The sequence below is a fragment of the Zootoca vivipara genome, chromosome 2, assembly GCF_965207765.1.
Source record: "Zootoca vivipara chromosome 2, rZooViv2.hap1.1, whole genome shotgun sequence".
In the NCBI taxonomy this organism is placed as follows: Eukaryota; Metazoa; Chordata; class Lepidosauria; order Squamata; family Lacertidae; genus Zootoca; species Zootoca vivipara.
In genome coordinates, this window is record NC_142584.1 from 60,096,024 (window position 1) to 60,202,288 (window position 106,265).

The 106,265-nt window shown below is 44.3% G+C and overlaps 1 protein-coding gene across 2 annotated transcripts; it reads left to right on the plus strand.

The window, feature by feature from the left end:
- The first annotated feature begins 21,236 nt into the window (after positions 1-21,236).
- Positions 21,237-103,698, plus strand: NDST1 (N-deacetylase and N-sulfotransferase 1). Of its 2 annotated transcripts, none has more exons than XM_035105669.3 (15): positions 21,237-21,920; positions 73,362-74,230; positions 79,649-80,131; positions 81,712-81,799; positions 82,132-82,286; positions 84,592-84,777; positions 85,040-85,168; positions 87,606-87,788; positions 88,421-88,517; positions 89,681-89,804; positions 91,827-92,001; positions 93,108-93,278; positions 95,563-95,672; positions 97,360-97,462; positions 98,900-103,698. In XM_035105669.3, the coding sequence occupies exons 2-15, from the start codon at positions 73,724-73,726 to the stop codon at positions 99,017-99,019; spliced, it is 2,631 nt and encodes an 876-aa protein (XP_034961560.1). In that variant the 5' UTR covers positions 21,237-21,920; positions 73,362-73,723; the 3' UTR covers positions 99,020-103,698. The 2 variants fall into 2 exon arrangements, with proteins under 2 accessions (XP_034961560.1, XP_034961561.1); XM_035105670.3 differs by lacking the exon at positions 21,237-21,920 and adding an exon at positions 69,810-70,074 and having other exon boundaries at positions 98,900-100,783.
- The last annotated feature ends 2,567 nt before the right edge of the window (positions 103,699-106,265 follow it).

Consider the following 106,265-nt stretch of genomic DNA (forward strand, 5'->3'; position numbering starts at 1 on the left):
ATGTTTTGGAACTACAACTCCCACGATCCCTGACCACTGGCCCTGTTAGCTAGGGATCATGGGAGCTGTAGTTCCAAAACAGCTGGAGAGCCAAGGTTGCCTATACCTGATCTAACCTAAAGCATGTGGGCTGTATCCAACTCAGCGCTTCTCAGACCTATTAAAATTAATGCATGTGACTTGATTTAGGTTTTTTTAATTTCAAGAGGTCTACCCTGTGTGGAAATGTGTTGGATGCAACCCTGTGATTTTCATAATACCACTGGTTTGACAATTGTGCAGATGCTGAAAGACAGACAAAAAAACAAAAAGAAAAAAATATTTAATATGTATTTGTATTTGTTGCAGAAGCAAAACATGGTTAAAAATAGTATTGCCCAAAACTGCACTAGTTTTGATTGGTTGCATTTTGCTGTTTCCACATGTGTGGTTTTCATTTTTGATGCATTTTGTCAGCTATCCTGTGTACATTGCTTCCATTGCATACAATACAGCTAACTTGCAAGTGTTATTTGGATCAGTCATGGTTTGTCAGCTGTGTATAGGATTCATAGGATAGAGTTAGCTGTGTCAATGAAGCAGTGTTTGCTTCTGTGCAATATACATGATGTAAATGCTAATTTGTAGTTGCTGATGAAACGTAATTAATAACTAAGCAGAATTTTAAGCATGATTATGGCTAACCCCACCTCCTCTGCTTGCACCCCTGCTCATAGCATTACTGGTTATGAGCTCACATGGCTTGTTTCCATCATTGTCAGGTGGAAAGTGCCGTCTGTGCCAAAATGAAACACAAGGCTGTGATTATTAAAATATGAGTTGTGTATGTGCTTTGATCTGTAGGAGGGGATTTCCTCTGAGACCCCCAGCAATTTTCCAAGTGGTCTGCTGGTGGTGGGGTAGGGAATTGAGGACTGCTGGTCTGGGCATATGTGAAATTACACAGGTCCTGTCTGCAGGCTCATAACAAAAGGGAACAAAATTAGAGAAAGAAAATGTTTCACGTGCTGGGGGAGGCTAAAAGAAATCTTCAAAAGTTGCAGTTAAAAAAACACAACCCACGGTTATATAACAATTAGCCTAAAATTGGAAAAAGAAGAGAATCAAGTGGAACATCATCAAGAGAGAAACACATGATAAAGTAAGTATATTTTAAATAATTTATTAAACAGAGACAAGGAGGGAGCCAACCTCTTCATCTCTTCCTAAAGCTCCCACTTGGGACATGCACCAGGCTTGCAAAAGTGGTGTTTATGTGTGTGTGTGTACATAAAAGCAGATCATTTTTTTGTTCTGTGTGTGTGCACACTTGCACATATACACTTTCTTTTGATCTTAGAAGCTGGCTTCAATTACATTGAATTATAATTCTGTCCCCATTGTACAGGCTGCAACATGGATGGGGAACGTGTTCTCTCTCTCCCTATGCTGTTGGACTATAAGCATGGCTGCATGCAAGTGGTCAGGGATGTTGGGAGTTGTGCAACAAAATCTGGATGGCCACAGGCTCTTTACCCTTGTGCTTCGTACAACACACATTTAGTTATGTTGCCTTTGCCCCACCCCCAGCCTGCCGCCACTCATGTGAATAAAACATCCCCAGCGAGCAGCCTAAATATACCCGGCTGAAAGTATAGGCCTGGAATCATGATTCCGCTGAAGTCAATGAAAGATTTATTAAGCACTTCAGTAGCACCGTGATGGCAAGCAAGGCAATCCATCCATCACTACCGCCCCTCAAAATCATATCCGTCATAGATGAGGCAGCTCATGGAATCTGAAGGTGTTTTGAAATCCCTCAAGTGGAAGAAGCAGAACAAGCAGGACTCCTGGCCAAGAAGTAAATGTGCTGCAGCAGAAATCTGCAACGAGTTCCAATCTCTTTATTACCCTTTTCCTGTAAAGGAACTCGGGCAACATTTTACATATCATTCATCTTTCAAGGAGGCTTGCCGGATGATTATTGCAACAGGATGGGCTCTGCCACCTCTCATTCATCTGGAACGAATCTCCATCCGTTTGCATCGATTGAGAGAGAGAAAGAGAGAGATTTGCCATATATTTCAAAGGGACCTTTCAAATATCACTCCGGAGCCTGACGCTTCCTTCACATTAAGGTTTGTCACAGCTTGATGGTCCTGGAAGGATTTACACAGGGGAGTGGGAGGCCACGTTGCTGTAAGAAATCATTGATTGGTAATCATGAATGGGCAATCGTCCATTCCCTACTTCTCTGATGATGATGATGATGATGATGTAGCTATACTTTCAGCAGCCTGACTGTCATTTCATTTGGGGATCGGGGGCTGAGAAGAAACACAGTCAGGGAATTAAAACAAACAAAAAGCACTGCTGGGAATAAAAGCACATAGCATAAATGCAGGGCTGAATCTTCTTGTAACGTAAGAGTAGCCACCCATACATTCATTCCTAGCGGAATTGGATTCATTATTTAAATAGTTTAATATAAGTAATTTCTTCTTTGTGTAAGCTTAATTCCAGATCCTGTTCTACTGTTGCAAAGGATTGCTGCAGATACCTTTCACGTTTTGGGATTGTGGTGGGAGTTTCAGGGCTGGTTCTGATATTGGGAGTGCTGTAGCTGGCCTCCTTGCAGCCTGTCCTATTCATGTTTACCTAACAGTAGGCATGGCTCATGTCACCACCACTACCCAAAAAGTAATTTTGCTCTGGCTCCTGAAGACTACTGATTTGGGTGGCAGCAGCAAAAACGGAAAGTAAATAAAAGTACTGTACACAAAGCTCTGGCATGGGTGGAGCCCTGTGACCTGTTGGGGCTGTCATCAGATCAATCGTCGTATGAGTGGAGAGGGGGTGAGAATCCTCCTCCTTAGCTGATCTGCATGGATTAGTTTAGGAAATGGGTCCTGTGAATGTTCTCTGGCATGCAATCCCCAGAGGGTTGACTACGGATCAGGCCCCAAAAGGTCAGCCACTCTTGCTTTATGATAATTGTACAGTGGTACCTTGGGTTATGGGGACGCGGGTGGCGCTGTGGGTTAAACCACTGAGCCTAGGACTTGCCGATCAGAAGGTCGGCGGTTCGAATCCCCGTGACGGGTTGAGCTCCCATTGCTCGGTCCCAACTCCTGCCAACCTAGCAGTTCAAAAGTCCGTCAAAATGCAAGTAGATAAATAGGTACCGCTACAGTGGGAAGGTAAACGGCATTTCTGTGTGCTGCTCTGGTTTGCCAGAAGCAGCTTTGTCATGCTGGCCACATGACCTGGAAGCTGTATGCCAGCTCCCTCGGCCAATAATGTGAGATGAGCGCCGCAACCCCAGAGTCGGTTACAACTGGACCTAATGGTCAGGGGTCCCTTTACCTTTACCTTTACCTTGGGTTATAAACGCTTCAGGTTACAGACTCCACTAACCCGAAAGTAGTACCTCAGGTTAAAAACTTTGCTTCAGGATGAGAACAGAAATTGCGTGGCAGCAGGAGGCCCCATTAGCTAAAGTGGTACCTTAGGTTAAGAACCGTTTCAGGTTAAGAACGGACCTCCAGAACAAATTAAGTTCTTAACCCGAGGTACCACTGTAGTTGTGTTCACTCAGACTTGCTCCCAGGTAGTTTTGTACACTTAGTCGCCTGCTCAAAGAACCTAGGGGGGTACATAAAAAGCAGAGGAAGCTGTGTTGGTTAGTAGGCGTGGGGAACCAAAATTCATAGTTTAACCTTATGAAGATCAGAGTGCTCAGCACGCTAAAGGTCTTACCTCCAGGATCACAGGCAGCATGCCTATGACTACCAGTTGCAGGGGAACAACAGCGGCAGGAGAAGGCTATTTTGCCCATGCCTGGTATGTGGGATTTGCATCAGCATGTGGCTTCCTACCGTGAGAAACAGGATGCTCAGCTAGAAAGGCCCTTGGCTTGATCCAGGTTCTTGATCAGGTGACGTTTTGCGATATTTGTGGAATCCTCTGTGTGGCATCCTGAGATGGATTTAAAATCTGTTTCAAAGAAGCGGGATAGTTTTAGTTGTGCTTCAAAATAAGTGGAACAGCACTGGATCAACCACTTGGAGCATTGGGCCAACCAACAAGGGAGCCACGGGACAAAACTGACATGCTGGAGGTGGAATTGGGGGGCCTGGCCTGGCTGGCATGGGAGGGCTTCACTGCATGCCTCAAAGCTGGCAGCTTTGTAGTGGTTGATGTCAGCTGGGTGCTGAAAGAGTTGCACATTTAAATAACGTGCTAACAAAACAAAAACAAAAAACCCAACAACCAACACCTTTGTCTTTTCACACTTAAAAGTCGTCTAAGCAATAGTATTTGCTTCTAACCTTTCCCAGTGGTGCATGTCTCTTTGTGATAAAAGACACTTCTATTAAAGACAGAATAGGAATGTAATGCAATTAAAATCAAATGAAGTCCCTGTGAGACGACTTCATAACACAGCAATGGCCTTCTTGTGAAAATTTATCTACAGTGGAGTATAAAGGGGTCTTAAAGAATAATGAAACTGTATGTGGGGATTTTAATGTACGTAATAATTCCCTGAAACATTTTCTCTTAAAAGATCTAATTGGTGGCGATTTTAATCCACATCACTCTCTGTAGGGACATAAGGCTATTGCTGTGAATGGCATAGACTTTGCGGAGAGAATGACAGAACTGGGACTGCCATTTTATTTCTTCCTTAAGCAGGTCACCGCAGGGAAATTTCCTTGCATCTTACTCAACAGAGTAAGATTTGTTAAATGTGCACCTCAGAGCTTAAGGACTATTTCCTGGCCTGAGATGTCCTTGGTTAAAGAAAGAGTGGACGTAGTCAGATTCAGTGTTTGAGAAAGTTCTGGATTTTGAATTGATCCAATGGTTTTGGGGGTGGACAGGAAGGCAATACTTGAAGGCCCTAACAAAGGCTGACTTTGCTGGGATCTGAGGGAGCTCAGAACTTTATGGAGCTACTTGATAATTTAAGAGTTTGGGAGAAAAAAGATCATATGTGTTTTGTCCTTATTATAAGGAACTCCAGTTCCCCCTGCCTAAGGCATCAATGAAGATGGATGTAACCATATTCGCTTTTGTCAGGTTATGAGTTTAAATAAAAACCTGAAACTAAAAGGTGGATGGTGCTGTTTTCTATTCTCCCGCTAGAGGGTGCTTGAGATATTGTTGGATGACCACACAAACAAACATCTCAAAGTTCCTATGAAGCGAACAACAGAAAGGGAGCAATTGCAATGAGAAGCTACAGATCTGGAATTTGTTAGCAAATGTGACCTTATATATCTCATGGATTCAGTAAGGGATGTGGGTAGTTCTCTCAGCTACGGTATATACAGTAATTGTGTTCCATTTAGTATTCTTGTAATGGGTTTGTTTTGAACTGTACCGTAGTTCATGTTTCACATCCCAGCTATTAGAATATAGCCATTTGTGTGAGCTACCGGTAGGTTTATTCTTAAGTGTATCTCTTACCTTGCTGGTAAATGTCCATTGAGATGAATTAAAGAAAAAAGCTCTGTCATAGAAGCTCATCGGATATTTTATAGTCTCAGTGGAAGTTTAATACTTTTAAACTGGAAATGGTGGGAATTTAATATGGGGCTTTTTTTTTTACACCCAAAGTGTGCTCTGTTGCTGAGCTATGAACAGTCTACCCAAGGATTATTTTAAAATCCCTGGAATAAAATGAAAGCAAATGGTTCCCCTACTTACTGCCAAACAGTATTGTTCAGTCCAGGTGACAGCCACTCACATTGCCAGCACAGGACTCAGATACAAAAATGAAAGTGTGTAGGGCAAAGAGAAGGATGTGCCTCGTACAGTACAGTGAGCTCCACATCCCATGGTTAAAAAACCTTTATAGAGACTGGTCTGGTAAGGTCAAAACAAAATTTAAAAAATCCTTCCAGTAGCACCTGTCAAGTTTTCCCTTTTCTCGCGAGGAAGCCTAATCAGCATAAGGGAATTTCCCTTAAAAAAAGGGAGAACTTGACAGCTATGCCTTAGAGACCAACTAAGTTTGTCATAGGTATGAGCTTTCGTGTGCATGCACACTTCTTCAGATATACACTGGTAAGGTGTTAGACTGGAGCTTGACCTAGGACACTGGATTCAAGCCCCAGATCAACTTTGCAATCTAATGAGAAGGCCTTAGGCAAGCTTCTCCCATTCAATTTCATTTCTTCACTAGCAACATGAGAATAACAGCAGAACATCTGATGGCTGTGATAAGGACAATAAAGGTCCCATAATGACCCAACCCCTAAATGTCAACTATAGGGAGTCCGTTAAGAAGTGATTTTAATTTTTCTATTTAAATCCTCGTTATTTTCACACTGCCTTTTGTACTTTGTTATGCTTTGTGTTGATCTGTATTACTGTATGTGTTGATGCTGGTCTGCGACCGTATTAATAAATTCATTCATTCATTCAATAAAGGAAGAAAGGACCATTAATGCAATGAATTAACCAAAAGGTGCTATGAAAGTGAGAGATTAAAAATAAATATTGACACATTTTAGGGCTGACACAATATACTAGCCAACTTGTCCCCATCTTGCTATTGCTGTAGGCTTTTGCTCATGGAGTGGGGAGAGGCAATTGTGCCCATAACTTCAGACAGAAAAATATATGTGGCTAGTCCTGCTAATCAGCAAGCTGGACTTTGGTATGGCGGACCCCATTCCGTGTGGAGCTCTCTCTAGATTTCTATCTGTGCCTCTACATTTCAAAGGAACCTAAATCATTATATTAGCCGGGCATTTATTAAGAGGACCCACTGTTGGTTTTCCTGTTCCTTTCCTGTCCTCTATCATTTCCTTGTGGTACTAGTAGTGGGAAGGTACTGTATATAATTACAGGCACCAACTCAATTACAGCTATGAGCCCTTGGCTACACACACACACCCCCCATACTTTTTAAAGCACATTCTCCTCCACAAATAATCATGGGAACTATAATTTGTTAAAGGTCCTGGGAATTATTGCTCTGTGAGGTTAAACTACAGTCCCCAGGATTCTTTGGGTGGGTGTGTAAAATGTGCTTTCATTGTCTGGTTTGTAGACGGTCCTTCAGTGTGCAAACATGCTACAGCTATAAAAATCTGGGTGGTTATGATCCTGTTCTGCAGGGAATCTTATTATTAATGTATTGCATGCGTATCTCAAGGAGCTTGAGGTGGCAAACATGGTTCTCCTATTCCTCATTTAATCCCCACAATAAACCCTGTGAGGTAAGTTAGGCCGGGAGGCAGTGACTGGTCCTAGCCCAAAACTCTGACCAACCGCTACACTACACTGGCTCTCATTCCAATGCTGGAATGTAAAGAGAATACTAGCACTGCTTTTTCTTAAAGAATAAATAGGCCCCTCACCATTATGGACGCCAGGAGAAAAGTTGCCTGAAAATGCCTAGTCAAGGCTCAGAAAATAACACAGCTTTGCTATTTGCCCACACTTCTCTTATCTGCTGTCTCTGAAATGAATTTTGCAAGGGAGAACTGTATTCACTTTCTGTTTCTGCTCCTCTGTAGCAAGGCTTTTCTCTGATGTCTTGATTCCTCAGCCCCCAGCCCTTCCCTTTTAAAGACCGTAGGAAGCTGTTTTATACCAAGTCAGACCATAAGCCCATTATGTTTTTATTTTTCATTTAGTATTCATTACGCCGCTTGATTGTGGGGGGACGACCTCAAAACACTTTACAAAACAGATAGGACAGTTAGATGATTATCACAAGAAAAGTTTTCAACAATATTTTAAAGCATACAGAAAGTGAAAGCAGTAGACTAAAACCAATTAAAACTCAGCACCAGCTTTCTAAGCGTCTAGGAAGGCTTGTCTAAGCAGGAATGTTTTTAGCAGGCACCTCAAAGTGAAGGTGTCTTTCTGATCTCCATAGTTCAGTATTGTCTACAGTACACTGACTGGCAGCAGCTCTCCAGGGTTTAAGGCCCATTAGCTAGAATCTAATGGGCACATAACTACATTTTCTTAGTAAATTTGTAAAAAAGAAGAACCACCTTATTCTAGGACAGGCGTAGGCAAACTCGGCCCTCCAGATGTTTTGAAACTACAGTTCCCATCATCCCTGACCACTGGTCCTGTTAGCTAGGGATGATGGGAGTTGTAGTCCCAAAAACATCTGGAGGGCCAAGTTTGCCCATGCCTGTTCTAGGGCAAGTTTCCATCTCTGTTTCCAGGGCCTGCAGCACCTTACACCTGGTCGCTGCATAAGGCTCAACATTTACCTAGGTCAAATAGGCCCAGCCAACAGCCCTATCATCACCGTATCCACATCACTGTTGATAAGGGAGGTTTGTAACCTCCCAATAAGACCATACAAAAAATCCTCAAGACCTGAATGTGCCAGACTTTGTTATCCCTTATCTTGCCCCAGAAGGGATTCACAAACTGTTTGGTGTGAGCCTACTCATTTCAACCCCTTAACACCCCTGTGAGCGATGGATAACACACGCCCCCCAAACCCGGTGCATTTCCTTCCCACATGAACTTGATTAATTCCAAGCTCATTTGCAATCTTCCAGCTGGCGATAAGTGCCACCAGGGGGTTGGTGGGAGTTCGGATGCCGCTTCATGTGTGTGAGAATCCCCACGGCTGGGCCTGGATCCTCGATGTGGGTGGCCCATCTCAGCCAGCCTGCGCAGGAAAGGTGAACGGGAGTGGGATAGGATTTCATCCCAGAAGTGCTAGAGAAAAAAAGGAACCATATGTGCACGGAAGGCTGGGCCGGACAGACTGTAAACGGAATTAGCATCCGAGAGGATATGGCCAATCTAAAGTGTTTTTGGAAACAGATACGAGAGGCGAGGAAACGGCACATAGCCCAGGCTGCCAGATGAGCATCTAGAAAGCACAACCCTGTGGGGGGGTGGGGAAAGCCTCTCCCATGTAAGGCACTATTGGGAGGCCCCTGCCTCCTGTTTTTCCTCCTCCTCTTTCTCCCCACCAAAGGGAAAGGATTCATGGTGAGCTAAGGAAGAGAAGGAGCACTGCCGCCGCCCCCCCCTCCCTCTATGTTTTGGCTTCCATGGATGAGTTCACAGAACCCAAGGGGCCTGTATAGTATAATGGTTAGTGTCTTGAATTGGAGAGACCCAGGTTCAAATCTGCACCTGGACATGATGCAGTTTACTGAGCCATACAGGGTCAGTAATTCTCCCTCAGCTTCAGCTACCTCAGAGGGATTGTTGTGAGGATATAATGGGTGGAAGACTATGTATACTGCTTTGAACTCCTTGGAGGGAAAATGTGAGATAACTGCAAACAAACAACGGGGTGTTGACGAAGGGAAGACTAGAGGCTCATGTTTATCTTCCAGTCATTGCCCTTTCTGGAGTTGCTTTCCTAAGTATTGAACCACCGCTTAAACACCTCGTGTGGCCATCACTCTGCTTTCTATTTGTCCTCATGTGATAGGAGTAGAGAGGAGTTTGTAGCAGCAGTATATCCTCTGTCACTACCAGACCACCGATTCCCTCTTAAGTGAGAGGTGGCTTCCAATATTTCTGGAGCAAAGATCTGCCCACCTTGAGGCGCCCCATGGGCCCAAAGAGCAATGTTGCCCCCATGGCAGAAGATGCTAGCTATGAATAGATCAATATCAGGACGCCTTAGGCTTTGTTATTTGTTTGAAGAATATTTGAGGAGAGACCTTGAAGTTGCCCATCAGCACCTGGACAGCAGGCTAACAGGTCACCTGGGCACACTCTTCCCCACTGTGCTGAGATGGACTGTGTTTCTATTGCAATTATAGTAATTATTTCTATATTCCATCACCTTGCCGACAAAGGTCCGTATAGTTAAAGCTATGGTTTTCCCAGTAGTGATGTACGGAAGTGAGAGCTGGACCATAAAGAAGGCTGATCGCCGAAGAATTGATGCTTTTGAATTATGGTGCTGGAGGAGACTCTTGAGAGTCCCATGGACTGCAAGAAGATCAAACCTATCCATTCTGAAGGAAATCAGCCCTGAGCGCTCACTGGAAGGACAGATCCTGAAGCTGAGGCTCCAATACTTTGGCCACCTCATGAGAAGAGAAGACTCCCTGGAAAAGACTCTGATGTTGGGAAAGATTGAGGGCACTAGGAGAAGGGGACGACAGAGGACGAGATGGTTGGACAGTGTTCTTGAAGCTACCAACATGAATCTGACCAAACTGCGGGAGGCAGTGCAAGACAGGAGTGCCTGGCGTGCTATGGTCCATGGGGTCACGAAGAGTCGGACACAACTAAACGACTAAACAACAACAACAACATTTCTATATTTGCCTCTCTATGTATAAATGAGCTTAGGCAATTTTTATACAAATCTGTGCCCTCCTTTTGTCCTCTGCTTGGGTATGTGATGCATTTTCTTTTTTTGGGAGGGGGATCCGTTATGTGGGCACCCAAGGATGGCTAGAGTGTGCTGCTATTGGGCCAGGCCTAGCTGGCCAGGTAAACTGCAGGGCAGGCCCAGCTATAAACAGGCAGAGAATGGTGAGACAGTCAAAGGCTCCTCCTCCTCTTCCTCTTCCTCTTCATAGCTACCACCACAGCAGTTTCAGAAGCTTCAACCAGTGAATGGCGGCCCCCTCTGGAAGCCTAGTCAAGCCACCCCAGTGCTGAGACTGCTGATCAGTCTGAAGCTCCCAGTGCGACAGAAAGGAATCCAGAATTATCTTTTAGATACTGTTTTCTCCTTGTATCTTGACAGGAAGAATAATGTCTCTCCGCTTCTTCTCCCAGATCAGAAAAAAAGCGAGGCTATGTGTGCACCAGCAGTACCAACAAGTGCGATGTTATCAACAGCAGAGAGGGGCATTCTCAGACCACTTCCAGAGAACTTGTCAAGGCAATTAACAATTGGCAGAAACATTAATGCTTGGCATTAAAGGCCCTGGCGCTAGTTAGGAAAGATAATTTATTTTCTCAGGATCTCACGCCAGGAAGTAAGCCATAAACCCCAAAGCCACATCTACTTTTCAACTAGTGACAGTGGAGAATATTTCAACTTTATCTCCTTAGCTATCTCCCTTCAACTGTTCTGTGGCTTTAGCCTCCCATTACTGCTCATCTGGATTGCGTATAGGATTGCTGCTGCATTTGCTGGTAATTGCAACTACCTCTGTGCATTGGATAATTCTAGAATATTCGGCCAAAATACTTCTGCTCTCTTTAGTCCTTCTTTGCAGTGATGTAGCCATAAATCTGCTTTAAGTTGTTAGCATGCCTTTAAAAAAAATCAAGCAATTATTTGGTTCACTGTTGATCCATTCTACTTGTGTGGTCTACCAGTTCCCACCAAGATAAGTTCATGAAGTCGCATAATTTATTTTGAGATTGATCTGTTTATCTCTTCTCCTAGCTTGGCAGATGCTGGCCAAGCCGGCAAGCCCTTAAGTGAAAGATGCAAATCGACAAATGGGCTTCATCAGAACCCCTTTAACAGTCATGTTGTTACTGTACTGTGTGGGCGGATGGGTGTTTGAAAATGCCAGGCCAAATACTTAGCAAATTCCTTTCCCCACAAGAATAATTAATCAGTGGGAACATTTTTGCCACTGGACATTGTGAACTTTAGCTCCGAGACTAGTTATTAGTCATATTTTCTCCCCCTTTATTGGCACGATAATTTCTGTGCAAGTCCCCCTCTGAAAAACTCTCACAAGGGTTCAAGTATTCTAAAATACTTGGAACCAATGTAGCTGACCTTGCAAACGACCTTTGTTCTTGACAAAATTGCCTTTTTTTTTTTGTAGACAATGTAGGTATCCGGGGGTGTAATGGATGCAGGAACGCAAATATATTTCAGAACAATAGGGACTCTCAGAAAACATGCAAGGATACTATAACTGCCTTAAGTTCCTAATAATAGGAATTTCTGCCTGGTGAGTATAAATTTGTAACCAATTTTGTGTTTTCGCTTTCCTCTGGTATCTCTCCCTCTCTCTTTTGTTGGGGGTTGGATGTTTTGATTTAAACGGTTCCTTTTCCCATTTGTTAATGGGGAATTATTCCAGAGAACGGTGCCAGAGGCCACATTCCAGAGATCAGACAGTCTACTGCTTCATCCCTATCAGATGTGGTACACCAAATATCACAGTAACGCTTTTTCTCTCCAGCGCTGGATATTCCCACTTGAGTGTGTAGTGAGACAACCACAAAATGTTAGCTAATGAAACACAGACTTAGGGGGGCAGAGGGTGGAGCTGGGACAACGCTGGAAAGGGAGAACGTGTATCCTGACTGATATTTCTCAAATGGGATGACAAGGGCTTCCCGCAGTCCCTGGAGCCCTTTTGTGTGTTTCTTGTGCTGAGTGCCATGGGAATGTGAAAGCGCTGGGAATTCTTCTGCCCCCAGAGACTCTGGTGGCCTTGCAGTGGCACACAAACAGATGATGAAGGGCTGGCCTTTTCATCTCGAAGATCATGAAGCTCTGAAGGCACAATGTGAACAATAAACATCCTTCTTTAAGTCCTCCGAATCTGAATGGAAAAGTAGAACCAACACCTTTCTTGTGTGGCCCTTGTCTTGTATTTCATAGCATGGAAAATAAACAGGTGCAGCTTTTACAAACACATGTGGAAAACTCTGCCGGTGGAATTTCTGAGTCTCAGGCTGCTGTGTAGAGGTAGAAGAGGATCAACAGGTTAAAGATAGCAAGCCACCCTATTGAAATGCAGAGCCGTCAAATTAAAATCCTTGGTCATCTCTGGGTGGCTGAACGGACTGAGCAGGTATTTTGATTGTCTTGACAATGAAGTATTGAGAGCTCCAGGAAGGGAACAGAAAGATAGTTCACTTGCTTCCTCAGTGCAGCTGTCCTGTGCCCCTCTCTGCCCAGTGCTACTTAGTATGGAGTGAGCTAACCTTTTTTTCTTATTTCCCCCCTGTCCACAACACAAGTGTTGCTACACAGGGGGCAAGAGAAATGCAGCTTGCTCAGTGAAGCCACCATTCAGCTCTGCAATGAACGCAGCTCACCATACATGGTGCCCCAGCAAGTCAGGCAGGGAACGGAAAGCAGGGTGCCCAGGATCCTCACAAACCTGGAGTCAGCGCTCAGGGGTACTAACAGGATTTTCTGGGCCCAGTACACTGTGTGAAGATTGCAGAAGAGGACACTTGCAAAAGAGGACACATATTTACATAAAAATTGCAAATGCCTTTTTGTCATGTGCATATTTGTGTTCTCCTTCACAGGTGTAGAAGAGGAAGGAAAAAGTAAACCCCTTGCTATGAAGTAATAAAATGTCTGACAGACAGAATGTGAACAGATGAAGCTTTTATAATACAGTGATACCTCAGGTTAAGAACTTAATTCATTCTGAAGGTCCGTTCTTAACCTGAGAGCCAGTGTGGTGTAGTGGTTAAGAATGGTAGACTCGTAATCTGGGGAACCGGGTTCGCGTCTTCGCTCCTCCACATGCAGCTGCTGGGTGACCTTGGGCTAGTCACACTTCTCTGAAGTCTCTCAGCCCCACTCACCTCACAGGGTGTCTGTTGTGGGGGAGGAGGGGAAAGGAGATTGTTAGCCGTTTTGAGACTCCTTCAGGCAGTGATAAAGCGGGATATCAAATCCAAATCCAAACTCTTCTTCTGAACTGTTCTTAACCTGAGGTACCACTTTAGCTAATGGGGCCTCCTGCTGCTGCTGTGCCGCTGCCACACGATTTCTCTACTCACTCTGAAGCAAAGTTCTTAACCCGAGGTACTTTTTCTGGGTTAGCAGAGTCTGTAACCTGAAGTGTCTGTAACCTGAGGTACCACTGTAATTATATTTCTAAACTATGAAAGGTTTAACCAGTTGGATTTCTGCCTGCCACACAGTTGTTAAAGGTACAATGTCTAGACTGCAGTCCTGTACCCACATACTTGGGAGCAAACACCATTAAACACAAAGAGACTTACTTCTGGGTAGACATGCATAGCATAGCATTGTACTGTATGTTAAACATACAGTACAGTGAATTCTTAATCAGTGCATGGGCTTTAAATCGTGCACAACAGGCAATATGCCTAAGCCTCTGGTGGAAAGTTTTCACATTTTGCCTTTGCCTTTTGAGGGGTATGCTTTTCCACATGTACGTAGAGTAACATTTGCAGAAAATCGCTTAGACGTAGAGGAAATATGTGATCTCAGATGAACCTGATGGTTAGGGGAAAGGGATGGGAAACTGTAGAGACTCAAGGGACAGAAACAGGAAAGAAAAGTGCATTAAAAGGGGAGAGGAAAATCTGGCCAATGATCAGGGGTAATGGGAGTTGTAGTTCAGCAACATCTGGAGGACCAAAGGTTTTCCCACACCTGCTTTACAGAATTTGCTGCTCCAGACACTCTTGCTGCGTGGCTCAGACTGGCTGTGCCTTGGCATATTTGTGCCATAAATATACATTTTTCCTTGGAATGAATCCAGAGGGGATTTTTTTTGACGTAAGGTGTGCTCATAAAGTTTTGATAGTCATTCTCTCCCTCCCTCCCTAAGGAATTCTACCTCTGCTTAGGGATCTCATATATCCTCAGCGCAATCACCCGATCAGAGTTCCTAGGATTCTTTGGGGAAGTCATGACAATGAAATGGATATAAGGCTGGTAAAAGTTTGAAGATGTACCTTCTGCATTGGACTCCTGCTCCCATCTGCCCCAGCGAGCATGGTCAGGGGACAGGTTTGATGGGAGTTGTAGTCTAGTAACATCTGGAGGGCTGGCCACAGGGTCCCCATCCCAGATCAGCTTCCTGTCCTGTGATGCATGATACTAGTTTGTTTTTCTGTTACTTTTGTTCCCATTTGGTTTTTATGGTGTGTTTTTATTTTGCTTTTCCCTGTTGGATATACATTTATATCCAATGTAAATTTTCTTTTGCTATTTACCTTCATAGGCCCTTATTTGTCAACTTTTCAATTTACCTGCTTTTAAATTGATTAGCATAATAATAATAATTCTTTCGGGGTGCAATTTGATGAATGTTTATTCTTCAGTGAGTCCCAATATGGTAGCAGGGCTTACTTCCAAGTAAGTGTGCACAGGATTGCAGCTGAAGTTTATTTAAGCAACGTGTTCACAAAATAGTACACACAGGTTGAGAGATGTGAAAGCTGTTGATTTAAAATGATATATTAAATAACTCTTTTTATTGAGGATGACTGGAATATCCTGTTTTTATCATTCTCCTGAAAGAACTGTAAAACCTGCTTGCTCACAACATGTTCATGCCGGACTCTTAAGAGTAATACATATTGTACTTTGTTTTCACACCCTTGGATTGCTGTTGCTCTTGTTCTTTGCTGCTGGGCGCTGTTTTGGTACAGTTCCACAATATCAAACGATTCGCTGATGGAAAACAAAATGGAAAACTACAGGAGACATTTCACCACAAACATGGGCAAGGGGAGACGCACTGGAAAGTTTGGCATATTGGCAACACTGTGTGGCATCATATAACCTCAATGCAAACCAATCGGAAAGGTCAATGAACAGCGACATTGTAGAAGCACCATGAGAATTGTATACCTGTGTATGGAAATGCAGATGAATGTGCAATTAACTGGTCATCTGGAAGAGCCTTTAATCTCCATAGGCTACCTGCAAGTCTGAGCATATGCCCAGGGCAATCCGATCAGAAGAAAATGTTTATGTTTGTTCATACGAACCAACTAAAAAAGTAAAACTTTCAGTTACAGTACTGGGTGGTGTTTTGTTTTGTTTTGAAACCAATCTGTTTGAACATGAGCTGGAAATAGAGGTTGTTCCATTGTGTGTGTGTGGGGGGGGGGGAAAGCAATGTATTCTTTGCCACTGATTGCATCGGAGGTGTCATCTTCCCTTGGTGTTAAGAATTTATGCATCCACATGACTGCTACTGTGTGCTGACAAGGATTTCAGGTACCATTGCTATTGTTCTGAGTTTGCCTGTACATGACTTAACAATCCTCGGACGCCTCTAGGCAGGAATAAAGGGGCAGAGGGAAAATGATGAACTAGGACAAATCTGGGCCTCTCTCTTTCTCTCCCCACCTCCAAACTCTCCTCCAGGCCAAGGGAATGGAATTCTTTGCAGGCTAGAGCAGGGATTGTAGCTAGGCAAAGTCCAACATGCCGCTGGCCGTTGGAGCTGATCTGCCCCTCATCTCTCAACTGGAGCGTGAAAAGTGGAAATTATTTGATGAGCCAGCAGCTTCTTCTCAATCCCTGGTTAGGTGGTGGGGGAAACCTCAGAGTTAATTGGCTTCAAAAATCTGACATGCATGAGGACACAAGAAACACACCAATTGCCAAAGAAAGGGAGCAGCCTTAGAAGAAGATATCAGTTAGACATACCAATTACCGGTGCTCCAAAAGCAGGCAGCCTCATCCGGCCCTTCAGGGTATCCCACCAAGTTTTGCTGCTGGAATGGTGCAGGGGGAGAAAGGACTGTATGGAAATATATATCACCGGACAGAGCATCAAACACATTCTTCTCCCAGCTAATCACAGTGCCAGCGAATCCTTTCGCTGAGAGATTATCACATAACTTATGATAAGCCATCCAAGACCAATGTCACCCACATTGAGTCAAAACAAAACAAAACCTCGGTTTCATAAGTGTGTGTGTGGGGGGGGGGGCGTTGTGAGGGATTGCTTGCATAGAAGAAAGCTCTCCTGAAAAGGTCAGGGTGTATTTCCAGAGATATTAGGTTTTTCCCTTCCATACCCAGGTAATCAGCACGACCCAGCTTCTCTTAGTACTGCCCACAGACAGCCACTGAGCACATCTCTGAACACAAGGGACACAAGAAAGAAGCACGAAGAAAACACATCCTGTCAGTCTAGTCTGAATTTTAACCTCTGGGCTGTTGGCCAGAACTGAAAAGCACAAAGCCTGGCAAAGATCCATCGTGGCTGTTTTTGCTATTAATTAGTATGTGGGTGCTTTCATATAGCAACCCTTTATTTTAAAAGTACACGTGATTAAGGTATCAAGTGGTGGGGTGGCTGCATTTGTAGTGCGGTACAAGTGTGTGCTATGGAAATGTTGTGCTGCAAATGCAAATACATGAACTCTGTGCTGTTCCATCCAGTTCAACACCATTAATTAAAAAGGACTTTGTATGTACAGTACTCAGGAGCTCTTTGTCCTTAGCGCTCTCTTTTTTTAAAAAAACTTCTTTCCCCTGGGGGGCAGAAAGGAACACTGACTCTCAGTGAATACTGCTGCATTCCTTCTCTCCCCACCTCATAGTCTATGCCACTCAGTAGGGTTGCATGTGGACAGTATCCTGCTGTGCAGAACTGGGAGCACGCTTGGCAATTGTCCTGATTTTCCCAGGAAGTCCAGAACATCACCATGCTGCTGTGAATTTTTTTTAAAAAATCTCTTCCTAAGAGGGGAATGTCTCGAATTGTAATGGTACCATATACAACAAGGAGATACACTCTGTGCTTCTATCTCCCATCAGAATTTCCCCTTTTCCCTTAAGCTTTTTGCTTCACCTTCATCGCCAAGTGAAAATAGGGCTGCAATCCTATGCAGATTTACCTGGAACTAAACCCTTCCAAACACAGTGCTGACTTCCACATAAACCTGCATATGACTGATATGTTCACATTTGCCAAGGGTGAGCCATGTTAGCTTGGTGCAGCAAAAACAACAGTGTCTTGTGGCATCACAAAGACTAACAAATGTGTTGTGGCATAAGAGTTCCTGGGCTGCAGTTTACTATCAGAAGCAGAAAACTGTCATCTTGAGCTGACGTATATCTATCTGTACATGGAAAGGAACTGTATAAATGGTAAGGTAAGAAGGGATGCGGGTGGCGTTGTGGGTTAAACCACAGAGCCTAGGGCTTGCAGATCAGAAGGTAGGGCGGTTCGAATCCCTGTGACGGGGTGAGCTCCTGCTGCTCAGTCCCAGCTCCTGCCAACCTAGCAGTTTGAAAGCACGTCAAAGTGCAAGTAGATAAATAGGTACCACTACAGCGGGAAGGTAAAAGGCGTTTCCGTGCGCTGCTTTGGTTTGCCAGAAGCGGCTTTGTGATGCTGGCACATGACCTGGAAGCTGTATGCCGGCTCCCTCGGCCAATATTGCGAGATGAGCGTCTAATGGTCAGGGGTCCCTTTACCTTTACCTTTTTAAGAAGGAAATAAAATGCAGATAGTGATAATTACATTGTTAATGGTGGCCATTCACACACAGAAAAGCTGTTGGTAACACTGGCAACCTGATACTGGTAAGCCAGTTGACACATGCAGTGTGACAAAAATCCCTTAATCTTATTCAGACCACAAGCCATTGTATTTAACTTCTTGATGAAGTAATTTAGTGGCTTCACATTACAGTCTCTCTCTAAAAAGTAATATGCAATTGCATGTTACTTGTAAGATGACTTGATTGGATTTATATCCTGAAAGGTAGGATAAAATAACTGTAATGAATAAATGTATGCATTTACGAAGTGTACATATTTTTTGATATGGCCATTTCTGATGTCAGATTTGTGTCCATTATTTTGTGTAGATCTGTTTGCCCTATGCAGGATGCAGAGGGGCCATTGTTGGCAGATAATGCCATAAATCACATTGGAAGAACAGGGATATGAACGGCTGAAGTTGTGGATGACTGAAGTTGTGTGATTATGTCGCCAGACACTTGCAGAGTGAATTAGTGGAATGACTAGTTTCGATCACACTACATGTGTTAATTGGCTAACCAATGCCACAATGTCTATGTTATATATATACAGTTCTGGATTTTGTGTGTGTTTGTGTATGTGTGAATGACCTTAGTAATGTAATTTTAAGTGTCTATACTTTTCTGCATTTCATTTCCTTTTGACGTCGATGTTTACATCTCCTCAATATAACACTTAATGTAGCTGATGAAGTGAACTGTAGTCCATTAAAACCTATGCCAGAGTACATTTGTTAGTATTCAGATTGCCACAAGACTCTCCATTATAATTAGATTTGTGTCTTTTTGGGTATTCTTCTCTCTCTTGGTCTTGCTGTATAGAAATTTAGATTGTAACCTATTTGAGGCAGGGACCTCTCTGTTCTGCTACTTTCTAAAGTGCCAAATACTGTACTGTACAGTGTAATGCTCTGAGGAGGCCAGGAACCATTTCATCAAGTTGGTAACAAAGGAGCTATCAACAAACAAATGTTTTTTCAACTGATGTCTGACATCACCACTCACTGTCTGGTTCACATGTGCATTTTTACATTGTGAAGCTGATTTACTGGCAGATTTTGAAATGACAAATCTCTCATCCCATCTTGGAAACTTTTGAAATGCAGATTCGTTTGGGAGGTGGTGACTCACAGTTTTGAACTATTCACAGAAGAAATCACCATGCCAGAAAGTAATCTTTGGGAGGCGTCCTTATTAAACACTTAAACCCCCCCCCTAATATTGTGACAAATGGCGGCTCTGAAACTCAGTTAACTGACATCCAATTTGATCTCCCACTCTCTAGCCAGGCTCACACAACAAAGAGTCCTAAACTGCCTGGATTAAAATATAGACAGCAGAATAAATTACAAATGGAATTCTTCCACCATGCCACCACTCAATATTTTCCACCTTTTGCTGTCGTCAGTGCCCAATTCTTGGTGGAAAGGTGTACCTTTATCACCAAGTGATATTAGTGAATGTCATAGTTTAATTATGTGATGTGTGAACAACTGCTTATTTCTCCAGTGGAGATGGATCCATTTAGGGCAGGCATGGCCAAACTTGGCCCTCCTGCTGTTTTGGGACTACAACTCCCATCATCCCTAGCTAACAGGACCAGTGGTCAGGGATAATGTGAATTGTAGTTCCAAAACAGCTGGAGGGCCAAGTTTGGCCATGCCTGATTTAGGCAAACAGGGCACTGTCCAGTCTGTGATGGGGAACTACAGTTCCCAGGATTCTTTGGGTGTGTGCTTTAAATGTATGGTGTATGGTGTCTATGAAGCCTAAGCACCTATTGTCCTGTAAGCTATATGGATTCCCTATAAACCACCGTGATCCCCTCTGTCTTGAGAAGAGCAGAGTAAAAGTGTGACAGATAATCTGAATCACTGTGCTTAGATCAAACTTCAGGGTTACATCTCTATGTACATTTACCTTGAAATTACCATTATCTGGCGTATTTCACAATAAGACATGTTCAAAGTAAGGACAGTATTCCCAGCTGCAAACCTTTTTAAAGAAAATTTACTGCAAACCATTTTAGGAGCTAGCTATGTGCAAGCTCGATGGCCTTTGAAACAGGATTGCCAACTGACTCTTGGCTGGTCCTTGCAGCTTTTTGATGTCCACATCACCAGTGAGGCATGGGAGATTGTTTCCTTCCTGTTTTGCTTCCCCCAGCTCTCATTTAGTTACTTATTAATCTGCGGCTTTTCTGAATGATACCTGGCCGAAAGGAAGTTACAGCAGCTGCTCAGTCACAACCAGCAGGTGCAACAAAGGAGAAGTGTGTGTGTGAGAGAGAAAGTGAGGCTGAAATGAACCTAGATCTGTGACATATTCCTCTCTCTGTATATACATGTGCGTGACACACAGAGAAAAAGTGTTTGTGTTGTCTTCCACACACAGAGTTCTTTGACCACACAGTGCATATATATGATTTTCAGAAAGTCATGCAGCTCAGTTGGGGTCATGTTACTGAATTGAGTTCTCTGCTCTGGTTGGGTTTAGAGTTTTCTGCGATGGAGACATCAGTTGTCTTTGGCCTCAGTGTTGCCCATATGTGAAATGGGTTACTGCAGGTGCACAAATGACACTCCCCTACCACCCCAACATCTTACTGTTCCACCAAACAAAGCAAAATAAAATAAAATAAGGTGGGCTGCCATACTGAGGGCCTCAAAGCCTGTAAACTGCTTAGGAACGCTGCTTCTCTCTTTTGGACTAGGCAAAGACCTGCTCATCTACACAAAGGCGGGTGCCTCTTTGCTGTACCTCCCTCCACCCCAGGCTGGACGAGCACTTTCCCGGCTACGAATCAGCAAAACCTATCCCGCTCCACCTGTGAGTTGCGGAGCCCAATGCAATTCCCTAGGCGCCTCATGTAAACACCCATTGAGGTCTACAGAAGAAAGGGGTGCCAGCGCGAATCCTAGTGGAAAGTAATCGATCCCAGTGCATCTCGGGCTAAAGCGGGGGGGGGGGGAACCCGGTTCACGCGCATGATTAAGGCTGAGATGCTAATCATGCTCAGAGAGATGCTGTTGCACACGGCCACGGTCATGTGCTGTCTCAAAAGTAAACCCGACTTCGCCGATACAGTACAAGTTAAGCATTCGCGGCGAAAGGCAGCCTTGATTTCAGGAGCGCGCCGCCGCTGCATTCCAACCCAGACCCGCCGCGATCCTATCCGGTTCTACTCTAGAGCAGAGCCGGCGGGCGATTGTAAGGAAAGCCAGGATTCCCAAGTCGCAGCCCCGACGACGCCTCGGCAAACAAACCAGAGGCACGGCACACACGCCGCCGCCGCCGGAGGAACTTTCTTGGTGGGTGGAGATTCGGAGGAAGGGGGCGGGCCAAATCTGATGGGAGAGCTGGCAGGAGGTCGCTCGGTCCTTCTGCTAGCTGGAAGCGGGGCCGGGCTGGGAAGGGTTAACCGCGGCAGCCTCAGCAGCAGCAGCAGCAGAGCAGCAGCAGCAGCTCCTCTTCTTCGGTGCTCCCCGCAGAGCCTGCTGTGGCCTTTGAGGAGGAGACGCTGCTAATGCATCGCGCACCACCAGCCCCCTCTCTCTCGCCGCCGCCGCCGCCGCCGCCACTGTGGGCTGCTGCAGACGCTGCGAAGGAGGACGGCAGCCTTTGCTGAGAGCTGCCTAGCAAGCGGCGCCCGGGAAGCCGTGGAGGGAGCGAGGGAGCTTGCCTTCCCAACCCCCGCCTCCTCCTCCTCCTCCTGGCTCCTCAGGTGCTGCCGCGATTGGGCTCGCCCGGGGGCTTGCGGACAACAGGTACGACGCGGCGAGGAGGGAGGAAGGGGCGAGCGGGCGGGCGGGCGGCCGCCGCTCTCTCGCAGGCTAATGAATGGGCTGCGGGGGCGCCGGGAGCGCGTGCAAGGCCCGGCTGGAGCTCGGGCGCCAGGCGAGGGTCCGAGGCGGGCTGCTCCTCCTCTGCCTTCTGTGCTGGAGGAAGGCGAGCCTCCTTCGCTGTGGGGAAGGGCCGAGGGAGGCGGCGGCGGGGGGTGCAGTGGACAAAGGAGGGAGCGGGGTTAGTTGGCGGGGAAGGAGGGAGAAAGGCCTGGAAAAGCGAAAGCAGCCTCTCCGCCTCCCCCCCCACCGTGGTTTGGGATGATTCTCTCTTTTCTCCATCCGCCCCTCCCCCCCAAAAAGCTGCAGTTCTAGGCTGGGGAGGGGAAGCGTGTTGTTCCCATGTGTGAAAGAACGGGAGGGGCGCCTTGGAAGTTGCATCTGTCTACTGTTGCTGGAGATTTCTTTTTCTCTAGTTTCTCCCTCCCCCACTATATATATATATATATATATATATATATATTCCTGAGAACTGACAAAACTTTTGTCCTCTGCAGTATGTTGTGGAGACCCATGTGGTGGTGAAGGGGGGTGAGGAGCAGGCGGGACTGGTCCTGGAAAACAGTGCAGCCTCTGGTGGCCCTTGGTGGGTGGAGAACTTGCTTTTCTTTTCCCTTACGATTTGTTTTTTAAAAAATAAAATAGAAATATGTATCTGTGTTGTTTTGGACCTGGGTTTCCCTCTCTGTTTCAGAAGCTGCTGCTGCTTTTATCCCCAGTGAAATTCCCTCTCCCTCCAGGAAATTCCATATATAAATTTTGTTTGTGCCTTCCTAATCTATCTCCTCTGATTGCTCTGGAGACAGTTCCTGATAAAGAGAGCCCTTAGCTTGCCAAGGCACATCTTAAAATACGAAAACGCAGCATACATAAATATCAATTTGAAATAATACTTGGCGCTTGGATTGCTTTTCATCTTCAAAGTGCTTTCACACTCATTAACTGATCCTCTCAGCATCCCTTGGATGGCAGCTTAACCTGGAATGATTTATACAGAATATCAAAGGGGTATGTCTTCCTAATGCTGTCTTGCGTTCATGAGTGTTGCTTTGTTCTTCACTGGTAAGCTCATGCCTTAAGCTGCACTTTCTTTATGCCAAGATATTCTGCACCTCTGTACTGAAGATTAGGGGAGAGAGGGCAAAGTAGACATCCATACAGGTGATGGAAGGTGGCCAGGAATTTTCTATTGAACCTCATGCCTCTTAGATCAAGGATGGCTTTTATATGGAGTGTCAAAAGGAAGAACACTTATTATGAGGGGACAGGGAGGCTAAACGGATTAATAACCAATACTGTACAGTAAATCAGCCCTGCTTTTTTAAAAAACTACTGTTTGTGACAAAAATTGGAGCTTATATGTTGCTGTCATTGATCATTAGTAACACATTAAGTCGTTGAGGTTTTGAACAGGATGCTAGTTGTACCTGAGTTCACTGTGACATGTCAGGTATTGGCAAGCAGTGGAGAACATGTTTTTCCAAGTATGTGAGCTGATATACTAATGCTAGAGTGGTGGCAGTACCAATGTGTGTCCAGCCTTGCTAAGACAGCCAAGCATTTTTGTGACTGATGTGCAAAATGTTAGCCTGATTGAGTACCAGATACTACCATGAGCTGCTTGGATGAAAAGTAGGATATAAATGTTACAAATCAATAAAAGTGGATATGTTGGTCCAAAATGTCCAACCTGGTAAGGTTATAGTTGTAGCAGCCCCCTTGATTCAAAGTGAAAGTGGTCACATGGGGCTGGGGGCATGGGTAACACTGGTGAGCACAATTTAAGGAACTATATATAATGGGAATTTCAGGTCAAGAAATACTGTTGCTCCTGTGCATTTTTTAAAAAACTTCTGAGATACAGTCCCTAAGATACTGAAAAAAATGAGTAGATGGCCAGAATTAAAATACCTAACACTGCCAAAAATCTATTGGGATGGACACTATGCACTATTACTATGAAGAATCTAAGAACTAGACTTGTAGAGGGCTGTTTCTTTTTTCTTTTAAACAAAATACCTAGTGTGGCTCATAAGATTTTCATTAAGTTGTACCAGTTCTGTATGACATTTAGAATGTGTTTCCGTTGATTACCATCTGCATTCTGCTAATTTTTGAAACAACTTGCTTTGGTTGATTGGAGGTGGTCAGAAGTTAGCAGCAGCTGTTCTGTGTTCCAGTCCTCTTTTCAAATAGCATAAGCACAACTAGGAGTTTCTTCAAAAGAGGGCATCTGTTGCCTTCTCTCTGTGCTGGCATTTGAGCCTGGGAGCAAGAGCTGTGCCAAGTAACCTCCTGCTGCTGCTCTTGAATTACTCTGGGTATCCCAGAGATTCTTGGCTGGAGATGGAGGTTGATGGCAACTACGAGTTCATTTCTGCTAGAAAGAGATGTTGTTTGTAGAATGTAGGGAACAAGGATGGCAGGAAAGCTGTATTGTGTGACCTGTAGTCTGCTGGTGGTGGTCTTGCTTGTACCAGGAGACACAAAGCCTCAAAATGGATTGAAGCCCTGTAGTCTCACTCTTCCCCTCGCCGCCTTCCTGCCTGCACAGTTTAGCAGGTTGAAAAGATTTCTCCTTCCTTAGAGATATCTGCTGGCTTCATAAAGCCCTAATCCCCTTGTGCCTTTCAACTCTTCCTCCTTCAAAAGGTGCTCTCTGAGGATTTATAGGAAGGAAAGTGCTAGCATTAATATAATACATGCAGGCATAAATATGAAACGTATTTAACATTGGAGATTGCTGCATCAGTAAAGCTAGGTCCCTACCCTCCATGGCTGATCAGAGCTTTCGGATAACTGCCATAAAACAAATAGGCTACCTTTCAAGAAACTGGAGGGATGCTGCTCCAGGCAGCAGTACCTGAATGAAAAGAGCTATGGATAAGATGCTCCTTCAAATGTCATTACCTAGGAGAGAGAAACAGCATTAATTAAAAATAAAAGATTAGAGAAAAGCATCAAATTGAATGAGTGAGTAGGCTTAACATTCCGCACCTTCTGAAGCTGCAAGTCTTTGTGTTGCTGTGGCTTGAGCCTTAAACAAAGCGCTTTATAATCCTAGCTGGAAGGCCTGTCCTAGCTTCTGAATTACAACATTAGCTGTGGTCTTTAGCCAACAACAAATGTATGTGTTTGGTAATGCACATATAAACACACACACACACACACACACACATACACACAAAAACCATAGATTATATATATGTAATATTATTCTTTCAGAAAGGAGAATTCTATGGTTATTTTTCCTGTCTTAGTAACTAGTGATAGGATAAGTATTGCTTCATTGGGTGGGTATTGAGGTAGACTAAAAGCCATCCTTGCCCAATTCTCCAAATATATTTCAGGGGCCATGGTGTAGTCAGACTTTCTTGCTTGTGTGTGAATAATATGTTTAAAATGTCTAAAATCAGAAAGCATAGCATCATAGTTCATCTAAAGGAAAAAGAATGCATACATTTGCATGTGTTTACAATGAGTTCTGATTTGGAATGTAGAGGGTGTAGGTTGGAAAGGAGAAGTTTGGATGGGAGATTCATGAGCATTGCCTCTGGAGACTGGAAGACCCATAAAGATCCCTTTTGGGCTGTGATTGATTCACTGCCACTGCCTGCACATTTTCAAGCTTTACTTCACAGCCTTGAGGAGTAGGAAAATGTTACTGTTTTTAAAATGAAAGCTAAGCTTTGCAGGGTCCAGTAATCGGTTTAGAATCATTATTCTTTAGAAAGACAAATGATACGCTTTATTATATTTTCATTGCTAGGTAGTTGCTTTGCGTTTTCCCTTAAGCCTGCTGGTCTGCTTTTCTCCAACAGTCTTCTTTAGGAATATGTAAAGTGAGTAGCAGTGTGGTCCAGTGGTCTTGAAGATCTTAAGGTCTTTACTCCTTCCATGGTCTGTAAAATTGGGGGTGGGGTGGGGTGGGGAATAGTCCCACAGCTGTTGTGAATATCTCCTAGGCAATAATTTGCATTAGGAAATTAAAAGCACTTTAAAAACAAGTTTTGTAATGGGGGAACCTTTGTTTTCATTAATGCCATTGCTTTCAAACTACAGCTATATGGAGGAGCGCATTTAGGATTACAACCGTAAAGAGAAACTTTGAAGTGTGACCCAGCTGAAACCTAAAGTACCCATTGTGTCAAACAGCAATGCACAATAATCATTTGGCTTATCCTATGATACTTTGAATGCAGCAGTGCTAGAATCAGTGCTGCCAGGCAGGGTATTAAGGCTTCTTGCCATTGGAATCTGATTTCCACTGGGAGCCGAATGCTGGGCGGGTGCTGTGATGCATGCAATGGGGTTGGGTGGGGAAGGGATGCCTCAGGCAATAATATGATACAGCGATTTGGTCATGGGTTCCTTTGGTTGGATCATAGAGGGTAAGTTTGTGCAGAGGCTATTAAACATCAGACACATACTCTCTTGGGCAGAGATGGGGGGATGGGTGAAAAATGCCCGCTTTTGCCTATTTTGTCAAGGCTGCCTATAGATCAGCTGGAAAATGAATGCAAAAAGGGGTCTGCATCATACAGTCAGTTGAAACTGGTGAGAATGAGAGAGCAGATGTGAAGGGAGAAGTGGTAGGAGAGAGTTGCTTTGTGCTTTTAAGGGCAGCAACGGGAAGGGCTTGTAACACACTGTGCCAGTCCAGTCCAGTTCTTTTTCTCAGTTACTTTATTGTACTTTATTCTATTTGTGCACTATCCTTCGGCTCACAATAAAAATGCAAACAATGGTAAATACATACAATACAGCTAAACAAATAGCAGCAACAAAGCAGTTGGAATGGATTAAGGCACAGAGGAGGACAAAAAACGCAATTGCATCACATCAAACAGAACGGGCACCTGGTGAACCTCCTCAGGAAAGGAATTCTATAACCACTACCAAAAATGGCCCTCTGGTCAGTTGCTACCCACCTAAACTCAATTACTGAGGGCATCTGAAGGGAGGGCCTTTTATGATGGCTTGGCACACAGGCAGGTTGATGTGGAAGCAAGCATTCCTCCGGATATCCCAGTCTCAAAATTATGTAGGGCTTCAAAAGCATGTGCAGAAATGGACCAGAATCCACTGCAATTCTTTTAAGCACCAGTGTGTTAAGGTTTCCATGTCTGGTCCCAGATAGCAGTCTAGTGCCCTTATTTTGAACTTCAGTTTTCAGTAGTCTTCAGAGATAGCTCCATGTAAAGCACATTACAGTAGCTGGTCACAGATGTTACCTAAGCATGATTTATAATCGCCAGGCTGTCTCTGTCGAAGAGCGGCTGCAGCTGGTGGTCCAGCCTCTGGTATGTACCACACAGATTTTTTATTATGATTATTTATTAAATTTCCATACCATCCTCCACCCTAGGATTTCAGAGCAGTTTATAATATAAAAACACAAAAACACATCGTATAGTAACAAACAAAAACCACACCTCCCAACAGTTTAAAAGGCCACAGATTGTTTAATTTGAACGTCCAGCGACAGAGCTGGCTCTAGGAGCACCTCCAGGTTGCAAAACACGATCCTTTAGGAAAGAAATGCAACTCAATCTAAAATAGCCTGAGCACCAGTTCTCTGAGAAGACAGTCCATTTACCCACAACACCTTTGTCTTGTCAAGATTGAGTTTCAGTTTATTGATTTCATCCAGCCTGTCACTAATTCCAGACACCAGTTCAGTACTTTGACAGTCTCTCACCTGACTTGGATGTAAAGAAGTAGAACGGTTATTTATACACTTTGAGCAGTTTTATAGCTGAAATAGTTGCATTTCTGTGGAGCATTGCATAGTTTATCCAGGTGTGGGGATAGTAACGAGGTAAGAAGGCAGGCAGCCAAGTGCTCAAGGACATTGTGGTAGGAAAGGCGGGTGATAAAAGACGTGAGGGAGAATTAACCATGTATTAAAGACACCTATGGCTCAGAGCCTTCGCTAGAGACTGCTTGCAACTTTTTCTTTTTAACTTTCTTTCAAAACCATGTAAGTAGAAATATTCTTTATTTATTTTTTGCTCCCTCCCCCACCAAACAAAACCAAACACAACATTGGAGATTCTCAGGAATCTAGGTTATGTGGCAGAAATATTATGGGTTATAGATTGAATTATAAATGGGAGTGCTTCAGCATGCCTCTCCTTTTCCTGGGATTCCACACACTCCTTCCTTCCCCTTATTTAGGTCAGTGATAACTATGGCTTACAATGATGTCTGAACTGGTATATAGTTACTATAAGCTATAGTAAGCTCTCAGTCCATAGCTGCCAAGTTATCCCTTTTTTACAGGGATTTTCCCTTATGCTGAATAGGCTTCCTCGCGAGAAAAGCGAAAACTTGGCAGCTATGTCTCAGTCAAGTTTTAAGAGCAAACTATGGTTTGGGTTACAATGGCTACACTGGTGCAGCTATGGACACATGAATGATACAGTGGAAAAATAAAACAACATTGAATAATGTGTCAAGGATCCATGGATCATAGTGTTTTCCATGGCTCAGATTCAGGTTTTACAAGAAACCAGAGTTTGTTATGAGAATGTGCTACTACAGTGACCCATGTATGGTTCCACCTCCTCATGCAAAGGGACAAATATTTGCACCCTCTGCTTGGATTTGGAACAGACTTCAGGAATAAATTTGAAACAAATTTCATACAAATATAAGAAACTGGTTTGTACAAACCATAGCTTATAGTCAGGCTATAAAACCAAGGACCCTAAACTATAGTTTCAACAAACCACACTTGGCCTATACCTATATTTGGATGAAATGAGAAACAGCAGTTCTAAACCTTTACCAGAGCTTTAAATAACCTCTCCTCAAAGGAGGTGGGGGGGGGATGTGAATTTGAGACTTGTGCATGTTTGTTTTTGTGACGGCAAACCATGATTGGACATTGTATCTGAATTCTGTGTTTCTGTAACGAATTTGGATCAGCACTGTAGATGTTACCTTCTATGCCAGAAATACTTGGCAGTAATTATTTTCTTCTTGCCTCTCAAAATTTACACAGTACTGGTAAATTTTCATGTACCATAAAAAGTAAACATTTGAGTGTCCAAAACACGCCTAGTGGCATGACTATCTGAGATGTAATGGCTTCAAACAATTTTTTCCATGATCTGCACTTGCTTTACAGAGGCTGTGTAATAAACAAGGAAATCAGCAATACCATACTTGTGTATTCAGCAGCTTGGAAAACAAGCCATTGTTTTCCAGATGACTCAGTTCTTTTTTCTTTTTTCTTTCCAAAAAAGAGGGAGTATTCAGCAGCTACAATAAGCTTGTGGCTTCTGAATGAACATTGCAAAGGCTGTACAAGAGGGGAATTAAACTGAAGGAAGTTCGTGTCCTTTTATTCTACAGAAGAAACTAATTCAGTGTACTGAATAACTGCATAATTGTTAGAACTACCCTAGAAACATGGGGAGGCTGGCATTCTTTGGCATTTTGGTCACCACCTTATATTCTTTGCCAAATACTAGAATGCATTTGCAGCATTGTTATTAATGTAATGAGTGTTTTAATGAAGTTAGTCCAATAAAATATTTGCTTTCTGTATTTTCTCTGGGAGAATTTAATTGCAGTACAGTATTCAAAACCTGGCCTTTTAATGGCATATTTTAAATATTTTCCTTTCTTTCAGAACAACTTATAAATAAAAACAAAAGTGATTGCAATCTGGGATGCTTGTTGGAACTCCACCTGCTATCAGAGTTGGTCAGACACATAGTTCACCTAGTTCTGTACTTTTTTCTTTCATTGGTCAAGATTATATAATTTAGAAGAATGGAGACACAAAGAGGCGTGCAGATTCACTCCTGGTTCCAGGCAAGCAAAGATTGGAATATTTAAAGCGCTGCTGAACTGAAAACCAGTTGAACTGGTGCTTTTGGATATAAGCCAATCCAGCACTATTGACTTCAGAAGCAAGGATAGCTTAAATCCATGCAAGCCTTTTCATCATTTGAATTGCAAAAAGAACAGTGATGAATTCCCAGATCTATTGCCCTGGTAATTCTACAACATGCTAATTTATTTAAGAATATAAACAGCTCCTCCTTTTGTTTCTTGTTTGGTAAGAAGTTTTTACCCCAGTCTATTTGTTTACTTCCAATCTCTAGTGCAGTGGTTATAAATGCTATCAAGCCCAGGATCCATATTTAATCCTATATTGCAGTTTAGGGCTGTTTTTAACCTTTTTTTTTTTTTACTGTATATGGCCCCCCTTTCTCTTGATCTCTTAAATTTCATCAAAACAAGAAAGATAATGGTGCTGACTGTGCTTATATGCAATCCAGTTGAAGTTCATAATTCACCATTTGAAGACGAATGCTTAAGCATGGGAATGGGCTGATCAGTTTTGTGTGGCATACATCTGTATGTGTGTGTATACACTGGAATCTCTGACATGCTTTGAGAATTTTAAACGAGTTTGTTATTAGGGTCACTTTAGTTAAGGCATAACTATTCTGTGACAAGTGATCCTGAGAATACACTCTTATGAGCTTTATAATTATCTGACTATATCAGACCAAGGTCCTAGTCCAGTATTCTGTTTTGCCCACAGCCAGATGCTTCAAGAAGCCCACGAGCAGGACATGATGTTAACAGCTGCTCCTAGGTTCTCCCCAGTAATTGGTGACTGGAGATATGCTGCCTCTAAACCAGGGTTTCCCAAACTTAGGTCTCCAGCTGTTTTTGGACTACAGTTCCCATCATCCCTGACCACTAGTCCTGCTAGCTAGGGATGCTGGGAGTTGTAGTCCACAACTGCTGGAGACCCAGGTTTGAGAAGCCCTGCTCTAAAGAGTGAGGGTACATTCTGGTCTCTTCTGCCTACTGGCCATTGATAAAATGTTAGACCCAGGGGTGTTAGAGCCCAACAACCTCTGGAAGGGCACCACATTGACAGCCCCTGATGTAAATGTGTTTTGTCTTTCATCCAGTATCTCTGTACCGACATACTAGGGAGCTGTCCATGTAACCAGTTCAGCTGTGTTGATGCCACTGTCTGGTGTTTTCAACTTTCTACTCCCAGAGACCATTTGAAAGGCCTGAAAATGGCTGAGGCCCACCAGTTGCAAGCAGTGGCGCTGCAGTGGCAGCAGGCGGAGATAGGCACACGTCTTCTCCTTTGACAGCTTCCCTCCCTTGTCCTGTTACTCTCTCGTTTTATTGTCATTTACAATATGAATGTTTTGTCTCCCGTTCTCATTTCCATCAACATCCTCCGCTCAGGTCCTTTTCCCCTCAGAGGAGGGAGGAGGCTTCTTGACTTGGCAGCAGATTGCGTAGGAAAGAAGGAGGGCTGGTGTTGGTGTGTGTGTGTGTGAATGAGAAGGCACAGCAGTGCATCTCCTTAGTCCATCTGTTTACCTCCCTTTTCCCTGTTCATTCTCTTCTTTCCTTTCACTTGACCAGTCACTCCATCAGTCTCAGTTGTTTCTTCCCTTATATTTTCTCCCCTCACAACTGTGTGTGGTACAGTCTTCCTCTTGCCTCGCTCTCTAACCAGCTTCCAGGTATGCTTATGCACTGCACTTGTGGGGAGATGCAGCTGCTGGTCCAACCAAAAAGGTTATAAAGGAGGTGCAGGAGGGCTGTAACAAGGAGGCTCACCTGAGAGTGAGCTGAGGCCTACTGATAGTGCCTGGCCCACAGTTTGAGAAACATTGCATTTTACCTCCAGCCTAGTTGGCTGACTGCATTATTTTTCCAGCAGAAGCTATATTAAATCATAACAGGAATTGATTAAGTGAATGTATTGGGTACCTGGTTGGCATGCCTGTAACCTACAAGCTCTACAATTCCTAGATTTTACATTTGCCTTGCTCTTCTCTGCTTATCTCAGTATTTCCACCACTCCCGATTGGTTCTTGCCAGGTGCCAGTCAATTGCCTACTGTCTTATTCCACATCCTTGCAGCAAATTGCTGGGCTTCCTTCCATATCTCTGAGCAGCTATTTGTGCTGGCACGGCCCTCCAAATCCAGCTAGATTGTCCTTTTGAACATCTCTGATGTTCTGTTCCTGGCTCAGCTCAGTTTCCTGCCTACAACCTTGTTTATTTGTCCTTCAACTTCTCGTGCTGATTTCTTGGCTCAAACTGCTATCCAAAATTGGACACAATTGTGATTTGGATAACTAGCAGTTGCAAAGCTGTATCCTATAGCTCAGTGTTGAAATTCGTGTTCTGATAGCTCATGCAAGTTCAGTTCTTAATGTGTTTCTTGCAATAGCAACCATCAATATTCCCCCCCCCCAAAATTGAAGCATTTATGTGTTGTTTACGAGTAATGTGCACCAGGTATGAATGTACGTCAGCACAGAGCAAGGTTTCCCCAGACCTACTGATCCACTTACTTGGTGTCTTTTCCTCCCCGCTCCCAAATATGTGGCTGGCACTGAAATAGTATCTATCTTGGATAGACATCAAAAAGCTAACAGCTTCCTTCAAACTGTAAACTTTCCAGTTGGGTGCAGTTATGGGGGCAACATGAGTAGGCTGTAAGCTTTATATAGCATTCACTGTACAGTATGTATGAGCCAAGACCAGGCTGATGAGGTACTTCTTGACACCCCAGATTTCAGCTTGGTACCACTGCTCACAGTCTTACCATGCCATAATGTCAGAAAATGTACCAATGCGGAATCTCTTTTTGAAATCTGTTGCCAAACACAAGCATTTCCTTTAGCCTGCTTGCAAGGACAGACATACCCCAAATGTGAAGGTTAGACGACATCACACCGCTGGTTAAAAATCACCAGGACTGGTTTGCTCAGGGGTTTTGTGAAAGTGGAGAATGTTAAGCATGCGCCGTCTTTTAAAATATGGCTGAAACTAGGATTATCCTTAAGATTAGTTTTTTCTAACTCTGTTGGTTTTAGTATGTTGCTGGAATGGGTTCAGATAGAGATAGAGGAAAACCAAATGAGTGCCATTTAAATATATGTAGGATATTTTCAAAAATCAACAAAATGGCAAGATAATGTTCTACAGATATTATTAGGCATGATTGAAAACATACATTCTTGTGTACAAAGAAGTTCGCTTTTCTAACCAATATAACCAACATTCCATTACAAAGAAACAGTGGAGAAATTCAGTTTTGAGAAAAAATGCCTTATGCTTGGAAGAAAGGAAAACATCTGATTTGTCTTTCTGTCGTCACTGCGCAAAATGTGGTGTGTGCACATTAGTCTGGTTTTGAAGCTCCCTTCTCATGGCAATTTTGGCATTGTTTGCACATTTGTCTGCTTAAGAACCTGTTATAAAAAGCAATGAAAAAATTCAAGACAGGTTAGAAGAACTAGTAGGTGTTTCTCAAAAGGAATGATATTAATTAACCTGTATAGATTATGTATTAACAGAATGGTTGCATTTCCAGATAGTTTAAATAAGTTTTTGAGCACTGTCCTAATCAGGACAATAGTTAAGAGACTTTTTAAAATGATTTATTTATTTATTTCATATATACTATTTAAAGCCAAAATAGTTCCATTCTCTGCTTATATTATTATTTTGTAAACTGCTTAGAGACTAACATGCAACCAGACCGTGTAATACAATGAAATCCTGGAAAGGCAACAACATAGCACACTTTATAAAAACATTGTACGAGTCAGGGAAAGTTTCTTGAAACAGATGAGTCTTTGATTGTTTGAAGTTCATCGAGGTTGTTGCCTCCTGTTCTGAAAGAGGAGAGGGTGTTTCAGAGGGCTGGTGCCTAACCCTTGCAAAAAATAGTGACTACTGTATGCTCCTGTTTCTTAGCAATAACATATTGATAACTTGTAGTTGAGGCTTGCCATCAGGATTTAGGACTAGACTGGACTTCTACAACATGCTTGAACTTTTGGGAAATGTGGCTTCATACAGACTTAAACACCACAGATAGGTTTCTGTGGGTGAAAACATACTGAACATCCCATTAGATTAGTTTATACTTTGGGGGCCCTGTCCTAGAATTAGATAGAATATGTGTACGTAATGTGGCTGACAGTTCCCCTCATGCTAACTGGAGTCTGGAAGCAGTTAGGGTAATGGATAGATGGAGAAGTACCGTATATTCCGGCGTATAAGACGACTGGGCGTATAAGACGACCCCCAACTTTTCCAGTTAAAATATAGAGTTTGGGATATACTCGCCGTATAAGGAATACGACCTGTCGTATAAGACGACCCCTGACTTTTGAGAGGATTTTCCAGGGTTAAAAAGTAGTCTTATACACAGGAATATACAGTACTCTGATTATCAAGGCACTAAAAATTTTCACTGTGTTCTATGATATAGATAGAATTTGCTTTGCACTAGTCCCTTAGGATCGCTAACATTGCCTTCTGGGTCAGTGCCTGCTGTGTCTATTGTTCATGCTCTTTTTGTGGCATAAATCTATTTTTGTTGCCAGCAAGGCTTCTATTGGGGTAGTAAAAAAAAAGTTTTCTTTTTTCTGCAAGGATAGCTAAGTTCCTTTTTAAAAAGAAAAAGAAAAAAGAGAGAGAGATAAACCAACATTTTCCTGCCCACACTTTTGTTGTGGTGGTTACAATAGAACAGCCAGGCAACAAAGCATTCAGTGCAAGCTTGCCTTTTCCAGAACACACAGAGGCGGAGGGAAAGGTAAGACCCCGCTTCCGATGTTGACAGAGCCCCATAGTCCGTATGTTTTCATGCACACATGGATCTCCATTTGATCTGCCGGTTGCTGAGTGAGAAGTGAGCTCTTCTGTTTCTTCTAGTCTGTCTTGAAAGTGCGGTAGGAGTTCTTGGGGTGTTTTACTTTTGATTGTAAATTCTATACGTAGCAATGTTCCTGGAATGCTAAGATAATGTCTTGCAAGGCTGTGTTCCACTTACTCTGTCAGCTTCTTGCATTGTTCAAGGAATATAACTGACTGACTGTACGTTGACTTAAACATACCTCCTAACCTGACTCACTCTTCTCAAATAGCACAAGCTCACCTGTGGGCATCCTTATGATCTGTCTAGATTAGAAGATGTACATGTGTTTCTTCATAGCAAGAATGGGGGGGGGGTACACCTGGCTTTCCAGATGCTGCTTCACTGCAGCTCCCATAATTTCTGACCATTGGCTGTAGTGGCTAGGGCAGATGAGCGTTGGGAACCCCAACAACATCTGGATAGCTGCCCTATCCATACTCCATACAATTAAAATTGACCTGATCAGCAGCTACCTGCCTGCTTAGCTGTGGGACAGGGAGGTTTTTGTGGACTGGAGGAGATTGCCAAGAATGGGAAGGGAAGGTCAGCTCCACTGAGAAAGCAGAACTTACTCCCAAGTAAATGCACTTTTGTGGCTCATAGGTTAGTAACTATTATGCATTCTCTTACAATGCTGGCATAAACTGTACAAAGGTGGGCTACCACACTGCTAATGTTGCTAATACCATGTTTTCCCTTTTTTTAAGACACCGTCTTACAACCTTTTTTTCCTCAAAAAAACAAACAAACAAGTGGCTTACTTTTGGTGGGATGTCTTATTTTTTTATTACCGGTACGGTTTTTACGGCTTAGGGCGCTGCTGGGCTCTTTTGAGTGCTTGGCGCTGCAGCAGCCACTGGTCCGGGTGGCGGGGCGGCAGGCGTCCTTGGTCGGGCCAGGCGGAGGCCGCTGGCTCAGGCGCTCCGCCCGCTGCTGCAGGGCGCTCCAAGCTCCTTGGCCGGGCCAGGCAAGGAAGAAGCAGTGAGCCCAGCGGTGGCGGCAAGCACGGAAGCGGCAGGGATGGCAGTGGACGAGAAGGTGGAGCGCGGGGATGCAGCCAGCAAGGCGGGAGCGCGATCAGCTGTTAAGCGGTGCTCTTGGAGCGCCGCTTCACAGCTGATCGCGCTCCTGCAGTGCCAGCCGCATGGAGTGACTCTGTGAGTGGAGGTGCCTGTGGGGGTTGGTTTCCGCGGTGCGGAAGTATGGCTTATTTTCGGGGTATGTCTTATATTTCTCAAATGCTTAAAAACCCTGCCATGGCTTACTTTATGACTACGTATTAAAAAAGGGGAAACAGGGTATAAAAGTAGTAATTTTGCAGTTCTCTTATTTCAAATGTAGCTAGCTTGCAGTGGTGAGGAGCAGAAGCCTACATTCTTTCACCAAAACATTGTACATAGATCATACCCGAGGAGTTATTGTTTTCCCTTTTGGCAGAAATAGGTTTACTGTAAGTTGAACTGTAAGCTAGTTTTAATCGATACCGTGAAGTGCTCCTATATTGACACTTAGCTCAAACCTGCCATCTTTTTTGCGCTTTAAATCTTAATGTTAGCAAGACTATCCCAACACGGCACCCCCCATGAATAGATAATGGCACTTTCCCATCTCTGTTTGTGAAATAAAGATTGCTGTTTAAGAGGTTCTTACTCTGAGACAAGAGGGCCGTAAGATCCAAGGCCCCCCGTTCTCTTTGCATATCTGCAAACTCAAGATGGAGAGCAGGCTGTGAGGGAAATGTGTCTTGCCTGTCAAGATCTCTTCATGTGAACTCTGGTCCCAAAGGAGTTAAGTGGCTGTTCTTCAGAGGGTAATGAGGCTGGTGCCAATGAGAGGCAGTCATGTGAAGGAAGGGGGGAGGGCTGGAAAGCTCTGGAGGCAACAAGGCTTCCCCCATCCCACTCCAGACCCTCTTTTCCAGCCTTCTCCTGGCTGTTTCATAATACGTTTTCTGAATGGTGTGAAGCCAATCAAGCTAGTTCATAGTTGCTAGAAAGTGTCTGCAAGTTGCCCGCAACACAAATGAGGGGACGACTTGTGAGACAAGGACACAGGAGTTCTTCTGTATCGTATTGTTCTGCTGTAAAAAGCCACAGACGGTCATGGCGGGGTCTGCAGGGGATGAATCAATAGCAGTGATGCATCTAGCGCATGACTGCTGGCTGACTGGATTCGGAGGGGGTTACTTGCTGTCGGCGGCAGAGCGCAGTTGAGACTTCCCTTTCCCTTTGGGGGAAGGCAGGTGAGCCAAGAAAGGCACTAGAGATTTCATGCACCCTAATAATGTGATTCATTCCCCTACCACCAAAGGTGTGTGGGGAATGATCATTTCTTTCCACTGTGCTCTGTGGCAGCTACAGCTGCTTGGATCTTTGCAGACCAGCTTGCCCGGTGTTTTGGGTGCCCTGCTTTTAACAACCCAGTGCTGTTACCTCTGGCCTTTATTGTGTACAGTATATTCACATGCCCTATACCCATCAAACCAGATCAAATCTTGTAGTGAATGTTCTAATTGAACCCTCCTCACGGTTTTCTTTATCCAGCCTCTCTCTCAGACCTTTCCAAGGTTTATTGCTGACTTACTTTTCTAATTAAATGGCTTGATTTCTTTTTTCTTTTTTCTGTACTGCAGTCTAAGAATAAGTAGGATATAATGCAACCTGATGGAAAATATTCATGCAGATGTTTCTTTTCTCATATAAGAGGGTGGTGGAATAATCTTGACATCCTGTGTGGAGTTCCCTCCGTGTTGGTAATTGTTCTTTAAAACCTCAGGTCTTGGGGCAGAGCAGTAACACAATATAAACCTCAGCCTTTTCATCCTCTTTTCTCTGCTGCCAAATAAATGTAAGACTCTGAATTTTAAAATCATGTGAACTCTGCACTGATTTATAATTTTGAAGCAGTGAATTTTAATTTGTGCCTGGTTTGCTTCTGTTGGTGGCAGTTATTTCCTTTTTAAAGGTATTTATATATTTGATGACCAATATGCTCCCTTATGGGACCCAGGTGGCGCTGTGGTTAAACCACTGAGCCTAGGGCTTGCTGATCAGAAGGTCGGCGGTTCAAATCCCTGTGACGGGGTGAGCTCCTGTTGCTTGGTCCCAGCTCCTGCCAACCTAGCAGTTCGAAAGCACGTCAAAATGCAAGTAGATAAATAGGAACCGCTACAGCGGGAAGGTAAACGACGTTTCCATGTGCTGCTCTGGTTTGCCAGAAGCGGCTTTGTCATGCTGGCCACATGACCTGGAAGCTATACGCTGGCTCCCTCGGCCAATAATGCGAGATGAGCGCGCAACCCCAGAGTCGGTCACTATTGGACCTAATGGTCAGGGGTCCCTTTACCTTTACCTTTATGCTCCCTTATCTTGTTTTTTCCATTAGTAAGCAAAAAAGGGCCACAGCCAGACAGACACTGCCTTTTTTGTCAAAAATTATTTTAATTCTCTGGCGGGGGGGCGGGGCACCATGTCTGTTGGTGTGAAGCATATTGCAGTTCCGTAGTATCTGCTTTTCTTAAAAGAACAACAACAAATAAAGGAATTTCATTTGTGTCAGAATATAAATGTGGTTGCATATATTTTGTGTGTGGGGGTAAACTGTGATATCTCTCTCCCCCCCCCCAATATATTATGCCCTCTGCATTAGCATAGCCTTATATGGAGTTGTACCCGTTCAATTATTCTAGTTCCCTCCCTTCTGATAAAGCCTGTTTGGAAAAGCCATGAAAGAGGAAGATTAAGCTAATAAGGAATATTGAGATTTCTACTGCCTGACTTTTTTAAATATACAGAAAGGAGGTGGAGCGATTTTATATTTTAAGCTCCATATGGAGGGTATAAATTTATCTTAAAACAGTTTTCTAATTATTACTTTGTTTTAATTTCTTTGGGGTTTGTAATTAGCAGAGGGAGCCAACCAAAGTGGTATTTGTTGTTTTTAATGGTTAGTGGTTTTTTCCAGTTAAATCTGGGGAAATATTCCACAGAATGTAAACTGGCATATAAATTGATGAACATTCAGGTGCTACATTTACATGGTGTAGCACTGAACCCTCCACTCCATCTTCCCCAGAATAAATGCAGCCTGCGGCTAATTAACATTAAAGCCAGCACCAACGTACAGACAAAAAGGGCAAACAGTTCAGTTTTCTAAAGCATATTGCATAATGTTACACAATACATATTCTGTTATGTAATAGGAAAAAAAATAAGGGGGGACCAGCAGTTCAAGAAGGATATTGACAAGTTGGAATGTGTCCAGAGGAGGGCAACCAAAATGGTTGAAATAGATTGCCCCTTGCTGCAGCCTGATATGTATGGGGGATTTTTGACTGACGATCTAAACAAGCCTCATGTCAACCTCTGATCTGTAATAAAAGCAACAAACTATTGTGCGGGGCTGCTGTAAGATACTTAGCGCACACACATCAACCTGTAATAGGGTCGCAACAGCGAACTACAGTGAAGGTTTGCTGTATACTACTTTCTCAGCCCAGGCTGTGTTTGCATAAAAGCAATAGATAACACTGCAGGGTTGTTGCAAGCTACTCAGTCTCTCCCTCTCTCCCTCTCTCCCTCTCTCCCCCTCTCTCTCCCTCTCTCTCTCTCTCTCTCTCTCTCTCTCTCTCTCTCTCTCTCTCTCCCCCCCCCCCCAGCAATAACAACTGTTGCAGAGGTATAAATCACTTTCCTAGCCACGGCCACTGCAATATGAGGGAAATGAACTGTATTTGGTTCAGAATTTGTTTTAGCAGAGGCATTAAAAAAAGGAGAAAAGTTTCACACTAAATAAGAATGTTGTTAGAACTTCCCCATTTTTATTACCACTTGGAAGGGAGAATGGGCCACACAAATTGGTGGACCCGGGTGGCGCTGTGGGTTAAACCACAGAGCCTAGGGCTTGCTGATCAGAAGGTCGGCGGTTCGAATCCCTGCAACGGGGTGAGCTCCCGTTGCTCGGTCCCAGCTCCTGCCCACCTAGCAGTTCGAAAGCACATCAAAGTGCAAGTAGATAAACAGGGACCGCTCCGGCGGGAAGGTAAACGGCGTTTCCGTGCGCTGCTCTGGTTCGCCAGAAGCAGCTTTGTCATGCTGGCCACATGACCCTGAAGCTGTCTGCGGACAAACACTGGCTCCCTCAGCCTATAGAGCGAGATGAGCACCGCAACCCCAGAGTCGGACACGACTGGACCTGATGGTCAGGGGCCCCTTTACCCTTTACTTTACTTACTATATTAAAATCTTGGATGGCTCAATTTTTTTCTTTGGTCAGCTGTCACTTTTGTCTCCGGGAACGCTTAAAGACAGTGAGCTGTCCAGACAGTGTATCTCTGCGTGTCTTCCTCCATTGTCTATTGATAGCCTCTCTTTGAGGGGGGAGAAAGGGAGCAGAAGAAAAATGCTTGAAGAGGAAAAGAATTAACTCCTCTTCCATGCTTCTCCTCATTGCACTCCTTGCCTTCTCTTACAGCTACCCTCCTCTGACCACCCGCCAGTTGATCAGTGGTGTTGAAGCCTTCCCTGCTGTCCCAGAGGCACCCGCCTCTTAGCAGTCATTTCAGCTGATTCCCTTCCTTTCTCTGGTTTTCCTTTCCAGGATACTCAATTTTCTGTGGCTGCTGAACATGCTCAGTCCTAACTGGACTGTTCTTTCTTTCTTTCTTTCTTTCTTTCTTTCTTTCTTTCTTTCTTTCTTTCTTTCTTTCTTTCTTTCTTTCTTTCATGTTTGCAAACCTTAGGGTTCCCCCATACTTGTTGAGACCTTCCTCTTGTGCTTAAGTGGTGCTATTCTGCTCAGTAAGGGCCACTGACAGTCACTCTTGCACTTTCCAAATGAGGAAATGATAACGCTGCTAAGAGTTGTTGTCTTTAAGATGCCTCAAATGATCCTTGAAACAATTTGTTAGCCTTCTCTATATGCTTTGGTAATCGTTGCGTATCTGCTGCTTTTCTATTTGTCCAATAATGAAAAATCTCGGTTCTTGTTGCAATCAGTGTATTAGTTCTCCTTTGTGTGAAAGGACAGAATCTGTTTTCCAATAAGTAATAATAAAACTATAGTTTGTTTTAGGGCTAATCATGTAAGGTTTGCTGCCCAATTGAATAAATCTCAGTATTATTTTAAGTCATTAGTTCTATTAGGGCATCGCCCCAAATACAAGGGCTGTGCCCACTGGCCCTGCTCCAGATCTAGCAGCACTGCCACCCCCTTGTAGTAATGATAGTTTTGAAACTACTGAAATAAGTATGGGTTCTTGCCATCAATGTTTTCTGATGCTGTGATAAGCTATGTTGGAAAATGGGGAAATGTATTTCTCCATATCCTATGCCAAATTTCCCCACTTACTCAACATGGTTTAAATAGGATTTCTTGTCAAATATGAAGGATGCAAGATTTATTTTCCCAGATGCAGCACACCAGGCACATACCCAGAGAGTTGTGGGTGGGTGCAAGCACTTCTGTGTATGCAGTAGGTTGTCTCTGATTCTCCCACCCCCCTTTCCACTTACAGCTTTTTGCGTTGTGTTTAAAGGCTGCTCTGGAGAATCCCCAGAGTTTTGGAAATGGCTTCTCTGGCAGCAGAGGGGCCTTTAGTTGGAAAAGAATCTCTGAAGCCTCATTGCATATGCAAAAGCCTTCTTCATGGTCCATTGGACGCCAGCCATTGTGTGTATTTTACCCTGCTCTAAACTTTAAAAGGGAGAATGACAGCCTGATTGTGTGACTATTTACTTGGAAGCGAGTCCCATAGAGTTCAAAGGGGCATACTCAAGTATGCATGCATAGGACTTTAGCCTGAAGATGTGTACATTTTGCTTGCCAAATCCGTTCTCTGCTTGCGGTAGTCCAAAGCAGCAATCTTTACCCATTTAGAAGCTTTACAGATGAAGCGTTCTTCTTTTATATTCTCTGTATCGGTCTTTATCTTCTGAGCATCACTCTGAGACATAGCTGTCAAGTTCTCCCTTTTTTTACGGGAAATTCCCTTATGCTGAATAGGCTTCCTCGCGAGAAAAGGGAAAACTTGACAGCTATGCTGTGAGATGGAAGGGAATGTCCTTCATGGAAGGACCATGAAGAAGGGAAATGTAATATGTGTTCATAGGGAACCTGTGACTTGTCTTCAGATAGGGATCACTTAGTTGCCCCCCCCAAAGGAACTACAGAGGGGAAGAGCGCCTCTCAGGCTTCAGGCTTGGGGGCCTGTGAAAGAGCAGTGCCAGTTGACCGATATCTTCCCGCTTCAGGCTTGGGGGCCTGTGAAAGAGCAGTGCCAGTTGACCGATCTCTTCCCTCTGCTCACATCCAGTTACTGGTTTGTGTCAAGCTGGTGATGGAGCATGCAGCCAAAGGCAAAGGTTGGCTCAAACCTGCCAGGGAAAGAACCTGCCATGGGGAAACAGTGAATCGTGCTCAGAAAAGACCCTGCACAAGGGACAATAACTGCCATGCATAACAGACTTGGAAGTAAATGGTCAGAGCGCAGGTGACAAGTGGGACCTGCAACAGAATGCTGCAGTTATTATTATTTCTGAATAGGAGTGGTCCAGTTCAGGATGCCAGCCCATACCTTCCTTTGACACACTATGAGCCAGGATGGTTTCTATGGTTAACGCTTGGAGAGATGGCAGTGGAGAAACAGAGAGAAACTGTGCTACTGCTAATGGTGAGCCCCCACCCCTGAGAATCTGTTGGAGAAATGACCCCCCAATTTCTCTGCCTGTAATGAAGGTGGAGGACTTTGTGATGTTACCTGGACACAGTTCTAGTCCATACAGTGGCTTCGTTTGCACATTACACTTAGCCAAACTAGGGGCTCAGTGTGAACAAGTGTGCTGATGCTCGTTTAGAAAACCACGGCCACTTGGCTCCTCTCCTGTTTCTGCTGCTGCCATACTACCAGGACCCAAGTAATGGTTTATTTCACTCCAAACGCATCAAGCATGGTAGGCCAAGAACAGCTTGTGGTTTGTTCAGAGAGAAGCAAGTCATCAGCCCTGGTTCACATATAACACTGAGTCCAAACCATTGCTTAGCACAGCAGCAAGAAGTCCAAGGGAATAGTGCAGAAGGGACAATTTTCACAGCAGCAACATACCACCCTTAAACCAAAGATTTCAGGGTGGTTCACAAAATAAAAATACAGGATAAAATCACAAAATAGGTAAAACAGAACAAAAATTATTTTAAAAAACCACTCCCACAAACTAGCATGCTTGCTGGTTCACGCTGAGCCATAGTTGTGCTTCACATGTCATGCAAACCAAGCTGCTGCCTTATAGGGTGTTCCAAGACTTAGAATGTGCAATTGTTTTCTATGCATTCCCCATGCGTGCACACACAAAATCTGTTCCAGAGGATTGGGGTTTTGGCAGAGGAGGGACTAAGAGTTGTAATTCTGTGCTGGGCGCAGAGGAGCAATGGAGTGCTCTCTTCCTTCTCTACCAGGCACTAGCCTGCTCACTCACCTGCACAGAATTCCTGGTCGCCAGTGATCTGCCAGGCTACTTACTAAATACAAGGTTGGGCTAGCATACATATATTCACATTACTTAATATTTAACTTATTAAGAAAAAACTTAATATTTACAATTACATTATTTTTTTTTAAATCAATTGAATAAATAGCTATTTTAGAAATGGAAAAAATATTTTTTTTAAACACCCTGATAATAGTAGCATCAGATCCACTGGGACACATTAGATCTGATGCTACTTTCTTTTCCCTTGCAGGGATTCAAACACTAACACGATGTGGAAGTGAAAATTTGTATTGCAATTAATTTATATATATTCTGAATGGTTTTCCTTTCCAGTTTTTGAAAGCTTGTATTGCAAGCACTTAGTTTTGGGTCAAATTAGCCTCCCCACATCCTCTTACAAAAGAATTAATGATGTCCCATTGCTTAATGGATAGTGATAAATTGCTGGCTAAAGCTAAGCCTGCTCCAACGTCGATCTGATATTATTCTAATCTATGAAATTGTTCAGAATGATGTAGGAGAGAATACTCTGTTTATTCTTTGACATGATTAACTGAGAATTCCAATATGAGTCTCTTGTGCGCACACACATACAGACACGCAACACAATCCCTTTTAATGAGAAACTGTCAGGGAAAATGAAGTACAGAAGAACTGTTAGTGAATCCCCTGTGCACTGTGCCTCTTGTCATGGTGTCTGCCAGTCAAGTACTGTGAGCGGTATTCTGCATTGTTGTAATAACCTTAATGCTGCTTGTATTGCTCATAATGTTCCACCACTCAAGGTTGTTGAGCTGATTTGGAAAATCTTGATAAATGAAGCACCGCAGCAAGGGGACCCAGTTTTATTATCTGTGTATTACTGATGGGTTTTCCCCTCTCTGAGACTGCATTTGTTTCCCCATTACCGGTATGTCTGCTTCTACTCATAAAGGAAGTCCAAGCTGTCTTAAAAATGCAAGCTGTGTCTACCTTGTAAAAGTGTGGGCAAGCAGTTATAAAATGAGACTAAAATCCAAGTTTATTAAGAAGCCAAATAGCAATTGCATTTGAATTAATGGTCTTAACAGCTTTCAGTCATTCTTCACATATAAATGTTATAATAATGGTATGTGTTGGGTCTCACTTTTCTTGAGTATAGAGACCCAAGCACCAAATACGTGAGTGTTGAATTAATTGTGACTGATGCAAGCATGTATTAAAAGAGTAATTTTTGTTGCAAGCTAGGGCTCCCTAGCCTTTCCTGATTGCTCTTTCTATGTAGCTTGCGGTGCGAAGTGACCATTTAAAGGGCTTGCATGGAATCCACAACAAGCTCAGATCACTCTCAGGCAGGGAGGTGTGCTTCTGAGTTGGCTAAGAAATTGTTCAAGAAGAAGAAAAGAGACAAAATTTGACACAACTGATGCTTCTGATGGAGAGAATAAATAAAAAACATATAGTAAAAATGAGACACACACAAAATCAGGATGCATTTCAAATGGACAACTTTTTTGGGAAGGAGAGAGTTCCTGTTCAAGTTACTGGGCAATGCAAAGCGTGAAGCTTCCTGAATTGTATTTAGTATGAGATACAGAAATGGTTTGAATTCCTACTAACATTTTAAAGATGATGATGTCTTAGACCCCTTTATCCACAATGATAAACATTTATCTATAATTTGCCAAGCTCACTGAGTAATTGATACAAGGAACTATGACTGATTGTATCTGTGACTTATTCTGACTCCAGACGATTTGGGTGGCAACCAACCTTGTGTAGGCACAGTTCCACACACACGAGACCTCTGCATCTTATCTCCTTGTAGACCCCTGTGTGTTCCAAAAATCTGCTCAGGGGTGTCCCCCAGCCCTCTCGAGCAGATTCTCTTGTGTGGTGAATACAGAATACTGCCTCTTGGCCCTCATAGTTTTATATTCTAAAGCCCTAAACGGCCTTGGCCCAGTATACCTGAAGGAGTGTCTCAACCCCCATCGTTCAGCCTGGACACTGAAGTCCAGCGCCGAGGGCCTTCTGGCGGTTCCCTTACTGCGAGAAGTGAAGTTACAGGGAACCAGGCAGAGGGCCTTCTTGGTAGTGGCGCCCACCCTGTGGAACGCCCTCCCATCAGATGTCAAAGAAATTGACAACTATATGACATTTAGAAGACATCTGAAGGCAACCCTGTTTAGGGAAGTTTTTAATGACTGATGTTTTAATGTATGTTAAATCTTTTGTTGGAAGCCGCCCAGATTATTATTATTATTATTATTATTATTATTATTATTATTATTATTATTATTAATTTTGTACCATTACAGGTATCTTTTTTTTATCCTCCTCTCCTATCTCATCACTCTGCTTTGTTTATCTCTACACCTACATGTGTATGGTGGTAGCAGCACACAAGGCTTTCACTCTACCAGCAATTCATACCAGTGGAGGAGTCTTTGACTCAGGCAGATTATGCAGTTTGGCTAGATGCACACCCCCCCCCCAGAAAAAACTGGGCCACTATCACCATGCACCTCTGAATCCAGAAAGGAAGCAATGCAGATGCAATGCTGTAAAGGCATTCCACCTCCCCTTTTGGATGAGCCTGTGTGAACCATAGATGTTCCTACAAAGGGCTACATTACAACAACAGCTCTTTGGAATTCACTGTGTATGTGTGTGTGTTGCTGCTGCAATCAGATGGGGAGGGAGTGTGTGTGTGTGTTGGGGGGGGCGCTTCTATTTTGCAGGCCTGTGTTCTTGTCATATGGATTGCCAGGTGACTAGGAAGGAGGCAAGGTCTAACATGTATCTACACCTAGCACAAAGAATTTGTCTCAGGGCCACAGACAGGTGAAGGGTGGGATTTTCCCCAGCAGCAGCTGAAAGGAGTCTAAAGGATCAGAATGTTAATTATTCTAAAGTAATTGTTGTCCTCCTTTATTCTAACAGTTTTGGAGAGGGTCTTCTCTACATACCTAAATTTGAGCTTGACTTTGCTGCATGGCATCTTGTCCTCCATTCTGCTTCTTTCATGTGGATTTCAGAAAATGAGGGAAGAAGCAGGAAAGCGAATAATAAGTACCAGGCCACAGTTGCTCATTATTTTTTTTGGCTTTGGCTGTGGTTGGGAGTGACTGTGGATGCTATAGATTTCAAATTCTCTAACGAGAGTAGAATGGTCAGATTTGTATCACATAACGTGCTGCTTTGCATACTCATTTTATTTGAAGCATTTGGCTTTTTCTCCCCTGAAATAAAAAAATTCTAATTTTAGTGGGCATTTGTGGGAGAGAGGAATGAGGTAGGAAGTCATTCATTGGAAAGGATGTGGTACATTTCTAATAGTTGTACTACATTGTGGGATAGCATATTAGAATTGTGTAACTAAAATTCCTGGTGATTTCAGGATACATGTAAAAAAAGGCAATTACTGTGATATCTTTTAAAGAATAAGTTTTAGTCAAATGCATCATGTGAATTGAGTGAAAATCAAAAGATTTACTCTTTGTTTTTCTTTATTTGAGAACAATTTCAAAATTGCTAGAATAACCTTTCATCACTATTTACTGAAAGGAGGTGAATGATAATGAGTGAGACCATGCCCTTTTCTGAACGGAAAGAAGATGACAATATTTTGGTAATCAGTTTTAGGGGGAGATTTTATTATTTTTCTTTTTGTCTCCATTAAAACAACAAAGTTATTTGGAAGGTTGGGGGCTAGATATGTTATGGAAATAATTAAGCTAAAAATGCAGAGCACGAGGCAAGCCAAAACGACCATCTGCTGCAAAATGCTTTTCTACAGTTGTGCAGACTGTGGCATTTTGATAAGATTTGATTCAACAGCACTATCAAGTCACATGTGTAATCTTATTACAGTAGTAATAAATACTTCCTGGGTACGATATTTAATAAATGAGATCTGGCATTAAAATGTGTAGAGGCAAAGGTCAATTGCAGATTTAAAGTACTCAAGATGTATCCAGCCTGAAATCACCCACTGGTGATACTCAAAAATCTGGGACACACACTCAAGATTATGTAGAAATTCACATCATGTTTTTCTGCCTGGAATTCACAACTGTAAAGGGGCGTGGTATATAGCCTGTAGACAGGGCTGTCTTAAGCCCATCCAGCGCCTTGGCGCTAAGGTCCCTCCAGTGCCCCCCTCCAGAGCCCCTGCAAGGACCCGGGAGTGCCAAGCAGACCGCGGCAGCAGCGGGAGGCCACCTCCGAGGACTCCGCGCTGCGCCTCCTTCTTGTTTCCCCAGCGCTGGGTTCCGCTCAGTCAAGCTTCACCACCAGCGCGCGCACCGCAGGACCAGCAAGAGCTCCTCTGTTAGAGGCTTTAAAAGTCTCTTTCCCCAAGTTCCTTTAGTGATGATGCATTGCAGACAATTCTGCAGAATCGTTTCCACCGCTGGAAGCAGTATGCCTTAAAATACCAGTTGTTGGGGAACAGGAGTGCTGTTGCGCTCAGGTCCTGATTGCATGCTTCCCATAGGCATCTGTGAGAGCAGGATTGTTTGTTTATTTACTTAGTAAATTTATATACAACCTTATTGCAGAAAAACTCGAAGTGGTTTACTGGCCTAGGTGGGCCATTGGTCTGAGTTGGAAGGGCTTTACTTAAGTCCTTATTCTGGGCCTGAATCCTGGTTAGCAACCTTTGCTGGATTTACATACAGCGGTGCCTCGACTTATGAATTTAATCCATTCCGAAGGCACCTTCGTAGGTCGAAAAACGCCATTGGAAACGCGATTTCCCATAGGAATGCATTGGAAATGGAAAAATTTGTAAGTTGAAGCAACCCTATCTAAAAATTCCTAAGTCGAAAAATCCCTATCTAAAAACCGCCACGGTTTCCTTTCGGATGTCGAGACATTCATAAGCGCGCAGCCATTAGCCCCATTCGTAAGTCGAAAAATTCGGTTGTCGAGTCGTTCGTAAGTCGAGCTACCACTGTATTTGTTCAGGAGCTAAATCCAAGCCCACCGGATGGGGTGGAGTGGGGGAAATTGCCAACCCATAGCAAGATTAGCCTTAATATTTACTGTAAGTACTTGCTCTGTGCTTGTCTGGCTGCCTTGCAATCTTCTAAATGTGCTTTCCAAATGTTAATCCTCAAATAGGCTGTATTGTAAGGAATTCCTCGGCTTCCCATTAAGCAGTTAGGAAAACCCATGTTTTTCTAAACTGATAGATTCAGAAGCTACCTATGTTTCTTGTGTACAGAAAGATTTGCAAGAATCTAGCAAGACTAAGTTGGTGTAGTTAGTGCTTTCTGAATGGGAGTAATCATGTTTACTAGTTAAAATTATGGACTATTAAAAGTAATAGTGAAAATAATGAAATGCAAGGCTAAGTGATGAAGGTTGAAAATCATTAGACGTGGTTGATGGAAGTCCTAGGCTTATATCCAAAATGTTGCATAAGATGAGATGTTATGTTTTGTTTGGAATAAATATATAAAAACTAATAAAAATATATTTTAAAAAAGGATTTGCTGTTTTGTTTTTATTTGTTTTATCCTTTATTTTATTTTGTCAACTGCCCTGAGATCTTATGATGAAGGGTGGTATATAAATCTAATAAATAAAATTAAAAAATAAAAAATAAAATAAAATAAAAAATATTTGAAAACCAAGGCCAGCATTCAAATCGACCTGGTTGTTTATGAACACACAGTACTGCACTGTATTTTTGGCTTCAGTACAGTGTGTTCCATTTTAGTGTTGCTATTTGCCCTTCCTACATCTTCATTAGGCCAATGAGATTGAGGGTAGGAGGAAAAGAAGAGAGGGAGAGAGACAGGGAACCGGAAAGTCACTTGGATGTCTTTGTTAAAACACAAGCATTTCTCCCCTGCCCTTTCCTGGCTGGATGTTGTTTGTTTTATCCCCTGAACCCTGTAACTACTGTTTGCTAAGCACTTAAGCGGGCTGTGTAATCTATTGCTAAGATGTTCCTTATCTGCCTTTCATAAAACTCCTCTGACAGGCTGCAGGAAGCATTCTTATTGCTGTGGGAAGAGTTAGGGTGCTGGAAAAGATGGTTCTGTTTGCTTGCCAAGTATTTTCAGAAATGACAAGCCTGCTTGACCCTAGCTGCTGTCTTTAGAAATGGTAGGATTACACATGCAATTAACAAGGCTTTGCAAATATTGGCCACCTCATATAGTATTTACAAGCAGCAGCATGAATGAATGTTTTACGGCAACAGCTGACTTTACCTGCCATAGGCTACTGCTTTTATGTGTCAAAATGTGACGATGGTGAGATTTAGTGGTAGGTGGGCCAGAACTTTAATTGAGTATCTTTTTTTCTTGACCTTGCAGATCAGTTCCTAAGATTAAATGTTTACCAGAAAGTGGCTGGCGAGAATGCCCATGAGCTCTTAAATTCATGTCTCTGAAACACGAGTCTCTCATTCGAAGCTCAACTGAATGAAAGGAAATATGGGAGCAGAGTAACAGAACATTAGCTTTATGCAGCTACCTAAAGAGGTGATTTCTGTAAGAAGAAAGCACCTTCTCTTTTCCTCTCCCGCTGTTCATACAGAAGATATGCCTCTGTTCGGCAATATACATTGATCAAAGAAACGTATCTTATTAATGAAGGCAAACAAATCTTCCTTGCCTTGAAGGGATGGGTACCACTGAGAGAGGTGCTGCTCGAGTCTCATCCAGCAGCTACTGCGCTCTCCACAAAGGCTGAATGCACCTTGGCTATAGGGATCCTATTAGTGTGCCTTCTTGTTATGTCTCTTCCGTGGTCTAATTCTACGAAGGCACCTTGATCCTTTGCATATCCAAAAGATCTCTCCCCTGCCTTTTCCTGCCACCTGCAGCTCTGTTCTGTAAAAGGAATTCGCACTACCTGTGAAAATCCCCGGTACCACACCTGTCCCTTTTATACCTCTGTGAGAAAGGGGAATAGCTTGAGAATATTGGAGACTGATGGTTTTGAGGCATGCAAGGTGATTTAACAGAACATCAACTATGGCAAATGATCTATGTGGCCTAGCTTAGGAGGAAGGATAAATTCTGAAGCTTCATGTGGAGTTTTATCTTCACAGTGCCCCAAGTCCCTAGGTTTTTGTTATCCAGATCTGGAAAAAAACACCCCAAAAACTTTCTTCTTTATTGGCTTCCCTGGTTGTCTTGAGGCTGTGTAATTTCGCTTTCTATTGATGCCTGACTGCTGGATTCAGCTGCAACCCAGGATGTGAAATGCAGCCGGCAGCCGGGGAAGGCGGGGGAACACCTGAATTATTTATTAAGAACAACTTGCAGTCTTGTGGCCTAGCTGTTAACGATCAGCAGAGAGAACGCAGAACAGGGATGGGTTGCGGGGTCTCTATCTCTCATTCTGTATGGGAGGATGTTATTGTCTTGCCTGGATCAGTGTCAGTCCGGGCATTGTGAAGTGCTCATTCAGAATTTGAAGAAACTGTAACATTCTAGGGCCAAGGGGGGCTTCATTCTCAGGGGTGTAACACCAGCTATTCAAACTCCTTCCCATCCTGCCCTGGATTTGCTTTCACTCCCCAGTGCCCTGGCGGGAATGCAATTCCCCACTTCTGCATTTTCAAAACGAGAGGTAAATCCCCAGTATGGTGTGTTTAAAGGGATCTATGCAGATGTTAGCCACAAGCAGGAAAACACCCTGCCATCGTGCAGGGAACAGCCAGTTAGAAGCTGAGCATGTGGCACAACAAATGCTTCTCTTTTGTTCCATTTGGGAACATTTAGTTTTTCAGCAAAGGGGGCAGCTTACTTCCTGAGGCTCAGGTGCTCTGCTCCTAAAAGTTATTTTCCACGTCATACTGATTTCAGCGGAGCTTGCTTTCAGGTAAGAGCTCAGGAATGGAATTCTAGCAACCGTCATCAGGCATAGCTGCCAAGTTATCCCTTTTTTACAGGGATTTTCCCTTATGCTGAATAGGCTTCCTCGCGAGAAAAGCGAAAACTTGGCAGCTATGTCATCAGGCTTGCTGTGTGTGGACGGACATCTTGACTGTGACCCAGCGGAATGCAAGCAATAATGCAAAGGAGGGCACTGGGGTTAAGGGAGACATTGATCACACACCTTTCTGCTTAATAAGAAATTGCAAAACTGGTTAAATACTGATTCAGAGTCTTTTCATGCATTTTGATTGGAGTTGGCTCTCACCCTAAAGGCCAGTTATTCTTTTGCTTACCATATCTGATTTTTGTGAGGTCTACCAATCAAGACCCTGATGTTGGGAAAGATTGAGGGCACTAGGAGAAGGGGACGGCAGAGGACGAGATGGTTGGACAGTGTTCTTGAAGCTATGAACATGAGTTTGACCAAACTGCGGGAGGCAGTGCAAGACAGGAGTGCCTGGCGTGCTATGAGTCTGACACGACTAAACAACAATCAATCAAGGGTGCTAGTAACTCGATCTCCTTATCTGCAGTTACCTCTTGGAGGTGGAAGTGCTCTGATTGTATTATCCTTACCCAGTTGATATGCATAATATCTTCAGGCTCCTGGATTATGCTTGGATAATAATCCTGTAGCATTTGTGCAACACTTCAAAAGTACATTAGAAATGCATGCCACACTTAAGGAGCAACATTTTTTTAAATGAGGGCAAAAAGAGGTCTCGAACATCTGGGGCCAGGAGTGGGTCTTATACTCCCTCCACACATCTGTATAGCATTTGTAATGGTTTTTCTTCTTAAAATGCTCGTGTTTTTCAATTTCTTACAATGTGTTTCCAGTTGCTGATTTAACTCCTTTTTTTCCTAGGCCAGTTTCACACACCATTTGCTGTCTTCTCTTTACTAAGTAGAAACTCTGCACACTTTGTTTCTTTTCTATAGTTTCAATTCATGCTTTCTTGGGTTTGAGCCCATGGCGTCATTGAATAGATCCCCTCTCCAGCCCTAAGGATGTGTGCTACATTTTTCAATCATGTTGTCAATCCTCTGTAGCTTGTTGGGAACATGCATCCTCTTTCTACATGGTGTTATCTCCTGAGGCTCTGAGTGGTTGACTTCCTCTCTCTTCTATACCTTATCAGTGTACTATTTTTTTTTGTCTGAGAAGCATCTTTGAAATCCCTGGCAATGGAATAGGTCCCTTCCCCCCTAAATAATTGTACAGTGGAACCTCGGTTTACGCCTACCTCCATTTATGAACACCGCAGACCCGGAAGTGTTTACATCCGGGTTCCGCAGCGTCTGATGCGCAGACGCGATCTGTGCAGCTCGCGCATGCGCAGAAGCGATCTGCGCAGCTCATGGGTGCGCAGAAATGCTCTATTGGTGCTTCGCGCACGCGCAGAAGTGTGCCTTCGGCGAGCAAATGCCTCCGCGGAACGGATTGTGATCGCAAACTGAGGTATCACTGTATGCTATTTCATCTCCCAGACTCTTTCCTTTTCCCACCTACTGTTCCATTTTTAAAATGATGCAGCAAGCTAGTTTCAGAGTTAGGAGGTATTATTCAATGTGGAAGGGAATACAGACATTTCGAAGTATGTTTCAGTGGAGTGCTCAACACTATACTCCCCACAATAAGCATTCATAAGGAAGATATGTGCTTGCAAGTTGGTAATTGTGGCATCAGAAGAGAAATAAAAGTTGGAGAGGTATATTATTTATACCAGGCCTCCCCAAACTGCGGCCCTCCAGGTGTTTTGGCCTACAACTCCCATGATCCCTAGCTAACAGGACCAGTGGTCAAGGATGATGGGAATTGTAGTCCAAAAGGGCCGAAGTTTGGGGATGCCTGATTTATACATTGCTTCCTGGTGAAGCATCTTGAAGTGACTTCACAATACAATAAAATATATTAAAAATCTTCTTCATGAAAGTTCATGTGTGCTGCCGCTCTCCCTGTCAGTTGTTGTGCTAATTTTAGATTGGGAAGAGTTGAGGCACGTTCACACTTGCCCTGGAGCTGCTGAGAGAGAGGCAGAGAGGCAGAGCCGGCCAACCCAAAGGATGGAGAGATGGCAAATGCATTAAGTAATTTATAATATATTTTATTCTTGGCATTGCTATGCCTCCCATTCAACAAAGAAGACGCATCCTCAAAAACAGTTTCAGAAAAGGCAGATCAAACTGGCTTTAAAATGAGATCGTCCAATCAAGGAGGATGAGTATCAATGGCTCACTGGTCATAATGGAACCTTTATGGGACCTTGCTGTTTAGGGTAACATGCCCCTGAATACCAATTGTGGAGAAATAACATCAGGAGAAGGTTTACTGCCTCCCTGGCACACCTGGCTGGCCATTGTAGGAAACTGGATACTTGACTATTGCCTTTTGGCACAAGAGGCGGCCCTGCGAAAGATGTTTTTGCATGTTTTTGCCAGGGATATGTCTGCGGAGGAGAAAAACAATAAATTCTGCACCCTGTTTAAATTAGGGAAGCTGGTCCACGCTTCCTTATTTTGTCTATGTTATTGTACTTGTTCTGGAAAAACGCTTGGTTTTTCCAGATGCAGGGTGCCAAAGCCACCCTTTCTAGCTTCTAGCGCTTCCAGGCATTTGGCAGTCATTGCTAATGGGTGTAGAATTCTGGTGTTAAAAACAAGGCCGAGGCTGTAAGGATAAATGTGACTGGGTCTTTAAGGACATCACTCAGGCCTAGTTTAGCAGGTTACGCCCAAGCAGGAGGCAAGGCAAGAAGCCAGAATGAGAAAGTAGCTAAAGGAGAGAAGACCTGTTGCATGTAATTCTTGTTCAACTCCTCTGACCTGCTCGTCATTAAGCAGAGAACCTTACAGAGGCTGACAAGTTCCAGAATCCTGCAGTTGGAATCCCCAAAAACCTAAAATACAGACAACCTTGGTTGTTGGTGAAATTTTTGCAGACTTTTACACAAGCAGACTTTTCCTTTTGTATCGGAGAAGCTGCTTTGCAGTTTTTTAGGAAGGTGGTTCTGTATGCTATGTTCTTTTCCAAATTTATATTAATTATGTTATTAAAAAAACTGGTTCAATTAAAATAAATGAAAATAAATGGTCTCAAGGTCCCACAGCATGCTTGGTTTCTTCGACAGCTGAATATCACTCTGTGGGAAGAGACACTAAGTCAAACTCAAGAGTACACCTGCTGGAATTAATGTTTATTTTATTTTTATTTATTAAATTCGTAAACTGCCCTTTGTCTGAAGATCACAAGGTGGTTCGCAACATAAAAATACAAAATGAGAACACAAAAGGCATAATAAAACCAATAACAAAAACAAACCAATAACCCCCTCCCAGAATCATATTTAAAAGGACATAGTAGGCCTATCATTTATTTATTAATTAAAGTTTGTATAATAGAATTGAGTCTATGACTATCCATAATATTTGGGTACCATATGTTTCTACTATGCAGGATTCATCTGCCAGAAATGGTGGGTAGTTACGTTCATCCACTCAAAAAAAGAAGAATCTATTCTAGCCTAGCTTAATACCTCCTTCACCTCTTCCTAAAACTTATAAATTGCAGGTGCTATGGGCTTCAATATCTCCCCACCCTACTTTCTGTTGCTTGCTTAATGTCGAAGCTTAAGAGAGTTCTTAAAAACCTCGATGCCATGATGCCTTATCGTAATAAAGGTATTGCCCTGCTGTGGATTTTTAATTTTGTCAGCCATTGCTGATAGCCAAATCGTTATGCACTGTGGGAGTGTGCACCTAGCTTGTCAGGGTCTGGGGGAGCAACATGTGCACATTTTTCAAGAGGCCACCAGACAGAGGCCCTAACATTGCTATTTCTACAAAACAAAGAATGCCGAAGCTCTCTGTGCACTGCTGTATATAAATAGCAAGCTTTTGGGATGTTGCTACCGCAATTGCCAAGTGAGATTCATTGACCTTTCCCCTCAAAACTTTTGCTTTGCTTGTTAAATTCTTCTTCGGGGAAGTAACCCTGGTATAAAACACAATGGATTTGTGGAAAGAAGAAGCATAAACAGAAGGTGGGGTGGGGAAGGGTTATGAATCTCCTTTTTTATTTGTTCTCTTTTTTTAAAACGACAACAGCATACTTTTGAGAATCTGAAGTTAGCTTAACAGTAGTCTTATTGGAAGCTCTGCGTTGGAGAAACTAGCAATATGTCACCTTTTCTGATCTCTGCAGTGGACCCCCTTCAGTCATGTTATGTGTGAGAATCCAATCCCAGGTGTCCAATTAACTGTTGAGCATCCTTTTCTGGCACAGCTGTTTGGATAAGCTACCTGAATGTGCAGAAGGAAGTCCAGGCTACCTGCTTGATGGCTGCCTTTGGGATTTAGCTGAAGTGGAGTAAACTGTGCTAGGTAAAAATGGTGTTGCTTCTGTGGCTTCCCTTGACAAACGGTGACTAATGGACTGGGGCAAGGGGGTTATTTGGCTGTTGTAGACAGTGGTGTTATCAAGCTATTTTTAGTGCAACTTCTCTCTTATTGTGTGTGTGGGGGAAATGATGGATCTTACAATGTGACGGGGAGGGAGGGAATAAAGTAGCACTGTGGCGTTGTAGGGTGAAACTACCTTGGCAGGCAAACAAGCTGATAGAGGAAGCCAAAGGATGAATTTGACAGTGTTATTTAGCGGTAGCCGAAAAACGTGTTCTATCTTTTCCTCCCTTGCAAGATTTCAAGCAGGTAAGCACCACTGCTAAATAAGCAAAAAGCACATGTTTTGCTGGCCTGAATCTTTCTGAGCAAAGCATCCAATTCTACCATTGGGGCCAAGTAGCTATTTGTGGGTGACCATGGAGACATGGCACAATGTGCACCATCTGATGTTCACCCCATTTTGTAGCTTGTTCTCCTGAATTGGGACCGAGGCCTGTGCTGTTTAATTTCATTGTAAACAAATACAGTCTTATCCATATATTTGGAAATACAGTGGTACCTCAGTTTAAATACACAATTGGTTCCGGAAGTCTGTACTTAACCTGAAGCGTACTTAACCTGAAGCGAACTTTCCCATTGAAAGTAATGGAAAGTGGATTAATCCGTTCCAGACGGTCCGCGGAGTACTTAAACTGAAGCGTACTTAACCTGAAGCGAACTTTCCCATTGAAAGTAATGGAAAGTGGATTAATCCGTTCCAGACGGGTCCCCGGAGTACTCAACCTGAAGCGTACTTAACCCGAAGTATGAGTGTAATTGGTTCTGGAAGTCTGTACTTAACCTGAAGCAAACTTTCCCATTGAAAGTAATGGAAAGTGGATTCATCCGTTCCAGACGGGTCCGCGGAGTACTTAAACTGAAAATACTCAAACCGAAGCGTACTTAAACCGAGGTATGACTGTAAGTCCCATTTAACAAAAAGACGCTTCTGAGCCGATATGATTAATTGATATGCTTAGAGATGTGCTGCAAGTGTCAACAATTTTCTACAAGCAAAGTCTGGTAGCAATTTGACAAAATATTGCTCTCCTCCGCTCCCAGGAAATGTCCATGCTGTCTGTTTGGTAAGAATAATAAATATTTGGAATTTGAGAACTGAGCACATTGCTGAGGTAGCAGGAGAGCATAAAACACCTGTTTTGTGCTCCCCTGCTACCTCAGCAATTCCTAGCCTTCCATTTGGCTTCTGTGGATGATTCTTTATAAAGGACTAGTCATGAAGCCCATTAAATTAACGGGTGCTAGAACAGACCTGTTGCTCTAGCAACCTCGGGGACATGCGCAGAGCTGACATTGCTCGCCCGCCGCCACTTGTAACGGCCGCTTCCGCTTAGAAGTAAGTCCACGCAAGAAGTAAACGGCCGCGCGAGTGCGCCTGCGTGGAGACAGGGCGCTCACTCGCGAGCACGGGGCTATCTCGCGCGTCCTCTGGATTCTCTTGCGAGAGCTGCTCCAAACGCTGAGAGGCTGAGCTCCCTAACGCGCTGGCCAACACGCTCCGTCTCTGCGCTCCAAGTCCCAACGGCTGTCCGTGGGGCACATGCGCAGTAGCGCAATCCCACGGACACAGGGACTGGACGCAGAGACACTTGCATAATATTATAGAGGATATCATTGCTTTAATTCTAGCAATTGTGGTGACTTGCTGGTTCCTGGGTCCGGTAAAAAACCCACAGTACTAAATAGAATAAATTATGTACAGTATTGGATCACATATCTGGCTTCTGAAGTTAAGCAGCATATTCCTGGTGCTGCCTCTCTTTAAGATGGAAAGCCTGACTTTTGGTTCAGTCTACAGTATTTGATCGATGCTCAGCATTCAGTTTTAATACGTAGACTGGTTGACATTGTGTTGCGTTCTTTATGTTTCATTTTAAACCAGGCCGTGTTTATAAACACTCCTGAAAATGTAAACTGCTTTTATTTTTATTTCTTTTAATTAAGAAGCTGGAAAGAACAGGCAGCCTCATGTGTATTAATGCTGAGGGCACACGCATGCATTCATTTGGCTTAAACTTTAAAAGATGATGGACCCTTTTTGCTGTGTCACTTGCAAAGGGTAGGCTGCCCATTGGCCGTGCTCAGGCTTCCTGACCTTAATATGGCATGTTAGTCACTCCCCTTGCCCCAAAACTTTCAAGGATATGCTGCTTTCGTTCCCCTCTGAAAAGCTGGTGGCCTAGATTTGTGAGGGGAGGGGAGAGTAACTGAGTTTGGACCAAATGCTTCATGATGCTAGCAAGCTGGAACTGGTGTGTGTGTGTGTGTGTGTGTGTGTGTGTGTGTGTGTGTGTGTGTGTGTGTGTGGAGGTTGTGGAGAGTTTGCCTAGAAAGCTGGGTTGATTGTAATGCTGTTTGTCAGGCATCTCAGATTAGAAGAGGCTGCATTAAGTACAGAGGAGAGCCTGCCTTCAGGGGGCTGAGCTGGGACATTGTTAGAAGGTGAGCCTCTTTCGTCTGCATGCCAAGCACGGGGAGGGGGGGGGCATGATAAAGTCTCCCCCTCTTCCCACCAGCATTTTGCTTTAGTGTTTTGGAGGCAAAACACACTTGACTGAATGCTTGAAGGAGTTATATCCGCTGTCTTTGAAGCTACAAAGATGAGAGATTTCCTGCACTCTCATGTTGTAATGTAGGTGGATTTTGTAAACCTATGACAGGTTTCCACACCAAGCATGAGCTTGGCAGAGGATAAAGGGATGGGGGCAGAAGGGGTGGGGTGGGGTGGATATCAAAAGAACATTTGGACTCATCTGTTGGATAATGAAAGGCAGGCTAGAGTTGGAAGGCAAATAGCCTTAATGGGTATTTCTGTCACAGGCCACAAATATGCATCAAATCTGTGTTATGATTGAAGCTGGTCTGCCAGTTGTTTGTATGTGATTGAAGCTGGCCTGCCAGTTGTTTTTGAAACCTTGCTTCTTTTGGGTGGCGCTTCTTGTACAGAATGCAAACCTAGATTCTTGAAACCATTAGCCAAAATCTTCTCATCCCAAATTAGCCCAGTGAAGAGTTCTGGAGAGCTTGAAAGTTTGCACACTTTTCTGTGATACTGTTATTTTTATTGACTTAATAAAGGAATGGCTCCATAGGGATTTTGAAATTGAAAGATATATTATTTTAAGATTAGTGTTTTAAATTAGGGTTGCCCAGTATTTTGCTTTCTGATTCTGCTGCTTATGATAGCCTTGTTTATGCCTTTATGCCTTTATAGGGAGTGGGTGGCGCTGTGGTCTAAACCACTGAGCCTCTTGGGCAGTTTGAATCTGCTCCCGTTGCTCTGTCCCAGCTTCTGTCAGCCTAGCACTTCCGAAGCATGCCAGTGCAAGTAGATAAACAGGTACCGCTGTGGCGGGAAGGTAAATGGCATTTCTGTGCTCTCTGGCACTCGTCACAGTGTCCTTTTGCCCCAGAAGCAGTTTAGTCCTGCTGGCCACATGACCCGGAAAGCTGTCTGCGGACAAACGCCGGCTCCCTCAGCCTGAAAGCAAGATGAGCACTGCTCTCCATAGTCACCTTGGGCTGGACTTCACCATCCAGTGTTCCTTTACCTTTCTTTCTTTGTGAAAGTGAGGAGTGAGATTGTAAGTGATAAAGACTCTGGATTATGTTGCTACTTTCATTGCAAATAAATATGCTCTAACACCACAGGGAAATTTGTAATCCTTGCAGTGTCTTCCAGTTTGCCCAATAGATCCAGTGGTACCTCGGTTTACAAACACAATTGGTTCCGGAACTCTGTACTTAACCTGAAGTGAAATTTCCCATTGAAAGTATTGGAAAGTGGATTAATCCGTTCCAGACGGTCCGTGGAGTACTTAAACCGAAGCGTACTTAACCTGAAGCGAACTTTCCCATTGAAAGTAATGGAAAGTGGATTAATCTGTTCCAGACGGGTCCGCGGAGTACTCAACCTGAAGCGTACTCAACCTAAGGTATGAGTGTGATTGGTTCCGGAAGTCCGTACTTAAGCTGAAGCGTACTTATCCTGAAGCGAACTTTCCTATGGAAAGTGGATTAATCTGTTCCAGACGGGTCTCTCTTCCAGTACTTAAACTGAAAATACTCAAACCGAGGCGTACTTAAACCGATGTATGACTGTACTCTGAACGCTGCCAATACAGTAGTCAAGTAATGAGTCCTTTTGAATGCCATTGCAGAGATTGGTACTCCCAAACATTTAAAACGGGGAGCTGTGGAATCATTTGGACAGGAGTCTTACCGTATCTTCTGGCATATAAGACGACCCCCAACTTTTCCAGTTAAAATATAGAGTTTGGGATATACTTGCCGTATAAAAAAATATGACCCGGCGTATAAGATGATCCCCGACTCTTGAGAAGATTTTCCTGGGTTAAAAAGTAGTCTTATACGCAGGAATATACAGTATATGTTGCAGAGAGTTCATGATACACCTCTAACCAAAATTCTTGTTCAGGCAGGCACTCCCACAATAAATGGAAGAATGTACCTTGCACCCTACAGGCTCTCCAACCACATGATGTCATCTGTGAACTTATAGGTGAAAGCTGAACTGGTTTACGATGCCACCTGTGGGAGATTTTTTTGATGAACAGTTCCCATATAAAGGGAGACACAGATTGGTATGACATAAGATTTCCATAGTTTCTTCCACTTATTTCTGGTGTACAGTGGTACCTCGGTTTATGAACACAATTGGTTCCGGAAGTCTGTTCATAAACTGAAGCGTTCATAAACTGAAGCGAACTTTCCCATTGACAGTAATGGAAAGTGGATTAATCCGTTCCAGACGGGTCCGCGGAGTACTCAACCTGAAGCGTACTTAACCTGAAGCATGGGTGTAAATGGTTCCGGAAGTCTGTTCATAAACTGAAGCGTTCATAAACTGAAGCGAACTTTCCCATTGAAAGTAATGGAAAGTGGATTAATCCGTTCCAGACGGGTCCGCGGAGTACTCAACCTGAAGCGTACTTAACCTGAAGCATGGGTGTAAATGGTTCCGGAAGTCTGTTCATAAACTGAAGCGTTCATAAACTGAAGCGAACTTTCCCATTGAAAGTAATGGAAAGTGAATTAATCCGTTCCAGATGGGTCCACGGCGTTCGTAAACCAAAAATTCGTAAACCGAGGTGTTCATAAACCGAGGTTCCACTGTAATTGTACCCATATCTGTGTTGCAAAGCAACTTAATTCCTTTTAAGAATGCAGTGGACAGATCCAGAATGCTTATAGTAGTGAATAGGTATCCTGTGGCTTAACTGTTCTACAGGATAGAGTTGGAAGCTTCTGGGAAGGTGGTGGGCTTGCTTTTCTTTGATAGTCTGGGGCTCTTCTGTGCAAGAAGCTTGAAACCAAAACTGAAACAGATGCAAGGAATAGCAAAAATCATTGAAGGGATGATTTCAGTTCAGAGGTACTATTTCTGGCTTGGTATGTTTCTCTTGGGGATCACGGTACAGTTCTTTCCCCAAAGTGTTCAGCCTCAGAAAGCATGTAGAAGGCTGCTTGTTCATTTTAAAAGAAAAACCTCTGCAGAATTAAAAATCTGAAAAACATTGTATTTCTGAAATACACTCCCTTACCATGTGCATTCTGAAGGACTCGACTCCCATCTGCTAATGGTCAATTGAAGCATCTCACTGTTAGGAGGAGCACAACTAAAGAGAATTTGGCCTGTTTCTCTGTGTTAAGTTAAGCAGATCTTTGGAAACGGACAGGATTATCCTCCACATAAATTAGTCTCCCTACATGGTTATGGTATTAAAGAGACTTTCTGCCCCTGAGTTAAGGCCCGGTCCCAAGGATTGGTGGGATGGGATTGTAGTGTATTAACACACTCTTTCTGTCTCTTTGTACATAGTCTGATTTCTTTTCTTAAAAATTATTTCATCCTTGGAATAGAACGGCCATATTGTTCTGGTGTCCGACTAGTGATCTTGTTCACTGTTTAAGTCCTCTGGATTTTGCCAGCCTTGACTGGTGCGGTTGGTCATATCTTCTTCCCCTGTGGCATGGCCTGCTGCCATTTAGTTTCCGTGCATTGCCTGCAACCTTTCAGGCTCCTTGAAAACGATTACGAGATGGTTGTCAGTACCCAAGCCATACTTTGGAATGTGGAGCGTAAGCAGATAACGGAAGGTGCTGTGGTCGCTCATGCTGCGTGTGTGTGTTCTAGTCCATTGCTTCTCGTACAGTTTGCATGCAGTAGAATTTGTTCTACAGGACTCCATGGGATGGAATTGTCTTGGTCTTGAGGAAAAGGGTCATTGAGCAATAGTGGTGTCTCGGCAGAAGGAAAACCACTCATTTCTATTTGTCATGCTGAACTAAATTCCATTCTGTACAGTATGCTGAACTAGAGTGTGCGTGTTGGGCAGTGACACGAGGCGGCCAAAAGGTAAATTTGAACTGCTACCTCAGCAAGCATCTGAAGTTGGAAGTGACCCCCCCCCCCCGTTTTCTTTTTGTGCCAGAGCCAATCTTGTACAGTGGAATATTTCTTCATGTTTTCTTTTTCTTTCTTACTTTTGCTGTTTGTTGAGAGCAGGTGGGTGAAAGGAGGAAGGGGAATTCCTGTAGCTGTTACTAAGTTAAAGGTAAAAGGACCCTTGACCGTTAGGTCCAGTCGCGGACTCTCACTTTATTGGCCGAGGGAGCCGGCGTACAGCTTCCAGGTCATGTGGCCAGCATGACTAAGCCGCTTCTGGCGAACCAGAGCAGCGCACGGAAACGCCGTTTTAATGATTTTTTTTTACTAAATTAATGGACCTCAAATCTAACACTGCCACCTCTAGAAGTTTTCCCTTTAATATTCATCTGTTCCATGTGAATGCTTCACTGCCTGATACTTCATTTCAGCACTGCTCTGAATTTGGGAATAAAGCAGTCATAATGTTCCAGTGCCTGTGAACATGGGATTGGAGGAGCAACTGTAATTCTGCATTGTGATTAGGGTATTTATGCATACTTGTGCTGAGAGGACAGAATTCTGCTGCCTTGTTTAGGAGATTATATGCATGGTTCCATACAATAATTATTAAAGATTTGGAAACTAGAAGGTGATAGGGCTTTTGTGATGGTTGGATGTATTCTGCACCAAACCAAACTCCATGGCCCAGTTTGGACCTCACAGAAGACCAGAGTTAATGATTTACCATGAAGGTGCAGATTGCTACCGCTTTGTTCTACTCGTAGTGTGAATGTAAACAACAAATCACAACCACTGGCATGTCCAAACTGGGGCTATTTGTTTGTTTTGCTCCAAAATTGGTAAGCCAAGGACAAACCTTTGCTTCACACTGTGTGGTGTGGAGCAAAACAAACCATGATTTTTTTGTTGGGATGTAACACTAAGTGTGGGATTGTGGTTTGTTGTTCCTGCTTTTACAAGGGAAGGAGTGAAGTACCATAGTACACATTCACAGCAAGTGATTTACCATGAAATACGAACACAGCCTGAGTAGAAAATTCTGTAAAACCCATAGAACCAGGTACTGAACCATAGCTGTCAACCCTCCCATTTTTTTTTTGCGGGAAACTCCCTTATTTCAATCTGTTTCCCGCTGCTATCCCGGATCGTTAGATATCCGTAATTTCCCTGGATTTCAACGGAAACAGCTCCTCTCCCTCCCTGCTGGCCAGGGAGGCTCCATTCGGCGCCCCCCTGCGAGCGAGCAGCCAGCCGCTGCCCGGTAAAATGCCTCGCTCGGTGGCTGGCTGCTTGCTCACTTGCTGAGTGCTGCTGGTAATCGCCTCTGCACATGCCCGGGCATGCGCAGAACTGATTTCCGGTGCCGCTCTGCCCATGTCTGGGCACCGGAAATCACTTCTGTGCATGTCCAGACATGCGCAGAACCGATTTCCGGTGCCGTGCCGCTGAGTGAGGCTGCTGATCCCTTATTTTCCAATTCGTAAGTTGACAGCTGTGTACTGAACACAGGTTTTGTTACGTTTCCTAGTTTGTGCTTGCATGCCTGGATCAGCAATTCATGCCGGGCAATTCTTGCTTTCTCCCTCTAGCTACGAAACCTTTGATTCATTCCCCGTGTCTGCTGTCATGGGATTGTTGTCTACCACATGATAGTATATGTTTTCATTCCACAGTGTGAAGTGACAAAGACAGGATGTTTGTGTTACTGTGTTTCCTGAAGTGGGACTATTTTCCTTTGTTCTTTACCTTTGCTGCCTGATGCCAGAGAGAGAGGGAGCCATGTTGCAGTGCTCCATGTGTGTTTATATGTAAATAAACGTAGATTAGCCAAATGCTGAGTTGCTGAGGTTGTTATGCAACTGCGCAAACTCTTCAGATCCGTAAGTGTGCTGATGTCAGTTGGCATCAGTAGCTGTGATGTTCGGGCTGGAGAAAGATTTTGAAGCTCCCGAACGATCGACCAGGCGGGAGGAAGGGAACATGCTAGTCGGGCAGGGTCCTACTTGTGAGTAAGAGATCCTAACAGCCTTCCCCTACTTAGCGATTAAAAAATGTGCATAGCTTATAAAAAGTTTGGGAAACACTGTCCTAATGGCTTTATTTCCTTGTCTTTATAAGCTGTTTATATCTCGTTAGCAACCTCTTTATTTCCCTTCCCCTGACTCTGGGGAAGTAAGTACAAATTATATGAAGTGAAGGAGTTGCATTATTTCCATATATCCCTCCAAGGTCCTGCTGCTATTGCATCCCTTTCCCCTCTGGTTTGGCAACTGGGAGCTGCTTGGAGCTGGGTTTGGATTGGGGAATCAGCACATCGAGGTCTCAAACATCAGCTCTGAATTGCACAGAACTTTTTACTAGGGTGGACCCTATTAACCTTGCTGTATAAGTAGCAGGAACAGCAGCATCACTCACTGTTGTTATTACTATGAACAAAACGAACACATTATGATGAGAGCACCTTATTAGAGCAAAAGTTGATTTGCGAGTTGTGTGTGTGTTTGCACCGTCACCCAAGCCCCTTTCTTGTTGGTGATTAAAGATGAATGCCTAATCTTTTCCTGTCAGTAACTATTGCCTATCCTGCCTCTCCATGCATTGACATTAAATCTGTTGGCTGTCGGTTCTCTGTGTGTAGCCATGGGAACTCTGATGTCACTAACGAGAGCTTGTGACTTTCCTTCCATGCAGGAAAGATGACTAGTGAAGGCAGCAGGCGGCAGGTTGGCGGGATGTTAATTATTGTAAACTAGTGTATTTCAGCCCGTTCAATAACGGGCTCTAGAAAATTCTGGGGTTCGGAGAAGCGCTTGCGCAGCGCTTCTCCGAACCCTGGGACCTGTCATTGCTGTTGGCGGCAGGGGGACAGGAACGGAGGAGGAGAAAGCGCTGCTTTCTCCTCCTCCGTTCCTCTCCCGCAGCCGCCGACAGCAAGGAGACCTCCCAGGGTTCGGAGAAGCGCTTGCGCAGCGCTTCTCCGAACCCTGGGACCTGTCATTGCTGTCGGCGGCAGGGGGACAGGAACGGAGGAGGAGAAAGCGCTGCTTTCTCCTCCTCCGTTCCTCTCCCGCAGCCGCCGACAGCAAGGAGACCTCCCAGGGTTCGGAGAAGCGCTTGCGCAGCGCTTCTCCGAACCCTGGGACCTGTCATTGCTGTCGGCGGCAGGGGGACAGGAACGGAGGAGGAGAAAGCGCTGCTTTCTCCTCCTCCGTTCCTCTCCCGCAGCCGCCGACAGCAAGGAGACCTCCCAGGGTTCGGAGAAGCGCTTGCGCAGCGCTTCTCCGAACCCTGGGACCTGTCATTGCTGTCGGCGGCAGGGGGACAGGAACGGAGGAGGAGAAAGCGCTGCTTTCTCCTCCTCCGTTCCTCTCCCGCAGCCGCCGACAGCAAGGAGACCTCCCAGGGTTCGGAGAAGCGCTTGCGCAGCGCTTCTCCGAACCCTGGGACCTGTCATTGCTGTCGGCGGCAGGGGGACAGGAACGGAGGAGGAGAAAGCGCTGCTTTCTCCTCCTCCGTTCCTCTCCCGCAGCCGCCGACAGCAAGGAGACCTCCCAGGGTTCGGAGAAGCGCTTGCGCAGCGCTTCTCCGAACCCTGGGACCTGTCATTGCTGTCGGCGGCAGGGGGACAGGAACGGAGGAGGAGAAAGCGCTGCTTTCTCCTCCTCCGTTCCTCTCCCGCAGCCGCCGACAGCAAGGAGACCTCCCAGGGTTCGGAGAAGCGCTTGCGCAGCGCTTCTCCGAACCCTGGGACCTGTCATTGCTGTCGGCGGCAGGGGGACAGGAACGGAGGAGGAGAAAGCGCTGCTTTCTCCTCCTCCGTTCCTCTCCCGCAGCCGCCGACAGCAAGGAGACCTCCCAGGGTTCGGAGAAGCGCTTGCGCAGCGCTTCTCCGAACCCTGGGACCTGTCCTTGCTGTCGGCGGCAGGGGGACAGGAACGGAGGAGCGCTTTCTCCTCCTTCCTTCCTCTCCCCCAGCCGCCGACAGGAAGGACGCGTGCACTCTCTCCCCCCCCCCACCTCCAACCGCCGCTCCTCTCACGGGCCAGGGAGGGTTGTGAGGAGGCCTTCGCCGGCCTCCACCCTCGCTTCCCTGACGTGCCCTGCAGTGAGGCAGTGTCCGGCGGGAGCGGCGGTTGGAGGAGGCAGAGGGGGGGGGAGAGTGCGCGCGCGCAGTCTCTGCTGTCCAATCCCTGTATCCCTGGGGCACATGCGCAGTACCCCAGGGACACACGGGACAGCTTGGACGCAGGGACAACATGGACATTATTATATAGGATGGTAGAAACGGAGTAAAAAAAACCCATCTGGTGGTTCCAAGGTGGGATTCTTGATTAGTTTTATCTCTTCCCCCCACCTCACACCCGCCTTTTATATTATAAATGCTAATTTTTCCTGCGGAGGAAGAAATGCTGGGGGTGCACTCTCTTCGTGGGGAGGGGAAAGGGAGCTTAATGGTTAATGTCTAGTAAGCACTTTGGGAGATTAAAAGGGCTGTTTATTCTTGCAGTTCCAGCAGAGGAACTTGTTGAAACGAGGCAGTGCTCCTGTCACTCAAAAGCAACTGCCTTTGGGGAAAACTTCTGATTGACAAACGGAGGTGCTGAGCTGGGTTTAGGAGAACAAAATGCTGTTCTGGGGGAGAATCTGCCAGAAAAACATCTTTCTTAGGAAACTTTGAAATTATTTCTCTTGCCGATTTTCAATACAAAAAACTCACTCCTGGTGGAGACTGGAGCCTTGCCTATGAAGGTGTGTCTTACAGAGACAGGTTGAAGTTGAAACCAATGCTTAATTTAACCCTTTGCAAAATAATTGTTCAGTTCTTTCATTCTATATTTCTCACACAACATATATTTCGTGGCTAGGCCACCTAGTACTGAATAAAATAAAAAATCGTGCTCTGTGGCGGGAAGCATAATGTGTGACATATTGTGGAATTTCATTCATTTCCGTGGTAGTTTTGCCCTTTTGAGGGCCAAACGACACATTACACTGAACAAATTATGTGCAGCAATCTCTCCTTTTTTTTACTTTGATTAATTACAAGTACAAACAGGGTGATCCTTACTGGGAATGCCACATGCAGAGAGGAGTAGTTTATCTGTTCTCCCCAGTATTGTCAGAACCGAAACTGAACATGAACACCCACCCCTCATGCAACTACAATGTTTGGTGTGTGTGTGTGTGGGGGGGGACTCTTTCCTGTTGCGGCAGTGAGAAGTTACTTCCTAAGTGTTCTAACTGTGGGGAAGGGCAAGAGATGTTAGTTCCGATTGTGCTGTGGAGGGAAGAGAGAAGTCTTCCCACACCCACACAACATATGCCCCATTTCCAAGTTAAGGATTGCCTCCTGTGCGCATGCAATTAATAAAAATAAAAGGGGAAAGGAACCTACACGCTACACATTATGTGTAGTTTTGCCCCTAGAGCCGTTGATTTGTAGGGCAGGTGGGGTGGGGTAAGAAAATAAACATCCAAAAGCAACCTTCAAATACAAACAAATTTGGTTCAGTTTCCACAGTCTCTTCCAGCTCGTTGCCCACAGAATTTCAAGTAGTAGTACATTGGTTTTGTTTGGCTGTAAGAACGTAACCAAGTTTCAAGTTGTGGGCTCACTCTTTTTGCTGTTTCATGAGCTCAGAAATATAGTCTTTGCATTCAAAACATACATACACGGTGTCTGGAATTCAGTTAACTTTCACTCAGAGCAGACTCACGGAAATTAACAGACCTAAGTTGGTCATGGCCATTAATTTCAATGGGACTACTCTGGGTAAAGCTCAATCACCTATAAGTGCTACCGTAGTTTATCAAGGGAAAACTTCTCATTTAATAACCTACTTTACTGAATGACGTATCTGTTTATGTGATATAAATTGTTCACCTGTGATGTCTTAGCTACAACCAGTTGGCTAATGTAGTTGTGCCAGGCAGCTCAGATTTGGTCTATAGCTGAGGGTCCTTTTAAAGTTGCCCAGATAGTATCATACAGATAATACATCATTGTTAATAATTGCTTGTAAAGCACCTAATGCTTACTAAGTGCTGTGCAGACATTAAAAACCAAGGTGGTTTGATTTATGAACGATCAGTAAGGAATATGGGTTGCTTTAGTGCAGCATTATGGGTAGTATTATGAAATATAGCTAGAAATCCTAGTACTGTAAATGGATGATCTATAGTTAGAGATTCTAGTAATTATGGTGGTTCCGGGACAGTATTATAGTCAGGAAATTCCTTTGGGCCATAGGCAAATGCTATGCTTCATGCTAGGAAATCATCATCATCATCATCATCATCATCATCATCATCATCATCACTTTACTACTACTGCCACCATTTGCAGTAGGGAGTTGCCAGCACTTCTTTATTCCAGTGGTTTGATGTGACGCCACACAGAGAGTATTGGCAGAGAAGTAATGGCCTTTCTGACTGCCATGGATGGGCTTAGCTGCTCTGATGTCACCCTCAGTGCTTAGAAGGATTGTTAGAAATGCTAGTCTGAATTCTGAGGATCCAAACATTATTGAAATTAAATCCTTTCATATGGCACTACTTCAGTGGGTTTTGATTGAGCTCTTTGTAGAAAAAGTGGGATATAAATGTAGTCATAAATTAAATGAATCATTGATTCTGTGATCTCATGGCATTTTACTAGAAAAGCATGATTCTGCTTACTTCCTATGGCAAGATAGTTAGCATAATGCAAAGAGTTGTGTCAAATGCTGTAACCTGTGTAAATGTGTGTCAGGAGATTATGCAAAACTTGCTAAATCCTCAGGAATATCCACCTCGGCCTGCCTGAGACACAGTAACCCCACCTTATGTGTGATGAGATTTCTGACTGTTTGTAGAGGAAATGTCCTCCTCCTCCACGCCAAAAAGCAAACCCTTAAAAGAGATGTTTCTTCTTGTTTCTGGGTCTCTCTTGCCTCCTTGCTAGGAGGGGAGGGAATTCCTTACAACAGGGGAAAAGACCGATCATGGACTTAGGAGACTCAGTACCTTGGGGAGTTGGGCAGCAAAAACCAACCACCCCGTGGTTTCTAGGGTGATAATTGTGATCTTTTCAAATATTGGGATGGTTCTATTTCTCTCTCTCTCTCTCTGCCTTGCATAAACATAAAAAACCCTTGATTTTGATTTTTTACATCCACTTGAGACAGATAGAGCATTTCTAAGGAGCAGAAAATGAGTGAAGGTAAGAAATCAATAGTCTAGGAGGTCTGGCTTCAGGCCTTTTTTGTGACACTTTGGAGGCCTGGTGGGCAAATCTTTCCTACTCTTGGAATTAAACCTGTCCCCAGCTCCATTATCTCTTCGCTTCAGGCAGGAGGGGAAATGACTGGATTAAGGCTGGCATTAATCCAAACTACTTTTCAACCAGCTTCCTTTTTAATCCCACTGTTGTTGATTTTACTTGATACTTTCCACCTTTTTTAAAGTCGTCTCCATCCTTCTGCTCGCAGCGTCTCACACCACATCCACTTTTGGGTTTGGCTGCTTGATTCTTCCACTGCAATAAGGCAGCAGCTGTCCCCTTGCATGATGCACAAATGTGTTAAAGTCCTGAAAGGGGGCAGACAAAATTGGACACAGCCCTGGCCAGAAGCCTCCGAGCCACGATTCAGTAGGGCACCCGAGAGCTGGGAGGTTCTCTGTGGTGGCCTTTAGAAAAGCCTCCCCTGGATTGCTGGTTGATTCATGCTGGAGTCTATTAATAGCTTTGCTCCACCTGCTAAGGTGCGAAAGTCCAAGGCAGCAGGCCATTGGCTGCTACTCCACTTCAGTCCAGAGGGTGCTGCCGGTGGTGACCTTCCAGCTGTCCCTGGGCAACTCTTCGAACACAGCAGAGCTGGGCTTAAAAGGAGGAGAGCAGAAGAACAATTGGGAGGAGAGGCTGGCAAGTAACAAGAGATCAGTGTAACTAAACACAGCAACTAAATCAGGACGTGCAGGCTCTGTGTTTCCAGATTTTGCAGATGTTAAACATTTGTGGGATACATATTGGACTGCTTTTTATACATGTGGCTCGCCGTTAAGCCTGTTAAATAGAAAACTAGGAGACTGGGTTTGAAACGATAGGAGAACTTCGAGTGGAATACCAAAGGTCAGTATCTGAATCGCTCATCCAAAGGTCACTGCATTTCAGGCTGTTTTGTCTTCGAAACAGACAGATGGCCCTTGCTCTCTTCCTGCGCTGCGTGGCTGTTTACAGATGGCTATGCTCTTTCCATCGGTGGAGTGGAAGGCTTACCCTCATGATGTTTGGACAAGAGTTTCCTCTTTGCTGTTGTGTCAAACACCTGCGGCCAGTTGGCTTGAGCACCACTTCTGTTGCATGTTAGAGTTGTTTTTCCGGGATGCACTTGATGCCCTTGAAAAGTGGCTTCAGGAGGCCACATGTTGGGATTTTGGTGGCAACCATGGTGTCTGGTAGAGCTGTCTTTGCTGTAAAGGGACAGGCAGATGCATCCTTTTTTGAACCTGCTGTGTTCAGGGGGGCAGTGGTGATGAGCGGTGCGTGTAAAAATCCCTCCTCATACCCGCGGCATTGATGGGGGTGCATCCCAGTGGGCTGGGCACCACTTTCCAAAGAGCCACTCTGCTTCTGAATGCTTTAAAAACAAGGTTTCTGCTTCAGGAGGGTGCGCAAGAGCCTTTTTCTTCTGTTTGATGGAACTGAATGTTTCTGGTAGTTGGTGGCAACCATATCGGTGGACCATGAGTACTGCTGTTCTGGAAATGGGTTGTTAACATATAATGATGCTGTAGAGGCTGAGTGTGTTTATAGAAAGATCTGTTACACAATACAACAAAAAGGGTCCTAGGATTTGGAGGAGTGTGTATCCCACGACTTATCGGCCGTCTCTCACTTGTGAACTCCAGCTGAAAGAATAAGTCACTTTTTGTTTGTTTCTACCAACACTTTTGTAAGCAGAAGAAAAATGGTCTTGAATTGTCGGGTGCAAGTCTAAACATGCCTGGATCAGGTATTGGAAGCTTTGTCAGATGCTTAGCTCTGACTTGCACCTGAATATTGACTGTGGCTGTGCATCTTTGAAAGTTTCAGGTGTTTATTCACAGTTCACTTTTAAGGGGAGTAGCAGAATACCGGTAATTGTGATGTAGAACCCTGGGGCCAAATGAAATGTGACCCGTTGAATGTGCCTTTGCATTTAACTGGAGGTTTTCATAGAATTGCAGAATTGGAAGGGACCACAATGCAAATTATAACAGCTACTCTAAACTGAAGTTGTCCAGACTGCAACAAGCGCAGAGGGAGATTTTAATCCATTTTCGCTGCGGAAAGTCCCTCCTTCCGATGCTGGCAATTGTACAGTATTGTGAAGAAATCCCCACTGCTGCCAATGTGGGATATTTCCTTCTCCCAATGCAAGTGTCAGCTTCAGATGTGTCTTGAGTGCTAAATATGCCACTGGTCTTAAAAAGAAACACCACCCCAAACCATTACCATATATCTTATAAGATACAAAGCTTCCTTGCCCTGTACTGCAAATTGGTTATATAAAAGTAGGTGGCCGTGTTTGCTCTTTTTAAGGGAAAAAGTAAATCTGGGAAATAATCAAATGGGAAGTTTTGCCTCTGTGTGGTTTGTTGAGGCTGTTTCTTGACAGCAGGACATCTTGTAGGTGTTTAGGACAGGGGTTCCCAACAAAATTTTCTCGAGCCGCTATTGTGACAAGGACCCCCATTAATTCCTAATCCTAAAATTAAAAAGTGAGAGCCAAATTAAGAGTCTTTTTATATTTATACGTTTTTTACAGTTGCTTGAACATCAAATGCATTATCTTCCTCTTCATCTGTAGGCCTTTGTCGTTTTAACGAACCACTTTTTAACCAACGGTCCATTTTTAACTATGCGAACTGTAGCTTCCGCGAAAAACAACGCTTTGTTTACAAACACTACTGTTTTGCAAAGAGGCAGCGCGCGCCAGGGAGGAGGGAGGGGAATGGAGAAGACAGGGTACCTGCGCAGTAGCGCACAAATGAAGCTGACGCGTGCAAAGCATCTTGGGGAGGTGAGCGTTAGTAGAATGCGCGCGCTGCCTCTTTGCAAAACAGTAGTGTTTGTAAAGCGCCACCTAACGGCATACAGCAGAACTACTGCCTCTATCTAATTCTAGTTTTGCGCTAGACTCTGCTCATGCAGGAAGCGGCCGAAACAAAAAATCTGTTATCATACGAAATATATTTAATATATATTTTATTCTAATAGCATCTTGCGGACCCCTCTGGCATAGCTCGCGGACCCCTGGGGGTCCCCGGACCACCTGTTGGGAACCACTGGTTTAGGAGTTGCAGGTGAAACGTGGCTTGAATCTGTGGTCTTTCCCTGGGTGCCGGCCTTGGAACGGCTGTTCCAAACTCTGTGAGCGAAATCAGAATTGTTTCACTTTTGTTTTAGCTTTTTGTGGGTTAAAGCTGGGCAACGGGCCCCCGCTCTGGCTGTTCTTAAGTGTACAAAGAAACAGCAGTATTCTTACGGTCCTCTGCACTGTTGAACTATTAAGTATTAAAGGCTTCTTGTGGTGTGTTGGCAAGTGATTGACACTAAGCTGAAGCAGGTGCAGAGTGCGTGGCGGCTTCCTCAAAGCTATGTGGGGGTGAACAACTACGCTGGGAAAGCAAACTGCGGGCTCTCCCTGTGCCCACTGGGTGTTTAGGCCTCTGGATTGTATGGCAGCTGGCCCTTTGACTGGTACACCAAGAATGAGCTTGCGGGAGGAGGGGCTGTAGACCTACTGTACATATCTAGCCTAATAATGAAAGCTGAGCTTGAGGGTTGAAGCTGGCCTGTAACCACTATCTGCCTTATGCAGACTAAAGCCCCCCCCCCCCGACCCAGCAAGCTACATTTGCATTTAAACACCACACATGCAAAGCGCCTATCTTGAATTTCCTTAGCTTTTTCTTCCAAAAGGCTTCTGTGAGACAGAAAAGCCCTAGAAGCCTAGAGACACCCCCCTCCCATAAAAATAGTTCTAGTTAAAAGGGAGGTAGGATTCATATAGGGGTGCAGGCAGGGAGAACGCCGCTGCTCACAAGAATCAATTTGACACAATCCAACTCTTGCCATGCCTGGAGATAAAAACAAGTGCACTCCCTTGGATAAGTGGCATAGCACCTGAACGCGTGCAAAGTTTATTTCCCTACCCTTTTATAGGTCCAGGCCAACTTCAGCTGTGGCAATTTCTTTCATCAAAGGCATGGACCACTGAGGGGTCCATAAATAAAGGTTTTTCTGTGGGAATGAATGCTGTCTTTGGGAGGCGGCTTGAGTTTGTGGGATCTTCCAGGTTGTGGGACTACATTCTTCCCAGAGGGAATTTGCTAATACCTTGTTCGCTCTTTTTCTTTTTCTTTTAAACGCAGAACAGTGCTTCTGGTACACACCCAAGGATTCGCCATGCATCCCCACCTGTTGAGAGATGTTCCGGAACCCCAAGACTGCCCAATTTCCGTCCTGATGATGCGTCAGTGATGATGCGAAGCTCTTGGTTTTTCTGCCTCAGAAAGGAACTCTGAATGGATTTGCCATGGTGACATGAAAAAAGACCAGGAGGGATAACAGACTTCCACAGGGGCAATTGTGTGCGCACACACTCACTCACACACACACACACACCCCACACACTCTGCCTCTTAGGGAAATTATCCTTTCCTGCATCAAGATCTGGAGGGAGGGAGGGGGGCTGGGTGGGAAAGGAACCTGAACACTCTCTAGCAAAGCAAGGATGACTTTGGTAAGGATTCGGAGGAGCTTCCGGCAGGTGTCTCCTCAGGTGGTGCTGTTCTTGCTGTTTGCCTTCTGCCTGCTCAGCGTTTTTGTCTCGGCCTATTATTTATATGGGTGGAAGAGGGGGCTGGAGCCCTCCGGGGACATCCCAAGCCCGGACTGTGATGAACCGAAGGTCGCCCCTTCTCGCCTGCTTCCGCTGAAGCCCATCAAAGTGGTGGATTCTTCTCGCACAGACCCTTTGGTCCTTGTGTTTGTGGAAAGTCTCTACTCCCAGTTGGGCCAGGAGATAGTGGCCATCTTGGAGTCCAGTCGCTTCAAATACCTGACGGAGATTGCTCCAGGGAAGGGGGACATGCCCACACTGACAGACAAGGACCGAGGGCGCTTTGCACTGATCATCTATGAGAACATCCTGAAGTATGTGAACCTGGACGCCTGGAACCGCGAGCTCTTGGACAAGTACTGTGTTGAGTACGGTGTAGGAATCATTGGCTTCTTCAAGGTATTGGCTTTGGTTTGGGCAAAGCTTTTGTGGGAGCAGGTGGGGAAGAATCAGGCCAGCTCTGGTGATGGGGTGTGAATTTCTTGCAGGAAATTTTTTTCCAGTGCTTAATTTTTCTGTGGGGGAAAAAATCAGTTTCATATACTGTCCTTGAATGGATGCCAATGGCAAGTACAGTATTAGGCAGATGTGGGCAGTTTCAAAGAATGTAGCTGTGTTTATTTAATACAAGTAAAATAAACATACTGAATTAAATCACATTTTCCAATGCAAGCTTAAAAAACACGGGTTTTTTGGGGGGGTGGGGGTGGGGGGTAAAGTGTTTTATTATTGTTTCTTTTTATAATGTATATAAAACGGGGGGAAATTGCAGATGAAAATTAAAAGATGAAAATCAACTATAGGCAACCCCCATGTACTCGTGTTCAATATGTGTACAATCATGCGTGCACATGCTGCGCCAAACCCAGAAGTGACCCGAAATGTCACAAAAACGTTTAATAAAGGGGTGGATTGGGGCAGGGTGGGATGGAATAGGTTGTTCGCAGGCTTTTTCAATGGTGTTTCAGAGAAATGCAATTTCACTAAGTGTTGCACTGTAGTTACAATTACATGAGCTGAATTTTTTTGATGCTAATTTTCATAGGAATCTTATTTATTTTTTAAAAAATATGTGTCTGCTGCTGTATCATAAAAAAAATCAAAGCAGTTTACAGCAATAAAAGCATCAAAACATCTCCCCCAGACCAACATTACTGACCAGCTCATTTTCATGGGGACAAGGTTAGTCCAACTATGGAGCGCAGATCAATGAACACATGGCCTAGCCTTACAGCAGAGTTAGGATCATCTGTGTTAAAACCCCTTACAAATTGAAAATCAACAGAAAAGTCACAAGGGTGGCCTAGCATCTCTCCCCCCCCTCCCCAAATATTGTACTAGTTATGCCCTCAGATTTTGCTGCTCCAATGCCACCTTATTTTGTTCCAGTGTAAATCCAGTCTGTTTTAAAGAGGATGGATGAAGAGCTTCAAAGAGTGACATAAACCTTGGGCTCAGGTCCAAGACCTAAGGGGGAAGGCCAGAAGCTTGCATCATTATGTTACAGTGGAACCTCGGTTTATGAACACCTCGGTTTATGAATTTTCGGTTTATGAACGCCGCGGACCCATCTGGAACGGATTAATTCATTTTCCATTACTTTCAATGGGAAAGTTTGCTTCAGTTTATGAACGCTTCAGTTTATGAACAGACTTCTGGAACCAATTACACCCATGCTTCAGTTTATGAATGCTTCAGTTTAAGTACTCCGCGGACCCGTCTGGAACGGATTAATCCACTTTCCATTACTTTCAATGGGAAAGTTTGCTTCAGTTTATGAACGCTTACTCCGCGGAGCGTCTGGAACGGATTAATTCACTTTCCATTACTTTCAATGGGAAAGTTCGCTTCAGTTTATGAACGCTTCAATTTATGAACAGACTTCCGGAACCAATTGTGTTCATAAACCGAGGTACCACTGTATAATCAAACACGTGTAACTGCGAACACTCCCGCAGTTAGTTTTCAGATTGCTGTTTTAGGCTCTTCCGTCTATGTGGTGGGGGTAATGCATGCAGGCCCCACCACCTGCATGCGCCTTATATGTATGTAATTATGCCCAAACCTTTCTATATACTCCACAGATTAAGATACCCAAACAGCTGGAGTTTGCCCACTTCCTTATTTCCTTCCTTGCTTGTTTGTGCTTTGCTGGTCGGTGGCAGCCATTTTTGGGCAGACATACAGTGGTGCCTCGCTTAACGAATGCCCTGCTTAACGAAATTTCCGCTTAACGAAAGGTTTTTTCTAGCGGAGGTTGCCTCGCTAGACGAATTCGTTTTACGAAAAATTCGTCTAGCGAATCGCGGTTTCCCATAGGAATGCATTGAAATTCAATTAATGGGCAAAAAAAAAATTCAAAAAAAAAAATTCAATGCATTCCTATGGGATTTGCTAGACGAATTTCTTGTTATAAGAAAAGACCCGCGGAACGAATTAAATTCGTCTAGCGAGGCACCACTGTATCAGAGAGCAGGAGAAATCCGATAAATCAGGGAGCAGGAGAGACTGGAGAAATCAGTTTTTCCTTTCTCTCTCTTTTGCTGGTTGGCTGCAGCCATTTCAATAAGAAACCATTGAAAAAGTGGGGCGAAATATTGGAAAAAATCCCAGATTAGAAATGTTCCCTTGGGAATCCACGTAAATCGTGAACTCGTTATGTGAATGCTCGCCAAACGAATGGTTTTCCTGCGTTCGGTAAGCAGGACCTGTGTGTACTGCTGAACCAGTCCTAAATAAAAATAATTTTAACAATGAGACAGTCCTTAGCTGGTGAGGAGGGCTGTAAAGTAGATCCTTAGTTGTGTATTTCTCAGGACAGAAGTCTGCTTTACTCTTAAAAAAAAAAGCACTTCAGTTTCCTCCCCATTTTTCCTTTGACCCAATACTGCGTACACATTGGACATTTAAAGTACTCTCCCCAAGAATATCGGGAACTGTAGTTTACTTCTCACAGAGCTGCAGTTCCCAGCACCCTTAACAAACTATAGGTCCCAAGATTTTTTGGTGGGGAAAGTTCTTAAAATGTATGGTGTGTACGCAGTCCTCCTGGTTGACTATGAGGGAACATTCTTCCACCTCACTCCTTCTGCAGTTAGTGGTACAACAGTGCTGAGAGTAAATACAGCTCTGAAGGCTTGGCTAAACAGTATGCTTCTCTGAGATTGATTACTGTTGGCTATTGCTGATGCGATAGATTGCCTAGACCAGGCATCCCCAAACTTTGGCCCTCCAGATGTTTTGGACTACAATTCCCATCTTCCCCGACCTCTGGTTCTGTTAGCTATGGATCATGGGAGTTGTAGGCCAAAACATCTGGAGGGCCGCAGTTTGGGGGTGCCTGGCCTAGACCCTTAAGTGATAGCCCACCCATATTACAATAGAACAGGTGCTTTCTGAAGGTGTCCGCATCTGCCACATGCTGGCTCATGCGTGAACAGTAGGGCCCTGGAAGAGCTTCAGCTTGCAAAATGTCAGCCTTTCTTGGACACCTTCTCACAGTCACTACTCTCTATTGAATGGCTTGATGTCTTGCCAGCGTCGAGCCTGATAAGTAAAAGGGCTGTGTATTTTAACTGATGCCAAGAGCGGATTTACAAATCTGTGCCTTTTGAGATGAGGCTGCAGCGCCTTTAGTTCTGCTGGTGACAGTAAAAAAGATAACAGTAATGTTCCTCTTGGGAACTGGTTAATGTGTGAAGAGAAGAGATTGTAACAGGGATTTGGGGGCCATCCGGGCATCCCTGCCTAGCATTATGACTTGACAAGGCCACCCCACCCCGTGTCCCTGCTTCCCCTAGTGATTCTTGGATTTGGTTTCCAAGAAGTCAAGTAGGAGGGGATGCAGGCTAAAGCAACCCATATGGCATTTGCTACAGGTCTATTGCATTTTTCCATGCTTGAATGGGCAAGCCAAGAAGGTTAAGAATCCAGGGCAGAAATGAAGTGTGTAAATGAGGCTTTATCCTGAGACCAAGAGCTGCCCTGCTGCTTTTGACAGACATTTTTTTGCACAGCAGTCTGTTTACTCTTCCAGTCTGATTTCTCTTGCTTCCTTGGCTCGAACCCACGAAAGCAGTGGCAAAGAAGAATCAGCCTCCCTTCCATCCTTGCTTCCTAACCCTCTGGCTTTCTGTCCACTTACATAGTTATATCTTTGAAAGATAATTTGATTGAGTGCTAAGTAGTATGGCTACACTGCATGTTGATCCCTTTCCAGACATACAGCTGGATTAAAGCCTGTCCTTGAAAAATCCTTAGTTCATCGCACAAAGTATATTCTGTGTGTATTTCAGTGAACTTTACTGGTGGAAAGTACAGAGACCACACAACATGCACGTTGCAAGAATAAAACAGTGACCTCTCTTTCTATTGACATAAATGAGAGAAGCAGAAGGGTCCAGAATATATGATGGGAAGAGCTCATCACATTACCAAAACATATAGCCTAAATATAAGACTACAGTACAGCCAAAATATAAGAGCCCAACTGCAAAGGCTGCTGACCTAACCATTTCTTTTCAGCTGTGTCAGAGAAGCACTCTGGTCCAGAGAGGCTCTCTAAGCCACAGAATTCAGCTTGGCTTGGTCTGTATATTAAAAGGCTGTATCTGATCTCCCTCCCTCCGCGCCCTTCCCCAAGCAGCAGCCTCTTCATTCTAGTCAGAGTTTCCTCCCTCCAATCTAATACAGTGGAACCTCTGCTGTCGAACATAATCTGGTCTCAGAAGAATGTTCGACTTCTGAAACTTTGACAACTGTAGCTCAGTGGGCGGTCGGCAAATCCCATTGAGAAAAGTGCCTCGGAAGCCGTTTGACTTTTGAGATGTGTTTGTAAACGGAAGCAACTACTTCTGGTTTTCGGCGTTCGGAAACTGAAACGTTCGGCTTCTGAGACGCTTGAAAACCAAGGTTCCACTGTAATCCTGTAGGGCTTCCCTTGTGAACCATCTATGCCCATCACATTTAAGCAAAGTTTTCTAGCAGCTGTGTAACCGCCTTCCGACCCTCTCTGGCTTAGGCCCGCCCCCCTCACTTTCCTCTTTTTACATCTTCTTTGGTATGAGTGGAGATTTCAAAATTTTCAAAAATGAATGGCCTTAAATGAAGATTAGACAAATTCGTGAAGGATAAGCTATCAGGGTTAGTGGCCACATGTAGCCTATGTTCTACTTCCGCTGTTGGAGGCAGTATGTTTCTGAATACCAGTTGCTGGAAACCACAGGAGGAGAGAGTGCTGTTGCACTTGGGTCCTGTTTGCAGGCTCCCCAAAAGCATCTTCTGATTGGCCACTGTGAGGATGGGGATGCTGAACTGGATGGTGCACCAGCCTTAACTTATGTTCTCAACCACCAGAGCAGCTCTTGGAGCCCATGTTTAGCAGTTTATAGTAGCAAGGAAACGCTTGAATTCCATAGACTGCTCCCCTGCTCTTGCAAGCCTGAAGTGACGCACTCAGTACCACGTGTGCTTCCAGGAATTCAGTTAACATGTTCACCAATCACATTGTGCCATTATATTGCCTCCGAAGCACTGTTAATATATAAATCTGAGACAAATAAGGCTCCAGTTCTTCACCCGCTTTCATACTCTGCTTCCCCTCTGCTCTTTTCCCTATTGTTGGCAGCTACAAGAATTTTTTCTTATGTGACACAACTTGCAAATAAATACTTCACACAGCAGAACCAAAGAGGTAACGCCTCAAATTCTATGTTCCTTCCTCCTATATGGAAGATCATAAAGCCTTGCAAATGATGTCATCCTGTATGCACGCAACACAAATGGGGTGTAAATTCAGTTCATGTGATCTCCCTACAGGCCAATGAGAACAGCTTGCTGAGTGCTCAGCTGAAAGGCTTTCCCCTTTTTCTCCACTCCAACCTTGCGCTGAAGGACTGCAGCATCAACCCCAAGTCACCACTCCTGTACATCACACGGCCCAGTGAAGTAGAGAAGGGACTCCTTCCAGGCGAGGACTGGACCGTCTTCCAGTCAAACCATTCCACCTACGAACCCATCCTCCTGGCCAAAACCAAGTCGGCGGAATCCATCCCGCACATGAGCATTGATGCAGCACTCCATACCACTGTGGTTCAGGATCTGGGCCTCCACGATGGCATCCAGAGAGTCCTCTTTGGCAACAACCTCAACTTTTGGCTGCACAAACTGGTCTTTGTCGACGCTGTTTCTTTCCTCACTGGCAAGAGGCTTTCCCTCCCCCTGGACCGCTACGTCTTGGTGGACATTGATGATATTTTTGTTGGCAAGGAAGGCACACGGATGAAAGTGGATGATGTAAAGGTAATGACACACATAGCCAGGTTTTGCTCTTGAGGTTGGGATTTGGGGGAGATGTGGGGCTAGCTGTCCTGTGGATCCATTTCTTTGGGCTGAAAGCTACATGGTGCTAGGATCTGAGCCCTGGATCCCTGAATCCTTATTGCTGTTCTGCTACCTTGGTCTGGATCTAGTGTGGTGTTTGTCCTTCTGTCATTCCCAGAATGTGAGAGACTGGGATGGTGACATTTGAAATGCAGGAAGCGTAATCGGGTATCCCAGCCTCATGGAATTTTAATGTAGACTCAGAAACCATTTCTTTTTTAAAAAACCTGTTGTTCACAGCCAACGGATTATTGCTTTAGTTGAATGCACTTTAAATCAGGATTGCTATGAATAGTTACACAAGTGTAAAAATTTAGAGATGGATTTCCTTGTGATTAAATTGGGAAGCACTAAAATTAAAAATCTTAACTTAGCCCAACATCGCTTGTTTTTCAGCATCTGATAAAGAGAACTGTAGGCTGTGAAAGTTTGTCTTTAAGGTGCTACAAACCCTTTTTTAGTAAGATCAGAGAAATTAGTTTGTTCTTAAGAAAGCTCAGAATTTGGAACAAACTTTTGTTGTCTGGGGATAAAATGAATATTTTGCTACATAACTGTATATTACCAGAAATAGGTGAGAGCAATGTGTGTGTAGGAATCGGTTAATGACCACTCTTCCTAATATATCTATATCTTAGGGAGAGGGATCATTAACTGATTCCTTTGAGAAGAGCATGTTAACAACCACAATTTATTTTGTTTGGCTTAGAGAAATGATGGTTTAAGGCTTGAACACTTCCTCTCTTTTTTTTAAGCAAAAAGCACAATGTGCAACAGATTTATCACTAGGTCTCTTAAGCACATGTCTGTCTCAGCTTTGTTTCCCATAGAATTATTGTTAAACCTTTGCCTTTTCTCTGCTTTCTTAACAAAAAAAGAGAGCGTAGCTCTCCAAACAAAGTCCCAGAAGAGTAATTAAACAGGATTTATTTGTGCCTGATGAGGAACATCTGAACGCTTACTCGCCCCCACTTCTGCTCCAGACACCTCCACTTCTAAATAACTAGTATTTATCTAACAAAGGCTAATCTAGTCACTATACTATTCACTCACGTGAACTATCAAGTGCTTGCTCATACTGGCAAAGGTGTTGTGGGATTCCCAAAACTGGGTTATTAGCAGATGGTGACCTTTGAGGTCTAGGAGGCTGCAGAAAATGTAAGCTGCACCTTCCTGGTTAGAGTGATATTGCAGCTTGCATGTTAATCACTGAAATGTGTATATATAAGGGCATGTGAGGAAAACCGATGTTTTGAACTGGTACTAAGGCCTCCTTGCATTTATGCTGGTGGGATGGAAGCTTATGCACTGTGCTCCTTCCCCCACCACCGCTGATAATGTAAAAAAAAAAAAAGGCCTATGCCATGTGAGAAGGCCCCATGCTGCTGCTCCTTCTCTTCCTCTTCCTCATGTCTCCAGAAGCTGGGACTTCTATTCCCCCAGCTTTCTAAAGCAAATAGGCGATGGTTTTAAATGTTGCTTTTCATCCCACTCTGTAGGCTCTCTTTGACACCCAGAATGAACTGCGCACCCATATCCCCAACTTCACCTTCAATCTGGGTTACTCAGGGAAATTCTTCCACACAGGTAAGAAGGATTTGTGGGGTATGTGCATTACCTTATTTGGGCTCTCAGGTCTTTCATATTGTGTTGAGGGCTAGGCTAGAGGATCTGCCTGGTAGGTGATGATAGCTTTGTGGATCAGATTCACCAGGAAAGCTTCCCTTCCCTTCCCTTTCTTATTTTTGCCCCTGGAGGTCCAAGGCTTGATCAGTCTGTGTGTTGTGTGCAGGGTGGTTAATGGTGTTTTAATGTTCTACTGGGCAAAGCATATGGTTGGTTTGAGCCTGTGGGAGGAATGGTATTCCATTGCATGTCTTCGGTCTTTAGTCATGACACTAGTGGTTTGGGTCTGTCAGGTACGGACGCGGAAGACGAAGGAGATGACCTGCTGCTCTCGTACGTGAAGGAGTTTTGGTGGTTCCCCCACATGTGGAGTCACATGCAGCCTCACCTCTTCCATAACCAATCTGTGCTGGCTGACCAAATGACCATGAACAAGAAATTTGCTGTTGTAAGTAAGACACTTTCTGGGGACAGAAGCAGAAGGCTGGGGCCAAACAAAAAGCGGGTTGTACCTCAAAAGACGGAAGGAAGGCACGAGTCGATTATTTGATTATTGTTCAGAATGGAGGGCTATGATGAGTTTGAAAAACCTAGCACTGCTAGGACATTGCCACAGTGCGTTGCACCAGCACAGCATTCTTAAAATGTCTCATTGGCTGCTGCAGAAAATGGAACAACCATTTTTGGGCTCCTATCTACTATTTATGCAAGGAGTGTGGTGTGTGTAAAAACATCCCAACATTCGAGTCTCCCCAGGGGCCTTATAGAACAAGCTTCTCCTACTGTATTGTCAGTCTGAGTTGTTGCACCCTTTGTAGCATGATAATGAATTGGACCTCCAGGAAGAAAGCATGGCCTGCTTTCCTCCTCTCTTCTCTTGTTGTTTTATGTTCAACCACTGATCTGTAATCCCACCATTTCCTATCTTTCTGGAAGGGGGATCTTGGTTTCTGTGTTTCCTTCCTACAGAAATGTACTCTGTCTGTGATCCTAGTCTTTCACACCTAGTGCCCACGAGCCTCTTTTCTTAAACCTAAAATCCACCTTCGGATTTTGTTATCAAATAGCTATTCAAAACGAAAATGTCCAGGAGAGCAAACCGATGGTTATGCTGAGTGTTGAATCTCAGCCTCTCTACCCTTGAGCATACCATTCTCTGGCACAGGGACAAATAGTGTCCCTGGTAATCCTGCTTTGCTCCAGGCTACCAGTTTTCAAGAACGGCATAGACTTTGCTTGTTTTCCTTTCTACCCAACTTTCCTGTTGATGTGCTAACTTCTTTTGCCTGAGGAATTCATTGATTTCACCCAATCCCACAGTTTTGTTACAAGTCAGTTCTTCATCCTGTTGCAAAAAAGTTTTTATTTATTCATTCGCCCTCTTGGTTCCAGGTGTCAGATAGCATCCAACACCTTTCAGTACAGTTCTTTATCTGACCTTTTCAAAAGATGGGTGCTGCCAAGCAACCAGTTCTTGATGGTGCCGTCTGTGGGATGCACAGCTCACTTCTCTTTGTTACTCTTTCAGCACAGCAGAGAGTTGGCTTGAACAAGCCCACTCGAAGGAAGAAGAGAACTAAAAGATTAAATCATTAATCCTTTTTTTAAGGAGTTTTGCCAAAGATGCCCTTTGGTGCGTCATACGCAAAAAAGAATTTGCAGGTTGCTCTTTTGCGATTATGTGAACAAATGAAAAGAACTCGAGAAAAGGGGAGAAACTTAAACATAGCCATAAAATCTCACAGAAGATCTTTCTTAAAACAAAGAAGCACAAAAGCTGTGCTGAATAACTCTTGGGTGGCAGGCTGTATTCTCCAGTGTTGTGTAAGCTGTGACTTCATAAAATGTGCTACTATAGGCTTCCCCGTATCCCCATGGGAGAGTTGCGCAGACTTAACACGGAATGCCTGTTGCCTGTAAAACAGGGCTGAAATGTAATGTTCCAGGTTTTGTTCTTCAGTTATCCTTCTTACATCTGCTGGAGAGCACCCAGTCTTGTGCTAGGGTCACTGGAGCACATAAAAGCCTTGCTGGCAAAACTTGCTACAGTATAAGGCAGTGTTTCTCAACCTTTTTTGGGCCACGGCACACTTGTTCCGTGAAAAGAATCACGAGGCACACCACCATTAAAAAAGTTAAAAAATTTAACTCTGTGCCGCCCTATATTATAATTATGACTGTAAGAAACACTTGCCAAATATTGCTTTCCGGCGGGTCAGTGATGTGTATTGGCGGCCGCCAGGCTCGTTTGCACTGAGCTTTGGGAAAGAGGAGAAGAAATATTGCTTTCCGGCGGGTCAGTGTTGTTTATTGGCCGCCAGGCACATGACAATGCAAATCGCCCTTCTCGTCGCCGCACGTCGCGGCACACCAGCCAGCGTCTCGCGGCACACTAGTGTGCCGCGGAACAGTGATTGAGAAACGCTGGTATAAGGCTACACATGTTGGCTGTATCATCTGTGTGATAAGTTGAGTAGGAGCTTGGTGTTAACAGTTGTCGGACCCATTCACTACTCTCTCCTGTATCTCACAGAATTTATACCCTGAACCGTCTTTCCCAGTTCCCTGAAATAGGATGCTGACATCTCCGCTACTTTGGGATGATATAGACTGCAGTGGGGAGGGGAGGTAATAAAATCTTCTTTTAAAAAAAAGCCCTTAAAGGCTGGATTCCATTCACTTGCGGTGGGAGCCTTTCATTAAAAGTCCACTGGTTACTCCGGCTGATACAGTTATGACCTCTCTCCTCTTAGGAGCATGGCATCCCCACTGATATGGGCTATGCAGTGGCACCTCATCATTCAGGGGTGTACCCAGTCCATGTGCAATTGTATGAGGCCTGGAAACAAGTGTGGGGGATACGAGTCACCAGCACGGAAGAGTACCCTCACCTCAAACCAGCCCGCTTCAGACGAGGCTTCATCCACAATGGAATCATGGTAAGTAGGAAGGGGCTTTGCTTATCTTTCTTGCTTCACCCTCTCTCCAGTGCGTGAATAAGCTCAAACTCCCCATATTGTTCAAGGGGGATCCACTAAGTTAAGTGCAGGCAACCTGTTTGTTTGTTTCCTAAGGGGATGGTGAGGACATATTGCACCATCTGCTCAGAATTTATAAGGAGCACTTGAGCGGGCTGATTCTCTTTCTCCTTTTCAAAAACACCTGTAACTTGCTATATGTTTTATTTCTGCTTCTTTCCAGGTTCTCCCACGGCAAACATGCGGCTTGTTCACACATACCATATTCTATAATGAATACCCTGGTGGGTCCAATGAACTGGATAAGATCATCAACGGAGGCGAGCTTTTTCTGACTGTGCTACTTAACCCTGTAAGTGCTGTTTTGATGAACAATGGAAGGCCTCATTGCAGTGTGTAGAGCCTCCTCCTCCTCCTCCTCCTCCTCCTCCTCCTCCTTTGGCATTTTGAAATAAAGTCTAAAACCACAAGCACCAAATAGAAGGAAAGCAACAAGATCACTGAGAAAAAGGGGAAAATGTAACTCCCTGAGTCACAGACCTTAGTGCAGGCATCCCCAAGCTTCAGCCCTCCAGATGTTTTGGACTACAATCCCCATAATCCCTGACCACTGGTCCTGTTAGCTAGGGATCATGGGAGTTGTATGCCAAAACATCTGGAGGGCCGCAGTTTGGGGACGCCTGCCTTAGTGTGTTATGGGTGAGTTTGGGTGGTGGTAAAGCAGCCTAAAAAGAAGCTCCTGAACAGGATGAAAGAACTTTTAAGGAAGACTGGAAAAGACATGCAGAATATTTAAAAAATCACTGTAAAACAGATTAAAATGTTAGCAGGCTTTGAAAAGGTTGACAATAGGACCCATGGAGGGGAAGGTGGGAAGTCTAGAGATTTGGAGTAATCTCTAAATATGGATATGTATTTGGTATTGTTGTAATTTTATACTTGCAAAATCAAATAAAAAATATTACCCCCCACCAAAAAAAAAACTACGTTAGCGGGGTTAGAATAAATTCAGCAGTATGAAGTTTACTGAAATAAAACTGAAAAAGAGAGAGTACGGAATTATTAGAATATGCAGTGGTAAAGGGTTGATAAACGGGAAATGGAAGTGGGGGAAGGGAAGTTGATGATAAAATATTAAATTATTATTATTGTGTACGGTTTGTATTTTGGTAAAATGTCAGTGTGCAAATTTTTAAAATTCAAAATGATGAATAAAATTTAAAAGAAGAAGAAAAAGCTCCTGAGGGAGTTTGGATTTTTAAGCTATGTAGCCAAAATCATAGTGATAGAGAAATGCATTTGTATTTGTTTGGAGCATTGTTTGGTAAGTGGAAACCACATCCTGGGCCCCTTAGCATCTCTTTAAAAGCTGAGATTCGTTGCTTGCTTCACTTGCTAAGTAGGTTTGTACATAAGCATGGTGTCCCAGATTTTAGAAGATTGCTTGGGAGATTTCTATAGTTATGTGAGACACATAATTTCTCTGCTGTATAAAATTGCTTGAGAATATCTTTATGCAGGAATCCAGGGCCATCAGATTTGAAGTGATGAAATTGCATAGCTTTAGGAGTTTGCCTGCAGTTGGAAATGAATGTCTTTTTGCCTTTTATGATTCTAGAAAATGCATGTGATCCAACATTTTGAAGTAGTCCGGAAGTCTACTAAAGCTGTTATCTCTTCTTCAGAGAGGGGAAATGCCTCAAATCTGGTTTCCTTTCCAGATTTCTAGGGCTGCTTCTGTTCCCACTGACCCTTGCTCCCTTTGCATTTGCTTAGTTATTTTCTTGTTAATTTCTGTATTGTCATGGATGTTTGGTGGGGAACGTCTGTGGGTTAGGCTGGGTCATATGCTGAGTTATCTGGGCCATGAATAAATTTGGTGGATTAATTTGTTTCTGTTGATCTGTGGGTCAGAGATACGTTTCTTTCTAGTTAGTTGACCAGTGACTAGGAAAGAAGACACTTAAGTTGCCAAACAATTAATTCAGAGTGTCCTGCTAAGCAAGTCCTCAAATTTGTGCATGCGTAAATGGTGCACAATTTTTCCACTGTTCTCTTTCATTGTGGCACAATATGGCCTGCTTTGCATGTCACACTAAGGACTTTGCACACTTCCTCCTGTCTTCCCGGGAAAACCTGCTCTTTAGCACTGTCAGAGCCAACAGCTATTCAGGTTTCCCTAGGATTGCCATTTGTTACGATCTATCCCTAAAGAGCAGGATTTCCCTTGGAAAGGACCGGGGCAAGAGGAGAGCCACTTGGATATGTGCCTAGAAAGTGTGGGTAAGGCAGAAAACTGCTTGGACCTGTGCTTTCTAAGCACAGCGTAAGTGGAAGTGTGTACGAGCCCTAAAACATTATGGTTTATTGTGAACAAGCAGTACCAGTGCGCTGGTGCACATTGCTGAAATGGTGAATGCTTCTGAATACCAGTTGCTGAGAATCACAGGTGGGGAGAGGGCTGTTGCGCACAGGTCTTGCTTGTGGGCTTCCCATAGGCATCCGGTTGCCCACTGTGAAAAAAGGGTGAAGGACTAGAAGGGCCTTTGGCCTGATCCAGCAAGGTTCTTCCTGTGTACTTGCGTTCAAAATCTCTCCCCACCCGCATTGCTGCTTCTGGTGAACACCATGGTCTGGCTGCTCATGCCAGCCACATTGTTTCTCTCCAAAACAAACCATGGGTTGAAAGCCAAGGTGGCGCAATATCGTTTTGACTAACCACGCCAATTAATTGCCTTGTCTCCTGTGCTGTCCTTTCTTCCCTCCCACCTCCCCCCCCCGCCCCAAAGATCAGTATCTTCATGACTCACCTCTCAAATTATGGAAACGACCGCCTGGGTTTATACACTTTTAGACACCTGGTCCGCTTCCTCAACTCCTGGACTAACTTGAAGTTGCAGACACTGCCACCTGTGCAGCTGGCACAGAAGTATTTCCAGATATTCTCAGAGGAGAAAGACCCTCTATGGCAGGTATGGGTCAGCTGCCTTTCCAGGCCTGCATAGCCAAAGGCATTCAAGTAAACGCGCTCAGTGTTCTTTCTGTTTGTTTGCCTTGTTTCTTTTGAAACCAAAACTGCATAGAGATACTCTATCTAAATCCACAGCCGGTCCAACCATTATGAACACGAAGCATCTTTGGAATAGATAGAAGCATCTTTGGAATAGATAGCAGTTGTGCACATGCAGTAATTTTCAAGCGATGTGCCTGTTTGCTGCTGCATTCTTCTCTCTCTAGAAACAGTGCACACCACACCAATCTGGTCCCAGGTGGTAGTTTCAGATCTGACAACCACAAGTGTGATATGATCTGTTTCTCATGCTTTGCTTTTACCCATCTTTATGCTGCCTTTAGAGGTGAGCAGAGCACTGTGTTAAAGTTTTCTTCCACTTGTAAGATGCGAATCCACGATACTTAGACGTGACCTTGGCGTGCCAAGTATGAAGCAGGCCTAGACAGTGCATCTTTTCCCTGCTGGCTGCAATGGACACAACTCATTGCTGGCTTTTGAGGGACCCCTCCAGTAAGAACGGATTATTTTGATTTGTGGTGTGCAAGCCTCAATTTTCCACTTGTTTGATTCCAACACGTTCCCATGTTTCAGGATCCCTGTGAGGACAAACGCCACAAGGACATTTGGTCCAAAGAGAAGACCTGTGACCGGTTCCCCAAGCTGCTAATAATTGGTCCTCAGAAGACAGGTGAGCTCTAGCCCAGGGATGCTGAACCTCAGCATCTCTATTTTTGCCTTTGGTACTCTCGCCCAGACTATTCTCCCCCCCCCCCAGCTCTGCTCCACACCCTCCTAGAGCTCTTTTTCCCTGGCAAGAGTGTGTCCTTGAACTGTCATTATTATGCCTCTTGCTTGCCTGGCTGTTGGATTGAAGGGTGTGTGTGTGTGTGTGTGTGTGTGTGTGTGTGTGTATGTAAACGCCTGACTTTTGCCTGTCCGGAACATTGCTCACTGGAGAAAGGTGAGAGCACCCTACCTGTCCACTGTCAGTGGGAGATTCCCCAAGACGTAATGTAGTTTGGGGATTGAAGACTCCTGCTGCTGTAGCACATTGATCTATGCCATGTGCTTTGAACACACCTGCCACTAACATGGCAGCACCCCCCCCCCCAACATGGTATTACAAGGCTTGGAGGAATCCCAAAGTTTGCTGAAGTCTTATGTAAGATTCCCCTTCCTGCAGGCCAGTACTTTCCCCCAGGGCCTTTTCAACCACTCATAGCTAAGGCGAAACCTCTCGGTATGCAGCAATAGCTAGGATTTTCCAACACAGGATTTTTGAAGGGCTCCTTGGGTGTAAAAATGCACCGTATGCCCTGAAGTTTGCTCAGGACTATACCTTGACAGGGGATGGCTGTAGCTCAGTGGCAGAGCATCCGTTTTACATACAGAAGATCCCAGGTTTGATCCTCGGTGTCTTCCAATAGAGGCTTCCTATGTTTCTAACATCATATTGAACTGGTTCACATGCAGCGCTAAGCTGTGGTTTATTAAGTCATGGTTCATTGGATCACTTGAACCCACCCCCAGTGGCTTAACCGTGATTTATGAACCACAAACAAATTGCACCAATAAGTAGTGGAATTTTGTTTTCTTTAAAATAAAAATGGTTTTGCATTAGCCATGGCTTAGCGATGCATGCATGCAAGCCTGCCATTGCCTCGTCTTTAGCTATTCTCTGGTGAGAGAAATAACATTTGTGTATTGGGACATAGGAGGTGGAAAGGATTTAAAAGCACCTGGTGAACTTGCAGCACGCGTCCTAAGGAATGGAGAACAAACATCTGGCAGATGGCTTGGTGGGGAAACAAATTTTCAGCTCTGTTTTCTTTCCCCTTCTGTGATGAAAAGGTACCACAGCTCTCTACCTGTTCCTGGGGATGCATCCTGACCTGAGCAGTAATTATCCGAGCTCGGAGACCTTTGAGGAGATTCAGTTCTTCAATGGGCATAATTACCACAAAGGCATTGACTGGTAGGTTTCGGCCGCAGTGCTGGGAGGGTGGCGAGCTGCATTTTGGCTTACAAGGGTGGCTTGCAACACCAGCAATATGGAAGCGGAAGCCTTTTGGGGAGAGTCCATAGCTCTGTGGTGGAGCATCTCATTTGCATGCAGGCGATTTGAGGTTCAATCCATGGTTCAGTATCCAGGTAGGGCTGGGAAGGAGTCCTGCTCCAAACTCTGGCGAGCTGCTGCTACCAGTCTGTGTAGACAATACAGAGCTAAATGAACCAATAGGCTGAGGAGAGGGTGTGTGTGTGTGTGTAATTTTTATTTTCAAAGTTTCAAGAAGAAAAAACAAATTCGTTTATACACACACACACACACACACACACACACACACACGTTTACATTAAACCATAGTCCATATCAGTACCTTTATGGGGTTCCCTGGACCCTCAGGCTTCCCCCCATCCCTTCCACAGTTTCCAAAAGTTATCATCCTTTTTCAACTGCATCTAATTGCATTTATCCAAATTATTATACTTCATTTGTATCCTTTGTCGTTTTAAACTACAAGTGCTATGTCAATCCTGCTAACGTTTTTAGATTTTTACAGTGTTCTTTAGTATATTCTATAAAGTTATGCCATTCTCTATTAAATTTGTTAATCCTCTTGGTGCCTGATCTTCCCAGTCAGCCTTGCCATCTCCGCATAGCCCATCATCTTCATTATCCTTTCTTCTTTCGATGGGGCACTTTCTTCTTTCCATCCCTGGGCAAATAACATTCTTGCCGCTGTCACCACATACAAAAATAGTACTTTCTACTGTAAGCTGATGTAAGGCAGCTTCCTAAGGGGGATTGCTGGGGTGCTGACCACCTGCTGTTTGCCCACCCAAAAACAAAGTCCCAATGGTCTTACTCAGTGTAGGGAAACTAGGCTCACGTTGGCAGTCTGCTCAGCTGACGGGGCTCCGAAAGGACAGATGCCTAGCATGTGTGGAAGAAGCAGGCAGTTTTTAAAATTATTATTACTTTGTGGCAGCAACAATACGCTAAGCTCAGGAGGCTGCCTACACTGCTTTGTTTGCAGATCATCCAAGTAAGCCTGAAATGCAGAACCGGGTGTGCATGTTTGATGCACTCTCCACACTCAGAGCAAGCACCAGTGATTTCTGCTCTGTGAGCATGTTTTATTCGGCTGGGTTACGCTGTGAGAAACCACAAAAGAAAAGTACACTGTGTCTAATGTGTTTCGCACACACCTTGCAATCCCTCTTCTTTGCTGCCTGTTGCATGACTGGGACAGTAGTCAACAATTGACAACCCCCACCCTGTCCTGGCAATCTGTGGTAGTTAAAACTGCAGTTGACTGAGTGTTGGTCTTCTCTATAAATGTATTAAATCTCAGTCTGATAATCCTTTGATCTAGAAGAGCACAGCTCTAATTGTACAACAATTGTTCGCATAAACAGTAATGAGCCAGATGTTTTAAAATGGATGAGATTCCACATGTGCATTAGTTTGGCTTGATAGATTTAGTCTTGGGTCTGGAATATCTCTGAAAACAGGGAACCTTTCGGTATGTCCTAGTACTTCCTCTATTTTTTTTAAAAAAGGTCATTGTAGAACAGTTGGCAATGTCGGGCTTGCCAATCAGAAGGTTGGCGGTTCAAATCCCTGCGACGGGGTGAGCTTCTGTTGCTCTGCTCCAACTCCTGCCAACCTAGCAGTTCAAAAGCAAATGCGAGTAGATAAATAGGTACCATGGAAGTAGGAAGGTAAACAGCACTTGCCATGGTGTCCCTTTGTGCCAGAAGTGGTTTAGTCATGCTGGCCACATGACCCAGAAAGCTGTCTGTGGACAAACACCAACTCCCTCAGCCTAAAGCGAGATGAGCGCTGCAACCCCATAGTTGTGTTTGACTGGACTTAACCATTTAGGGGTCCTTTACCTTTTACCTTTAGAACAGTTGGCTGAAACCATTTCTGTCCTGCCTTCATCAAATGCCATCTATCTCTCCCTTTCTGCCACTGACATTTTTTTTAAAGGTATATGGAGTTTTTCCCCATCCCTTCCAACACCACTTCTGACTTCTACTTTGAGAAGAGTGCCAATTACTTTGACTCAGAGGTAGCACCCAGGCGGGCAGCTGCACTGCTTTCGAAGGCTAAAATAATCACCATCCTCATTAATCCAGCAGATCGGGCCTACTCTTGGTACCAGGTAAGCTGCTCTGTCCCCCCCCCACCCTTTGTCCTATATTTTTGAGTTCGGCTAGGGTATTGAATAGTTGGGCTGGAGTTAAGTTGTACATAAATTTCTAACTGACAGGAAAAATATCTGCCATATCCTGTTCAGGACAGAACAGTGTTTTGCATTGATATAGATTGTTGACATAGGTTTTTTTAAATATATATATGAAACTCGTGCATATATATATTATTTTTAGTTGTCCTGCATATAGATGCCTATGGATGCACTCTTAAAGTGTGTGTGTCTGGTTGCCACATCCAAAACAGCATTTTAAAACAACACCATAAAATTACCAGTGGCAGATTTCAATGGGAAGTTCAGATGAATTATTAGAGTTATTTTAATTTATCTATGTTTGTAGATTTTTTCAGTCATCACTGAAATTTATTTTTGGGAGTAACTCATACATTAGGTAGGGACTTTTGATATTTTGGGGTTGGATTCCATCACATACCAGAAAATCCAGGTTGAACAAATAAAGTTGATTTCGAGCTGCTGTACGACGATTCCCCCCCCAAAAAAATCCCTTTGACATTTTTGCCATAAGGAAAGTGATTGGGAGATGCACTGGATAACACTTGCTTGGTGCAACATCGTCTTATCTCCCCACAAATAAATCGAGATTAATGTTCAGTAAACAGATCACCTGGAAGGGACCTTAGACTTCACAGATTCTCCTCCCAATAACCGTAAAACTTTCTTGTGTCCATCAACATTGTGAAGATTAGTGCTTCTCATTTCAGAGAAAAATTAAGAAGTTACAGTAACTGCACCCAGTACTCAGTTTTCCTTGTCTTCTTCATCTACTGCACCCTACAGGCAATATTGGATCAGAGATATGCTCTTGTGTCTTAAAGATTCCCCTTGCAAGAGGTCCCCTTATGGAGAGTATGGTGTCTTCTCTTACCCTAGCACTGCTTATTCCTCTGCTTGCATTGGCTCTTGAGTGTGACGGGGCCGTTAAAGGATTTCTTATTTGAAATGAGCTGTTCTGATTAGAGCCTCTGTGGCTTTCTTTTTCTTTTTTTTCTTTTGGTATACCTATAATGCTGTCCGCTTAAACAACAAAACAAAAGCATCAGCGAGCACATGATGACCCAGTTGCCCTGAAGTATACCTTTCACGAGGTGATCACAGCTGGGCTCGAGGCCTCTCAGAAGCTACGGACGTTGCAGAATCGTTGCCTAGTACCAGGCTGGTATGCTACCCACATTGAACGGTGGTTGAATAATTTCCATGCCAACCAGGTAGGAAAGACTCTTAAATCTCTATATTATCAAAATATAGTGACTGTGGTTGCTGTAACACATAGGGATTCTCCTTGGCTTTCATGACAAGAACTTATAAAACTGGAGTGTTTCAGAAACCACTTCTGCATAGACTGTCGTGGAGTGTTTGGATGCAAGGGTTTGGTGGGAGAAACCAGCTGTGGAACCACCAAGGGAAGAAGGCTCAGAGCCCAGGGACTGGTGGTGGGACAACAGTGAGTGGGGCAGAGGGAGAAGACTGGGAAGAGGAGGTGTCAGAAGCTGAAGGCCTCAGTGAGCTAGGACAGTCTGTGGCAGAGAGAAGTCAAGAATTGGGCAGAAGCTGAAGCAGGCAAGTGGGAGGAGGGAGGCCGAGAGGCAGAGATAAATCAGACTGGTGAAGAGTCTCAGGTGTCTCCTCTCTCCCCCTCCTGCTACAAGCTCCCCTCTTCCAGAACCAGAAGAGGGCTGAAACGGGTGGAGCAGTGACAGGCTGCATGCAGACACAGTCTCCGAATGCTTGGGAAAAGCCCTGGGGAAGAGGGGACTTAGATGGTTGTGGGGAGGCAGGGACTGGAGGAAGACCATCGGGAATTAGCTGCTGTGCTCATTAGTTCTGACACTCAGCCAAGTCTGTGGAGATCATGTTTTTGCTAATAAAGAGTTAACTCCAACTTTGAACTGTGTGATTACTTACTGGCAGGCTCTGTGGCATAGGTTGACTTCCATGCTGTCCTGGTTAAAAAACTGTAATGAGGAGCCAGTTGAACTCAGATATGTGGCTCCATCCTGCACCAGTCCTTCTTCCCACTGAGGTCAGCTGATAATAGGGGAAGGAATGAGTTATCACATGGCCCCCACCCAGGTTGCTCTGCTAATTGTAAAAGAGCAAAAGATGGAAGTTATGCAGCAGCACTTCCTGTGCTGATCTGGCCCATTATACTTACTCCATTAAAATGTAAGAGGGTGTGTAGGAAATTTGAGTTCCTGCCCTCAGATCCCCTCCATGCATTTCCTCGGACAATAAAAAGAAATCCATTTAACAGGGATGAGTTGAGAACTCATCCAAAAATCCTTCTGCAGATGATAAAATGAGAAGACCTATTTGGCTTGGTATGCCAAGTACTTAAGAAGAAGAAAAGAAACAGCAGACTTGGGATTTTGTATACTGACTAGTTTAAGTTTGCATCTTGTTGGCAACTTATATATGTGTGCATAAGCATATGCTTATAGTTATGAGTATGCTGCTCTTGACTGTGAGGAAGGTCCTCCAGGCCCCCTTAAGGCAATGCTGGAGTCATTAAAGATTTCATGTCAAAGAAAAAGCCATGCAAATGAGCCACAGGGACGCTTATATTGAAAAGCCTGTGCTATGGTCTGCATTTGAAAGCTTTTATGTAGGCAGAGGTTCTAGTGCAGACTTCATGTGCTGGGAGAAAAAGTGGTGATTCCATGCTCCCCCTCTTCATAGCAATCTTATGCTTCTTTACACTGAAAGTAAGCCTTGCCAAACTCCAAGGCAATGCAGATTTAAGGCTGTTGAAATCAGTGTTGGGTTTAGGCCAGATGGGTTTGCTTTTGTGTAAATATATTTAGGAATGGGCCATAGGCCCAAATGCAGGATATCGACTCTTCCTGTTCTGAGTGCATTAGAGTGTTAACCACCTAACACTTCTCCTCTCAAGCTCCCTAATGTTTGGTGCTGGAAACCAACAATCGCATCCCTATTGACATATTGGAGTAACTGGCTCTTGCTCTGTGGAATGTGAGGCCTAGGTCTTCAAATCGACTTGGTACTGCTAGGAACACCGGCATATTTTATGCTACTATTATATTTATATTGCTTTTATAATTTCCCTGTTAAATTATTTCCCCTTTGGCATTCAGCAGCCAGGGTTGAGCAAAAATGTGTTAGTCTTTAATATTTGTGTGTGAAGATGTGCAAAATATGTGTGGCTACTTACGATTACTGTGGTTTTCCACTACTTACAACAACAACAACAACAACAACAACAACAATTTATTATTTATACCTCACCCATCTGGCTGGGTTACCTGCCCTGTGCCCTTGGGAAGGGGTAGAATCAATAACATGCATTTGCATATTACCCATGCAAAGCTTCCATCAGTCTCCCAACGAAGAAAGAAGCTAGGTCACTCCAGTCTTCCACTTTGCCTCCCTTACCAGTGCTCGAGGCTCTGTACTTGGGAGTGGATTTGATTGTGCTTTGAAACAGAGTTGAACTCAAGGAGCCAAATTTATAGGGCTCGTTTTTCTTTTCAGATTCTTGTTCTGGATGGCAAGCTGCTGCGCACAGAACCAGCCAAAGTGATGGAAACAGTCCAGAAATTTCTCGGAGTGACAAACATCATAGACTACCACAAAACTCTAGCGTGAGTCCCTCACATTTCTTCCCCTTGAGCCTGTTTGAGCCCTCAATATTCTTTTCTACCTGTTGGGATTGATTTCTTTGCACAGACTTTGTTGCATAGATCCTGGCTATTGAGGAATTGATTTGAGAGGCCACTTTAGGACAACTGGATTGTTGACCACATTCCCTTTTACATGTGTAGAGGACTCTGGAACATTGCAAGCCTGCCTTTCTAAGGAATACAGGGGCCTACAGTGGCTACAGATAGGAGAGAAATAAATTAATTCTGTGCTTGTTTCAGTAACAATAAGGTTTGTATTCTGCCTGAATCTTCACTGCAGTACATTCAGAAGATGCAGCATCTTCCTTTGCTGCTCAGATTTTTCTGGTGATCTGTGACAGAGCTTTGTGTTAATTTATTTCTCTTTCCTTAATCTGAGACCCAGCACTTAATACACAAATGTGTGTAGTTGTAGCTTGAAAACCACATTGGATGAAGGGATTTCGAGAAGGGTCCTGGCTCAGCAGTATTTTGTATTGCACCTTCTTCTTCTTCCTCCTTGGAGATCACTCGTAGCTGAGTAAGATTGTCTTCCATAAACACGGTTTTAACAATGAGTCTGTAAGTGACTGTGGAGGCCAATTCTGGATCCACACGTCCTTCCACGGTGGGGACATTGGTTTCCGGGCGGGAGTTGATCACGGTGTGGATTTGCCAAGCGTGCCTTCCTCTTAGCACGTTTTTACGACCACTAGGTGGTGACCCGAGTGGGCGCAGTAATCCAGTCAGGGAAAAAAGGGAGGCAGACTATGTTTAGGGCACCTTTTCTAACCCCTTCCCCTTTTCGGGGTGAGCAGAGTGGATCCTAAAAAGGATCCTTGAGTCAGAACGACTGAATCTGTATCTACTGCCCATGTGCTGGCTCATGACTAGGGGCTTCCAGATTTCATGACCCTGCCCCCGTTACCATTTGCCGATTGTCATGGGACTTTGGGGGTTTTGGTTGGGTTTCTGGAAGATGCCTGTGCGTGAATTTGTTTTATGTGTGTAGATCATTGCACGCTAACCAACACACAATCTTCACAGTAGGGCTCTGTTCCGATGGCATGAAGTAGTCACGACAAACCGGTAGATTCCTTTCTGCTGCAGTCTTCATCCACCTTCACAACCGTTATAACATTGCATTGCCCAATATATATATAGCATTGTCATTTGAAATAATAGCTGGTATGAAAAGAAAAATAGGCAAAACTTATAAGCACAAGTGGCACCAAATGCTTTAGAAAAATAATGTAAAAAATAACAACTGCTTCTAGCGTGTTTTTCAGTTTAGGGAATTGGAATTATCTAAATTAAAGAAAAGAGGCAATTTAAGCAGAACCACAACTCCTGCACCAATGCTTAAAAAACCAAAAAACCCTGATACTGTATCATCAATATTTGCTTTGTCTACTAAGGCCTCCTTGGAGGTTTTCTCAAGTCAGAACTACTACTATGTCAAAAGTGATAATGGGATAATTTCACATAATCATTGCCTTGCAAAATGGGGCTTGTATTGGACTTGGAAGATATTGTTTCCATATGTTAAAATAAGTGATAACTAGACTTGTGCACTTGTAAAAATGGCTAAATAAATTCAACCTGCAATGCAAGAAGCTGAGGGCAGTTTGGGTAACGTCGTTCAGTCTTTGTGGTTTTGCCTTTGCAGGTTTGATCCTAAAAAAGGATTCTGGTGCCAACTACTGGAAGGAGGGAAAACCAAGTGCTTGGGGAAAAGCAAAGGAAGGAAATATCCGGAGATGGATTTAGATGTAAGTATTTGAAATCCTCTCAAGGATTCTGGACCTGCGGGCATCTTGATGGTGCAACTGCTGATCTTCAGAGTTCTACACAGCATGCAGGCCCCACCCACACTTGCCACTAGCAGTGTGAAAACCTATATGCCACTATAGTGAGCATCTAAATATGGGAAATGTGGGCAGGGCCAGTTGCGTTGGTGCTTCTCAGCATTGGTGCTGATCATCGTTGGATAAAGAGAGACGGATTTGCCCATGGATTTCCCAGGCACACTGGAAATACCTACGTGATCAGCCCTGTGCCAAAGTGGTTCCCCCACACCCAGGCCTTCACTGCAGAAGTGTGGGATCTCACCATGGGGAAGTTAGCATGCTTGCTGGGAGGAGCTGGGTCGACCACCCTTCTGCCACCCTTCTGCGTCCTCTTATCTATCAGCAGTGCAGTTTGCTCCATGGGATTTAACTGTTATTTCAGGGGGCCCTTTGCACAACTTTTTGTTAAAGGTCTAACCCAGGCATCCCCAAACTGCGGCCCTCCAGATGTTTTGGCCTACAATTCCCATGATCCCTAGCTAACAGGACCAGTGGTCAGGGAAGATGGGAATTGTAGTCCAAAACATCTGGAGGGCCAAAGTTTGGGGATGCCTGGTCTAACCTTTAAAATGTAAACATGTAAACCATCTTACAGGGAACTGTAAAGATTAACGGCACCTGTTCTGTGAACAGGTGTGGTACCCCTGTGTCCCAGGGCATGGTCTGCAAACACACGGGGCCACCATTTTGTTTAAGCTGGTCTCTGTGTGATTTGTGCCTGGATGAGTGTCTGGCCGGTGGGGTGGGGGGGTGCTTAGAAAGGCAGACAGCCCCACAGAATAGGAGTGGGAAAGTATGGCTCTCCCTGAGTGAACCACCCCCCCTGCTGCTGCCTTAAATATCCCCCATCTCCCTGGTCCCAGAAGCTTTCTTTAGGGGCAAGGGTAGCAACTCCGCCAGTGGTATTTGCCTTGAATGGGGCTGGACTTGCCTGTGGTTTCTCCCTTCTTCCCCACCACTGCTTTGAAAGCCCCAGAAGATGATTGCAGTGCATTGATCCTGTCTTCCCCCTGGCATATCCTCCCTCCTGGGTCGAACTGCAGTTCCTAGCACCCCCAATCCATTGGCACCTTTCTGCTGCGAGTTTTAGTTCAGCCTCCATGAATCCAAGGGAGAAGAAGGCACTGCCGTAGGCTGGCAGTAGAGAGACAGCTTCTGTTGTGTGGCCCAGTCAAGCACAGAAACCGCACCCCTCTTTCAAGGGGGTGTCTATATTTGATGGGCACCACCTGAGCAGGCCTGTGTGAGCAGGCTGCTTCTCAGCTGTCCCTTCTGATGCAGCACATGTCCACCGCGTATTAACACTGTTTTTGCGCAGTGGCACCTTAGTCATTATTCTTTGCTTTTGTCCTCTTGCAGTCGAGAGCGTTCCTGAGGGACTATTACAGGGACCACAACATAGAGCTATCCAAGCTACTGTACAAAATGGGCCAGACTCTGCCGACGTGGCTGAGGGAGGAACTCCAGAACACAAGATAGCCACTTCTTATCTCCTGTATTGAGCAATAGTAGAATGAGTCCGTGCGGAGGATCTCGGAACCTGTACGCCGAGCCAAAAGGATGTGATGATGGTGTGGGATGACATACACAACCAGGGAAGAAGCATTTTGAGCAATATCCATTCAAGATCATCTGGGGGAAATGGGGCAGCGGGGGGAAATAGCAGGCCCATTCAGTTAAATGCTGTAGCTTGGAAGAAGACAACCGCCTGAGGCCAACCACCTGAGTTGAATAACTTCGCTACACACCTTGGCCGAAGCCAGTTCTACAGCGACCTCTTCCATCTTCCCCAGGAGTGCTGTGCTTTACCGCTAGTGTTGAGGTTGCCCCCTGTAGTCTGTAATGCCACTTCCTGGCGAAGCGGATCGGCTCAAGGATCTGCTCTTTCTCCGCACCTGAGTCCCATCACCTGAAATAGTATTACAGCAAGCCAGCTCCTTCTCGACAGATGACAGAGAAGGAGGAAACGAAGGACTGGCCGGCAGGCAGGGGGCTTTGCTTAGTAACAGCTTGCGCCCCCATGGAAGTTTGGAGAAGGGACCGCGAGGGCAGTATGACCTTGGAGCTGGATTGGGGAGTGCCCCTGCTACAAGCATGGACTTACTTTATGCAATTTGGGATAAAGCCCAGACCGGACTGGGATGGTGTTACTCAGTAGAGTTCTTAGCTGAAAGAGGTGTTTTTTATATATACACACAGTGACTTTGAAAAAGACTATGGTGCTGGCAATACTTAGGTTACACAAGATGGATTTCCTAACCACCCCTCTCCTCCAGTCTTCTCATTTGGGGATTTTTGAGAAGGGTGTACGCAGGGGATGAGAGGGGGATAAGGATGGGGAAGATGCACACACCTGACCAAGCGAAATCACTCCAGAGGGTTATCTTAACACGCCCTCATCCTGCACCCCTGCCTGCAGCCACAAAGTTTTTGTGTGAGTGGTGGTTCCTGTGGTTAAAAGACTGTCACCATTCAGTATCCTAGCTGCTCTTTGCGCACATTACCCCCCCCCCCCCCCAGATCATGAAAAGGAGCCCTGGGGTGTACGCGACAGCCTTTGACTGGCAGCTGCCAAAAAAGATTACTTAAGAACATTGAACCACTTGAGCACTAAGATAAAACAGTATTTTAGTAACTTTCCTTTCCCAGCCAGAACTATGGATGCCGGAGTTTGCATTCCAGATTAGGCTCTTTATTATTATTATTATTATTATTATTATTATTATTATTAATTTTGTCCCTTTTGTCGCTGCAGAGAAAGGCCATGGATTTGGCTGAACAGCCTGATGTCCATGTTTTCTGTTACTGCCCCAGCTCAGTGGCCAGGGTTGATGGGAGTCCCAACAGGAGTTTGGAGTGTACTGGGGTGGGGAAGGTTGCTGTGGAGGTTGGAGACATTAATGGCATCATTTCCCTCAGCTTCCTGGTTTCCCCAGCCAGGTGCTTCTCCATCCTGCACATGGCCCACCTAGTGACTCCCAGTCACACAGGGCCTATTCTTCCCCCTGACACTGTGCCTGAGCCCCATCTAGCGGATGAGTCGAGAAACAGCAGATGCCTTTCAGCTCTACCTTTTTACTCAGTGTCTTTATTTAAACGACTGTAACCAGTAAGGAATATGCAACTGCTTGAGAAGAAAAAATGGACTTTGAGATGGTGACAGTGGAGGGTTACTCATGTTGAGATGATGCCTCTTCTTCTTCCTGATTAAATCGTTTCTCATGTGGCCTTCTACACTACAGAGCTTTCGACAATGGACCCAAACTACGCTGACATTGAAGAGACCCTTCCTTCCCAGGAACACCTACCCCACTTTCAAATAGGAAGCGCAGAGTAGTGAGTACGAAGGCAGAGCGTCATACTTTCAGAAGTGGCCCTCTTGGATCTGCCTGTTTCTCTCCCCCACCTCCCTGTTCAAGGAAGCTCCTTCTTCTGTGAAGCCATGTAAGCAAGGATATAAGCAAGAGAGCACTTTCTGTTTGTAGCAATATGGGTTGTGCCACGTGAAGGTTGCGACCTCTGCCAGGTTATGCCACTAGCGATGGAGCCAAAGCAAGACACCTCTGCGTTCTAAATACTGATCAGCCCCGGTCACATAGAAAAAAGGGAGAGGATGAGAGAGTTCTTGCAAAAGGGGCAAATGAACAAGGAGTGCAGAACCCCGCCTGCCGCAGGTTTTTGTCTCCTCAGCTGAGCTCCAATATCAAAAGTGTGCTCACCTGGGAGAAAAGTGCTTTTGGTGAGAGGGACTGAAAGGAAGTGAACCGTGGCTGGGGAAGGGCGCTGTGCTCTTTCAAAATGCTCACGCCCCTCTTCCTCAACCATTTCTTGCATGGTAGGAGCAGACCTGCATTAAAATAGCATATGCTATAGTCCTGTCTAGTCTAGCCCTGTGTCACCTGCATGTGTCCTATGTTGAAGGGTTTTGAAACCTGGAATTTGACCAAAAAAAAAAAACACCCCACCTCCCCTTAATCTGTGGATTTCTAGCTATTGGGCACTTTGTAGTTTAAAAGGGGAGCCTTCATGTTAGCAATAGATCTGGCAACAGGAGTTAGTATTTGGACAAGTAACCTTTATAAGCGTTGTCCCCCACTTTGGCCACTACTGGTAGCAGTCTTAAAACCTGAAGCTCAGGGCCACCTTTCCTGCTCAATTTAATCTGGTGGTGGTGTGCTTTGTGCACTACAGGTAAGAAGCCATAAATAAGCTTAGGAGTGCAGTTGAACTGGGGAAGTAGGCCTGTCACGGGAACGGTACTTTTTAACAACCAAACGAGTAAAGTAATCTGCATGTAGGGCAGCTGCTGTTGCTGCAATTCACGGCCCTGGTGAGTTAATGTTGGGCAGATGTCGGAGTGAATGAAAGTGACAAGACACACAGAATGCTGTTTTAGCCTTTCCCAGTGTTTGCAGCCTAAGGCACAGGGCCAGAAACTGCTACCCTGTACAAATTTAATTGCTACTCAGATTGAGAAAGGACAAATCTATAAAGCAGCAGAAGCAAGGAAGGCTTGGCTGCAAAAATGTGGCAGTGGACAGGGGTGGGCAGTTGCTGAGATCTACGGTCGTACCTTGGTGTTCAAACAGAATGCGTTCCAGAAGTCCGTTCGACTTCCAAAACGTTCAGAGACCAAGGTGCGGCTTCCGATTGGTTCCAGGAGCATCCTACAGCCAATCAGAAGCCACACCGGATGTTCGGCTTCCGAGGCAAAGCTTGCAAACCAGAACACCTACTTCCGGGTTTGCGGCATTCAAGTTCCAAGTTGTTCATGGACTAAGCTGTTCGAAAACCAAGGTACAACTCTACTTGGTTGGTTTTTCCACAACATGCACTGGACATTTGCAAAGTGGTTCAGTGGTTAAAAGGGGTGAGTACGTGCTCAGCCCAGGAGTTTTTCATTACCATAACTTGATCTCTCAGCCTTTTCAGGAGAGAGAGAGAGAGAGAGAGAGAGAGAAGTTGTTACTATTACTATGTTAGAAGTTGGAAACCCTCACTGCAAGTTGCCCAGAGATCTGCCCTTGCATCCTGATCTCCTTTTGCTCACCCCTGCTCTAGGAGACTTGCTTTATGACAAGATAGCATCCTGGGCTTTTCTTTCTCTCTTAGTTTCCACATAGTGTATTGACTTTGCTTTAGCTTTGATGCTTTACAGCCTTGTTTAAAATCAATCATGTTAAAGGCAAAAGCAAGCAAACCTGTTTTAGTGTAAAAGTTCCTGCAAAACAGTACCCTTCCCTTTATAGGTGGAATATTCCTTACAGCTGAAGCCCAAGAGGCTGTGGAGTCTCCTGTCCGGTTCTTGACCCATGCCCGTCTCTCTAACGTCCAGAGAGGTCAAGCCACAGACTTAGATGCTAAGTAACATGAAAATCATGGCCTCATTTATCTGTATGAAGGATTCATATGGTGACCCTCACTAGATCTTCAGGAAATTGCTTTAACGGGTAATCTGCAGAGGCAGTGGTAGCTGCAGCCCAAAAGTTTGTCCCCATTGCAAATTTTGTGAGCACTGTGCACACAAAAAGCAGCAAAATGATGCAGAAGTTTTGCTTTTGTTTTTTTACAAATGCATTTTGAATTCGGCAGTGGAATTTGCTACCAAGGAGTCTCCTTCTTTGGAGGTCTTTAAGCAGAGGCTTGACAGGCATATGTCAAGAATGCTTTGATGGTGTTTCCTGCTTGGCAGGGGGTTGGACTGGATGGCCCTTGTGGTCTCTTCCAACTCTATGATTCTATGAATTTAGCTCCTGAAGGTAGCCGTTGTGTCAGGTTTAGCCTATACAGTGAGAAATCTGCCTTTCCACTGGTCAGCAACATTCATAAAGCTGAGCAAATGTCAAGCATCTTGTCAATATCTGGGTTTTTAAAGAGGACAATTGTTTTGTTACTGGGTTTGTTTGGTTTGTTCTTTATAAAAGGACGAGCGCTCTGAAGATCCTGTTTTTTTATGTTTGCATGAGATTCTGTATGGCTTCCCATGAGAAGGGGGTATTTTCTTGGTGGGAAGGGAGGAAAGGGGAGGGAATACATTTAAGAGTCTTTCTCCCTTATTTTTAATCTGTACTTGAACTCATTTTGGGTTCAGAAAACTGTGTCACTAATGTAAGGTCCTGTTGAACTAACTGCTAATAAAATGGGGTTGTCTGTTTTTAGATCATTTGTGTGGGGTCTCTTCGTGTCTGTCTCCTCTCTCTGCTTTTGTGAAATGGGGAACATAACTTTATTTTTTAAAGACTCAGCAAACCAATGGTTGTTTTTTTTAAAAAAACAACAACAACAACCAAGGACTAGGACTCACAGCTTCAGTTCTGCAAGTAACTTTCTGTGTTCACAAACAGGAACTTGAGCAAAGTCCCGGCTAATGGCACTGCAAAACTGCAGAAAGTATTACCATAGAGGCATTCTAAAATACCATCACATCCTTTTCAGTGATGTGCAGGCTACACAGCATACTGCAAATCAGAGAGATAATTCAACCCAGTACCGCAGCTTTCCCCAACCTGGCACCTTCCAGATATTATGGACTACAAGAACCATCATCCCTAACAATTGTCCATGCTGGCTCTGAATAATGGGAGTTGTAGTCCAAAACATTTGGAAGGCACTAGCTTGGGAAAGGCTGCTGTAGAGGAAACTGCTAAAACCAGTCTTGACATAATGACATAATAAACAACAGTTAAATAATTACCATCAATGAAATAGCCAAATAAATGGATCAGAGGTTTAAAATCACTTTTTTAAAAGTTTCATTCCAACCCTTTAATCTTTAGTTTTCAGCTGAGAATTTGAACACTGATCAAGGTTTTCAGCATGTGATCTCTGGATTACCTTGCAATGGATTATGAAGGTGTTTTTTTTTTTTTAAAAAAGCGAATCATCTGGATGCATTCTGCCAGAAGGTGGCAGTATCAGCTTTGAAACTGGGATCCAGGTGGCAGGTAAAATAAAGCGTGTAGTGGAAGTTTCCACAACAAGAGGCATCACTGCACATATGCTCCCTCACTCTTACATTTCACACAGTTGTATTTCAACCAGCAATTCATATGACTGGTTGTGAAGGTGCAGCTTTCTTGTACAGTGGTACCTTGGTTCTCAAACACCTCGGTACTCAGACAACTTGGAACCCAAACACTGCAAACCCAGAAGTAAGTGTTCCGGTTTGTGAACTTTTTTCAAAAGCCGAATGTGTTCCGTTTTGAGTGTTACACTCAGGTCTGTCTCTTTTTGCTATTCATTTTGTGTTTTCGTTTCTGCGGCTTTTTTGTGACTCTGTTTAACCCAGTTCAGCTACTGATTGATTGACTGTGTGACTGCAGTACATTGTTTATTGCTTTAATTTTATGGATCAATGGTCTCATTAGATAGTAAAATTCATGTTAAATTGCTGTTTTAGGGGTTGTTTTTTCAAAAGTCGAACGGATTAATCCATTTTGCATTACTTCCTATGGGAAAGTGCGCCTTGGTTTTGGAAAATAAAAAAACTCCTTCAGTAGCACCTTAAAGACCAACTAAGTTTATATTTTGGTATGAGCTTTCGTGTGCATGCACACTTCTTCACTTTTGGTTTTGGAATGGACTTCCAAGGTACCACTGTACTTTGGCTGCATTTAGTTCTGAGCCGATGCTGCCATCTTGTGGGGAAACCTTCATGAACGCACATAAGCATCATGCAATTCCCATTGTGCAGAACTGCCCCTGTGGCATAGTTCTGCTAACAAGAGGTGGCGGAAGTAAGGATATTGTTACCTGATCCGTGTTACCTGATCCAGCACTGAAACATCTACAGATGCAGAGGAATTGAAGGCACCCTGTTGCAAGGGGTGGGGAAGTTGTAAGCCAAAGGGCCATGTCCTCTTGTGGGCAACCTTCCAAGGGCCGCATACTGCTGCTGGTGGTGGGTGGGGCCAGTGGCAGAGGTGGGCGGAGCAATGGATGTGAATTTCAACCTTTGTCCAGTAGGCTACTTTCTAAACACACACATTCACACAGAGTCTCTCTTCTCCAGACAAGCCAGTGGCATTATCAGAGTTCCAAAACGCATACCAGCCAGGCAAAAACACTCAAGCTTGTGGAGGAGCAATGTCAGTGAGGGATGTGACCTAGGGACAGCCCCAAGGGTGGTCTGGAGGTCCATTGCAACTGCACTGTTGTGCCTTACATACTGTATCCAGTGAAACAAACTTTCTTTGTCCTCTGCAGAAATCTCTGCCGCCTGTGGGCGATGGCTGCTGTTCCGCCAGGGGACAATATCTCTGTTTGCTCATTGAGCATCTAGTCCTTGAGATTTAAGGGCTTCCTATGAAACTGAGGTGAGGTGGGGAAGGAGTCTCTCGTGTTTACAGAAGCAATGAGTGCCTCCAAAACCGATAACATCTCTCCGTGGAGTCACACAGTGTGGTAAGCAAAGAATTCCACAACAGGCACTGAAGCTTTCCTCCTCGGAGGAAGGAAGTCCTTGCTTTGTGGGGGCTTTTCATGGCTGGTAATTACTACTTAAAGGATGAATGGTCTCCTAGTTATTGCCGCTATAAGGGCTAGACCCCAGGGTACCATCAAGTCACCATACTTCAAGAAAGAATAGCATATGTGGGAGATTGTTTCCTTTTCAAAACTTCAGAATGGATGTTATGCTCCTGAATAGCTAAAGGGTGCCTTGGGCAGGGATGGAATTGAAAAGACAGATGCATCTTTCCCATTCAACCAGTATATCACTCAACTG

Excerpts from the sequence above, each read along its gene's own strand:
- NDST1 (XM_035105669.3), top strand. The coding sequence starts at position 73,724 with ATGACTTTGGTAAGGATTCGGAGGAGCTTCCGGCAGGTGTCTCCTCAG. Across the intron at positions 80,132-81,711 it reads TGAAAGTGGATGATGTAAAG|GCTCTCTTTGACACCCAGAA; the intron begins GTAATGACACAC and ends CCCACTCTGTAG. Across the intron at positions 88,518-89,680 it reads AATTGGTCCTCAGAAGACAG|GTACCACAGCTCTCTACCTG; the intron begins GTGAGCTCTAGC and ends TGTGATGAAAAG.